At 39.3% G+C, this 144,179-nt stretch overlaps 1 protein-coding gene across 5 annotated transcripts; it reads left to right on the top strand.

The window, feature by feature from the left end:
* The first annotated feature begins 66,391 nt into the window (after positions 1 to 66,391).
* meis2a (Meis homeobox 2a) lies at positions 66,392 to 143,752 on the top strand. Of its 5 annotated transcripts, none has more exons than XM_063007041.1 (13): positions 66,392 to 66,983; positions 67,449 to 67,681; positions 68,565 to 68,706; positions 69,169 to 69,219; positions 69,718 to 69,768; positions 70,184 to 70,333; positions 79,307 to 79,421; positions 99,163 to 99,305; positions 120,926 to 121,002; positions 137,565 to 137,623; positions 138,557 to 138,667; positions 138,937 to 139,034; positions 142,115 to 142,196. In XM_063007041.1, exons 1-12 carry the CDS (start codon positions 66,972 to 66,974, stop codon positions 138,993 to 138,995), a joined length of 1,203 nt encoding a protein of 400 aa, XP_062863111.1. In that variant the 5' UTR covers positions 66,392 to 66,971; the 3' UTR covers positions 138,996 to 139,034; positions 142,115 to 142,196. The 5 variants fall into 5 exon arrangements, with proteins under 5 accessions (XP_062863111.1, XP_062863112.1, XP_062863110.1 ...); XM_063007042.1 differs by having other exon boundaries at positions 99,160 to 99,305; positions 138,578 to 138,667; XM_063007040.1 differs by having other exon boundaries at positions 99,160 to 99,305.
* The last annotated feature ends 427 nt before the right edge of the window (positions 143,753 to 144,179 follow it).

Genomic DNA, 144,179 nt, shown 5'->3' with positions numbered 1-144,179 from the left:
ATCATGAATATGCAATATCAGTAAAAAAAAAAAAAAAGATTTGATTACCAGTGATACAGATGTGTTCGATTTTGTACACTCAGAATAACAGCAAATTACAGCTATAAAGATGTACAATTTATGCATTATTTACAGTTTAATTTCAACATTTTTAAACATTTTTTTTCTTCTAATTTAAATATAACTAGAGCTCAAGCACCTGTGGTGACCCATTTCTACTCAGTGATTTTCTCCAGAGGGACAGAGCCCTTAAGCTGCACAGAAGCCATCCACATTTATTAGCCAAATTGTCTTAACATAATTAACATGATCACATCATTTTAGCAGCAGCCATGTGTATCTCAATATCAAAGGAAAGAGGAAAAATTAGCTGTCAGATTAATGTGAACTCGGTGAATTATAACATTGTGTCCTTTTAACTTTTTAGAAATAAAGAAAAAAACTTTTAATATAAATAGTGTCAATTGTCTTCAGAGGTAAATTTCTCGTGGGTGGAATGAGAAATAGTGAGTAGCGCTGTTGCCTCAGCAAGAACGGCCTGGGTTCAATTCTGTGTGGAGTTTGCATGTTCTCCCTGCATCCACACAGGTTTCCTCCGGGTGCTCTGGTTTCCACCCACAAGTCCAAAGAGATGCAGTCATTCTAGTTGAAGCTATGAAAAATTGTGAATGTGAGAGTGTTTGCCCTGTAATGAACTGGCGACCTGTCTGGGGTGTTTCCTTCCTTTTGCTCAATAAATCAGACCCACTGCAACCCTGACGAGAATAAAGCAGTGGCAAAACAGACAGTGAATAAATAAATGGGCAGTGGTAGCTCAGTGGATAAGATACCGGATAGTAGTCATAAGACCTTAACCCTTGATTGCTCAAAACTGTGTTCAGTCATAACTAAGTTGCTTTGGATTAAAAGTGTCTGCTTAATGCTGAAAATGTAAATTAATGTAAATTTCTCATCAAGTCTCCATATCGGCCCCTCAAAAAATACAGACTATAAAGTGTCTAACTATGAAATGAATCAGGACCTTGCAAGGGTTCAAGAGTATAGCCAGAAACACCTGGACATAACTCTCTAACCTAACCACTTCTTATTTTAAACTAAACGCCAACACAGCAGCCAGTTTACCTACTTCTGTATTATTGGAAGGAAACCAAAATACTTAAAGAAAGCCCAGACAGATGTACGAAAAACGTATAGACTTCCTTACAGACAGTGTGACCTGAGGTATCAAATCCAGCTGTATGACACCTACACTACCTGCTGCACCACTATGTCAGCCATACATAAGAAATTATTTTTAACTATTCATTCATTCACTCTTTTTTTGTTTGTTTGTTTGACCACCGCTTTTTCCAATTTAGAATCATGGTGGATGTAGTTCAGTGGGCAAAATGCTGGAGCCACCCTGGACAGGTTGCCATCCATCACAGGGCAAACACACCCATACAGCAATTTAAGTATCTCCAGTTAACTTGACTGCATGTCTTTGGACTGTGGGAGTAAACCAGAGCACCCAGAGGAAACCCACATGGACACAAAGGACCCAGACTGCTCCAGCTGGGAAAGAAACCCAGGACCTTCTTGATGTGTGGTGACAGTGCTACCCACTAACCCCCCAGGCAATAACTATATAATCTGAGCTACAAAAGGGTTAATGGCCCATGACTGAAGGCTTGTTCATAATTGTATTGACATTGTTTTAAAGCCCAGCAAAAAGTTTGTGTTAAAGATCAAATATTAATAAATGAATGATATTTTTTTTTACTTGGAATGATTGTCATTTCTTAATTGCCTTTTCAGGCTCTTTAGGAACAAGCTGGTGTCTGTGCGGTGTAGAAGAAGTGGAGGAGTCATTGCTGATTTATGTGCCTACATTCTCCTACTGTGCTTTTTAATTATAGAGGAAGAACATGCAGTTGAGTGCTGAAGGGCCACGTGGGTGGCTGGGCCGCGCTGAAACAGTGTTATCATATAAATACCTTTGCACTTTTGACTCCAGGAAGCTGTTTCCTGAGAAGCGTTCCTGAGTCACCGAGAGGTCTAATTTACAGTAAATGGGATGGGTGGACATGGCTCTCACACACTTCCCCCTCCTCTTCTGCCTTTCCTCGCCTCCATCCATGCCACACATGCACACCGGTTCCTTCTCTAATTTTAGGTCGGATATCTCACTCCTTGACATGTTTCAAGGCTGATTTACACCTCGGCCACGGGCACAGCTGTCCCCGCCATCACCAGATATTCCCTTCCAGTGAAATGTATTATTATTCCTCTTTCTTTAAATATTCAGCCCAGAAATTTGTGAAAATCCTGGCAACACATCATGAAATGATACAACACTTAACTAGTTTGTGCTTATGTGTTGGTTTAAATTATACCTCCTCATACCACAAGACAAAAATGAATTCACAAAGGAATTCTATACAGAGCAAATTATATGACAACCTTCCAAAACAATTAGAGTTAAAAGTACAATAACAATACTTTCAATACATGCTTAATAATAAAGGAAGACAAAAAACTGTCCTGTCAATCAGTGAGTCTGCATTGCTCAAGAGAGGAAAAAACAACGTCTGGAATCAAAAGATTAAAACAAAGACTTGCTCGTCCACCGCTCTCTGCCTACATCTTCACAAATGCTACAATTACACGGTACTCCTGTAAGAAGATGAACGGAAATAAACTTTGAACTGATTTTTTATTAATTTTTTGTGTTAATTATTTATTTATTAGGATTTTAACATCATGTTTTACACTTTGGTTACATTCATGAAATAAACGGTAGTTACTCGTTACACAAGATTCATCAGTTCACAAGTTTAATGTCGAACACAGTCATGGACAATTTTGCATCTCCAAATTACCTCACTTGCATGTATCTCACTGCGCCGCCCCACCTGGGGATCGAACTCAGGACCTTCTTGCTGTGAGGTGACCGTGCTACCCACCGAGCCACTGTGCTGCCCTTGCACTTTGTGCCAAACTTTATAACAGAACTGTCCGTCAGTTTAAAGACAACGTATTTTTAGTGGAAGATAACCAAGAATTTAGATCTTTCACCATCTACAGTTCAAATGCAACCTGTTACTGTAATATGCAAATAGGAAGCCCTTAAAATTAATTTAGCACAGAAATGTCAGCGAGTTATTTATGCCTGAAGTCATCTAAAATGGACCAAAAGACAATGGAAGTGTGTTGTGTGGTCAGGCAAGTCCACATTTCAGCTTGTTTTTGAAAAAAAAAAAAAAAAAAAAAAAAAAAAAAAAAAAAAAAAAAAACCACAGATATCGGATTCTACATACCAAGGACAAAAAAAAAAAAAAAAAAAGCCATCCAGACTGTTTACAATGAAAAGTGCAAAAACAGCACCTGTGATTGGACAAGTAATCTGCATACATGTGAATTATGGCTTATATTGGAATTTTAGAGAGACAAATGCTTCCATCAAGACAACATCTCCACGTCTATTTTAGTAGGACAGTGCCAGGTCTAATTCTGCATGAGTTATAACAGCGTGGTTTTATAGACAGTGTGTGCTTGACTGGACTGCCTGCAGTCCAGATCTGGACTAAAGTGTATGGCGTGCAATTAAGAGGAGAATCAGACAACGGCGACCACAGACTTTTGAGCAGCTCAAGTCTTGTATACACCAAGAATGGGGAAGAAATCCACTTGCAAAACTGCAACAATTAGCTTCTTTAATTCCCTAACAATTAAAAAGTATAAATAAAATAAAAGGTGATGTGACCTTGGGGTAACACCTAAGAGAATTTAGAGCCTCCCAAACACCCAAAGTAAGAAATGTTTCTGGGACACCTGGTGAAAACACACATAGACATAAGCAAACATGGAAAATACCTTACTATCAGTGACTGAAGAGAAGGATTAAACCAAGGTCCTGAGGACCCACAGTATTGTGCAGCACCCACACTAACTGGTGTAGTGAAAGTCTTATATGTTAAATCTTTCAGCATCAACAGAAAACAAAATATGCATTTCAATTCAAATGCAACATTGCTTTTCCTTATTGGTTTCCCCATGTGTGTTCTACACAGCTGCACTGCTGCTAATTTATTTCAAGAGCTGTGTGATTAAGAAAAAAAAGCCTAAATTACTGTATCATACAAATGGTATAATTAAATGAAATTAATACTGAATATAATAATCACTTCATGGTTTTTGTTTTTAATGCACGGATTTGCTTTGTTGCCTAAACCATTAACATTCTGGCACAATTAGACATTTCATTAATGAGATTTCTAGTTGTGTTGTGTGTGAATAAGAAAAATAAAAAATAAATGTATGTGTTAATGCTGTTATTTGTGATTAGATAGATAGATAGATTAGATAAGATAGATAAGATAGATAAGATAGATAAGATAGATAAGATAGATAGACAGACAGACAGACACAGACAGACAGACAGACAGACAGACAGATAGAGTTCCCAAAAACACAATAACCTTAATAATATTGAGAACAATTTTAATGAACTTTTAAAAAAGGACATTGCTTTGAGACAATGTCCATTGTAAAAAGCGCTATATAAATAAATTTGACTTGACTTGACTTGTGCATCTGGGAAGAAGGGCCTTAGTATGGGGTTATTTCTTACCTTCCTGACCAACTTTAACACAGTTCCAAGAGTCATGTGCAGAGATAGGAGTATCTGTTTGACGGTCTTCTTTGCAGCATTCCATAAATCAAGCCTTTGTGGTAAAGTGGCAGTACAGCTAAATGTGGCTGAACTGGGACAACAGTAAACCTTTCAACACTACAATGAACCAAAGCATAAAGTCAAATGAACACTGAAGTGGCTTAAGGGCAAAACATCTAAATGTCCTTAAGTGGCTCAGTCAAAGCTCAGAGTTTAACCCTGTTGAACAGCTGTGAAGAGACTTAGACAGCAGTTCACAGATGCTCGCCATCCAGTCTGACAAAACTTGAGAGGATCTGCTATAAAGAATGGGATACAGACCCAAATCCAGGTGTGCAAAGCTTGTCGTAACGTTTCTAAGACATAGCTATATTTGCTGCAAATGAGGCTTCTACAAAGTACTGAAGAAAGTGTCTAAATACTTTTATGAATTAGAGATTAGTGATTTTCAATTAATTATTTTCCACTTTGTCATCATATACTGTACATTTGATTATGTATGTATGATCCATAACAAGGGAGTTACTGGAGTTAGCACAGGCACTTTCACTGGCCGGCAACTACGCAGCCACATACACAGAGGGGTTTGATGCACTGTATGTTGCTAAACATTTACTTAATCAATAGTATTAAAATCATCTGCAATTTTGACCCAAAAGCCCTTTTGATAGTCCATACCAAAAGACATAGTCTTCATGTTATCCAACAAAAATGAGCTTTGGCTCAAGGTGCACTGTCATAAAGTGTATTGACAAGCACAATTATCTATTGTACTGCTGCCTAATTACAGTGTTTATATGTGCGGCACTATGAAATCCTAAACAAATATTTCTTTTTTCATGTGAAAAGATTGCTTGGCTGTTTTCCAAACCACATAAAACATACTGAACAGTATGTCAAAAATAGTTACCACACCATCAGTGGTAAACTAAACAGAACATACCTTTTACTTCAGTAGTGGTTCAGTTGAACTCAGTTTGGTTTGTTTAGCACGTTTAACAATACACATTGCCTCAAAGGAGAGATGCAGGTCACAATGTGCAAGCAGGAGACAACAAAGGAAATGGAAAACTCCCTTGGGCACTTTAAAAAGAAAAAGGGGAATCAGGCTCAAAAGGGGTACACATCATTCTCTGTGGGGCCTTTAGGGAGGAAGATTACATCCTTAAATAGTCATATTATAAAACCTCAGTAAAAATGTACTGGAACTAAAATATAAAAATACAAGGTTTAGCATGTATGAAGTCTTGATGTGTGAGTGTATTGCTCTGCCATTGCAACCCATTCCAGATAAGTCCACACAATATATACACACACACACCGTTTAGGCATAACATTAAAACCACCTCCTTGTTTCTACACACACTGTCCATTTTATCAGCTCCACTTATCATATAGAAGCACTTTGTAGTTCTACAATTACTGACTGTAGTCCATCTGTTTCTTTGCATGCTTTGTTAGCCCCCTTTCATGCTGTTCTTCAATGGTCAGCACTATCCCAGGACCACCACAGAGCAGGTACAGTGGGGCCAAAAAGTATTTAGTCAGCCACTGATTGTGCAAGTTCTCCTACTTAGAAAGATGAGAGAGGTCTGTAATTTTCATCATAGCTACACTTCAACTATGAGAGACAAAATGAGAAGAAAAAAAATCCAGGAAATCACATTGTAGGATTTTTAAAGAATTTGTTTGTAAATTATGGTGGAAAATAAGTATTTGGTCAATAACAAACAAGCAAGATTTCTGGCTCTCACAGACCTGTAACTTCTTCTTTAAGAAGTTCTTCTGTCCTCCACTCGTTACCTGTATTAATGGCACCTGTTTGACCTCGTTATCTGTATAAAAGACACCTGTCCACAGCCTCAAACAGTCAGACTCCAAACTCAACCATGGCCAAGACCAAAGAGCTGTCGAAGGACACCAGGAAGAAAATTGTAGACCTGCACCAGGCTGGGAAGAGTGAATCTACAATAGGCAAGCAGGTTGGTGTGAATAAATCAACTGTGGGAGCAATTGTAAGAAAATGGAAGACATACAAGACCATTGATAATCTCCCTTGATCTGGGGCCCCATGCAAGATCTCATCCCGTGGGGTCAAAATGATCATGAGAACGGTGAGCAAAAATCCCAGAACTACACGGAGGGACCTGATAAATGACCTGCAGAGAGCTGGGACCAAAGTAACAAAGGCTACGATCAGTAACACTACGCCAAGAGGGACTCAAATCCTGCAGTGCCAGGCGTGTCCCCCTGCTTAAGCCAGTACACGTCCAGGCCCGTCTGAAGTTTGCCAGAGAGCATATGGATGATCCAGAAGAGGATTGGGAGAATATCATGTGGTCAGATGAAACCAAAATGGAACTTTTCGGTCAAAACTCAACTCGTCGTGTTTGGAGGAAGAAGAAAACTGAGTTGCATCCCAAGAACACCATACCTACTGTGAAGCATGGGGGTGGAAACATCATGCTTTGAGGCTGTTTTTCTGCAAAGGGGACAGGACGACTAATCCGTGTTAAGGGAAGAATGAACGGGGCCATGTATCGTGAGATTTTAAGCCAAAACCTCCTTCCATCAGTGAGAGCATTGAAGATGGAACGTGGCTGGGTCTTCCAGCATGACAATGATCCCAAACACACCACTCGGGCAACGAAGGAGTGGCTCCGTAAAAAGCATTAAGGTCCTGGAGTGGCCTAGCCAGTCTCCAGACCTCAACCCCATAGAAAATTATGGAGCGAGTTGAAAGTCCGTGTTGCCCAGCGACAGCCCCAAAACATCACTGCTCTAGAGGAGATCTGCATGGAGGAATGGGCCAAAATACCAGCTAGTGTGTGTGCAAACCTGGTGAAGACTTACAGGAAACGTTTGTCATTGCCAACAAAGGTTATGTTACAAAGTATTGAGTTGAACTTTTGTTATTGACCAAATACTTATTTTCCACCATAATTTACAAATAAATTCTTTAAAAATCCTAGTATCTCATAGTTGAAGTGTACCTATGATGAAAATTACAGACCTCTCTCATCTTTCTAAGTAGGAGAACTTGCACAATCAGTGGCTGACTAAATACTTTTTGGCCCCACTGTATTAATTAGGTGGTGGATCAGCACTGCAGTGACACTGACATGGTGATGGTATGTTAGTGTGTGTTGTGCTGGTTATGAGTGAATCAGACACAGCAGCACTGCTGGAGTTTTTAAATACCGTGTCCACTCTATTAGACACTCCTACCTAGTTGGTCCACCATGTAGATGTAAAGTCAGAGATGATCGCTCATCTATTGCTGCTGTTTGAGTTGGTCATCTTCTAGACCTTCATCAGTGGTCACAGGAAGCTGTTGGCTGGATATTCTCAGTCCAGCAGTGACAGTGAGGTGTGTAGAAACTCCAGCAGTGCTGCTGTGTCTGATCCACTCATACCAGCACAACACACACTAACACACCACCACCATGTCAGTGTCACTGCAGATCTGGGAATTACCCACCACCCAAATAATACCTTCTCTGTGGTGGTCATGTAGGGGTCCTGACCATTAAAGAACAGCATGAAAGGGGGCTTACAAAGTATGTAGAGAAATAGATGACTACAGTCAGTAATTGTAGAACTACAAAGTGCTTCTATATGGTAAGTGGAGCTGATAAAATGGACAGTGAGTGTAGAAACAAGGAGGTGGTTTTAATGTTATGGCTGATTGGTGTATATACTAACTGCAAGGTAAGGTGATGGTGGCCTTCTGACACATTTAAGCACTAGTGGGCAAGCTGTAGCCTTGAGGTTAAGATACTCGGCTAGTAATCAGAAGGCTGCTGGTTTAAGCCCCATCACTGCCAGGTTGCTGCTGTTGGGTCCTTGAGCAAGGCCCTTAACCCTCAATTACTCAGACTGAATACTGTAACTGTAACGTAAGTCGCTTAATGAATAAAGGTGTCTGCTAAATGCCAAAATGTAAATGTAGCGGCCAGTGTCATGTTACATATGTGTTGGAAAATAAAAACTGAAAGAATAATTGCTGCCAAATGGTTGCTTTGGGAAAGGTTAATTTTGTATGTTAGTCTGTAGGAAAATGTTTTTGGCATTAAAATGAATTTTATAATGCTTGGCCAAGATCACCTGATCACATACACATTCTTGATTGAATGTGTATGTTGCCCTGTAATGGATTAAGTAAAAATTAAACACATATGTTTAAATGGTCGACTTCATACTTCAATACATTTAACCAACAGCCACTTAATAATGGGTTTGAAAAATTACGATAGTTTAACATATTTCACTCCTTACTGATACAGTTTCAAATAGCATTGAGCTTAGCCTTTATTAAGAGAAGACCAGATGCCTGTACCTCCAAAATACATATGACTGGTGCAGGTGCAGCAGAATGAACTGGAATAAAGAAACAGAATGAGAGAAAAACTCTTTCTCTTTTTCTAAACCCCATCTAAACAAACCAGCGGCTGGTGGTGAGATAGAGGCACTCTCACACCCACTCCACTGTCAGCCGGGATGGAAATGTTCCTCCTTTATCAGAGAGTGTAATTGCTGTCTTGTTTGGTTAAGAGATTAGGAGGCAGAAACTCTTTGTGTGGTCTTGCTGATTGGACAAACAGGGAGCAGAAAAACTCCAGAGGTACTGCCTTGCATCTCCTCGACAGAAAGACATAGAAAGAGAGAACGAATTAGAAAAAAGGAATTAGCTCATCCACAGGAGGTCTTCCCATGCATTTTAAACAAATTTCCATTCAAAGCTTTCCAAGCCATACACTCTGCTCTTATCCTCGTATTTCCTTTACGAGCCTCTAAGCTACGTAGAACTGCGCACACACCCCAAGTGTCACCATGCTTCCAATCACTGTGCCAAAGCTCAAGGATCATGTTTGATATTGTCAGATGGCCTGGAAAATTAAAAACCCAATTAAGGGAGCTGTGCCGGGGTCAACTCCTCTGCATATCAAAAGCCCTCCTCTGGCTATCTGGTGCAAATTATATCCCTTAACAGCTCACTTTGCCCAGGATGCAACCCCATAGCACTTAGGGAGTAATAAGTGCTTTCTAGCTCAAGACTTGCTTCAAATATAAACGTCTTCTGAGGCAGCAAGAAAAAAGGAAGGTCATAATCAAACTGTCATTTTAGCCCCTTTCTCCCGGCTAGCCCTACACAAAGGTCTTGTTGTAAAGAATTAATTCAGAAAATCTGATGGAATAAAAAATGAAAGCAGCAGTGGATTTGTTCTGTGACAGCAAAATATGTCTGTTTCTGCCAAAAATACATGAAACTGTGTCATTTATTTATCTATCCTTCAAGTAAAAAAAAAAAATCTCCCATGTCCACTTGCTCCCTTCCCCTGTGTGTTACCCACGTTTCATTAATTCTTATACAGTGGTGAGAAAGGACAGAGAGAAATGACCAGTCAGGCTTAATGGTATTCGTCTCGCTGTGGGACATTAATATTCAGCCTAATGTTTCTGATAACAGGGCTTCGGGCCATAAAGAGCTGGCAGGCCAGACAGCCTTATTAAACTGTTGAAGTGGAATGATGCTCACTCATGTTGGGAATCAAATGTTAGAATGTACATACATGCTAGTTTCATATAAAAGCCACTTCATAGGACAACAGCTTTGTCAGCAAACAGTATTGCATGCTCTCCACCTAAAAAAAAAAAAGACTTAATCTTAAACATTCTATGTCAGGTTTTTATAATGACATATCATCAGTAAGTATGTATATTTTTATTATGAAGAGCTATCAAGTCTATTCTGACTTATGACGACCATATGGATTGTGTTTCTCCAGAACGTCTTCTGTTTGGGTCTCCATGATTCTTAATGACTCGTTCACTGCTCCTCTTATTGTTTTAATTTTTAAGTCTCTGGATATAAGCACCTGCTGCTAAATATGTAATTGTAACCAATGACTTGACTGAGTAGACAAAAACATACCCCCTCCTTCATATAAAATGTATAATAAGTACAATTTTCTCCTGACCACAACTTTCCAATGTTAGTTTAACAAACCACTGGGTCAAACTGGATTAAACCTTTGCGGAAATCACAGAGAATCTATGGACTAATGAAACATGGGTAACAAGAAACAGATGTGACAGTTTAATATGTAATGAAACTATTAAAATAAATAATAAAGCCAACTACCCAGTAACCCAATTACTTATCACACTTGCTTTGGTAGTTTTACTTTTCATATATGCAACTGCATATGCACATGAACTTTACCAAGCTATAGCCCAAAAGTTGACTTTTTACACACTTATGGCCTTAATTCAACAGTTACTCTGTCCAAAACACAGGAATCATGAGATAAAAGATTAGAATTAAAAATGTAGTGATGCTACCTCCTCACCACTGAAAAGCATAATAAGATAAAGATCTAAATCTTCCGCATTTGAAAAAAATATATATATAATAAAATGACTGATTAACATCCTTAGTAAACTAACTATACGCATATAAACCCAGAGATTATTTTTTGTTAGATTGTTTATCATCATGTTAAGCAGTCAAAATAGGCTTCATACGTGTTTCAAATTGATAATTATAAACAAAATATTGGATAAGCATTATTTGTAAAATAAATGTAATATACTGATGGTTATTTAGCTATTGAAATTAAATGAATTAATTTTTTAATGAAGTTAACTAAGTTTAAGTACATATTTGAAGGCAAGTCCATACAATAAATGTTGATTTTGCCTCATAACATTACAATGCAAAGATTTTCAAATGATTAGGATACCTAATTATTACCTACCTGCCCTGTTTCGCACCACTCTTTTAAAGATTTTGGAATATATGGTACAATAGTCAAATCAAGAAATATTTTTGTCATGAAATGTAAAAAAAATATGCATTTATTATTTTATTGTAATGCACTGCAAAATGCCTCCATAAATGAGGTATTGTAGAAGAATGTAGGACACATGGTACATTCCATATATTTATTACATTGTTTTGATGGGGGAAATGGGGAAATTTGAAACAAAAAGTGCACATTATGTCACTGGCTCTAGAAAAGCTGTTATAGAAGCTGACAAAATGACCTTTCATTCTTTTACCATCAAATGTTCTTTCTTTTTTTGGGTGAGTCACTAGTCCTCAGCCTTTTAGCTCCATCTCATTTACATCTAATGACATGATAATACACATTAGTGGCCTATTTTAAATAATTACATCCTTACAATTGTTCCTGTCTAACCTTCTCCCCTAAATGTCCTGTTATACTGCTTTTTTAAACTTTCATATTTCTAATGGTAATAATACAAAATGCCTTTTCCATGGAAACAATATATAATAATACGTCAGCGAGAAAAAAAAGATTGAGCAATTTTCAAACGGTGACTGTGTGAATAGAACATTAAATTCTTTTTTTCCTCATGCTGGTGGGTATTTTTTTCTGTCAGTTGACAGGGTTAGCGGTGAGCAGGTGGAATCTAAAGGCCGGCTCTGAGAGATACGACAGTGACAGCTCACCTGTCAAGGGCACTCCAGCCTTTTAAAGTGAGACCTATTTAATTCTGCTAAATTTTAAAGATGCAAGCCAGAAATGCAGACAAGGGCAAGCCCTGTGTTTAAGAGTACAGCACTGTCATATTTACAAGTTAGAGAACAGGAATGACTGAAAAAGAGTGTGAATGAGTGGGAATATAGTGAAATGAAGGTTGAGTATTGGAGAGACAGTTAAGGTGGAAGAGTGAAAGACAGAAAGATGGAGATAGACAGGAAGACACAGAAGCTTGTTGACAGAGGCAAGTGCCTGACAAGATTCTGATCGCTGAGAGGGACATGAACCTTTTTAAACAAATTCATGCATACCTAAGGTGCATTTCAGAATCGCTGAGAGAAAAACACTCAATTGACCAACAAATAAACCTGAGGTAGCATTAGATAAATATGCCATTCAGACTGACTGATAAAGAAAGGAAAAGCAAAAAAAGAAACTTTAAAGTTGCCACTGTTGGACCCCTGAGCAAAGCCCCTAACCCTCAATTGCTAACTGTCCATTTTATCAGCTCCAACTTCCATATAGAAGCACTTTGTAATTCTACAATTACTTACTGTGGTCCATCTGTTTCTCTACATGCTTTGTTATCCCCCTTTCATGTTGTTCTTCAATGGTCAGGACTCTCCCAGGAACATTACAGAGCAGGTATTATTTAGGTGGTGGGTCATTTTTAGCACTGCAGTGACACTGACATGGTGGTGGTGTGTTAGTGTGTTTTTAAACACCTCACTGGTAGTTTTTAAACACCTCACTGTCCCTGCTGGAATAAGAATAGTCCACCAACCAAAACTATATCCAGCCAACAGCACCCCATGGGCAGCATCCTGTGACCACTGATGAAGGTCTAGAAGATGACCAACTCAAACAGCAGCAATAGATGAGCAATTGTCTCTGACTTTACATCTACAAGGTGGACCCAACTAAGTAGGAGTGTCTAATAGAGTGGACAATGAGTGGACACGGTATTTAAAAACTCCAGCACACTGCTGTGTCTGATCCACTCATACCAGCACAACACACACCTTCATCAGTGGTCACAGGATGCTGCCCATGGGGTGCTGTTGGCTCCCCATGGGCAGCACACCACCACCATGTCAGTGTCACTGCAGTGCTAAAAACACACCACCACCATGTCAGTGTCACTGCAGTGCTGAGAATGATCCACCACCTAAATAATACCTGCTTTGTGGGGGTCCTGACCATTGAAGAACAGGGTGAAAGCAGGCTAAAAATGTATGTAGAGAAACAGATGGACTACAGTCAGTAATTGTAGAACTACAAAGTGCTTCTGTATGGTAAATGGAGCTGACAAAATGAACAGTGAGTGTAGAAACAAGGAGGTGGTTTTAGTGTTATGGCTGATCAGTGTGTATATATATACAGTGTATCACAAAAGTGAGTACACCCCTCACATTTCTGCAAATATTTTATTATATCTTTTCATGGGACAACACTATAGAAATAAAACTTGGATATAACTTAGAGTAGTCAGTGTACAACTTGTATAGCAGTGTAGATTTACTGTCTTCTGAAAATAACTCAACACACAGCCATTAATGTCTAAATAGCTGCAACATAAGTGAGTACACCCCACAGTGAACATGTCCAAATTGTGCCCAAAGTGTCAATATTTTGTGTGACCACCATTATTATCCAGCACTGCCTTAACCCTCCTGGGCATGGAATTCACCAGAGCTGCACAGGTTGCTACTGGAATCCTCTTCCACTCCTCCATGATGACATCACAGAGCTGGTGGATGTTAGACACCTTGAACTCCTCCACCTTCCACTTGAGGATGCGCCACAGGTGCTCAATTGGGTTTAGTCCATCACCTTTACCTTCAGCTTCCTCAGCAAGGCAGTTGTCATCTTGGAGGTTGTGTTTGGGGTCGTTATCCTGTTGGAAAACTGCCATGAGGCCCAGTTTTCGAAGGGAGGGGATCATGCTCTGTTTCAGAATGTCACAGTACATGTTGAAATTCATGTTTCCCTCAATGAACTGCAGCTCCCCAGTGCCAGCAACACTCATGCAGCCCAAGACCATGATGCTACCACCACCATGCTTGACTGTAGGCAAGATACAGTTGTCTCGGTACTTCTCACCAGGGCGCCGCCACACATGCTGGACACCATCTGAGCCAAACAAGTTTATCTTGGTCTCGTCAGACCACAGGGCATTCCAGTAATCCATGTTCTTGGACTGCTTGTCTTCAGCAAACTGTTTGCGGGCTTTCTTGTGCGTCAGCTTCCTTCTGGGATGACGACCATGCAGACCGAGTTGATGCAGTGTGCGGTGTATGGTCTGAGCACTGACAGGCTGACCTCCCACGTCTTCAACCTCTGCAGCAATGCTGGCAGTACTCATGTGTCTATTTTTTAAAGCCAACCTCTGGATATGACGCCGAACACGTGGACTCGACTTCTTTGGTCGACCCTGGCGAAGCCTGTTCCGAGTGGAACCTGTCCTGGAAAACCGCTGTATGACCTTGGCCACCATGCTGTAGCTCAGTTTCAGGGTGTTAGCAATCTTCTTATAGCCCAGGCCATCTTTGTGGAGAGCAACAATTCTATTTCTCACATCCTCAGAGAGTTCTTTGCCATGAGGTGCCATGTTGAATATCCAGTGGCCAGTATGACAGAATTGTACCCAAAACACCAAATTTAACAGCCCTGCTCCCCATTTACACCTGGGACCTTGACACATGACACCAGGGAGGGACAACGACACATTTGGGCACAATTTGGACATGTTCACTGTGGGGTGTACTCACTTATGTTGCAGCTATTTAGACATTAATGGCTGTGTGTTGAGTTCTTTTCAGAAGACAGTAAATCTACACTGCTATACAAGTTGTACACTGACTACTCTAAGTTATATCCAAGTTTCATGTCTATAGTGTTGTCCCATGAAAAGATATAATGAAATATTTGCAGAAATGTGAGGGGTGTACTCACTTTTGTGATACACTGTATATATATATATATATATATATATATATATATATATATATATATATATATATATATATATATATATATATATATATATATATACAGTGGGGTCAAAAAGTATTTAGTCAGCCACTGATTGTGCAAGTTCTCCTACTTAGAAAGATGAGAGAGGTCTGTAATTTTCATCATAGGTACACTTCAACTATGAGAGACAAAATGAGAAAAAAAATCCAGGAAATCACATTGTAGGATTTTTAAAGAATTTATTTGTAAATTATGGTGGAAAATAAGTATTTGGTCAATAACAAACAAGCAAGATTTCTGGCTCTCACAGACCTGTAACTTCTTCTTTAAGAAGCTCTTCTGTCCTCCACTCGTTACCTGTATTAATGGCATCGGTTTGACCTCGTTATCTGTATAAAAGTCACCTGTCCACAGCCTCAAACAGTCAGACTCCAAACTCAACCATAGCCAAGACCAAAGAGCTGTCAAAGGACACCAGGAAGAAAATTGTAGACCTGCACCAGGCTGGGAACAGTGAATCTACAATAGGCAAGCAGGTTGGTGTGAATAAATCAACTGTGGGAGCAATTGTAAGAAAATGGAAGACATACAAGACCATTGATAATCTCCCTTGGGGTCAAGATCTCATCCCGTGGGGTCAAAATGATCATGAGAACGGTGAGCAAAAATCCCAGAACTACACAGAGGGACCTGATGAATGACCTGCAGAGAGCTGGGACCAAAGTAACAAAGGCTACCATCAGTAACACACTACGCCGAGAGGGACTCAAATCCTGCAGTGCCAGGCGTGTCCCCCTGCTTAAGCCAGTACATGTCCAGGCCCGTCTGAAGTTTGCCAGAGAGCATATGGATGATCCAGAAGAGGATTTGGAGAATACCATGTGGTCAGATGAAACCAAAATGGAACTTTTTGGTAAAAACTCAACTCGTCGTGTTTGGAGGAAGAAGAAGAACCCAAGAACACCATACCTACTGTGAAGCATGGGGGTGGAAACATCATGCTTTGAGGCTGTTTTTCTGCAAAGGGGACAGGACGACTGATCCGTGTTAAGGGAAGAATTAACGGGGCCATGTATCGTGAGATTTTAAGCCAAAACCTCCTTCCATCAGTGAGAGCATTGAAGATGGAACGTGGCTGGGTCTTCCAGCATGACAATGATCCCAAACACACCGCTCGGGCAACGAAGGAGTGGCTCCGTAAAAAGCATTTCAAGGTAATGGAGTGGCCTAGCCAGTCTCCAGACCTCAACCCCATAGAAAATTTGTGGAGTCCGTGTTGCCCAGCGACAGCCCCAAAACATCACTGCTCTAGAGGAGATCTGCATGGAGGAATGGGCCAAAATACCAGCTACAGTGTGTGCAAACCTGGTGAAGACTTACAGGAAACATTTGACACACATATATATATATATATATATATATATATATATAATTTCTATAAAATACATCTGTTCAAATATTTATTTCATGCACTACATATGTCGAGTCAGTCACTGCAACTGTGTGTGCACAAAAAGCATTCATAAATAAAATTAATGTTTTTATAGTGTGGCCGTTGTTCATTTTCTCAGGGTAATATACAGAAAGAAGAGCACCCATCTGGAAGAGTAAGCAACACTCCCCTGTGAGCTTTTCTGAATCCATTCCTCACAGTTGCACTGTACTGGTCAAACAAATTCAATTACTGCAGCAGTATGTAAGTAATTTTATGTAAATTATAGTGTTAATGTTCTGAATCCCCCTGCTGCTGGCAATGGGCTTTTTTTTCTTTTTCTTTTTTTTACCTCCAGTGCTTCCTCATCTGCATCCTAGCAGTCATCATCTGTAATGAACATGTACATTTGAGAAGATTGGAGTAAAATCTGTTCTGCCTTTCCTTCTTCTCCTCCTTTGAACGTGCTAATAAGTATTCACTCAATCACATTGTTTGGCTCGGGGCTAGCAGTTGTGGGTAACTACAATAGCAGGAGGGTATTTAAGATGCACAATCTTAGTAATGCCAGCCCTTATAGTGGCAGGCTGAGGCAGGGCATTAGTTTAATTTGTGGCATGCTAACAGCTCACTTAGTTTAGTGGTAAATGTAAAAATGCCCTTATATGCACAGCTGTAAACAGTCCAACAGCAGCAGTCTTAATGCAGATTGTTTTGGGTAAAATGTATATGGGGTGGTATGATGCCTCACACGAGAACATAAGATCCTGGGATCTGGAGTACATTCCTGCCTTCAGTGACTATTCATACTTCCCAAAATAATGCAGAAGATGGACTAACTACTAGTTAAATGTGTAAGTGTGTTGTGACCTGCATTGACTAAACCATATCCAGCATGCCTTGCTTCCAGTGTTTCTGTGTGGTAAAAGGCAGAAGCTGGACCAGTATAAATCAGTTAGTAAAAATAAATCAACCTGTTGCCCGAGTGGGCCCACACTTCTATGCCTAATGCAATAATCTTTAAAAAAAAATGTGCCTGTGTGAGGCCCACAAGATCAAATTTTGGCCCAGAAAACTCCAAATTTGAATTTGAAGACTAAAGGCAAAAGGTGTGCTTTGTGTAAAAATAAGCTAGTCTAGGTTAATTATATGTGATAAGTGTAACTGCATATAATTAGCATTAGGTCAAAATTAAAACACATTATTGAGTTCAGGTTTTTCAACAGATTTCTCAACAGGTAGCTCCATCACAAAGCCAAGTTCATTTGTACTATGATGCTGTTGAGCTCAGCAGTGATAGCCAAAGCTTTGGTGTATTTTGTAGTAAGTACATTTTGTTAATTTTACAGATATTTCTCAAATGTTTCAATTTGATGTTTGAGAATTTTAAGCAAACAATTAATTGTATTATTATTATTATTATTATTATTATTAGTAGTAGTAGTAGTAGTAGTAGTAGTAGTAGTAGTAGTAGTAGTAGTATTATTATTTTTAGTAGTGGTAGTAGAAGTATTATTATTAAAATAATTATTAATAATATTATTATTATCATTAGTAGTAGTATTATTAGTATTAGTAGTATTGGTAGTAGTAGTAGTAGTAGTAGTAGTAGTATTAATATTATTATTATTATTATTATTTTTAGTAGTGGTAGTAGAAGTATTATTATTATAATTAATATTATTATTTTAAGTAGTGGTAGTAAAATAAGTATTATTATTAGTAGTAGTAGTATTAATATTATCATTATTATTATTATTATTTAACAGTGGTATTATTATTATTACTATTATTATTATTATTATTATTATTATTATTATTATTATTATTATTATTATTATTATTATTATTATTATTATTATATGCTATGAAGGCAGTTTCGACTCCTGGCAACCTGATGATTTTACGAAATGTTTTTCCCAAACTGCTTTAGGCTTCTTAATGGCTTGTTTATTAAATTATGCATCATGCTAGAACAGATGTTTGCACTTATATATTCCTATAAGGGCCTTTTGCTAAAAAATATTAGCATGCAATGGTATGGAAAATGGTGGCAGACAAAAAAGCATTTTACTATTGATATTCTAAGAATTGTAGGGTGCTCCACTGACCTTTGGTGTTCCACACTCACTTTTTATACACTTTACACCCAGAGCTGGCTAAAATACAAATATGAATTTAAATTGAGTTCCTTCAAAGTACAATTTTATATTTTTTCTTAAATACTTCACAGTCTTATAAGAGGTCTTCTCAGAAGAGTGGCTGTTATAGCTGAAAAGATCAGTTATAGTTGATACCATTTAGTTTAATACCATAACTGTTTTTGAAATGGGATGTCCAACAAGCTCATGGTCAGGTGTCCAAATACTTTTGGCCCTTATATATAGGGGTTACACTACTAATAATTCTGCTTGCTATGATATAAAACTGTCATGCCTCATACCTCAGAATTTGTGTTCACTGTAACAGAAATGAATAATACTTGCTTTCTTTAGATGCCATCATTAATGTCAGCTCACACTCAGATTCATTATCTAGCTAGTATTTGACTTTTCTTCTCTATTCTTTTATCCTTTTCCTGCTGTATTATTTAGGGTGAATGTATCTGCCAAGATGAATCTACAAGCAGTAAATTTAGCAAAGGCAATTTAGTAAACTGGAAAGCAAACACTAAATTAAGTTGGAATATTAATAGGGATTAAACCGGTCACCTGATGCTCATCTGTCAGCTCTTTTATTAAGCTGGAGCAATGATAAGGTTGTTTTGTTACAAAGTGCACATGTACATTGCACAGTTAAACTACATTAAAAAAAATAAAGTGTAAAACAATGCATGCATGCATGTATTTGTGACAGGGGAATGACTCACTATACACTATCTGCCATCAGCTGAACCAAATCAACTTGGAATCGAATGTTAAGCAACTTATTTCTTATTGCATGAAATCAGAAAATATGACTCCTTTCTTAGCTCACTACCTACACATATGAACCAAACTATTAACAGTGAACTGAACTTTATTGATTAATTCATTCATCTTCAATCACTTTTGCAAATCCAAATCACTCTAAAGCACTGGCCCATGTCAGGAGTACATCCTGAACAGGGCACCGATATATCACATGGCATCACATGCTCATTTACTTACATTAACATCAAGGAACAATTTAGAAACACCTTCTGCATGTTTTAGAAGGTGGGAGTACATCAAAATACCCGGTAGAAATCCATGGAGCATGCGAGACACCCTACACACCTTCAAATCTATAGTAGCTAGTGTGTTTTGAAAATGTAGCTAGCAAAAAAGTAAAAAAAAAATATTTGGAAAAGTAACAAGCGAAAGTAAACATTATTTAGTAAATATACACTATATGGCCAAAAGAATGTGGACACATTACTTATGCCAGTGGTTTAAGAATGGGATGTCCAACAAGCACATGGTAGAGTGTTGGCTCCAAAGTCTTTTACCACTGTTATATCCTGTTCAGTGTCCTGGTGGGTCCAATTCATTAGGCACACACACATCCACACTAAAACTTTCAGATTCAAGAGCAGTTTCTTCCCACAGGCCATCTCCCTCCTAAATAAAGAAATGACTGACAATACAGACTTAAGCGTGACAATATTCACCTGCTGTCAATTGACTACACTTTGTAGTACTCATCCCACATGCTGTGCACTTTACTGTTTTTGTAAATATTCCACACGCTGCTAACTTACATATCTGTATATTGCCTTTATATAGTCTTAGAGTTTGTATATATTTTGTTTTTGTGTTTAATGTATACATTGCTTGTATGTATTAATAATAGAGAAATACCATCAGCCGGAAACAAATTCCTTGTGTGTATCCACATACTTGGCCAATAAATCTTATTCTGATTCAAATTCAGGGCAATTTTAGTAGCTCCAACTAGCCTGACTGTATATCTTTGAACTTGTGGAAGAAAACCTAAGCATCCGGAGAAAACCCACGAGGACACAAAGAGAACCTACAAATCAACACAGAAAGAAAACCTAGGTCATTCTTGCTGTAAAGCACCAATGCTACCCACTATAGTACATAGTCTTTTAATAATATTTATACCCCTATAAATAGGACCCCCATAGGAGTAATATAATAAAATCCCCATAGGAGTGTGGCTGAAACACCGGAACTCAATAATTCCACATACTTCTAGTGTATTTAAGTACATCAAGTAAAAATATATACTTTTTAAAGTAGTACAGTACTTACACTTAGTTGCTTCCCACATCTGCTAACAGCAAGCTAAAAAGTACAGCTTTCTATTCTAATTTGTAAAACTGAGCTGTGTACCCTTGCATTTCATTAATTCTCGGCTAATGACATCAGTGACTCTCCCTAAACAGGCAGATGATAGAGTGGTCCTGGGCATGGTGCAGAAATTAATCTGTAGGGTTAAACGCTGGAACTAACTCGTGATTCTACTGAAGCTCCTACCCTGCGGTTACATTAAGTGGTAAAAATATTATCAAATCTGTCTTGGTTTTACTGCTCTCAGATTCAGCAAATCCTCCCTCAGCAGGGCTTTTTTCACCACTTCTGTCATTTTGGTTTATTTGCTTTTCAGCACCGGACTCGCTCAACTTATCCACTGTGTACGCCAGAGCAAAAAAGAATCAATATTTGTTTTAAATAATGTGCTAAACACATTTCTGGGAGTACAGGGCTGTCGTTAGGGCTGTAAAAACCCCTGACTGATACTATTAGAGACAAGCGGGGACCAGACGGAGAGGTGATAAAAAGATGATGAGTGTGAGGAGGAGACGGTTGATAAAGAGCAGTACTTCATTATAAGAAGGACAAATAGTGAACTTTTTTTTTTTACATCTCCCATCTGATCGGGCTTTTTCGGCAACGAGCAGCCTGAGAATAGAAGAGCTGCAGTGATAATAGGTTTGATACATATTCTGCCAAAAAATTATATCATGTTAATGAGGTGGCTTAGAGGGCTCATGCATTTTGTAAGAGGCATTTCCAATGTATTAGTATAATTACCACTGATGAAAAAACTAACAGAATTTTCTCTCACAAGTTCATTTGAGCTTAGTGAAATTACACCACATGTGAGAGAGAAAATTACCCAGCCTTCCAGAGAGGATCTCATGCCTGATTTGATCATAGCTGCTAATTGGATGATCATTTTCATAAAGTGTTCGAATGGCTGACAGAGTCTGTCCTTCTCTTCTCTTCCGTGCCTTTTCATCCTCTCGGTCTTTCTATATTTATCAAGCGGGAAATGGACAGACATTGGGGTGAAGAGAGTTTGCAGAAACTCAGTGGATATTTAACGCCAAAAGTACACAGGTGTAATTAAATCATTTTTAAGCAGTGTTTCTTTCCCTAATTAGCTGTTCCCCCTTAAAGCATAACAAGGACCCTAACAAGAGTGGCTTTTTCCCCAGTAATAATCGGCATGGATACCTGCAGGGTGAGATCTCGCTACTGTTCCTCATCCTGTCAGCCAAACTGTGGAGCACTGGGACTTAATTAACCTGAAAACAAGACTGAGGGTGAGCACACCATCCAGCCATGTGTGTTTAGAGTGTTAGGGCTGTCTGTGTGCATGCAGATATACGTGTGTGTGTGTGTTTGTGTGTGTGTGTTTAGGTATGTGTGTAAGTGTCTGTAGGTGTTCCTATTTCTTTAACTACATATCTGTACTGTGCTGGACTAAACAGCATTAAAAATCATCCATTTAATGTCTGTTTTACCACCACTTTACCATATTCAAGGTTGCTGTGGGTGTGATTCACTAGTTGAAAAGCAGGAAACACCTGACAGGTTGCCAGCTCTTTACAGGGCAAACACATACACACATTTACACACATGTACACCTAGGGGGACTTTTTACCATCTACTATTTTTTTCCCGCTATCGTGATCGCTATCTACTGCAGTTTTACATTATATGTGATGAGCTATGGGGTGGCATCGTCATCTCACTGCAAGAAGGTCCTGGGTTCCCAGGTGGAGTGGTCCGGGTGCTTTCTGTGTGGAGTCTGCATGTTCAATTCATGTCTGAGTGGGTTTCCTCTGGGAGCTCCAGTTTTGTTCCAGTCTAAAGACATGTAAATTAGGTGAATTGGAGCTACTAAAATTGCCCAGTATATGAGTGTGTGTGTATGTGTGTTTGCCCTGTCATGAACTGGCAACCTGTCTAGGATATTTCCTACCTATCGTCCAGTGGATTGGACCTACTGTGACCCTAAATAGGATAAAGTGGTGGTTCAACAAACCGTGAATGAATAAATAAATAGATAAATGAATTGATTAATTAATTGAGCTACAACCATAATAGTCAACACATTTTCCTGTTGTGAGAAACCAATACAGTAGAACCAAAAAAAAACTTTTGTTTTTGTCATTTTACTTTCAGAGCATTTTTCCACTTCAAATGTATGCACCACATTTTCAGAAAAGTTGGGACATTTTGTAAAATACAATTAAAACAAGAATCTGTGATTTGCTAATTCTGTTGCCGAACTTTTATTTTTAATTTTTTTTCTCCCAATTTAGCGTAGTCAATTTGTCTTCTGCTGCTGGGGGATCCCTGATTGCAGTCGAGGTTCAGAATGTCAAAAGACTAATCCTATTCCTTAAATTTGTATTATAAAGTGGATTCAAAAAGCATTTGGACCCTTTGCCTACTTTCTATTGTGGACTTAATTTTGAATGGTTATGGCTGCCATTTTATTTATCATTCTACACCTAAATATCTTATTCACAAAAGTATTAAACTCCTTTAGGCAGCAATTTCAGCTGCAATATTTCTTGGGCACCTTTTTACAAGCTATGCACATCTGGATTTAGGCAGTTTATCCCATTCTTCATTGAAGATCATCTAAAGCAAGTATTCAATTTTCAGGTCTTTGACACTGAATGGATTTTTTTGTTTATGTTTTACACTTTGGTTACATTAATGACAGGACAGATAGTTACAGGTTTCAAATGATTCATCAGTTCAAGTTCAATGTCAAACACAGTCATTGTATCTCCAATTCACCTACAGAGGAAACTCACACAGACACTGGGATAACGTGCAAACTCCACACAGGAAGGACCCAGACAGGCACACCTGGGAAACAAACCCAGGACCTTCTTGTTGTAAGGCGACAGTGCTACCCACTGAAACTGGATGGGTAGAGGAAGCTGTGGCAGCTGAGCTACAGACTGAGAATTAAGAAAAAAGCCACATATGTGTCTGAGCCCCAGGCTGGCACCCCCAAGAGTCATTACTGGCAAATTGCTCCAGTAAATACTGTATGTAGGAAGAGGGGTATCACTGATCGCACGGAAAATCAGAGAACACATGAATACACACCACTGTCTTCCCTTACAACAATCCACCCAGCCCAGGCGTCCTACCCATTCAGCAAGTTTTGTTCGATATCCTTTGTCATATTGCTCCATAGTCACTGCATTACTTAAACAGTGAACAATTCAGAGGATTTCATGTAATTTGATGTAACACTTACAAACAATCAGTGGTACGCCATTCATTTTGTGTGGCTCAGCAGGTAAAGTGGGTGTCACACAGCTCCAGGCTAGTGGGGTGCTTAACTAGAATCTGACCTCTAACCACTAGCTCTGGTAATTAGGCTGTAGGCATGATGTGACCCTAAACGAGATGAGGTAGTTAAAAAAAGATGAATAAATGAATTTGAATGTCACACTATGTCACCGTTGTGTCCTGATCAAGGTGGCAGTGGGTCAAAGGCCTAGTGAGAAACACACCCTGGACATGCTGCCAATTGTAAAGCATCACTTGCATGCCCATTCACTTTTGTACAGCTAGGAGCAATTTAGAGCAGCTAGGACACCATTCAGGGTGTGCCATACGTCCAGGGTTTAAGCCTTGTTAGGTCAGATCAGTTAGTATTAAATAAGAATAAATACTTGCTATTATTTTGTTAATTAATAGAATAAAATATTGTAATTATTTTTAATTAAAATGTTTAATTTAATGATTAATAATAATAATTTCTTTAATGCAAAGAACTGGGTAAAGTTTCACAATATTCAGAATTCTTTTATTCATTTTACCACCGCTTTATCCTGGTCAAGGTCACACTGGGTCCGATTCATTGAGCAAAAGGCAGGAAACACGCCAGACAGGACACCAGTCCATCACAGGGCATGCCACCCAAATATTTAATAAAGTTTACTTTTCAAGTAATTGAGTCAAAAAGCATTCAGATGCTTTGCCTACTTTATTTTGTTGTGGATCTGATTTTGAATTGGTTATGATTGCCATTTTATTTATCAGTCTACACTTAATTACCCATAATCACCATAAAGTGAAAACATGTTTTTAGAGTTTCTTAAAATCGAACTAAAATCAAAACCTGAAATCTCTTATTTACAAAAGTATTAAACCCCTTGGGCTGCAATTTTAGCTGCAAGTTTTCTTGGGTACGTCTCTACAAGATTTGCACATCTGGATTTAGGCAGTTTATCCCATTGTTCATGGCAGATCATCTAAAGCTTTGACAGAGGCAAGTATATGTGAACTTCAATCTTCAGGTCTTTGAAACTAAATGGATCGGTTTGTTTATTAGGATTTTACCATCATGTTTAACAGCGCTACCCACTGTGCTGCAGTGCCACCCAAATATTCAGTAAAGTTTACTTTTCAAGTCACTTAAAAGCAAAGCTAGGTTAGATATATCTGATTAGATCTTGTTTAGGTTCTGCTGATTGCAAAGTAGATAATGTGTGTGTTTGTGACATGTTATCTAATGTGTGTCTGCCCTGTGATGGACTGCTGACCTGTCCGGGGTGTTTCCTGCCTTTTGCTGCAAGTCAGTTGCTTCAAAGTGAGGAGAACGTATACACACTGTTTCCATTAACAACAATGCAAACTGTCTCTGAAAAAAAATTGCTGGGTGGCTTTATGTAAAAGTTTAATTTATGACTTTAAAATTGACTAACATTCTTTATGAGTATCTCTTATAAAATGACATCACAGCACCCCCGGAAGCTGTAGCATCCACTAACAGAACCATTTATGTCAAGAACAATTTTTGGTCTGTTTTTTCGCAACAAAAAGTAAATTAACTGGAGCATACAACAATCAACGCCAGAATTAAATTTAGCATGTCAACAGCTGGGTATGTCTTAGTTAGTTTGTTTCTTGCTCGGAGTTAGCATTTAAAAACAATCAACAACGAAAATGCAAATGGCCAATTGGGGTCTATTCCACATGAAGGCAAAATCGACGCTCTAAAACTGGTCTTCATCATACATTAATGGTTATTATCTGTTATGTGGAAAAAAAAAATTGTGGGTGCTAAGTATCGACCATCTGGCACCAACCCAAGCTAGCGTGCCACAGAACAATTGCATTCATTAGGTTAATTTATCATGGTGGTAAGCTCAATTTACTTTTGCCTCTGTGTGACTGACTCATTAAGATTCCGCGTGGCATTACCTCAGGCCCACTTGTGATCATTCACACTGGATTGGCGTGTAAAGATCCATAGATATCAGGCAATCAGTGGGTTATCTGCCAGCCCTAAACTCTCTAAATAGAGGAGGCAAGGAGGGGAAGGATTACAGCGGTAAATGAGTGAGAACAAGAGATTTTAAAATACCCTTGGAGGGAGAGAGGAGAAAGGAGGGAAAAAAAGAAAGAGAGTGAGAGAAACGGGTTCCCAGCTGACATAATGGAGGAGCAGGGGCTGAGCCTGGGGCACGTGACTAAATGTATTCTGATAACAGAGCAGCAGATGTCTTGCACCGAGGCCCTTTGTTGCCTGAGCAGCAGGAACCTGCACTTCTGTGGGTTCACTTCACACTGAATTCATTTGCCTGCCAGCTGCCAATTTAGACAGAGCACACTGTGACTTCCCAGCCGCTCCTTCGGCATGTGGCAGAGAAAATCCCAGTGAACACTTACGCTCAACAATCTGCACAACTTAACTCACAATACACACAAAAGGGCCAAAAGTTCATCAGCTAACGCATTATCGTCTTTCTAGATAATTACTGAGTTTATCATATACAATTATAGCACATAAATTATTCAATTATATTCAATTTATTACATTCAATCCCATTCAATTATAGTAAGTATGGAAATGTCCAGAGGTTCTGAACTAATTTAGCAGAATCAATATGTCCGATTTGGCAAGTTTTTAGGGTGTTGAAAATGTTTACAAAACTTTTTTGCTTTACCCATTTTAAATTCACATCTACATTTTTGGCATTTAACAGACAATTTTATCCAAAGTGACTTGCAGTACTGTGACAGTATATGGTCTAAGCAATTGAGGGTTAAGGGCCTTGCTCAGGGGCCCAACTGTGGCAACTTGGCGGTGGTGGGGCTTGAACCGGCAACCTTTTGCTTACTACTGTAGTACCTTAACCACTGAGCTACCACTGCCCTAAATTATTTTGACTAAATATTTAATTTTTTACAGTGAAATGTTAACTAGTAAAGGTAAAGCTACACAGCTCTGGAAACCCAGACTTAGTCCAGGTTTGGTATGTTCTCTATATGTCCATATGGGTTTCCTCTGGGTCTTCTGGTTCTCTTCCAACTAACAAAACATATCACTAGGTGAACTGAATAGTCACAATTTGTCAGATTTGAAAAGGATATCTGGTGTCCCAAATGACTTTTTAGGCCACTTCATGGTCTTGCTTTATAGTCTTCACTACTGAGTATGTACTTTTCCAAAAAGGGATAGGACAGTGCTGATCACTTAAGAATGCACTGCAGAAAAACAGCCCCTGTGCCTAAAAATGCTGGAGTAGGTGTAATGTAGGTGTAATCCTCACTTATGGAAAATGTAAAAACCATCCTACATATTGCCTCAAACATAAAACGGATATGTCTTTATGATCATTTTTCTTTTCTGTCCAGATGTAATGCTATGCCAAGACGTCATTTAAAAAAATCAGTTAATTAATTAAGCATTAATTTAAATGCTTTTTAAGCCTCTGGTCTTTATCTATGGCGAAGGTTATGCGTACACCTGACCAAGAGCTTGTTGGATATCCTGTTTCAAATCCATGAGCATAAATATGGGATGGCTATAACAACCTCCACTCAGAGAGTATGTCATATCAAACTCACAGGAAAACGGCTGTTCTTCCACCTTATTTGCCACACAGTAAAAAAAGCACTGAATTTGTTTCATATAAATTATTTTATGCCACGTGTCCGGCCCGCCATGTCATTTTATGTGGCCTGCGAGAGCTTAAAAGACATATGGTCGTCTTAAAATACACTGTAAAATTGTACATAAACTGCATCTCCCACAATGCATGCCGATTTTGTGACCCGCAAAGTGACCGCATCCCGCCTTTAGATGGCAGTGTTTCCACATCAGTTAAACTGAGGCAGGTTTTCCAACAAGTGATGTTGAGAAATATTTACAAATAATCCCAAAATGTACAAGAAGAGACAATTGAAGCAGGAGGAGGACATTTAATGAAAGATGGGAAAGTGAATACAAGTTTGTGCTTCAAGAAGAAAAACCGGTACGTCTCTTGTATTATGAGGCCGTGTCTGTGGTAAAGGAGTACAATATAAATGTAGATATACAGTACATTATAAATATACAGTATAAATTTGGCATTGACACCAAACACAAAATTTAGCCTCCAAGAAAAAGAACAAATTGTCCAAGAATTAAAAGGCAGACTGCAATCACGGCAGGATACGTTAAAATCGGCCCTCAGTGAAAATGAGTTTGACACCCCTGTTTGATGCACCTGTTAGCAATGTGTATGACAAATACTCCATAATTACAAGGGGTGACCAGATACTTTTAATATAAAGTGTACAAAATATAAAACAGCTTAAATTAAGAGCTGTCCACCCAGAGAAACATGCTTTTTATCAATAATGCTTAATACCACCAGATTCTGTTGTGACTCAAAGCAGTGTTTGTGGACCAGAGTCAGTGATGTTGAATAAAGAAATCAGTGAGAATGAATTGTTTGACAGAATAAACTAAGTGTGGCACACTGTCAGACATGTAGTGTCTGCAGCTGACTCTGCATTGACGGTGCCACTAATTCATTAACACCTTGATGGAATTAAATTTACACCCCAGTGATAATCTGTTTGCTGCCTATATAACATGCTAAATGTATAAATCTCATGTCACAAAGTTTAGCACTGTAAATTCACTAAAAGCATATGAAATAAAAACGGTCTTAGATCTAAACATCTTAGAATTAGGATCATAAGCTCCTAAAGGAGAGAGAGAAAATCTGAAACATTAAAGAAACACTTTTATTGAAGCTGCCATGTCTTTACATGGCATAGAAGTTGCTAACTGCATAACTTTTCCTAGTATGCTTCTTCCATTAGTACAAATTTGCAAAGCCTGCTGAGAACACAGACTGAAGTGTAAGGACATTTGTAGGAAGTCAGGAGCTCATTAATGCTCTTGTATAACACATCGAGTTGGAGTTTTTTTTTTTCTTCTGGAAGACAGGATAATACTTGTAATGGCAAAGACAAGCTGACTTTGCTAAATCTTTTTTTTTTCAGAACTAAAGCAATAGCATACCCCCTCCATGTCATACTGGCATGCAAGGCAAGAATAAGAATATCCCATTTTATACTGTACGTTGGTGAATGATAAGAAAAGTTTTTGATTAAGGCTGGACATGTTCTATTTCCCTCACATACAGAGGCAGAGCACGTAGGGCGAGAGGATTAATCTTAAGGCATTCTTTCTACTGGCGCTCAGTGGTACTATCATCCTGGCAAAATAGCGCTCTGTGAATAATGGTGTGTCCATCATGCAGGATCCCAGATGCAGATTGGGATTTTCTTAGGGGATAATGCAAGTTGGTGACAATGGATGATTCATAATGTACAGTTTTAGCCAAGCAATTTTAGCTTTTCTAAGAGGCAGGGTATTAGAGCGATCCCATACCACAGCGCAGGGACATGACAGCAACCATTGTCATATTGTGTCTCAGAGGAGAGCTATCCTCATGTTATAAATAAACTCACAAAGCTTTGAAAAGCCTAATGTTCAAACACTTGCATTAGGATTACAGAGTAGTTTTCATGCGACGCATTATGTATTTGCCTGGATTTTCATTACTTGAACACTTTGCTTAGGATTGAAGAACGTGTGGGGTAACTCGGCAAACCAGGAAAAGAGTTTCCATTTACCCAAAGATGTAATTTACACTTGTGGATTTTAGCATTTAAAGTATCATGATTATACCAGGATTGGGATTATTTAAGTACATAATTCTCACTAAGATTCATCTGACAACCTAAATCCCACCTGAAACAGTCATAGCACTTGTGTCTGTGGTCTTACAGAGAACACACAAAAAGTATTTATGGCTAAATACTAAAGCCAGTATCCTAAAGGAATTCAGTAATCCATTCTGTTGAAATACACAAAATAAGTAATTTAAAATATTTAGAACACAGCTTGCTAAGCCACAAAAATGAGTCACACTGCTCTTTAGTGATATTGGTGGGGGCCCAAAACCAGCAGAGAGAGGTCTGTGGCTTTTTCCTCAAATATAAAGTTATATTAGTAAAATTTTTTTATTATTTTCTAGTTATAGTAGTCAATGAAGTTAAATGAACATGGGTATTAAGAGGTCTCATTAAATGAAGCATGCATCATTGTAATAAATTACATTGATTAATGTGACTTTATTGACTTACCTTTATTTATAAAATAAAAATAGTACAAGAAAAAAAAAGATGGATGTAAAGATGTAAAAATTGCCATGGGCACACTGCATGTGGCATTGAGCTTTTGCTGTTGGGCTTCAGTCCCAGTGAATAAACAGTAATAAAACTCATCATTATCATAAATCATTATTTAAACAAGGTTCTAAAAGTTTTCCAACATACAAGTCCAACATATAGTTGCAATCACAAATAGCCACACCCCCCAAAAATTTATTCATAGCCTAAACTTTTCTGCAGAGCTTGCCCATCAAATGAAATCTTTATCTAATAAATGATACAGCCAATGAGAAAGAAACAGAAAATAAATGTAGCATTTTGTGGTAGCAAGATATTTTAATTACTATATTGTAATACCACCATGTCACAATTATTCAACCCCTACATAATATTGCTGCTCTTAAAATCTACTGCTGGTCTTTATGACCTAAAGTTGGGTTACAACATAATTAAACCTTTTTGGAACTCCATAACCACCCTTAATTTTCTTCAGCTGTGATGTGTTAAACACCACCCAGAGTTTTGAGGTGTGTTGCAGCCATGGTGAAAACTAAGTTGCTGTCGAAAGCTGAGAGAGATCATTGTACTGCAGCAGAAGAGTAATGGGTTTAAGAATATTTCAAAGACCTTAAACATTTCAAGAGTCACCATTGGGAGTATTGTCCAAAAAGTTCCAAACTTGTGGTGCAGAACCAAACCTGCCTGGCTGTGAGGGGAATTTCATCCAGAGGCCTAAGCATTCTCTTCAGGATGATAAAGAAAAACGCTGTGTTACTGCTATAGACTTACATGGTGACCTTTTGAAGGTTGGGACAAATGTGTCAGTTGCCACAATCATACAATAATGTAACAACCAAGGACTTGATTAGGACTATGACCAAACGTCAAAATGAATGCCACTACTCACTAAGAACCACAGGGAAGGTTGAATGGAATACAAAAGGAATTTAGATAGACCTACATAGTTCTGGAACACCGTTATATGAAGTATGTGGCAATACAATTCAGTGGTTTGTCTAGTGCAAGAAGTTCGAGACCCAAAGAATACTCTGTCTACGTTTAAGCATAGAGGCAGGTCAGTAAAGATGAGGGAATGTTTTTCTGCTGCAAAACTGGCAATTTTTACTGTGGGATTAAAAATCATGGATCCCATAAATTTTGAGGAGGAACGTTATGCCTTCTGTGCTAAAATTAAACCTTGGTCATTATTGAACTTTCCTGGAAGACAGTGATCCCAAGTACACTTCCAAATCAACCAAGGCTTGATTACAGAATCAGTCCAGGAACACACTCCAGTGGCCTTCTCAGTCTCCAGATTTAAATTCCAGAGTAAAACTTTGGTGGGATTTAAAGAAAGCAGTTGCAGCATGAACACCAGGCCTCAATGAGCTGCAAGGTTTTGCTAAAAAGAACAAGCAAAGATTCCACCAAGAACTGTCAGAGGCTTCTTAGAACTTACATAAATTACTCATTAGATGTTATCAAAGCAGAAGGATGTTCTACTGAGGCTGGGGGTTGAATAACAGTGCACATGGATATTTGACTACAAGAAACATGTAAACAGGGTCTAGTGTACATGTACGTGTGCATGTGTGACTGTGGTGTGGATAGGTGTGTGTGTGGTGTATAAAGAGCTTGGGATTTAGTGTGAGATGACATCCATCAGTGGTTCAATTCTATATTTTATTTAGACTTTTATGGGTCTTAGTATGACTGATATCACTTCTCCATCTCCCATCACTCCACAGGGAGGCATAAATTCTGACTGTAGTACAAGACTGTGCAATGCAATACTAGAGTTTTGCACTAATGGAGACTGGTCTTAATACCAACCAAACTAGGTTTAATTTAGCTTTAACTTTAAACTCAGGTTTTTTAAATTTTAAGAATTAACAATGAATGAATCAATGAGCTCTGTGGGTAGCACCATCACCTAACTGCAAGAATGTCCTGGGTTCGATTCCCGGTAAAGCGGTCCGGGTTCTTCCAGTGTCTGTGTGTGTTTTCCCCGCCAACAGTCCAAAACATGCAAGTCAGGGTAATTGGAGATTATGAAGTCCCCCTAGGTATTGGTGTGTATGTGTGTGTATGTGTGTTTGCCCTGTGACGGACTGGTGACCTGTTTGGGGTGCTTTCTGCCTTTCATCCAGTGAATTGGACCCACCGCAACCCTGAACAGGATAAAATGGTGGTAAAACAGACAATGAATGTATAAATGAATGCATCAATGGTTTTGATTGTGTGAGGACATTATATTCCAGCAAAAAAGTCACATTTAATGCTCTTATTTACACATTTAATATGGCCACTGCATTGCGTTCAGATTAGGAAGGGAGCAGTTTAGATTCATTAAAATCAAACACATGTTTAAACAAACTATCAGTTTGGGTTAATTTCATGAAGCTGTCATGAGAGTTTGAGAAGATTTAAATTAATATTAAGGAATGCTTATTACTTTTTTTTTGTCAGATTTATCTGTCTGCAATACGGCATCTTAGGGGACCCCGTGTGGGTCCCAAACCTCAGGTTGAAAGCCACTGAACTAATTAAAAAGCTATTCCTGAAACAGCACAGGCTAGAATGGTATTTGACATACAACTTATAACCATCTTTACAAACGGCCCTAAGCATTACGAAAAGGTAGCTTAATCAATTAACCTGTAATTAATCACAGACATCAGCAGTATTATGCAAAATCATTTCAGATTTTTTTTCTTTAGGATTTATAGTTGTAGAAAGATCGGCCATATTCTATAAGGGTGATTTTCATGAACCAGCACATAGCTTTATAAACTAATAATCTTCTAATAGTCCTTTTTAGTGTAATTTATAGGCTCTTACATTAGCTTTTTTTGTATTAGTAATTATTTCTAAAATACCAAAGAGCTATCTTTTCCGTTTTGGTCTTTCTCTGGCCCTGATTTATAGCTCAGTTCTGGCCTGATACTGTCTTGTTGAGGTGTGACATTTCAAAATATTTATAGCTCTGGCACATTAAAGGCCTGACTCTGAAGGTGACCGGCTCCTCTTCCTCAGCTTCTTAATTAATAGAATCCACAGCTCGCTCTTTCTGCCTTATTTACCGACTTGCTGCTATTAGAGATCCTTCCAGACATTTTTTAGCCAAATAGTCTCAAAAACACTCAACAAACTTTGCTTTGTAGCAGGTTACTGGAGACCATTTCAGAGTAAAGTACCCAATCTTTAATATTTTATTGATCTGAACTAAGCTGTCTGCCCAAAGTGGCAATTAAAATTCAATTAAACTGACTGAAAGCATCATTTTAAATTTCAGCTCTTTATGAGCTCTGTGAAAATGCTGCGGGACAATTTTTGAATATAATCACGGCCTTTTCAAATTACATCTTCCAGTCGAGTCTCCATAAAAGTGACACTTTTGGGTATACTTTCAATATTTTTTAAGTATAACCCTCTAATGAACAAAGTTTATAGCCTTTAAATCAATTATTATTGCATTTTTAATGTCAGCTTTTGTTTTACATACTGCAATTGAATTCATTAGAATTTTGCACTTGCATTTCCAATTTCTTTAAGCCTCCTATAATAAAATTCTAATGAAGGACCTAATTAGCAGGAGTTTTATTTGTAGTGGCTTAGATAAGGAACTGTTTCTGTATTACACTAGAAGTAAATAGTGCAAATGAACTGCATATTAAGACATGGCATAGCAAACTATCACTACACAGTTAAAGCCAGTGTACAGTATAAAGTTTTATTTAGGATTACACACCATCATAAAGTGCCCTAATCCTAATATCTTAATATGAAATGAGTTTTCACCATGAGTTACTGAGATTATTGCCCCTTTCAGGTTCTTTTACACCTAAATTCTATAATTAAAAGGAGCGTTGATATACTTTTGGCTATATAGTGTATTTAGAACCTTTCATACAGCTCAAATATTATTTTTAAATGTTTAAAGCTCTGGGGTGGCTTAATCAAGTTTTAGTTATGTGTAATTCACATTAGAATTATTCATTGTCGGTTTTACCACTGCTTTATCCTATTAAGGGTTGTGGTGGGTCCAATGTACTTGGTAAAGGGCGGGAAACACACCAGACAGGTCACCAGTCCAGTATAGGGCAAACACACTCACCCACATTCACACCTAGGGGGATTTAGTAGCTTTAATTTACCAGACTGCATGACTTTGGTCTGTGGGAGAAAACCAGAGCACCCAGAAAAAAAAAAAACCCACACACACAGGTAGAACACGCAAACTACACACAGAAAGGACCCAGCCTGCTCTACCTGGGAATCGAACCCAGGACCTTCTTGCTGTGAGGCAACAGTGCTACCCACTGAGCCACCGTGCCACCCAATTAGAATTAGTTTAAAAAACATTATGCCTATGGCATCACCTAAAATACATTAATGCAGATAAAGACTATGATACTAAAAGTCCCTTAACCAATGCAGATACAGTGGTACCTTGTAACTCAATGTCCCCTAAACTCAAAATCTTTGAAACTCAATGCCCTTCATCGAGAAATTTGTACCCCTAAACTCAATGTTTCCCTTAAACTCAATGTGTTTAGTTTGTTTTTTTAAAATGTATTAACTTCAAATAAACAATGAACAGTCGCTTTGTTCAGTGCTCGGCTTGAGCGGTGCGGTAATACGTCATCAAAGTGTGCATATGAGACGAATCTGCATGTGTGTGGAATAACTGTCAAATCCATTCTGAAAGTGTCTACATGCATCTGTGTTTAGCTGGATTTTCCTCACTTTTTTACTGTTAAACTTGTGTTATAGCTCGGGGTTCTGAGAAATGGTGAGAATCAGCTTTTTATTTCAGTGTTTTTATATTTGTGTTATTTTCACTGTATATGTGTCACAAACACCCACATTATTTTACATAAGCCTAAAATCCACCGGACCATGTAACACATTAACAGGTTTCCCACACATCCTTATGGGAAAAAAAATACCTTGAAACTCAATGCTTTTTAAACTCAATGCCAGTCCCAGAACCAATTGATGTTGCGTTTCAAGGTACCACTGTATTAGTAATTAACCTGCCACCCTGATTCATATCTGCTTTTTTCTGAATATTCTGGAATGTTTTGATATGTACATTATGTTAATTGTCTGAGGCAAACTATATGTATTAATTTAGGGTAATTGGCATGTTAAATAATATAGTTGCTTACTAAAGTTCAATTAATTACCTAGTGTTCCTGTGCTAGTGATACCATTGGTAGTGCACTTGTCTGACTTGAATTTAATCTGACTGTTTAGTAGAGTATTTGGTTTGGGACACATTCAAAATAGTGGATGTTATGATTTTTGTTAAGCTCTTGGGCAGAACTGCTTTGATGGTAAAGCTATGAGTAAATGTTTTAGTAGGCATTGAAAAATAAAGTAATATTAAATCAGATATTTTACATTAGGTATGTTTAATGATTTCAAATGATCAGTGTGTTTTACCACTGTCTTTAAATTTGTGTTTACTTCTCCAGGTCAGTGGCCAGTACAGATAAATGAATATGAAGACATTGCAGGAATTCTAATAATACTTCATTTTACAGAATACCTGCTGTTGCTCTGCATGCTGGAGTTATATGAATAGATCAGTGTGAGTGGGGAAGTGAGAGGTCATTATTACTGAACTCCTCTATGGGGTTTTCCTCATCCATTTCCATTGCCCGGTCATTTCCCAGCAGCCTAACACTTCTGCCACCACAAACATATTCAATTATGTGAATATAACATTCGTGTTCAACTTGGTGTCCAATGATGTCATGTGGAGAGCCACATGCAGAACAACATGAATCAAGAACTAACTGACGTATTCATCTAGTCTTAAATACAGGAAACCTGACTAAGATAAACATAGTTTGCACCAATAGGTTTAGCAGGGGAAATATTGTTAGCATTATGTAAAGAAATCATTGTGCATGAAACATCTTGACTAACTTTGTCTTATATTTACACTTGCAGAAAACTTAACCTTTAAGAACTATCTGGATTTCTACATGACAATGATACTAAAAATAAAAACACAAAAGCTGTACTTTGTCTTTACTGAACATTCAGTAAGCTTTTAATTTACAATTTATCCTGACAAAAATGTATCAAAATCTGTACGTATGCAAAGCAGATAATAGTTACAAAAGCATTTTTAAAGAGCTGTTTCTACAATAAGACAGCCAACCTACAAGTAAGGAAAGTATTTTAACCAAAGCAACTTATCCAAAGTGATCCAGAAAACAATTAAACCATCTAGCTGTTAAAGGAACGTTCCAATGTCTTGTCAGCCTAATCTCTTACTAATCTACCACATCTGTAGCATATGTGCGATTACCACATAATCATTGCAGCACATTTTTCTGATCTGACAAAAGCTCAAAATGTCTTGATAATGAAAGCCTTAGGGTTTATGTACAAATAGATTTTAAAGAACAATTGCATAAACTCTTAAGAAAAGAAATTTCTTAATTAATCTCTAAATCTGTAAAATATATTCTTTGAAAATCAGAAAGAATCTTCCTTTCATTACCCAAGTAGTACCCAAAGATTTCTCTGTTTAGTGTGGTTGTGTAACAGGTGAAGTGAATGCTAGTGCTAGGTATTTATTTACAAATGACAAAGTATGATACTGTGCTAAATACACACTAAACATCTAATAACAAAACCCAAACAAACGAACTAAACCCTGGGCTAATTTCTATGCTAATGTAAATGCTAACTACTAAGCTAAAGGCTAACAAAAACTACACACTTTAAACTAACTTTAAACAAAAGAACCAAAAAAAACAAATTATACAACCATTAGAAAAACAGGATCAAGGAACTCACTGTGCCATTGAAGCCAGGATAAGATATAATACTGTCTGCTGAGTTTATGCTGGGAAGGTTGTACTGTATATAGAAGGTTGGATGAATGGAGAATGAGTGTCAGGTGGGAAAAATCAGGTGATGTGGGGATAATCAGGTGACGTGGTGTGTAGGTGACATGGTGTGCAGGGCCTGATGAGGCCTCTGGTGTTACAGGTTGTGCATAAATATCATTAAGTGACTGGAATGATAAACTCGCAGCATTCTAATACGGCTAAAGCATGGTCAGGAGGCAGGATGGTCGAAGCCCTGAAAAGTGAAATGTTCCAAAAGGTAAACTGTATTACAAAGTGCATGTAAAATACAGTGTGATATACAGTATATACATCGATCACCCATAACATTAAAACCACCTCCTTGTTTCTACACTCACTTTCCATCTTATCAGCTCCACTTACCATATAGAAGCACGTTGTAGTTCTACACTGACATGGTGGTGGGGTGTTAGTGTGTGTTGTGCTGGTATGAGTGGATCAGACACAGCAATGCTGATTTTTAAACACCTCACTGTTACTGCTGGACGGAGAATAGTCCACCAACCAAAAATATCCAGCCAAATATCCAGGCAGCGTCCTGTGACCACTGATTAAGGTCTAGAACATGACCAACTCAAACAGCAGCAATAGATGAGCGATCGTCTCTGACTTTACATCTACAAGGTGGAGCAACTGGGTAGGAGTGTCTAATAGAGTGGTCAGTGAGTGGACACGGTATTTCAAAAATCCATCAGCGCTGCTGTGTCTGATCCACTCATACCAGCACAACACTAACACACCACCACCATGTCAGTGTCACTGCAGTGCTGAGATTGACCCACCACCCAAATAATACCTGCTCTGTGGTGGTTCTGGGAGAGTCCTGACCATTGAAAGGGGGCTAACAAAGCATGCAGAGAAACAGAACTACAAAGTGCTCCTATATGGTAAGTGGAGCTGATAAAATGGACAGTGAGTGTAGAAACAAGGAGGTATATTTATAAAATATAATTTAGTTATTTTATGCTAGCTTTTTAAAAATAAACTGCAATAAAGAAGAATAATTTATTAAAAATGTATTTATTTATTATTATTCTTATTTGAGTAAACCTCCTCCTTTACCACATTTAGCTCTATATGCAAATATGTTAAGACAACTGCACACAAATATACATATACATATTAAATACAAATTAATAAAATATTTAAAAAATCAGTTATAAATATAAGCTGACATGTTATTTGTACATTTTACCCATGCACAGACATACCCATAAAATACATACAGAATAAAAATAAAATGCTTTACTACACATTAATGTAAATATTGTGCTTAATATAATCTACATAAGTCCACAGTATGAGGTTGCATGTAATGGCTTTAGTTTAGTGTCATTTTTTTATTTCTAGTCTGAGTCTGCATTTACTTTTAGTCAGGGCAGAGAATTTCTAACTTCTTAAATGTTTTGAGGTAATAATGGAGTGCAAATCTCAAAACTATTTGATGTACCCTAATTGTCAGTAAAATGTAAGGCATTAGGTACCCCAGTTTCAGAAACAACGGCAGTAGTGGCATGTAAATGAAAATCCTGGCATTGCTCCCCATAGTCCCAGGCATTTTACTAGTTTAAAGAGCAAAATGAGACGTGTGCTGCTTCTTGTCCTCGTCACATCGCTAGCCCTCATCTGTCTCCTCTGCCTTTAATTTTGTTTGAGTATATGGCTCAGTCATCTTGGGTTTTATTGACTCAATCTCAGGGAGCAGTGACACTCTCTATAATGTGGTCACTGCTGCTGCACATCAGGCAAGTTCTTGATTCAGTACTCAGTAATTTAAAGCCTTTATGGGATCGCAATTTCAGGGCTCAGTGCTTGTTTTTCTAAAATGTACTCAAGGAATTAGTTACTCCGGCTACAAATCAACACCGTTTTAGCACAGCCCTATGGCCTCATGGTACACTGCTCCAAAAAAAAAGCTGATCTGAAATGATGGTGATAATAACAGGATTTTTTTTTTTTTTCGTCTTGTCCTGGATGAGCTGGTGAAGTAGAAAGGGTTGTGCAGCATGTTTACTTACCCTGTACAATGCATTTAATGTCTCAGTCAGGGCCGCTGACAAAACCTGATTAATGCCTTTCTCCCTTTCATTACAGATAAGAGTGGAACTGCAGTCAGGAGATAGAAAGCATACCATAAATCTTGGCTAAAATGAGCAGTCAAATGATCACTCATCAGAAATAAAATCTACATACATTAACACAAACCGCCAGCCCGGCGTGGTCATAAACATGAGAGGTGAGTCTAATGCAGCGGTGTGTAGAAAGAGAGGGGGGCATTCTAGCATGGTGGAGAAGGGGGGCTACGTTCGGATATGCTAAGGGCTGAGGTTGAGGGTGTTGTGGCGTGTTGGGGGGGTTATTCCTTAACCTGGGGAGAGCGCACACATGTTCCCTGCTCACCAGACGGCCCATCATTACACTAAGAGCGATGAGCTGGGTGGAGGGGCACAGACAATTAAGAGGCACCATGGAAGGACATAATGTTGATCCATTCGTACAATTAATCAATGCGTGTATTAGACAGCGGTGGCTAAAACCCGCGCGCCTCCGACAAAATGATATTTCATTGTGTGTTTGGGAACAGTAATATGCCTCTGAGGCTGTGCCGCAGAACCCTGTCATTTATTCTGTCTGGGGATTTGACAGCCTCCAACCTGGCCTCAACGAAGCAGGAACATTATCTGTGCTCCCGAGTCGTTTTGCACCAGGGCTAAGCTTATGAATGACGATAATAGGCAGGCAGAAATGTAAGACTATGATAATGTTCTTTCTCTCCCTCTGTCTCTGTCTCTCTCAGCAGCAGCATCCTTCTCTTCCCCCTTTTTCCCCTCCCAAAAAACCCTCCTATGAAAGCATATGTCGAGATAAAACATGCACAGGAAATTAAAAATAAACACATAGTTTGATTTTTCTTTGTTTTGCAGCTAAGGGGGAACAATTATATCTTCATAATGCAATGGAGCATTTTAAACAGACTTTTTTTTCTTCCTTTTCCTTCCTCTGGCATATGGCAGGAACAGGATGAGCAGTCATCTTGGCAGCGGAAATAAAATTGGATTTAAATTCTTTATAAAAAGTTGAAGTTTGAGTCACACTCAAGATGGAAGAGCCTTCAAATACAAGGAAGACATAAAAGTCTAAATAAAAGTATTGTATTGTGTTTTTTTTCTTATACTTTTGGTTAGATTTCTAGTGTTTAAAGTGCCCCTGAACTGTAGGATGCTGTCAAAGGGTCCAACCATATTTTTATTATAAAACAGTCTGGAGACTAATAGGTTGCATATAAAGCTGGAGCAGATTATTTGTTTACATAGTTTCTTATCGGTGTCCTTAGGTTCTGTTGTACACCCTAACATTATTTTTGACCATACATATTTTTGCTTATTAGTTTTCACTTGTGGTGCTGGTGGAGTGGGTGCTGAGGTCTTAGGTTTTATCCATAATTCCAGTCACTGTACATGAGCAGATGGTTGTTTTCGACTTTTCTTCCACCTTCACAACAGAAGGTGAGCTGGCTGTACTAAGTTGCATCTATTTGTGAGTAAACAAATGTGTAAGTAAATTAACTAAAATACTCAAATAATATTTTTATTCTGCATCTAAGCAATATGTCAGTTGGGTCATTACATCAATCAAAATCAAATACATTACACGGTCAGACAGAGCCAGAATGCAAATAAGCAAATCTTCCCAGCATTTGAAGGTGTCAAATTGACATGTTTACACAAGCATACCATAAAGCAATAGAAATCTAGATGGGAAGTAAATTATATAATATGATGTTGCTTAAAGATTCAGACCATAAAATAGAATAAAATGCCTTATTTGGCTTATATACATAATACAATAAAATGGTTTTATTCAAATTGCAGCTTGTTTGGAAGTCAGAACACAGTCAGCCATTATACTGCACCCTAGAAGCAACAGTGGACCCAACAGTGGCTGCATGGCAGAGCCAGGATTTAAACCCACAATCTTCTGATCGATAGCCCAAAGCTCTACCCACTTGGCTACCAATGTCCCTGTACATACAGTTATATTTAAAGGTAAACACACTAGACAAATTCAGGTCATTTTATCAGTTTATTATGTTTTTATATGCTGGTTTAAAAATATACAAACAGCAAATTAGGTTATTAATTTGGTGGTTTAGAACATTTAATAGAGGTGCTTGGGTGGCACAGTTGTGTCACCAACTACAGCTGAGATCCAGGTTCCAATCTCAGTGATGCTATCAGCTGGCCGGGCATCTACACAGACATGATTAGCTGAGGGGAGATGGCTGAATGCCCTGCCATGGATTGGCACCCTGTTCAGGGTGTTCCTGCCTGCACCCAGTGTTTCCCAGTGAAAATTTAATAGAGATGCTTGGGTGGCACAGTTGTGTTTTAGGCTAGCCAACCACAGCTGAGATCCAGGTTCCAATCTCGGTGATGCTATCAGCCCTTTGGGCATCTACACAGACATAATTAGCTGAGAAGAGATGGCTAAAGCTCTGTGATGGATTGGCACCCTGTTCAGGGTGTTCCTGCCTGCACCCAGTGTTAGCCTTGACCAGGATTAAGTAGTTGATTGAAATAAATAAATGAAAGAAAGTTCAATAATGTCATTAAATAATATGGTCTTCAATTCCTTTTTAGCGATTTATTATGATAGTCCACAGCTTTTCTGTGCCAAAATAAAAAGGTGCACCCATTAAATATAGATAATAGTACATTGGCCTTTTGCAAAGGTTGGGAAGAAAACCCAAAATTTCGCCTTAAAGAAGAAAGAAGTTGTTGCTTTGGAATTTTCCGTCTTTGTGATTAACACTTAACTTTAGTAAAGCTTAAAGCGGGGATATTCTTTTTTCTGAGGCCATAAAGATGTGTTGCTAAATTCCTAAACTGCTTTATCCAGGTCAGCTTATTATGGGTCTGCTGGCACCCAAAATACTGGGCAGAACAGCACCCTGGACAGGATAATCTTAGGGTATCTACCACATTCACTTATTCTCTTATGCCTAGGGCAATCTAAAGCATCTATCTACATAAAGTTTACAGACTTTTTAAAATTCATTTTCAAGGACATTAAAAATTTAATTAAAAAAGATTATTTTATTGCATATTCATTTTAAATTGTAATGCCCTTAATGTATCCTTTTGAATTATTCTCATTAAAATTTAACAATTATGTCGCCTCTCCTTAAGCACACAACACAATCTTCACATAATACGTTTGCCAAGTCAGTCAATTTACCAACAGCCACTGTGGTCAGTCATTAAACCCCTGTTCCTCCCTGACTGTGTCCAGCTGCATGGAAGATGAACTACAGCCCTGATTTTGAATGAAGGCGCAATATGTTCAGCGTTATTCTGGGATCATTTTCGCCAAGCCCCTGCAATGAAATCATCAGCATTGGCTAAAGCTCATTTGCTCTCAATGTGCTTTCATATCCCCTCTGATCACAACCTATAACAAAGTAATGATAATTATGGACACCTTATGGAGAAATGAGTCATTAGTGGCTTTGTCTCAATAACATCTTAGCTTTTTTTCCACACAGGGCTCATTGAAGTTATGAAAGTGAATGAGGAAATTCAATCTACGCCTCATAGACCCGGGATGATCCCGTGAACAGCAGTGATTTTACGCTGTGTTGATTTTGGAGAAAAATACATGAATAAAAGTGGAAGAATGTGCTCTGATATCTGGCTTCTACAACAGAAAATTAATTTGTGAGCGCTTAGCACATCTTCAGCTGATGAACTGAACTGTGGGTGAAAAAAGGTCTTAGGATTGCAGACCCATTGCTTAAGTACAGGGAAATGGATATAGAAGGAGAAACACAGAGGAAAATGGAAAGGTGATGGTGTGCAAAATACTTAGTTATGGTGGATGGAATAAAAAGATGGGTAATGCATAGGACATTACCTGTAAAAAAAAAAAAAAAGGATCAGCCTTTGTATTATTGCAGAGGATATGAGTGCACGGTTCAAAAAGCCCAGAAAACTAATTAAATCTACAATGTGTAATATTTTAGCAGTAAATACAGAAGTAGCGTAACAGCAAGTCTGTACCATCATAATATGTAATATACATTATTGTTGCATACAGAATGAGTCAGCAGAAAATCAATTATAAGAACAATGTTGAGCTGCTAGCTGTTAGTTACCTTGACAAGCATAAAATACAAATAAATATTGACTAACAATTTCCTTATTGTACAATGTATTTATTTACAATGTGGTGTGTAGCACAACTGGTATTATTTCAAAATGCCTGCAATAATATACTTATCAAAGACATTCATTGCAGAATTGCATTTATAAGTAAAAAAACTAGTGTAACAAAAAATCATAAAAGAATTATCATTTGTATGAGCATGGCCAATCACCAAAAAACTCCTATATCTTAACCATTCATTTTCTCAATCTTTTTCCAATCATTACAAACCCCACCCCGAGTTTTGTCTGAGTACTTTGATTTCCACCTCTCAAAAACATGAAAAAAATGAACTTGCCATGACACATCAAATGGAAGTGAATGTGTGTGTTGCCCTGTCCAACAAGGTGTACTTCTGTTTTGTGCCCTGTTTTCTGGATAGACCCGTTTGCAATATGTTGCCAATATACACCGATCAGGCATAACATTATGACCACCTTCCTAATATTGTGTTGGTCCCCCTTTTGCTGCCCCATAAGCAACAAACTGTGATATACTGTGTATTCTGACACCTTTCTATCAGAACCAGCATTAACTCCTTGAGCTTCTTCTTCTGTTGGATCGGACTACCCTACACTTAAGTACACATGCAACCAACCTAAGAACAATAAACCAAATGATTTACTAATGATCTCTGGAATCCATTCTATCCTTATTAATTACTGTCTAAAGCAACATACACATGAATAATCATGGCGCCTCTGTAGCCAAGTGAAGTCTAACCTCTTTTTGTTAGCAAACTGAATATGACCATTAATTATAACAATAAAATAGTATCTCTGAATATATACAACTAAAACTACAGTAAAGTAACTGTGGGATACATATTTAATCCAAAGTTATCATGAATGCATGAAGAGTCAATAGATATATCTAAAATAAATGTATTATGCATTAAATCCTGTACAAGACATGGGGCTGTGGCTTGTTAATATTACTGTCATCAAACTTACATGCAAATGATGCCTATATGAATATTTATATGTGTATTAGTAGATGGCCTTCAGTGGCATTGCCCATCACTCACCCTCAGCAGGACTGGAAATAGAGGCTAATAATGCAACAGGGATGACAGAGTACCTAGTTCTGGACCCGGGTTCCTCCTACACTGTCAGTGTGTTAACAGGACATTTTGTTCTGATACATCAAGCTTAGTTTTATCAGTGCATCTGTATTTCATGCTCATTTCATGAAATCTGCATTCAGTGTCAAATAATACGAACGCCTGCATTTGTAACCCTAAACCCCCTTTAGTAATAGGAAAGAAATGTCTTTGAACGGGTTACATCACACTTCCGCCCTAGCTCACTGAAGCACCTCGAGGAAAGACATGTTGTCAGAGCGCATTAATCATTCCACCATCTAATAGAGATTCCTTTCATAAGCAATTTCACTCATTAGCAAGAGTATGCATACAGAGAGGCAACTACAAATTAACAAGGCGAAAATATAACTTCAGTGTTATTTTGGATCTAAATATTTCACCCTGACACACAATTAAAAAAATTAATTGCACAATAATAATCGTTCTAATTTTTAATTGCTTTTTTGTTTGGTTGTTTGTTTATTAGGATTTTATTGTCATGTTTTTACTCATTTTGGTTACATTCATGACAGAAACTGTAGCTACTCATTACACAAAGTTCTTCAGTTCACAAGTTTAATATCAGACACAGTCATGGACAATTTTGTATCTTCAATTCACCTCACTTGCACGTCTTTGGACTGTGGGAGGAAATCCACGCAGACACGGGGAGAACATGCAAACTCCACACAGAAAGGACCCGGCCCGCCCCACTTGGGGCTCGAACCCAGGACCTTCTTGCTATAAGGTGACAGACAGGTCGCCAGTCCATCACAGGGCAAACACACTCATAGACATTTACACTGAGGGGAAATTTAGTAACTTAAATTTATCAGACTGCATGTCTTTGGATTGTGGGAGGAAACCGGCGCTCTCGGAGAAAACCCATGCAGACAAGGGGAGAACATGCAAATTTCACACAGAAAGGACCCAGACCACCCCACATGGGGATCAAACCCAGGACCTTCTTGCTGTGAGGTAACAGTGCTACTGAGTCACTGTGCCGCCCAATTGCTTTTTTGGAAACTAAAATAAATACTTATAGCTATTATAAAATTAATTTTTATGCTTTTATTTAGTTTTAAAAGTACAAATAGTCTACCTTGTAAACACCATTAAGCTGACTTTAGGAAAATAAAGCCAATCAAATTATTTGGATAAATAATTGGATAAATAATAATAATAATAATAATAATAATAATAAAAAAAATATTTTAGCCACTCAGGTGGCGCAGCGGTAAAGCACACACTGTTCATCAGAGCTGAGATCTTGAATACATCGTATCGAATCTCGGCTCAGCCTTGCCAGCTAAGGCTGAGCGGCTACATGAACAATGATTGGCCTGTTGTTCAGATAAGGGGCGGGACTAAGCAAGATGGGGACTCTCTCTCAGACTAGTGCGATTACAACCTTTGCTGGCTGGTTGGTGGCGCCTGCACGGAGATGGAGAAGGAGTGCGGTAGAGGGTGTGGCCCTCCGTGCACAGCGCTGTACTGCACTGCACTCGTCAAGTGTAGGTGATAAAAGTGGGTGGAGCAGCCTTGTCCTCCCCAATCAGGAGCAGGGACCAGCACTGATAGGATGAGAGGATGATTGATGGGTAGAAATTGAATGTGCTAAAGTGGGAGAAAAAAAAAGGGAAAAAAAAAAAATAAAAATTAAAAATAAAATAAAAAAATAAAATATATATTTATATATATATATATTATTTAATAAGCATCTTTCAAGACACCCAAGGACACTTTACAATAAAAATAATAAAATAAACAAAGAAACAAAGAAACAAATAAATCAAGATACAGATTGGTTAAGACATAATGAGATGGATAAGTAGTAAAGAGAAAATATTATATAATCTAAAAGATGAAGATAAAGAATTTAATATTGATGGGAAAATACAAAAAATATAGATAAAATATTTCTAAATTAAATAAATGAATAAGGATAAAATACAACTTTCTGTTCACCCAAAAGCTAGCTGGAATAGGTGTGTTTTTAGGCTGGTTTTGAAGACAGTAGCAGATGTACAGGCATGCAGCTCTGGAGCAAGACTGTTCCAGAGTTTTGGGCCAGCAATACTGAATGCCCGACCGCCAACAGTAAGGAGATGTGAATCAGATGAGCGGAGAGTGCGTGATGGAGAGTATGGTTGAAGCAATCTGCTAAGGTATGGTGGGGCGAGGCCATGGATTGATTTAAAGACCATCACCAGTACTTTATATTGGAAGGCACACAGTTACACCCTGGACGGGGCGCCAGTCCATCGCAGGGCAGACACACAAAAGAAATTCAAAGTTGTACTAACTTAATTCATTCAAATCAGTTTATTGATTACTTTCTAAAAACACCTCAATTCTTGTTGTCTTAGTAAAATTAGCAAATACAGTACATGACCCACGGTGGCTCGGTGAGTTGCACTGTCACATCAAAGCAAGAAGGCCCTGGGTTCGATCCCCAGGCAGGGCAGTCCGGGTCTTTTCTGTGTGGAGTTTGCATGTTCTCCCCGTGTCTGCATGGGTTTCCTCCGTGAGCTCCAGTTTCCTCCCACAGTCCAAAAACATGCAGCCAGGTTAATTGGAGACACTGAATTGTCCTATAGGTGAATGTGTGTGTCTGCCCTGCAATGGACTGGCGCCCTGTCCAGGGTGTAACTGTGTGCCTTGCGCCCATTGAAAAGCTGGGCTAGGCTCCAGCACTCCACAACCCTGATTGGAAAAGCAGTTAAGAAAGTGAGTGAGTAAGTATGTGGACACCTGACCACAAGCTTATTAGACTTTTTATCTCTTATTATCTTTTTTATCTGAGGGCAGTGGTAGCTCAGTGGTTAAGATGCTGGACTAGCCTCACCACCACCACTGTTGGGCCCCTGAGCAAGGTCTTTAACTCTCAATTGCTCAAAGTGTAGTCATAATTGTAAGTTGCTTTTGGATAAAAAGCGTCTGCTAAAAGCTGAAAATGTAAATGTAATGAACATTAATATGAAGTCGCCAGTGTGTCACAATTATTTTTTCCAATTTTAACATGGAGGATTTTAGCTTCACACTTTTTTTTTTGAAATGCACTATTCTTGCAACTTTTCTAAAAGTAAAAAAGTATATACGTGTGTTTTATCAAAGAATCAGAGCATTATGGTACGTATTATTACCTTGACTCTCTGACCCAAGCAGGAGGTCACCGGGCTTGATGGTTTTTTACAGTGAGTGAGCATGTGTTAGGGTTACTCTGGGGGACTTGTTAGAGTGCCCTGGCTATTAAAGTCATTTATTCTGCTGATGGCTGTGCCCTCAGTTAAAAGAGGTGGATGACACTGGAGGGTCACACTGCTAAACTGTTTTACACCTTCAGTAAGTAAAACCGGAAAAGGCCCTGCCTCTGAATCCAAACCAATCCCATGACCACTGAAGAGGTACTGTGGTTACTGGCTAATTTTGATCTCTTCAGATCCCTGTAAAGATACAGTATTTGCACAAATTGAAGCTCATGTCTCCATGGACAGATTGAGACTGGTTATATGTGCATGATTCTTTTTTCTAACCACCTTCTATGGGCAGATTTCCCTAACCTGCTCACCCACGAGAAGTCATTTTGCAGTTCAATCAGGCTTTCTAATAAACTGACCTGTGCTTTAATGACTAATTCATTGTCTCCTTTATTACCTTCATGGGCATAAACTGGATTAATGGCTTGAGCAAGGTTAAAAACAGAACCACTCTGCTTTTCCTCTATCCATTATCAATCATTCTTTAGCTTCTTTAGAGGAGAAGAGCAGCGGAAATTGAACGAAAATTAGTCAGCTTCTTGATGGAAGTAGGTGGGGAAGTATCCTGCAGATAGAGGAGAATATCCTTAGGTTTTCTTGTGGATTTACTCGATAGGCAGCTGTTTCCAGAGCACGGAGCTAGTAACTGCAGGACAGTAGAAAATTAACAATGCACAATGGACATTTTAATTTCTACTACATTAAAAATGTATTTATAAATGGATAGTTCCGGTCCTAAAATCTGATTGGCTGAGCCGCGTTCGAAGCCGTTGTAAAATCCCCGATAAACGCACACCTAGGACCACCTCACATCATTCCATATTAATACGCCACTGAATAGAAAAAGTTAATGTTATTTTCGCCCTCATGTTGCCTAGCAACACTGTTAATCGAATTATTTTGCGTCGCGGAAGAATGCTTTATTGTAAGTTTATACACAATAAATACATTTATGAATTAAACATTGTTGTATTTATTATATTTTATGTTGACCGCCGTTTTATAAAAGCAATAAGCCACTTGAGACCGTACGTTACTGTTATGATTTTAGCACGGGGAAAGAAGTTTTAAGGCACTCCGCTTCGCGTCATGCCAAAAACGTCATCCCCGTGCTAAAATCACAGTAATGCACGGCCTCTCGTGGCTTATTGCTTTAATACACACAACAAAATGTCTGTAAAATTGTAACTAGTATTGCTCAACCTGTGCAGCTTTCCAAAACCACGGAGTTGGATACCTGGCCATGCTAATATTACAGACGTGAATGCAAGATTATTATAGTTTACTGTTAATTATTTTTCTACTTTTAGCTATAGTTTTACCCTTAAACAGTGAAAGATACACCGATCAGCCATAACATTAAACCACCTCCTTGTTTCTACACTCACTGTCCATTTTATCAGCTCCACTTACCATATAGAAGCACTTTGAAGTTCTATAATTGCTGACTGTAGTCCATCTATTTCTCTACATACCTTTTCAGCCTGATTTCACCCTGTTCTTCAATGGTCAGGACCCCCACAGGACCACCACAGAGCAGGTATTATTTAGGTGGTGAATCATTCTCAGCACTGCAGTGACAATGACATGGTGGTGGTGTGTTAGTGTGTGTTGTGCTGGTATGAGTGGATCAGACACAGCAGCGCTGCTGGAGTTTTTAAATACCATGTCCACTCACTGTCCAACCCTATTAGACACTCCTACCTAGTTGGTCCACCTTGTAGATGTAAAGTCAGAGACGATCGCTCATCTATTGCTGCTGTTTGAGTTGGTCATCTTCTAGACCTTCATCAGTGGTCACAGGACGCTGCCTACGGGGCGCTGTTGGCTGGATATATTTTTGGTGTTTAAAAACTCCAGTAGCACTGCTGTGTCTTATCCACTCATACCAGCACAACACACACTAACACACCACCACCATGTCAGTGTCACTGCAGTGCTGAGAATGATTCACCACCTAAATAATACCTACTCTTGGTGGTCCTATTGGGGTCCTGACCACTGAAGAACAGCATGAAAGGGGGCTAACAAGGCATGCAGAGAAACAGATGGACTACAGTCAGTAATTGTAGAACTACAAAGTGCTTCTATATGGTAAGTGGAGCTGATAAAATGGACAATGTGTGTAGAAACAAGAAGGTGGTTTTAATGTTATGGCTGATCAGTGTATATTGCCGTAAAAAACCTTGACTTTAACAAAATAGTTATAACATTGCTAGGTAGGAGGTTTGGGATGCAGCAGAAATCTTTAACTTAAATTTATTTATACAGCCCTTTCTACAATATACATTGTTTTAAATTAACATCACAGACTCCAGGTCTAAAAGTCTCTAATGAGCAAGCTAGGGCAACAATGGCAAGGACAATCTCCCTGATTTTTATAGGGAATAAACCTTGAGAAAGACCAGACTCAACAGGGGCCCATCCTGCTAGACTGTTAAAGGAACAGCCACTTTATCTGCACCCAATGCCCATTGCTGAACATAATGGCATGGCAGGTGGGCATGATCCTGTAATGCTCGCCCTCTGACAATCTCTGTGGTAGGTAAGTTTGTTACACTAAATAGGTAAAAGAAAATGATCCTGATCATGGTTGTGGCAGTCCAGTTCTAGCAGTAAACACTGGGTGCAAAGCCATAATACACTGGACAGAGCACCAATCTATTGCAGGGGTTCGACTATGCCCCCTCCCTCCCAGGCTTAGCCAGTAATATCTGTGTTGATATGCCAATAGCTATGCTGAGATTCTAACCCAGGTCTCAGCAGTGATGGGTTAGCATACTCAAAGGTATAGCAAATAAAATGATAATGGACATTCATCATCCTTGTGTTCCGTCTGTAATAGAATAAAGTCTATTCAAGTCTAAATTCAGCAGGAAAGGCATTGGTGGCATGACCTAAGGTAGGTAGAAAAGAGTAAAAAAAATCCAAAGATGTAGTTAAAATATGATATGCACAAAATTACAAGGTAATACAGATAGAGTATATCATGATCTTCCAGCATCCTAATTATTACAGCATGAGTAAAAGGGAGAATCAGAAGTACCACAGCCATGAGGGCTCTCTCAGAACATCAGCGCCCCCCTCACCTCCTGTCAACAAACCTGAGTTATCATATGTGAGAGGCAGGATAACAGCAATTCCACATCTCTATTTACCACAAATCTTTATAACGAGGATTCTTCAAAAATTTTCCACACTTTTTAAAAATCTATTTATTAAGAATTTCAAAAACAAATGACATCACTTTTCTACAGTTAGGGACAGTGGTAGCCTAGTGGGTAGAGCTTTGGGCTATCAACCGGAAGATTGGTGGTTCAAATCCAGGCTCTGCTATGCAGCCACTGTTGAGTCCTTCAGCAAGGCCCTTAACCTCCTGCTCTAGGGGCGCCGTACGATGGCTGACTCTGCACTCTGACCCCAGCTTCCAAACAAGCTGGGATATGCGAAGAAAGAATTTCATTGTACTGTACAACTGTATATGTATATATGACAAATAAAGGATATCTTAGCTTATCTTACATAGTCACCTTCTGATGCATTTTCCCAGTGATGTATTAACTTCTTAATGCCATCAGCAAAAAAAATTTTCTTGGTTGAGCATGTAGCCACTGATGCACCGCTGCTTTGACTTCATCATCACATAAAAATCTTCTTCCCCTTAAAGCTTCTTTTGAGCGGTCCAAAAAGGTGGAAATCAGATGCCGCTAAATCTGGACTATAAACTCTCACTTAGTCTCTCAGACACAACCAATTACTACTACTCCCACACTCAATGTTTCCAACCAAAATATAAAAGTGTGGAAACTTTTTGAAGATCCCTCGTATTATGAATCCCCAAGAAGAGACAGTCCAGGTCCTGGAGGACCAGAACCTTACACAGACAGATTAAACATAGCACGGTTGTTTTTAAAAAGAGAGTGGAAGGACATGAGGGTATTTTTAATGCTCATATTGATAAATATTCTTAGATTCTGATATGTTTACTGAGAGTAATGATGCATAGTAACACTATGCAACTACTAACCCTGCTCAGGACTAGGTTAAATTCTCCACCACCCAGTCATACTTAAGACCAGGCAGGAATTACACCCTGGAGAGGGCAACCATCCTTCTCAATGCATTACAGTCCTGTTCATTCACACCTAGAAGGAAATTATTGTAGCCTGTTAAAGGGTGAAAGAAAAACTGAAGTGAGGAAACCTAGGTGGATTTAATATGCCCAAATCCTTACAGACAGTGATGAAAGGCAAGGATCAAACCTGTGTTGCTGTGTAGCACACACTTTACCAGGTGCGCCACCAGACTGTCTGTCTTATTGTTCCACACAGATATGTTAGTAGTATACCAGTTCTGACACACTTTCGGTTGGTCAAATTAAAAGAATAATGCTAATGCTAAAATAATATAACAGACACAAAATAAAGAAGATGAAGGGGGGAAAAACTTAAAAATAGGTAAGAAAGTGCACAAAGTTTTCTTCCTCTTTATAAATCCATGAAAAGACAGGGAAAGAGACCTGAATTTATTATTTCATCTTAACCTTTTATCTTACTGTTTGACAGTTACTGTAGTGTCCTCACCTTATCCAGCACCAGTAGTATTTTATTCATACATTTCTAGATGCAAGAAGTAAGTGAAGCACATGAGAAAGGAAGTGATATGCTTGTGATGTGTGTGTGAGAGTATATATATATATATATATATATATATATATATATATATATATATATATATATATATATATATATGGCATATAATTCATATTAGCACAGTCATTCCTGACACACTTAATGATTTGCTGTACTGTATGCCATGCTGGATGATTGGTGACATGGAAGCTGGCAGAATGGGGGAGCACCAGGCAGCTTTCTGAGGGGTGTGTCTGCGATTCTGCAACTCCTTGAAGATAGAAATTCATTATATTTAAGACAGGTATGACATCCTTTTTTCAAGGAAGCAGCACCCATACATATCGAAAGTGGGTGATTTTTTTGTGGTCATAGCAGGGAGGGGTAGGTGAGTACAAAGGAATGCCTGGCTGTTTTTGGAGATGACATAAAGATAGGAGGCAGGGAAATGGTGGCGGGAGGCTGCAAAATAATGGGTAATGGAAGAATTTAGCCTCAGGCGATATGCCTGCTTTGCCTACTTCTGTATAACTAGTATATTTATAATTCAAATACATACCTTTAATAATTAACATCTATTGAATATTAAAGAAGAATACAAGATATCGTGAAGAGACATAGTTGGGAGAGAATGCATTAAATTTAAATTCAGACCGCAAAGGAACAAAGAGAGAACAGGGAGCCAAAGTTGACAACTGTTTTGACCAATTCCATATTCTCAGGCAGGACAGACAAGCAAAGAATTATATGACCTGCAATTATTTTGAGCTATGCCATTTAAAATGAGGATTCACCATCATTGGCGTATGCAATGTGACAGCACACTGACATGCTTGTTTAATTTTGCACCATTCCTAGTGGGAACTATTTGGTATTCACTGGATGGTGTATTTCCGGTGATCCAGTCATTTGAGCATGGCTAGCTACACACTACAGATAAACACTAAATCTAATTTAAAGTGTATAGGTACATAAAAGTATGACCAGTTGTTGCTATGTTTTTTTTTTTTTTTGGCTATTTGGGTACATTTAGTATTTTCTTTTTGGTAAACTGGATAGGTTATTTGCAGTTCCAGGGGAAATAATGCCATTATTTATTTATATCTGCACCAGATTCATGATATATTACATAAATGACAGTTTTGAGTTGGTGGTAACTGGATATATTCTCTTTAGAGAGTTACCAGTTTGCTTAAGTAATCCAAGTGGACATGAATCCTTTTTATTTAATTATTATTTTCTTATGTTTTATTTGGTTTATTGTAAAACTATTCTCAACAGTTAAAAGTCACTCTTCAACTCAATGTCCTGAAGGTGGCACTTTAGATTAAGTAGAAAATAGATATAAATCCAACAGTTACACCTATGCTTTTTAGATGTTGTACTACATTTTAACCAATTAGTATCACATACAAACAAATAAGACTTTTGGCTGGGTTCTATTATATGTTTCTAATTCACCTATAGCAATCATTCATCACAATCAGGGTTGTGGTTGCTTTAGAGTCTACCCAGGAACCATTGTGTGCAAGATAGGAAGCTTCCCTGATAGGACAATGATCTATCAAATGCTCACCAAGTGTCAATTTAGAGTTACCAGTCTACATTCTGGCTTATGGTATAGATGGAAGTAGCCAGAAATCAGAGGAAATCCAGACAATATTCCAACATCCACATAGACCATGGTTGGAGATAAGAATTAAACTAAGGTCTGCAGAACACTGGAGCCTCAGCTGATGCAGGTTGCAGGTTGGCAAGGTCTTACTATTGGTTGATCCTTTAATTAGTGCTGCACTTTACAAAGTTTGTGGAAGAAACACTGCCTTATTTGTAAAGGCTAAATGTTAAATGTATCTAACCAACTAGATGACACTACTTTTTTTTAGTTTGTAAGCATTTTCTTCAGGTGTAGGTAATTAGCTTTAAAGTTAACATGAGTATTTATAATATGCTTATAATGTGAAATGTCAAAGGGTAAATGTATTGTTTGTTTGTTCCTTAAAATCATTAATTAAAAAGGCAAAAGAACACTGGACCAATAATGTCATATAGTCTTTTTCAAACAGGTCTGGATTTTTTTAATGAATTAAAACGCTTACAAAATCATTCAGTTTATTAGTAATGCAAAAATACAGGCAAACTAATCCACTGACAAATTAACATTACCTTTAAGTTTATTTTCTTTTTATATTTGCATTTCTCTTTTGAGAAATTGTCACCTTCCTTAATTTCCTCTTGCTTTAGCAATCTTGACCAACAAAATCATGATCAGGAATAGCGTACAAGTAGTTACTAGGCACTTTGCTGGCTGTGGAGTCCAAGACAACTGCTTATGTTACTTATTAGGGTAAATCAGCTCTAGTGGGAGGTTATAATACAAAAATCACTTCCAGGATGGCCCTCATATGAAGATATTACAAACTACAAAAGGAAATACAGTATTTATATGTTTCAACTTCTCACAAAATGTTCATTTCTTCATTTGTCTGTTTTACCACCGCTTTGTCGCCAGTCCATCACAGGGCAAACACACTCACACAAACACATTTACACCTACGCTTCAATTAATCTGACTGCATGTCTTTGGACTGTGGAAAGAAATCATGTGGACAAGGGGAGAACATGCACAGAACTTCACACAGAAAGGGTCTGGACTGTTCTGGGAATCAAACCCAGGACTTTTTTGCTGTGAGGTAACAGTGCTACCCATAGAGCCACTGAGCCACCATGCTGCCCACTTATTTGCTTATTAATAAGCTAGACTCAGCATGATGACATAGGCCTCTATGATGTAGCTCATGAATTGTAAACCACAAGGGAATTCAGTCTCATTATTCATAGTTCTTTATCACATTTATTGTGCATTGTATAGTTTAGTTAAATATTGTACTTTATAATGAACATTCTGTTCACCTTTTTCTGGTAAATTTTATTAGATTGATAAGGAAAATTAATAATTTTGTAAATATAAAGTATTATTAGTAATAAATCAAAACATTATTACATAAAAGAGAATACTTAAATACATTGGATTGATAAAAATGAGCCTTTATTGCATTAGTGCATTTTTTACAAGTGCATTTGGTTTGTATTCTGGTCATACCTACCCAGCCAAGACTTTTTTAAAAGTTGCTGTTCTCATGCTGCTTCTTTAGTTGGTTTGCACTGTTACATTAAAAGCACAACTATGATTTATTGGACATTCCATTCATACCAGTGTGCGACTGCATTCTTTTAAAAGCTGATTTGCTGTCAGGTTCTACGCTGCACCCGGAAGTCAGACTCCTAGGGCTCTAAGTGCTACCCTTCTAGTGTCTCCACTTGAGTCCTATCACCTTGTGACAACCTGTCAAGAGCTCAGCTACAGGCCATAATGTAACAAAGACAATGGTGCCAGAATGCAGCCTGACTCCATTCACTGAAAAAGTTCAACAGCAAACTTTCGACAAGTATGACAAATTTTAAATCCTGTGACCATGTACTTTCATATAGATCACTGTACATGAATGAATGTTTTATTCATGCTTTATATTCCTCTTGATGTATTAAGATAATGTCTTTTGTGCCAGCATGGCAGAACTGAACTATACATTTAAGTGAAGCGCACTCTTCCACCTTGTTTAGTTCAATATAACTGTTTTATTATTTTACTGAAGATTAGCGAAATAACTTCATGAAATCAAATTGGTGTAAAGAAAAAGACATTTCAATAATGTTATTTATATTTTGTTTATTAAAATAGATGGCATGTATGTTTGTATTGTATAATACTATATAAATGTATTATATTGTTTTAAAACAGAATAATCAGTTTTACTACTCAAAAATGGGGGTGTAACCACACATTAATAAAAAAATATATATGTTTCAAGGTATTTGTGACTAATAAAGTGTATTTAAACTTTGTAGTTTCTGCATTGCATAAGACACTTTTATGGCTGAGTTTTAATAGGTTGTTCTAGTATCATTACCTTTGTATAATGAAACACCTTGTTGACTCTTTTATTTAATATGTATTGGAATGAAATACTTTGGAATGCAAAAAGGTCTAAACTTTATTTTCATGCACTTAAAATCACCCACATAATAAAGTGTTATAAAATGTTGTCATTTTCATCTTAAAATTAAGTTTTTATTAAGACAATAATGGAACTGGACACAAAATAATGGATGTATTTTCACTGACCCATATACAAAACCTAACCTACACTTAAATGTGCAGTATTTGTTTTCTTTAATCAGATATAAAATTGAACATATCATGCAGAAAATCATTAAGATGTACTGTATATCTGTTTCTAAGATCTAGCACAGATAAATAAATAGCAGGAAATAAAAATATTGGGATTTTAGCTCTACATTGCTCTTATTTGACATTTTAACTAATTTTTAGGCCATATTTAGTAAATGTACAAGTGCTAATCAAGTATCATAAAGTGTGCAAATCATTTCTTATTCTAGAACTAATCTTTATCACAGACCTAAATATAAGAAACTTAGTGTACACGACTGCTATCATTTACTTTACATAGTCGTTTTCACACTTTTTAAGAAATGTCTTCCTCCTTTGACTTCCCCCTCAGCCTTAACTAATGAGTTATAAAATGTTCGTGTTTAACACTGAAGCATGACACTTGTTTGTGGCTCTCAATAATTAATGATCTAGCCTTTCACTGGCTGAATATTTACATGCAAAGTATCTATCTAAGCTGTCTGAAACCTAAAAGAAAGTTTGTTTATAATGTAAAACCAACGAATATTTACAGGCTGGATTTTGCCTTTGAATATTTTATACATCAGCCACTGCTGTGTTTTATCATTACTTGAGGTCGAATCTCATATATCCTATGATAAGAGCAAAGATTAAACAAGATAAATATAGTATGCCGTTGCCAATGTTTCAGAACTAGTGCAATTAGTGGTGAATGCTTTTCTGTGATGGGCATTTCATGTTATTTATAAAAGTTAACCTCTGCAAAGAGTTCTAAAACAGAATTATATATATATACACACACACACACACACACACACACACACACTCTCTCTCTTTTTGCAGTACTCCAAGGTTATGCGTCCTTTCTTTGTACTGATTTGACTTTTATTTAGTGTTCTTTAAAGTGAAAACACTTTTCAAAATGTTTCCCATGATCCCATACACTTTAAAAGCTGTGGAAAAATCCCTTAATCTATGCAACAGCAAAGGAATAACAAACACAAGAATAATTTGCCTTTATCAAACCTCTTTTCATCTCATTATGACCTATGGGCATTATTATGGACTTGAATTATCCTCCTTTGCAGCTGTAACAGCATCCACTCTTTTAGGAAGGCTTATCCAAAGATTTTGGAGTGTGTTTAGTCATTGGGCCATTTAGTCAAAAGAGCTTTGAGGTCATGTACTGATGTTGCACAAGCAGGCAACACCAAAGACGTCACACCAAACACTTCTTTATGGACATTTCTTTATTTACAAGGTCTTTTTTATTAGACAACAAAGCATATAATTTGTTTTATGGATTTTTCATGAAACCTTTAGCAATGGATGTAGCTGAAACACCTGAACTTAATAATTAGGACAGGTGTCCACATATTTTGTCAATATAGTGCTTTTCTCTCACTCATTTGTTATAAATTTCCATCTATGTACTATGAAATACATTATAACCACAGGTAAAAAAAAAAAAGAAACAAAGGAAACTTAAGCTTACATTTACACCGAACATGTACAACATTAAAAAGCTTTAAAATAAAATATTATAACATTGCTATGATATTTTACTTTGTCACGGCTACTTTTGTGTAACTGGCAATATTCCATATGTTACACTACAACCTTTCCACCTTATTAGTTTGACCATTTACTTACCAAGAACAGGAAGGACAGGTGTCAAAATTAATTTAGATACCCATAGACTTGTATTCCTGCCTTGTGGATGGCACCAAACCCATTAAGACCATGATCAGGTTAAAGTGATAAGTTAAACAAATACATTGGAATGAATAAAGGTTAAACCACGTTGTAATTTAAGAAACACAATCCCCGTGTTGTATTTTGTCTTTATTGTTTATTACACTCAACAATGAACAGTTAATATAAAAAATATAATACAAAAAAATAAAGAATCAGGTAATATTTCTTTTATTGTAGTGAATTTATTGTCATTTATTTTTACACTTTTATTTTATTTACACTTTTATAGTTAAAAAATGCAACAAATCTTCTATAATTTGTATCAAAATATTATGGGGTGTAACTATTTGTACTTTTACTTGAGTATGGAATTTGTGCCATTCTGTTATTTTCAGACGTAATTCTACTGTACTTCTGTGATGTTCACTCTGCTTTGAGCTGAAGTAAAACTTGAATTTAATCATATCCGAGTGCGCTGAGATTCTAAGGTGCACAGTGCAAATCTTCACACATTCTTTGCTTGTGTGTACAATATTGTGAGGTGTAATACTGTATGTACTAAGAAATTAATCTGAGTGTTTGTGTCCCTGTGGCAGTCGTCTCATTGCTGTCTCCTGTGTGGATAAGTGTCTGGCTGCAAAGGAAACCTATTTCTTTGATATTTCACTCCTCATTTGAATCAGCAGTCCCTTTATTGTGCATTTATTTGACAATGCACAGTAATTACCTGGATACCTTGCTTGATCGTGTGAACTCTTCCAGAACCAAGGGGGAAATACTGAGAGAGGAAAAAACATGGAAAACAAAACACAGACAAACACAGCAACAGCATTTGTTTAGATAAATTTCAAACAAGTGTATTGGAAGCAAGTCTTTATTTTGATCTGTATGAAACAATCACTTGCTGTTTAGATGTTAGAGCATAGATAGAATTTTGCACTAAGGGCTATTTGTTCAATAAAAAAAAAGAGTTTTGACAAAATTACATAAACTGACTGAGCAGAACTGCAACTAAAAATAAAACATACATACATTTCCTTAACAAAGAAACCGGGACATATTAGATTAGTATATTAATAAAGATATATAAAAGTGTTTATTAAAGTTTTATGTTATTAAGCTGCGGTCTTATACTATTTGTTGGGGGAATTAGAGGTGGAGTGTGTTGCCCTAGAATGCCAAAGATGTCAGTTCATAATCAGAGCTGTCAGGTTGAATTTGGCAAAATGTTTAGACTCAAATGTCATAAATCATCACAGAATGACACCACCACCCTATCCACGACTTGACTATTGCATACATGTGTATTGACTGGAAACTATCGTATTAATTTAATAGTTAGATAAGTTCATAACTTGCTTGTAGGAATATAATTATGCCAGTGAGGTCTCTAGGTCGTTAATTGCCCAAAAGTTACATAACTCAGTAGGTTTTCAATAACAATTCTACATTTATGGTTTAAAGGCACCTAAGAACATCTATAAATATACAGACTTTATTCAAGTGGACACTAAACTGTCATTATTTAAATGCTGCATTTAGGTTTAAAAAATAAACATCCAAAAATGTATTTTCTATTATTTGTTATTTATTCTTATTTCTTTTAAGCTATTTTAATCTCATTTTTTCTTGTTATTTTCTTTGTGTTGTTTTGGTTTTTTTTGTTTTGTTTTTTTGTTGTTTATTTTTGGAGAAGAAACAAAAGTACACTTTATTAAAATTTTAACGTCTTCCAATATGCAATAAAATATTGCCTTTAAGTAAATGAGACCTAAATGTTTTCTTTTCTTTTTAAAAAAAAGTATTATTATAATAATAGTAATAGTAATAATAATTATAATAATAAATGATTATTATTGTGTTATGTTGCTTCATTCCTCCGTTTTTTTAATGTACTTTCATACGTTTTTAGTAAAATTAGATAAATGATCTTGCAAACAACATTCATCTAAAAAAATCTGTCTTTGGCTGTATGTGGGATTTATCTTTCCAATTTTATGTATATTATGTATTATGGTGCTAAATAAATTTACATTTCTGCAAATAGTCATAATAATTCAGGCACTTGCAGCAAAACATCTACACATTTACAATATGCGCCCGTTTTAGCAAGTTGAATCATTTTAATTAGAATGTACAGTACAAATGATTAATTTTATGTATTGTTCAAAAACGAAAAGAGCGCATTTCAGTTTACACACAATAATGCCGTTTTATTTATTTATTTATTTATTTATTTTGCGGAAGGTTGGAAACTATCGCGAATCGCGCGAACATCCGCACTAGACTGCAAGTGTTTCAGTGCGTGTGTAGCCCATCATGCGCAAAATTTCTCACAATTATACACCAGTAAAATTCCAACACGGTACACTACTTCACCCAAACACGGGCAGCGTTAAAGAAGATTTTGCAGAGCGGAGCATGTGCGACTCCTCTCCAGCAGTCACTGGGAATGATGGTTATTATGGTTCTAATGTCTCACGTTTGGAAATAAAGAAATATAAGGTGAATAAGTGCGCGTTTCTGTAGGCAGCGGAGAGCGCAGTTAACCGAGCCGAGCCGCTGATGAAAAGGATTTAAATCCACACGGGATCAGCGGTTTGCTGTGAACAGCGGGGGAGGAACACTTGACTGCGCCGCTTTCTGTCTCCAAAACCTGTCCTGCTCAAACTGGGACTAGATAAGGAGTAAGGTAATGCAGAATAAAACAGGCTGATATTAGCGCTTTAAACAGCGAGAGACAGGAAGGATCAGTGCTGTGATCTGCTGCTTCCTCAGCTCTGTTTATCTACTGCGCACATTTCCACTCAAGAGCGCAATCTGCACAACATTACCGCTGTTATTACCAATTCGCAAATGTTGCTTTTATTTTAAAAAATAATAAAATGTGCTTTGTAGGCTAAAATTCCAAATATATTATTAATCAATAATGTCTACGACATTAAAGGGATGATCGCCGTCGACTTTCCATTTGGTGCAGCCCTACGGAACGTTTGGCCATTAAACGGTTTAAAAACGCTTTACAGAAATTTACCAAGCGTATCCTCATTTGAATCTATTATCCAGTTTTGCTTCTGGGTGCGACATACGCGTTTTGGTTAGTGGAACCCTGGTTACAAAATTACATTTAAATATGTTTTAGTTTACAACGACAACAGCGCAATATAATAATAATAATAATAATAATAAGAATAATAATAATAAGAATAATAATAATAATAGTAATAATAATAATAATAATAATGCATGTTCGAATATCAATATTTACGTTTATTTATGACAGTTTTACTATATTGTTTTTAAAAAAAATTATTATATTTGGACATTTAAGGGCGTTAATATTTTGATACATTATTATTGTTTTGTTTTTAAAAAATCAATAATTTATATCCTTCTAGTTTTGCACTGATAAATATTTAATGTATTTGTTTATATAGTCGAAATTAGTTTCACATAAATATTTTATACTGTATTTGTATAATAACTGCAAAATATAGCAGTAGCCTAAATAAATTTAATATTTACATAAAACTGGCGTGTTAGGTAATTTTAATGAATGTATTATTCGTAGTATTAAAATCTATGTTATTTATTAATCTGCGTTATTTTAAACTTTATATTTGCTCAATGTGCGACAAGCAAAGTGAAATTTTTAGTTAGACAGTGAAATTCTGTCAGGGCTACTTTCCGAATAATTAAAGAAATACAATGTTTGACTATTAAAATATATTTTACATACTTTATTTGCTCGAAATAACAAACGAAAATCAGTACACAACATATTTATTTTAAGAATTGTAAAAGCTTGAACATTTTGCCTGCATTTTATTTTATAATGCAATATTGATCGTCCAGTAACAAATAAAAATTGGAACGTATTTTTTATTTTTTTAAGTAATTATTTTCTTTATTTATTTTATTTTAAGTCGCCATATCTTTAAATGTAAGCGTTTGCAAGTAACAAGTTGGGCTACACTCGTGATAAACTTGCCGCCAGATGGCGGTAAAGAGCTGCATATTTTACACAGTAGGTCAGCAAAAGATACACAAAGATCTTTAACATTTCTATGGGAATACCTAGGTTACAGTTTGCACGCCCACCTTACCCTACCATACACACACACACACACCACACAACACACACACACGCCACACATATACACACTTTAGCAGTCCGTGCACTATGAGACACGGAGAAAGTAAAATACACCATTCAGGGTGAAGAATTTACAGTTGGCCGCGAAACTTTTACAAGTATTTAAGTTGCACAGAGAAACGAGCCACATTTCACGTAGGGTCACAGAGAGTTCAGTTTGAGATAATTTTGCTTACTCTATAGAAACATTCAACGTCTCGAAAGAAATAATCGCACTGCAATTTAAAAAATTTTTTAAACTTGTTATTTTAGCTGTTAGACACAATGCTGGGATTTAAACTTTAATTTAATATGTAAATTTTAACTTAATACTAGTATAGTTCGAATAATTAATTAAACATCTAACCAGATAAAACTGCCTAAAATTAACCAGATGAAATTAAACAAAATAAAGCCAGTTAATCATAAGGAAGAAAACTATAAACTAGAGGTTTTTAATCAATAAAAACAGTATGTTTTAAGATACGTTTAAATAAAACAGCTTTTGTTTCTACCTGTTATATTTGTTGCACACTAGTTGCAACTCAACACTCAACTTTTTATGTGATTTTATAAAATTCTTAATTATAATGATATGATGTTGTTGGCAAACTTAATGATGCCAAAGTCTTTAAAAAGGTATTTTTCACTTTGACTGTTATTGAGAGGTACAGTTGTTTGTTTCAATGAAGAACACATGCAGAATAGAAGCGGTTCCGTAGACTCGTGATTGTCTCGCTGTTTTGCTTGAAATGGATCCCACGTCCTCTAATGAATCCAAACGCAGCTGGCCATGTCCCACACGGACACCGATAGCTTTAACCCTAAACTGACCTCAATCTGACACCACGAGATGAACATTTACCGCCCGTTAATGTCCTCTCCAGCACAGGCCAACAATCTGCAGATTTTCCCGTCAAACTGAGCAGGTTTAAGTCTTTAAACTGGTTCACTACAAAGTACTCAACCGTCCTAATAGAAATGTTGGTCTTCATCTCTAAAAGTTAGGAAATGCTTTAAACTGAAATCTCGGCCTTCGTCAGCACGGTAATTACAGCAATTAAAGGACTATTGTTACCGCTTGTCTAATCCAATAAGGATTTTAGATTATTTTGGTTGGAAACAACATTCTATTCTACATTCTATTCTATATTCTATATTGTAAACAGAATTCGCGTTTACAATATCCAAAATTACCCAATTAAATTAAGCAATATTAGTTTCATTCTGGAGTTTTAAATCATTTTAAAGCTGCATTGCTGTAAAGGACAAAAATGTTATTTTTTTCTAGAAAGTCAGATGTTACCAAAGGACATTTTATTATTAATGAAATAATAAAAATATTTATGAATAAAATAGCATCACGTCGATGACGTGTTTGGATCAGTCCTGTAAATATATGATGTCTAAATGCATATAAAAGTTGCAAAAAGTCTGACCCAATAGTTCCTGATATATTGACATATAAAAATGCAAAAACATGAAAGTTTTTTGCAAGTGTAATCTTTAATTTACTGAATATCTATACAGCTGAAGTTACATTTTAATAATTTACTTATTTACTTACAGTATACTGATACACTAACACATATATAAATGCAACCTTGATTTAACATCTTAAGAGCAAAGTAGCTTACTCAATGCCTCTGAGTCAAATGTAAAGTGTTTGGTAAACAAACAGCGCAGTGATTATTCCTGACCTCACCTGGCATTTAGCGCACCGCATTCTCAAGTGGAAACCTCCGTCCTTCCTCCTGGAGCTTAAACGAAGATAGAGGATATGCACTCACCGCTGCATTTTATCCAGGAAAAGCGCATCGGGCTATAGAGAATGGGAGTGTATGAAGTAGCTGTTGAGAACGGAGAGTGGGAGTAGGCATGCTGCCTACTGGGTGAGTTGCAGTGCTCTGATCGCGGCGTGCACGGAGAGAGCTGGCCGCTGGGGTTTTCCTCTCTGTGCATGGCATGAGATCCGCACAGCCGACCGACCGGCTTCCACTGTTTTCCCACTGCGTTCTCTCTTCTTTATATTACTAAGACATCTTTGATAACAATACAGAGTTATTTCATTGCAAAAATCCATTATGCAAATGCAAACCAAACAACTTAGGCGTGTTATGTGTAGTTTATATGCCGTAGACTTCATGCCGCACTCATGCGCCAAAATTGTTCATTCAAAAACAAAACAGGTCACGGAGCTTTAAATGTCGCCGCATAGATGCTAAAGCCCGTTTTAATAAAGCGATGATGTCACGCGACCGTCGGTGTGCAAGCTATTGTCAATGATGTGGCTAAATATTAAAAAGGGATGGATGACCTCTTTGGGTTTGGAGCTCAAAAAGCGCTTGGCATTCGGGGAAAGGGCCAGCAGTATTGCAATCGATGGCCCGGCCATTGCTCCTCCTCTAAACTTTCAAGCTTTCCTCATGATTGATGATCTTTGGGGCGCTTTGATAATTGACTGCTCCGAGAGGTAAGGCACAGATTTCTTTCTATCTTGAGACGTGATTGGATGAAAAAAAAACTTTTCCTATGAAAGATTTCTTTCTAAAAAGTCCCTTTACTGTTAACAATGGGTCATTTGAATGTGCAAACAAATTGTGCAAAGTATTTAGAATTACAGCTAGTAATTTGATTTGGGAACAGAATTTACACTTTTACAAGCCTGGTGGACACACTTAGTGAACAAAGTGAACGTTTTCTTAGATGTTCAAAGCTGCAGTATATAGCCTTTTTTATTACTAAAACTACAATGTACCCAACTTTTGTCAATAATGAAAGAACTGCTCTACAACGTGGTGTTCTGGTACTGTTGCTGTGAATCACCCTAGAAATGTCAAACCTTTCAAATTTAAAGCTGTTTGGTCACATTTTTTACTCAGTCAGAAAATAATTTGGTAATGCTTTTGACATGACTTGAATCCATGCAGCCAGGGGTTGTGTAAAATGTTACTTACGATCATTTTAAAACCAAACGTCAAACATTACAAACTACTTAAGTTAAAAGATGCTACGTGGTGCTCTAGAATGTGTTCTATGTTAATGAATAGTAGAATATGTCAAGTCTGGGGTTTGACAGGTTTGAATTTGCTTTTAATTAATCAACTGATGATTCAACATTTCAATTCTCCCTGACTGTTGCTTGAATGTGTACTAACATTTAAATAATCAGATTAACCTGACAGACAGTATATTTGAAACTGTAGATGCCAAAAAAGGATCTTAGACAGTGTTATATACAAAGAGCTATGTTTGGTTTCTCATAAGAAAATGGAAAAGTTTAAGAAGTACAGTGGAGGTTCTTTCTGGTAAAAAAAAACTGATTACCTAATTGTAGCACACACACACACAAAATACATGACAGAATAAAAGTTTATGGTATGGTATAGTTTCATTAGTGCATTAACCATTTCTAACATCTTGGATTTTAATTAAACAGACCTGGTGACACCTGACATTTACAGAGCAAAAGTTTTTCCAGCTGATGTTTATTTTTGTTGCTTTTGAGTTACTGATATTAAAATATACAGCTGCACACTTTAACTTTTAAAAATCTGTTAAAATTCCAAAGCTTATTATCATCAGAAGACATTTGCATAAAGTCAAAGTCTCTAAACTTGCGGTGTAAAATATCTGGTTTGTTGTCAAACTGCATGCCAACGTATGGAGTACATCGCAATGTAGATTAACGCGCAAAACGAGTTTAAGTCTTTCTCTTCTCCCTTCCAGACACTTTTTACTCTGTGTATAACGTGTGTATGCGCGAGCGAGCGCGCGCGCGCGTGTGTGTGTTGTGTGGCTCCCCCCGTGCAGAGTTGAAGGCGTCCTCTGTGCGCGCGCTGCCTATCGCAGGGTTTGGTCTCTCCTCTGTGTGCGCGCGGCGGGACTGGCTGTGGCCGGCGCTACTTCCGGGTTCCGTCATTGCACACAGTGCGCCGCTCTGCGCTGCGAACTCACTCACACACTCAGTTCTTCTATAAGCGCGCCAGCAGCAGCCACCGACCTGCCAACACTCCCTGACACTCACTCATCTCCCAGCCTGCCATAGACCAATAGCTGCCGGGGAGAACAGCGAGCTGCAATGGCAAGCTTTTAATTTTTCTCGCTCTTCTTTTTTCCCCTACAGTGATAATCAAGCAAGCGAGAGGAGCGGAGAGCTGAAGACGGGACGCGGAGTTTGGAGAGAGAAAAACGGACTAAAGAAAGATTTCGTCCTGTTCTTGAACATCATCGCCGACCATCATTCATTCATTACCTTGACAAGCTCTGGCTTTGATTGACAGCCAGAGTGGCAAAAAGCCATGAGACACGACAGTTTAGTTACATGCAGGTTGTTGATGGGCCGATTGTAACCTTCAGTTTGCTTTTTGACATTTTGTTCGACTTTTTTTGTGGGACGAGGAGGAAAACAAGAAAAATTGCCCAACTCTTTCCGATGCCTGCGATCGCTCTTGGAGAATAGGAGAATTCACAAAGTTTGGAGAGGGAATCTACCCCTAAATCACGTTCTTGCCGGACTGGGATATTAAATATACGACACATCCAGGAGTTTATTGGAGCGCAGCCTGATGGCGCAGAGGGTAGGTTTTAAATCTCCAACATTTACCTATACACACATCCACTATAGCATGGGCCTCGTGTATGGATCTCCGTGACATGCTGACGCTTCATTTACAAACTCTTACTTACTAGAAAGGGCATTTTGACCATTTCCCTGCATCTCTTGCAGCTTTGCACCGGCAGCATTGGGGCTCTCTGCATTTTTGCTGCAATTTGGAATTCGTAGTTTCTACAAACTGCTAAAAAAGTGAACTTTTAACATGTTTTTGGTATGGCAATTCACAACTATTTCATAGTATAACGTAATGGTGCTAGAAAGCTCTACCAGTGCACGTTTTACTGCGAATAGTATTCATGTTAAGCCCACTTTCACTTAGCTCATATTTTTTTACAAAAAAAAAAAAACATTTCTCAAAAGCAGTACGTTTTGCATTTTGCATCGTGCATGTGCATTGTACATGACTTTTGGTATGTTTCATTTCTAGTACGATGAGTTGGCCCATTACGGCGCCATGGACGGAGTCGGAGTCCCGGCGTCCATGTACGGCGACCCGCACGCGCCTCGGCCGCTGACCCAAGTGCACCATTTGAACCACGGGCCGCCGCTGCACGCGAGCCAGCACTACGGCGCACATGCCCCGCATCCAAACGTCATGCCCACCAGTATGGGCTCGGCTGTCAACGACGTTTTAAAGAGGGATAAAGATCAAATTTATGGGTGAGTAAAATGATTATACCGCGCCAGGATGAGTCTTTTCTTTGCCTTAGAATTACAATTTGTTCACAGTTTTGCAACAATCAGCATTTAGTTCATCTTATAAATGTAATCAGTGTAAATACATTTTAATACAGTGTACATTTTAATATTGAAGCTTTAGTGTGTTTAAGTTAAACATTTAAAAAGTACTAAAGTTGTATTACTGAGTCAGTGGAGAGTTATATTTTAGGATTAAATTCTGTCTTACAAGTAAGCCTATAATATTATTCAAAGTAGGAGCGTTTGGTTCAGATTCTGAGCAATTTTTAAACTCGTGTATTATATATTGCACAAGATACACAGGACTTCTGCCATGCACCAGCTCATTTATTGCCACCGTATTAACTTGACACTTAAACACCACTGAATTAATGTACGTTTAAAATTATTTTTAATTGGGTTAACAGTGATCGTCTGTGAATTACTGTCAATAACATCATTCTGACCCAAAAGTTTTATTGTGCAACTTTCAGTCTTATGCTGTGTTTAGTTTATGCAATTATTACCAAGTGAAAACGTGTAACAAAATAGCAACCGAAAATAAAAGTGTTGCTTAAATAATAATCGTCCTAAAAATATGGTACATTGCCAATATAAACCCTCGATTCTTTGCACTTCTACTATCATCTTTTATTTAGACAATTCACTTTGTTTAAAAATTAAACAAAAACTATAACACTCAAGTCACTCTGTCTAACAGCTTCTTTAGCAGTACACAATGCAAATATGTTTAGAAAACCTTCAAGTTTATTTTACGACCAGTCAAACTAGAAGAACACTTCAGCTAGTCACTTCTAGGTGTTTTGTTTAGAACTGGATTAAAACTGGTGTTCCCTGTTTGCAGTCACCCGCTTTTCCCTCTCCTCGCGCTGGTCTTTGAGAAGTGCGAGCTCGCGACGTGCACACCCAGGGAGCCCGGGGTGGCTGGAGGGGACGTTTGCTCCTCCGATTCTTTCAACGAGGACATCGCCGTGTTTGCCAAACAGGTCATTTCTTAATTCGTGTTTTTTCGTCGTTTTTTATTTAATTTAATTTAATTTTTTGTTTGGTTTTGTTTTGTGTTTTGTTTTTTTATTCTTACTGTACAGTTGTCAGTGCGTACTTTTAAATTAAAGTAAACTATTTTAAATAAAACAAACATCACATTAAAGCACTGCATTTAATTAATTAATTAATTCTGATTTAAAATTGCATTGTATATATATATATATATATATATATATATATATATATATATATATATATATATATATATATATATATATATATATATAGTTTGTTGATTGTTGTAAATTGTTTTAAAATTTATAATCGCATTGCAACCGCTGTACGATCACAATTGTGCGTGTAATTTGCTAAATTGCCAACAGTCGCTAAATTGCTGTTTAGAGAAGCTGTTTAAAAATGAGCGGTGGAGTGAGTTAACTGCGATTTTATTGTGCTTCCAGGTTCGAGCAGAAAAACCTTTATTTTCTTCAAATCCAGAGCTGGACAATTTGGTAAGCTATAGACTCTTGAATTGTTATTGTTTTCCATTTGTTTGCTTGTGTGGTGTTTGCGACCTACGGCTGTTTTTTGCGCAGGTTAGTAAAGTAAATATGAGGGGATTTTGATCGTCAGATGCTGGACAGGCTTCTTTGAAGCGAATAAGAGGGAAGGTCTCGAGTGGCAGGGCATTATGCTACCACAGGAGGCCGTGAAGGAAATCACTGATTAAGCGCTGAGACTCCACACTGACTCTAGCAAAAGCCTAATCACGATTATCTGAAGTGAAGTGTAATTCTCTGCTATAAAGAGTTGCCCCCATATCAAGCACGCAAGCGTTTAACAGTGCACACAGCCATATCACAGAATACACAAGCTTTTGAGATTATTCATTACCTTTTCATTAGGCTGTTTGGATAGTTTTAGTCTTGCAGCTATTTAAATATTTATAATATTAAAGGCATAACAATAGTACATACTAATATTTTTTTGTTGTTGTATTGTTTCTGCAGATGATCCAGGCTATCCAAGTATTACGGTTTCACCTTTTGGAATTAGAAAAGGTAATTTCGACGTTACATGTATTCTTTATTTGAATTAAACAATATGATTTCTGAGTTAAGGTTGTGGGTCCAGATTGACCGGCTTGTTTGAAATGGCGCAATTGATGAATGATAGTGCGGCATATGATAAATATTAATTTATTGTTTTACAATACTCCTTATAAAGGTTGAAATCGTCAGATGGGTTAGGTCAGCCTCATATGAGCTCAGAACCGACAGGACATGCTTTTATGTGCATGTTAATTTTTTCCGTACAACTTGTTGCTCAGGTACCCTTGAGAATAATAAGCGCCGCAACAATTTTGCTATTGTTTCCTTGCGATCGTGCCCCTTACTTTTGGTTCTTTTTGTCCTGCCTGTTAAGTTTCCTCTTTCTGAAAAAATAGCAATAATATTTATTTTTTTTCTGCTTTAGGTGCACGAACTCTGCGACAATTTTTGCCATCGGTACATCAGTTGTTTGAAAGGAAAAATGCCAATAGATTTAGTTATAGACGAGCGGGACGGCAACTCAAAATCGGACCACGAGGAACTTTCGGGCTCTTCAACCAACTTAGCCGATCATGTAAGTAACATGGTTTTATTTTTTTTTCTTCAGTTTGTTAGTGAGTGAGGATAGTGCGGCGGGGTGCCATGTGTTGTCCTGTAGCCTATGAAAGGGTGAGACCAACAGCCTGCCCACAAATGCCTTGAACTAATATGGAGCCAAGTTGTTATTGTCTATACGCGGGCTGAACTTTGGGTCACCTTTTGCTGTGAATAATAGCACGCTCGTAATTTTAAAAGACCGGATTGACGCTGGCTGAAGTCTGTCCACGTTTTTATGTATAATAAGTGGTACATATATACATATTCAAATAGAAAATATTTAGTTTGTTAAGGCAAAGTTTAGTCTGTACGTGGGGTGATGGAATTAAAGCTTTATGTGAACACTAAGTGCTAAGTTGGGCCCCGTCCTAAGCTTGTTCATTTTTTTGTTGTTGAAAGTGGTGCCATGCATAGCAATCTGTGAAATATGCGCTGTATTGGAATATGCGTAAAATACGCGTGTGCCAAATTATATTATAGACACTGGTTAAGGTAATTGTGTGTCTTACGGGATCATTTGTGTAAATCTGCACCAAAGAAGAAGAAGAAAATAAATTTATTAGTTCTTATGGCCATCAAGTTCATAATGTTTGATGTGCTCATGGTTTGGCAGCACAGCGGTGGTCTTGATGGTAATGTCTTTAATTGTTTTTTATTGATCGCCTTGTGGTTTCTTCTCGCCCTTGCGCCCGTTTTACGGCCTTTAGGCTCTTCTATATCCTGACTGCATTTATGTGCACCTGAAGTGTAGTAGCTTTGGATTTGGAAATCGATGTCGTGGTTTAAGCGTGTTTATTTCGGTGTAATAAACGCACCGCGGTGAGAAATGGTCATAGCCGTGTTAATGTGCTTTATACAGTGAGTACAATGTAGCAGCAAGCAGGAGTTTTCCTATCAGGGGAATGCTTAATATGTAGTCTATCAGCAGCAAAGTCTAAAGCCTATTAGGAGTTAAAGTAGATTGTAGTGTGCTGTAAAGTCACAGCATTGCACATGTCGGGGTTGGAGTCGTTTCCTTATGCGCTGCGTTCTCCGAATTGCTCGCAAGAAATAGCCTGAAAGTTAAATGAATGCCGGCTTCGACAGATTATGTGATTGGAGTAAAATAGCCCGGTGTGTAGAATGTGCTTGTGTGCTTGTAGAATAAGAGCAGAAATAAGGTCTGTTGCTGTTTATACTGAAGAGATTAGATAAACTAGTCGGTTTAGCTTGATGGCGCAGATGGTTGATGCCCTCTCACACACACACACAGCTTGTGGCTCTGGGCTTCTTGTTAAGGATATACTTTTTGATAATTAGAAACATAGGTTTATAAGGCAGATCAGTCAGTCTGTGGTCATTTACACTGACCACCTCATTAGTCGTTTTAGTTCTGAGCAATTTATTTCTCTGCTTTGGCAGCGGTGACATTTTACAATCGCTAATTTGCACTTGGTTTTATTAAATTTGAAGTTTTTAATGTGTTAAAGTTACATGATTTTGAAGCATGTTTTTGTAAATCAGTAGTTATGCTATTATTACTAGACAAAAATAGCTTGGAATTTAGTTCTGTTCTAAGAACGCTAAATGCAGATTTGTACCACTGTACCGTGTTTCCTTTAAATTACAATATAACGCAAAATTTGGATTCCGATTGCCTATGCAATTTTACATAATAAGATATTATTCAACTATAATAAAGATGGCAAAAAAATTTAATATAACACAATTTTCAAAAATTATTTTGGTTCTGTACAATTTTAAAATAGAAATTATTAAAAAAAAAATTCTGAATGGATGGAATGTTTTCAAATTTGTATTATATTATATTATTTTATAATAATAATCATAATAATTATTATTTATATATTTGTTGCCACAAACTTTTTGTCACCTCCTCAGAGAACAGTTCACATAATGCAAATATTTATTATGGTACAAAATTTCTTCATTAAAGAAAAACATCAGTATTTGCCAGCAAAAGCACTAATAATATATTTATTTAATTATTATTATCTTTTTGTGTAGTCTAAAATTTTAAAAGACTTGCATTTTACTTAAATTAATCTAGCTACTATATTGTGACTTACTCCTAATATATTTACAAACACATTTTTGTGGAATTTAAGATATTTTCAAAAATATTACAGTAGTTACAAGTGTGATTAAAAGGTGTATATTATATTAAAATGCAGAGAATTAATAATTGTAGTTTTTGCTTTATATTCTCTTTCCTCTGGACAGAGTTTAAAAATAAGTAAAATATTCAGAAATTGCACCTTTGCTAAACACTTTTTATAAAAAAAAAAAAACACAGTTTTATAATTCATTCCTATCCCCCTCTTTAAGTAGGAAAGGGGCAGGCAATCTGATAGTTAGATATGCTAATTTATTTAGTTAGAATCTCTCACGTCCCTTTTTGGTTGCTTTGCTATGCATTTTTAATATATAGCCCAGGGCTACATCTCATTTGGCGAAAGCTGGTTGCTGGGGATGATGAGGCTCTTCACCATGAAGGAGACAGCCCATTGTACTAGTTGTGCTCATTTCGAGCTCTCGCCCCTTGCTCATCTACCTGACACAGGGCTTAATAAGCACAGTTTTATTCACACCCCAGTGCTGCAGTTTATTTCCAGCTTAGTGGACTGTAGAGGAGTTAACAGAGACTAGGCTCCTCTATTTTGTGGTTGTTTCCTGTTCACCTTCCAAATGACCAAAGTTTACTAAAGTAAACTTTCCTTCTAATATCAAGCTACATGAAAACTAATTTTGAGATAAGGGGTTAGTCCAGCAGTAATAAGAGTTCTATTAGTCATCACACTTTCGGGTTTTAATTATTACAATGTGATTTCACTCTCTGGTTAGCTTAATGTAATTAATATAGGAAGAAAGGAATTAACACTTGCTGAGAATTATCTGTGCTAATTAATTTGTCTTTGTGTCTGCTGCTACATTTGTATGAGATTTAATTTTAATAAAGAGCCATGCTGTAGCTGCAATGTTCCCTACCATTGCTCCTGAAATCATTTAATTACTGGTGCATACTTTGAGATTGCAGTGTAGGATTATTGTAGCTTGTATTTTTGGCACTTTCTGTCTCACTGCTTGCAGCTTATGTGAGATCTTAGCTCTGATATAAACTGTATTTATATGTCATTCCTTGACACGTGTATTTCCCAGATGAGTGCTGGAGTAAATAATGTTCAGAGCAATAATACTTTTGCTTGTCTCATGCCTTGAATTCAAGTCAATTTATAAATCAATTAAAAGTGCTATATCTCTTTTACGGAGGCTTTTACATGGTGTTTGCTCCGTGATTGAACAACTGCAGCCCTCTGTGTTTGCATACATATAGCCTACAGGGCTTCTAAAGCCAGTGAACCGTGCATTTACTTAGTTCTGGGGGTCTCCTAAATTAAGCAGCACGCGCAGACATACTCCGATAGGATTTCCCCTTTCAAGCTACGTGTTGCTCGATAGCATTCACCACCCTTACAATTGTTTTGTGATGGGATGATGTCTGGCTCTACATATCCTATTTGATTAGTGTTAGAGAGCTCAGGCCTGTTGGCAGGCCTCCCCCGTGAGCCCTAAGAGAAGGCTGCTCTCACTTGTTGCTGTCGAGCCTATACTGTGGTTTTGTTTTGTTTCATTTTTAATAAAGATTTCCTCTTCAGCTATGTGAATGATGTGAACAAATGATTTAAATTCAAGTATCTTGCTGAAAAATCTAGGTTGGATAATGTTATTTAGTGTAGTTTGTTGTTTGCTTATTGCATTTCACTTCAAATGACTGCTCTGGGATTACCATTACCTGTGAGACCAGAGCGACCATTTGTATGTACACTATTATTTTTGAACCTCATGCCTCAGAAAATGACACTATTCACAGTTACTAATAATCCAATAGCTGTCAATGATTTGATGCGTAATTAATACTTCATTTCTATTTTTGACGGATAATTGATGGTCTTGTAAGTACACAGTGGTTGAAGTCAGCTTTCAGAGTACCTGTGTAATTATGTTTTAAAATTGAGTAAAATCTGTGAGGAGTTTTAAACACAGGATGCATTTGGAAATGTCAAGTTCTGGTGATTTATAGGGCGATATGTTTCATGTGTGTCAGCATGCTGGGTGATGCAGCCCTGAGTCATTCCAACAATAGCATGCATCCTTTTACACTGCACTTGCCATTCTCAACTTATCCTGTCCCTACATGCATTTTCTGTAAGTACAACAGGTTTCTTGGGAATCAGAGTTAAATCCAACACTGAATCAATTGTATTTGAGGTTTAAGGCATATTGAGTGACGTGTGTGTGTGTGTGTGTGGGGGGGGGGCGGGTTTTGATCAGTAGGGCAGGTGTGTCTTAGTGAGAATTTGTGGATGGTGACAGATCAGATGTTCTCCTGTGGCCTGCGCCTCTACAAGCTTTCCCTCGTATTGTCCCCTGCTTTTATATTAATTACAACTTGCATTATCATGAGTCGGTAACCCCGGCATACAGGGAATGCTGCCCCCAGAGACAGGCTGTCCTTGTATCTTATTTTCCATCTACTCCTATTGTGCTGCACCTTACTGTTTGCTGGCTGCTACGCTTCTCCTCTTGGTAACAGTGCTCTTTAATACAATTAGGAAAAAGCATAGAGTGAATCATGTTTGATTCCTAATTATTCCAAGCAACAGGGAATAGTCACATTGGCAAAAAATTTTTGGAAGCTGGAAAGGGGGTTTCATGGTGAGATTGACGGGGGCCGTTTGGGTGATGCTCTTTCTCTATCTCTTGCTCCTTTTTTACAGCTTGTTTGAACTTTAATAGACTCTAGGGAGTCCTGACAACTGTTTTGTTGTGTTGCAAGGCCTGTATCTGATGAGCAGCCCTCTGACTGTGGCACAGACCAAGGGAAAAAGAGATCCCTCTGCATTATTCATACCAGGGGAAAACGTCTGTTGCTTTAGTTGTGAAGCTGAATAAGGGAAATTAACACTGCCTGAAATGACTAGAGATATTGGTTGTGTTTTTTGAGACAGACATGGAGAAAATCTGTCTCTTGTTTGTTTGTGTTAGGGACCATGTGCAGTCAGTGGGTTGTAGATTGTTTGGTCCTTAGGCAACACTGTCTGCTACTTGCTGCCTTGCTTGACCTGTAAGTTTAGTATTGGGTGCTTCATTAGGTTTAAACGGTGTGCAGTGTGTACCATAAATATTAAATTAACCCTTTTAAACTGTTCATAAAATGTTATCAATCAAACAGTTATTGAATTGTCTATATAAAAATGTTTTTGTTTTCAATTAAGTTGGTTAAATGTAACGTATTGGCTAGAGTGTATTTTGAGGCCTGTCTTGCCAACAGTGGGTGTTTCACCGCCAGGAAGTGGAACCAGTCATTTTCTTTCCTTAAAACAACAACAGCCCATTCTAAGTACATGAGCCTGGCTCAGCTGAACTATATTATACACAGAGATTTTTTACCCTTTCTTTCCCCCATCTCCTTTCATTTTTATTGCATTAGCTCATTGAGACATAATAGAAGTGTTACAAATGAATAGCAGTTTCTATGCATTGATGTCTCAAAAATTACAAAAAGAAAATTTTGGACCATCATGCCAACTACATAAAACAAAACAAAAAAAAACACTTTTGGACTGGTCATTTTCTCAGCTTAACCACATTTGGACGTGTGCAGGACTCGCTTTTTGTCTTTGAATTTTGCAATTCCTGGTAAACCCTTATCTGAACTCCTTTTGGTAAACATTTGGCACTGAGATTCCACAGAGGACCTAGCAGTTTACAGAGTGAAGTACTCGCCTGGCATATAGTCATGTTTCAGATGCTTTGGGAGATTTGCTACAGTAAAGCAAGCACGCATTCTGGACAAACAATGATCAGCAAACATCTTGGTCCTTTTTCTTGTCTTGGTCTTTGTGCAGTCAGCTGGACACGTGCTTGATCGCTCTGAGATTAAGAGTTCAGCTCTATAATGAGCTTACACCACATGGCAGCTCTGTGTTTCTAGATATTTGACCCAACTGCTTTTTACAGAATACTATGTTCCGACAGGGCTGTGTGTGTACGCAAGCGAGCAACACATGAAATACAAGAAAGCAGGCAGAAGAGTGGGCTGAGGTTTGTGGGAAGCCTAGATGCAGGCCCGGGATTGTTTGGTTTGGGTTGTTTTCAAGACTCTTTGGTCTAAAGAAATGAAACTAGCCTGGCTGTACAGTGATTTTCTTCATGTACAGCAGGTGACATGTCGACTGCAACGTATTGTGCATTTTTGTATATGTTTGTGCGGGTTGTGTGAGCATGAGGTGACGTGGTCAGCAAGTTGCTCTCCGGTTGGAGTGGCAAAGGAAATTCCACCTCTTGCCTGCCTTCGTTTTGCACAGATAAAGCCTTTCCTGTACAGTACAAATCCTGTTTCCCTGTGCTGAGCACTCAAGCACTGAGAATGACCAGGAAGGGTGAGGAGAAGAGGCCACTTAGAAACGACAACTCACCAGTTTTCCCAGTTCTTCTCCTCCTGCAGTGGGTGTGTTTGGGTGGGCATGTATTTTTCTCTTAATAGGGATTGGTTGGTGGTTGGTTTTACAAAATTATTAATGAGAATATACAGTGTATCACAAAAGTGAGTACACCCCTCACATTTCTGCAGATATTTAAGTATATCTTTTCATGGGACAACACTGACAAAATGACACTTTGACACAATGAAAAGTAGTCTGTGTGCAGCTTATATAACAGTGTAAATTTATTCTTCCCTCAAAATAACTCAATATACAGCCATTAATGTCTAAACCACCGGCAACAAAAGTGAGTACACCCCTAAGAGACTACACCCCTAAATGTCCAAATTGAGCACTGCTTGTCATTTTCCCTCCAAAATGTCATGTGATTTGTTAGTGTTACTAGGTCTCAGGTGTGCATAGGGAGCAGGTGTGTTCAATTTAGTAGTACAGCTCTCACACTCTCTCATACTGGTCACTGAAAGTTCCAACATGGCACCTCATGGCAAAGAACTCTCTGAGGATCTTAAAAGACGAATTGTTGCGCTACATGAAGATGGCCAAGGCTACAAGAAGATTGCCAACACCCTGAAACTGAGCTGCAGCACAGTGGCCAAGATCATCCAGCGTTTTAAAAGAGCAGGGTCCACTCAGAACAGACCTCGCGTTGGTCGTCAAAAGAAGCTGAGTGCACGTGCTCAGCATCACATCCAACTGCTGTCTTTGAAAGATAGGCGCAGGAGTGCTGTCAGCATTGCTGCAGAGATTTAAAAGGTGGGGGGTCAGCCTGTCAGTGCTCAGACCATACGCCGCACACTACATCAAATTGGTCTGCATGGCTGTCACCCCAGAAGGAAGCCTCTTCTGAAGTCTCTACACAAGAAAGCCTGCAAACAGTTTGCTGAAGACATGTCAACAAAGGACATGGATTACTGGAACCATGTCCTATGGTCTGATGAGACCAAGATTAATTTGTTTGGTTCAGATGGTCTCAAGCATGTGTGGCGGCAATCAGGTGAGGAGTACAAAGATAAGTGTGTCATGCCTACAGTCAAGCATGGTGGTGGGAATGCCATGGTCTGGGGCTGCATGAGTGCAGCAGGTGTTGGGGAGTTACATTTCATTGAGGGACACATGAACTCCAATATGTACTGTGAAATACTGAAGCAGAGCATGATCCCCTCCCTCCGGAAACTGGGTCGCAGGGCAGTGTTCCAGCATGATAATGACCCCAAACACACCTCTAAGACGACCACTGCTTTATTGAAGAGGCTGAGGGTAAAGGTGATGGACTGGCCAAGCATGTCTCCAGACCTAAACCCAATAGAACATCTTTGGGGCATCCTCAAGCGGAAGGTGGAGGAGCGCAAAGTCTCGAATATCCGCCAGCTCCGTGATGTCGTCATGGAGGAGTGGAAAAGCATTCCAGTGGCAACCTGTGAAGCTCTGGTAAACTCCATGCCCAGGAGAGTTAAGGAAGTTCTGGGAAATAATGGTGGCCACACAAAATATTGACACTTCAGGAACTTTCACTAAGGGGTGTACTCACTTTTGTTGCCGGTGGTTTAGACATTAATGGCTGTATATTGAGTTATTTTGAGGGAAGAATAAATTTACACTGTTATATAAGCTGCACACAGATTACTTTTCATTGTGTCAAAGTGTCATTTTGTCAGTGTTGTCCCATGAAAAGATATACTTAAATATCTGCAGAAATGTGAGGGGTGTACTCACTTTTGTGATACACTGTATGTAGATGTTCTTTTTAATGCTGAGATGACAGTAGATTTGTGTTTAGATGCAGGTATTGAGTTGTAAAGCTTCAGTATGCTGTTCTTCAAAAATAATATAATACTAGAACAATTACAGAATAGAGCTGTATGTGTGTAATTTTGCATCAGTGTGCAATTCTTGCTAGATTAGACCAAGATACCTCTGATATTCAGTGGTTCAATGATGATAGATCTGAAGGTGACTGTTACTATCAGTGTGTGCGGACCAGTATACAGTATTTCTCACAAGGATCACATATCCTGACACAGAAGTCTCAATCTGTTACTCTACACACATTACATTACACTATACACTAACTAGACATTTTTTAACCACATCTGTTTAGACAGCACTTGTAAGATGGTTTAGAATACGATGGTACATTAAATACAGCAGAGATGGACTCTTAGGCAGTAATTAAGCTGTTAGGTTTGTAGTGTTTAAACCAAGCGCCCGCTAGGCTCTGATGGAGGTAAAGAGGAGCGCCGAGCTGTTGGTCCTGTGTGCCTTTCGTAAAGGAGAGCAAAAAACATGCAGCCCAGGGCTTTGTTCATGTCCCATTAACATTTCCAGCGTGTTCATGTGTATTATTTTTCTCTCTCTCTCTCTCTACACTCATTCCTGTGCTCTGCTCCTGGTTTGCGGTTTGGATGGGGAACATGGATGGATGGATCCCTTCTTTTGGGATACAGAACCCAGCTTCCTGGAGAGACCACGATGACGCCACTTCCACACACTCGGCAGGCACGCCAGGGCCCTCCAGTGGAGGACATGCCTCACAAAGCGGGGACAACAGCAGTGAACAAGGTGAGTACAACAAAGGATATGTACAGTATGCTAATAACAATGCACTCAGACAAAAGGAAAGTGCACAATATGATATGAAGTCAAAATGTGCAATTATTTTAAAAACATTTATGTGTATGTGTGTATATATAAAACTATAGTAGGTACTTAGTATTTTGGGGCAATTAGATAATTGGTGACCTACCTGACCAAAATAATGACTTGCAAACTAATTATACCAACACATTTTGTAACTTAATTTGTCCTGTACATCAATAATCTGATGGCAGCCAGTGGCAAGTCAGTATAAAGTAATAGTTTTGTACTGCTTAAGGCTGGAGGGTTCAATCTGCAATTACCCCTGATGTTTCAGTCTTATAAATTATCTGACTTCACTATAAATATATTTTCCAAAACAACGCACAGCAACACCCAGCAGTCTGTTAATTCAAACCAAGCAACATACCACAGCTTTAAAGTTAAATATTTTACACTGACTTTGTATGGCCTCTTTTTAATATATTTAAATAAATACCCAGAATTTAAGCATCATAATTCAGTCTCCAATTGATCACAATAATTTAAAGCATTAACTTGAAAATAAATTTTAATGCTCAGCATTAACACCGTTCCCCTCACACCGAGTATAAAACAGCATTTCTTTTGGATTACAGAGTACCCCTTATGATTAATTACATTTTTCTGCCAGCTCTTGCTAACATAAAAAATATTAACTGCTAGCTCAGGAGCATTAACAGACTCGCTTGTGTTTTCATCCTGCACTTGGTTGCCAGAGTCAGAGCAAGTATTCAGGTCATACTTTTTACTTCTCTCCTGTCCATAACACAACACTTTTTCTTTTTATACATTTACATTTAAGCATTTGGCAGGGCTTTTATTCAAAGCGACTCACAATGAATCAGTGATTTACAACAATCTAAGCAGCTTAGTATGGAGGGTCTGGCTTAGAGGCCCAAAAGTAGTAGCATGGCGATCACGAGACATAAACGCACATTGTTTAGGTTATTTATCCTATACACTAATCGCTGAGCCAACCCTATTTCTAAATCTACAATACTACACATATTTACCATATTTTAAAATGTCCACGCTCTTTGTAGAAACTTTTTTTCTATGCATAGAAACACCTGATTACTCATTTTATCATGGTTTGAGCTTTTCAGAGCAGCCCCATGCTAGCTCTGTTGGGCATCAAGTGTTCATTTGTGCTGTTTGCACAGAGTTTCATCACGCAGCAGTGCCCAGACAGTCTCGGATTCCTTACACCGTCCGACACTGTTGTCATGTTCAATCACAGCTAGCGTTTCACCAATAGGCGGTCAAAGGTATTGATGGAGCCTTTGCAGCATAAAGCCTTAAATTAGGTAGTCCAGAGGGATAGCTCTTTTAAAACCAAAACCCCAGACCACAGTGTCATAGTCACAGATCTTTGTGGTTCATTCTTGTCAGAAGTAGTTTTATCATGGTTAACCATCATCGCCTTTAAAGAGTTCCCGAGGCAAAGCAAAAACCCCAGTTCAGTATGATACTGGTAATATTAAATAAATGTATATTTTTTTCATTTTATTACATTGCAAATACTGGTACAGCCCAACGTTATGCCTGAACTTTCTAAAGTTAACCATTTAAATACAACTAATTCATATACATTTATTAGATCATCCTGTTTCAAATCTAGTGTGTAGAATAAATCAAGCAACAATGCTTCCAAGAATGAGAACATGTATTTTGCCTATTATTTATATTTTCCAAGTCAAGACAAAGTAGGTGGACATGAGAGAGTAAAGAGAAAGCAAAGAGTAGGATAGAAATGCACTGTCTATTGATTATCTCCCGCACATAAGTACAAGTGACCTGTAATCCACAGAGCACTTATCGACTCCTGCGCACCAGATCCAGTAACGGCTGATCAATACAGGCCAAGATAGTTACGGTACGGTGTAAAGTGCCTAAGCCTGACTCGACCTAGCCTGGCCCAAAAAGCACTAAAAGTGGGCACTTCATCTATATAGCACACCTTTTATCTCTCTGAATTATAGAGAAAGAGAGAGGTAGCGAGAAAGAGGGCAACTGATTTACTGCTCTAATGAGGCTGTCCCTGCAGCCAGTTGTTTTGTGTGAGGCTTGCTATGACCTTTCACTCTGCTCTGCAGCCCCGCTGCCTCATTTTTCACATTCTTGCAATTACGTTAACGCTTGAAGCGCTTGCTGACTCCCAGCTCTTACTCGGGCCTGGCTGGACGCAGCTACACAACGCTAAATGGCTCCGGCTGCTTCCCAGCGGCCTGTGCTGCTCATCAGAGAAGAGTTTCCACTCTTTACTGAAACCAGGCCAATTATAGGTTAGCAGAAAGAACGGCAGAAAAATGTGAGAGAAATACTAAAGGGAAAAAAGAAAACAAAATGAACAGGTCTTGGTTCCTAGGAAAACGCAAAACAAGCTAGAGATGACAGATCTTTTCTGACAACTGAACTATTTTAAACAACTGTTTTTTATACTGTAATTAAATACAAAAATAAGTTTAGTTAGTGCATTAAAGTCATCTGTACATACGTGCCCAAGGATGGGTCAGGTAGTTTAGACAGTGAACACCTTTGAGATGTGATGATATGTAGCTCTGTCTTTGCTCTTGTTTATTTCTAGTTGGGGGATTCTTTTTTCAAAAGAAAAAAAGTATTCTGACCCACAGGGTAAAAGACAAAATCCTTTAGTTTATCATTTATTCATCATCAAACCAAATGTCCTTGCACCAGTTAGTATAAACCTGTAAGACGTTATGAACATTTGACATTCAAAAACAATTGTGTGTGCTCACCTGTTGCTCATTCCTGGCTTTAAGAGATAACAGGAGCTAACTTGATTAGAAACTATGATGAAGGCATTTGCTTTCATCCCAGGCTCACAATGAAACCTGTTAGGTGTGCGTATGGGTGTATGTGTGTGTTTCGAGGGGGGATTGGGAGTTGCTGGCTGTCTCTCCGTGCCTGTTAAGAGTTTAATTTAGAGGAATAATTAAAGCTGAATACTGCCCCATAAACAAAAGATAACCCATAAAGCTGCAGCACTGCCTGCTGTTTCACGGCCGTCACTCCCAGCTGTTGGGAGACTGATCATTTTTACTCAGTGCCAGGATCGGCAGGACCCAGTGGCCCAGTGAGAACGACACCCTTGTGCAAGCTCTGTGCCAGGCAGTATACCCAATATGCTTATATAACTTGATTTGGAAGGAACAGGTATCTGGAGAATAGCTTATGGACTAACATTTGAAGCATGTCCATGTGGATATCTTAGCTTAATTGTTATTTTATAGTCAGTCCTTTCTGGCTGGTGGAGCTACACTGAAATAGCAGAAGGCAGTGTAGGTGCTTCACAGATCCAGGGCTGTCTTGGTTACTGTGTGAAGTTTGTCATGCATTCCATTCCATTTTATTCCTAGTTATTGTTTTACCCCTATGTGTAATTGTGTAGAAATGAGAGATTAATTGTGTGATGCCCTGTGATGGACTTGGGTCTTGTATATGCACGTGCCTGGCAGATGTAGGGCTTCCTGTATCGTACCCTGTATCGTACCTGCCTTCGAATCTGGTGTTGATAAGCACTATCTACATGTGGGTCAAAATCTCTTCTGTTTACCCCAAACCATGGGAGCTAAATGTGCCTATAGCATAACAGGCTCACTGTAGTGGGTCAAGCATTTAGGTCTATGCCCTTCCTTTGGTGTACTCCAAATTTGCAGAATGCACTATTTATTTAGTTTTTTAAGTAGGATTTATAATTGCATCCTGCAGTACAGCACTCTGGAAGCTTCTGCATTTGAGTTTTACTTGTTTATTTTTCTTTTTTTTTTTCTTTAATTTTAACTCGCCTGCATATGAGAAACTGATCTTAAGCTAAATGAGTTCCAAATATGAATAAGCAATGATGTGCTTAAAAAGGTCTATCCCGCAACTCATACCAATTGTAACAATTTAGCGAGCATGACCAAAGTGTCATCAGCAAGAGAGCGACTAGGAGAATGACTTTTAACTGTTAACAATTGTTGGGCTGTGGGGGGAAACAACACAGCAGATACTTTCCGTATCCCATTAGCATAAACCTGGCTAAATTATTCATGGCGAATGCTTAATCTTTAGGGAAAACTCTAGTTAATGTAGATAGTGCTCTGAGAGCGTCTTTCTTGCTGGATTCAGCATTCACAGGCGTTTACAGGAAAGGGCCTTGCCACTCACTCCTCTCTGTTCCGAGTTGTTTCAAGGGGTGCGCTTTAAGCCTCTCTCTCTTCCCCATTTACGCTATGTGCTTAGCTTTATCCTTCTCCCACTCTCTCTTTCTTTCTAGTAGACTCTGGCTTTTTTCCAGAGAGTGATTAAACAGAATGATCATCTCTCTCGCTTGCTCTCTCTCTCTCTCTCTTTCTCACTCACTCTCTCACTCTGTGTCTGTTTGTATGACTGTATTAGAAGAAAAACACATTAAAGGAAAAGAGTCCTGTTAATGCTCTCCAGTAAGTTAGCAAGAGCACTTCTATTAACGTCATCTTTTCTCTCCACCTTCTAGCCTGTCACACCCTGTCTTCTCTCTTTTTCCTTCCCTCAGGCTCACTCTCTTTTTTCCTTATGAATCCCTGTAGCCCATAATTATGTCCGGCTGTAAACACCACGAAATGGGTCAGCTTAATGTGCATACTAACAGTTGGTGAAAAATTGCCAAAACAATCATACGCAGCAGCAGTCAGATGTATGTTATGCACCACTAGCAATAAGGAAACTTTTACTGCCTGTAAAATTGATTGTATTCCAAAGAGATGAGTTTGATCAGAGCTGGATTAAAATTACAGTTGATCTATATGAAGCATGGTGATTTTTTTAAGTAAGAAAACGAGCAAACTCAGGATAAACCTGATTAGACTTGCACTCTTTAACCCCCTTGACGTCCTGGTGGCAATGTAGAACACACACAGCCTGATGTAATGTGGCTAAAATGGATTTGGGTCCACGCCTCCGGGAAGCTGTGCCTGCTCTAATAATTCTGCAGTATTTTTACAAGCACGACAATGCACTGGTTCTTTTTAAGGAGACACCAGTTTGCACTGGAATTTTTTTCTGTCTTGTTTTGGCAAGCCATGCCTACGGGGGTCAGCTTAGAAGTCATTCCTAGGAGCAATAATCCGTTTCTCACCAGCTGCAGGTGTTTTTTTAGGGCGGGGGGAGGCTAAAGCCCAGTGTTTTTTTGTTTTTATTTTTGATTTTGAGGAGTATAGGGGATAGGTTAAGAGAGAAGAAGTTAAGACAAAGTCATCGTTGGATTTGACTTGTTTGTTGATGCTTTTTGCTAGAGCAAGGAATGGGGTTATGAAGGCCAAAGCACTCAAAGACACACCTGGAGGGAGACTCATCCAGGCCATTTAAGGTGTACTTATTTGGGAATTAACCCTGACTCCTGGACCCCCTCCCATCAACCCTTTTGTGTTTGTCCGATGGGCCTTGCTCCCTTTCCACTTTCTTTTTCTTGTCCCTCTCTTGGCCTTCTTCCCCCATGGCTCGGCTAATGTCCGAGCCCCACCTCCCAAAAGTGAGAGTTGCTGACACTGTAGCTGAATGTCGTTGGCCTGTACAAGAACGGTGAAGCTGAGCAGAGCAGCCATACCCTACAGGTACCTGTCAAACCAAACCGCTCACGTCCAAAAGAGTGGGAGGATAAAAACACAGCGAGATTTGAGCTTGCCTCTCCCCCGCCTGCTCCCATCAGAGAACAAGCTAACACATTTATGCAAATCTTTTTGGGCATTATTGCAGATAAGCTCATTTTATAGCCTGATTTCCTCTCTCCTGTGTGCTATAATGAGTCTCTGAGCGTGGGGGTGCATGTTTGGGGAAGAATGCCGGCCTCGTGCCCTGCAGTCTGCATGCAGCGGAGGGCTTTTGTTTTTTCATTTGAAGAAAGAGGGACGGAGGAGGTGTTGAATTTGACAGTAGTTACTGCCATTAGCTCTTGTTATTGGAGGCAGCAGTCTAATAATTTCTAATTACCCCAAGGAGGTATTAGGAGTGTTAGGAAGCAAGGATAATTTCTTATTTACACGCCTCAAGCAGTGAGCACTCTTAAAGAACGGAGGGTAATGTGAAACAAAACAAATCAACATGCCAAACAGGGCTACAGCCTGAGGGGAGCTAACGTTCATTATGCATTACAATAATTCATTTAGAAGGTTATCAATTTCAGAATAGAGGGTTCTGTTTTGAGAAGTGGAAACATAAAAACATACACACACACACTGTTTTAAAGACAGATGAAAAGGCAGCATGATGTTTAGAGACTGTTTGGTGTTTGCTGTGCTAAAAGGTTGCTACAATTACAGTTTCTATGCTGTAAACCATGCTGCTCAACCGCAGCCAGTCTTTCTCCACTCTCTCTATAGTATTATTCTCTCTTTAGAGTTTTACCTACTCAGCATACGGAAGCTTGATTTTCCTTTAATGAAATACACTTGGCTAAGGAATTTGCTTTTGATGCCATTTGTTCTGACTTACGCAATCTAGCAATGCTTTAAATACTATCTTACCGCTGTGGTAGTGGTTTCTATTAGCAACTGGATATCGTATGTTCCAGAAGGTGCCATGTTTTCACTTTGCTGTCCTGGCAACAAGTGGTTCTTCCCTTTTTCAAAAGCATCTTTTTCTTGCACTGTCTGGCAAGGGGCTTGATTTAAACAGTTGCAGGAAGTTTAGGAAAAGATGGATGTTTAAATTTAGAAAGCCAGTGAAAGAACGAACGAACGAACAAGTGGCAAATCTACAAGCTAATTTAAAACAGCAGTAAGCTTTGTAACTCTTTTGCTTAAGCATTAAATAAGTTGCATCATTGATTCAACTCTGACAAAAATACTGAATCCACTATTTTCATAAAAATCCTTTTTTTATGAGGAGCTTTCATATGTAGAAATCTGATACGTGTCTGATCTACATCAGTGTGACCTCTAAACAGTCAGATCAAAATCATGCGACTTTTACACTGATCAGCCATAACATTAAAACCACCTTCTTGTTTCTACACTCACAGTCCATTTTAACAGCTTCACTTATCATATAGAAGCACTTTGAAGTACTACAATTACTGACTGTAGTCCATCTATTTCTCTACATACCTTTTTAGCCTGCTTTCACCCTGTTCTTCAATGGTCAGGACCACCACATGACCACCACAGAGCAGGTATTATTTAGGAGGTGGATCATTCTCAGCACTGCAGTGACAATGCCGTGGTGGTGGTGTGTTAGTGTGTGTTGTGCTGGTATGAGTGGATCAGAAAAGCAGTCAAAAAGCTTATGGATTGTATAGCTTTAAAAAAAATCAGTATTAGATTGTTAGATTGTGTGCATTAGAATATAAAACATGTAGGTTATTGTGTGCACCTTATGTGATAAATATCCCATAAACTGAATTATTAACAAATAGGGTCATTTGGTGGTCAAAATGTGTAGGAAACATGCCTTGACAGGACAGTGAATGTGACTACAGTAGTAGGAATGTATACAAAGTCCATCTCTGAATGTGGATTGGCTCAGACTTAATATTTAATAGAAAAACAAGATGGATCATTTAATTTTGCCCCATTCATGTAGCATTAGAATGCTTTAATTAAGTCTAATGCATGTGATAACACATTTAAACAAAAGTTTAACAAATACGCTAAAAGTTACGTACATCAGCTTCAATGTAAAAGCACAAACACACTAGTAAAAGAAATTCTGATTTACTTAAGGCAGACCTGCATTGTTTGGGCCGAATGCTTACTCTCCGGGATGCACTCCTCAGACAACTGCCTGTCTGGTGGAGACATCTGTGGAGGCTGACCCCCTGACCCCAAAAAGAATGCTGTGAAGGTGGGGGAATGCTGCCTTTACCCCTCACATGGCCCGGAGGACAGCCGAGCAGCGCATGAGAACAAACTCTGCAACTATTAAAAACTACACAAAGAGAGACGGAAGGAGAGTGGGATAATGAGAGAAAAAGCTAGATCAGGCCAAAGCGTGTAGGACTGGTCTTTTCTTTCTGCCCCAAAGGCCTTACTGCTACTGCTCCTTCTCAGACCCCCATGAGATAGTTTTCATCCTTTATGAGTAAAGATAAGCCGGGTGGAGACGGAGAGCAGGAGAGGTTGTGTAGTTGTGTAGCTCCGGTCTGGTAGGAAGCAGCTCCCTGCTGCCATGGCCGCCTGCTATTCAGTGCACCTGCCATTGTGTGGGCACCCATCCAGGCCTATTGTTGTACAGAAAATGAGTTGAGCTCGCTCCCTGTGGCTCCGGGGGCATTCTGCTAAAGTTACAGCCACTACTGCTGACACATCTGTAGGTCGTACAGCGGTGAAGCTTCCTCCTCCTTCTCCGTTTCCTCCTGATTGTATATGCTTTGTGTATTTTACTTGCTGAGAATGAAACTATTTGTTCTAATTGGTGTTTCTTGGTTTGTCTGAAGGTCTGTCCCTTAAACAGTTTTTGCCTGTGAGCTTTAGGCAGCTGCTACATCTACTGAGGTCTGATAGGAAGGAAAAATTGGAAAGTCAATAGTGGGCACCAAAAGAGAAGGATAGAAACAGAAAAAAAAACGCAACAGAAGGAAAAGGTCCTGAAGAGGCGATAATGAATTGCATTAGATGTTTTCTGACCATGCAAGAACTTAAGCGATCCATGCGACTTCCAAGAAGCCTCACCATCATTAAACACGTTTATAATCTTTATTATATTTTCATAATTGCTTCTTCATTTTCCATATAGACTTAAATAGGTCGAGCTATCCAGCTGCCATTGGAAGTCCCCAATTAGACAGATTATTAAGGAAATGTGCAAGTAATGAGTGGAAAATTTATTTGAGCAGGTCAAAGTGCTATAGTGGCAATAATTGGAGCCTTCCAAACTCTTATTTTTCAGGGTGGTAATAAGCACTTGACCAACTTAGCTGTGACTGGAGTGCAATTTTTACTGCTGATAGCTTTCAAGCCTCTGAAATGAGAGAGTGCCAGAGCTAAACTGTAATAAAATGACCCGATGAACTTACCTTAAGGACTAAGGATGATAGCGAGCTCATCAAAAGCATGCAGCTGACTCCATTAACGGAGGGAAATTGCGTCTTGTCAAGACATTAAGCGAAGCCTTGATGTTCCTGTTACAATATCTTCTCCAGCTCTTCATTAATTCATTCGCCATTCCATTTTCATGTTATACTTTCATTTAGTCATGCGTCAAAAGAGCAAAGGAATTCGGGAGAGGATCTGCGTTTTCAGTTGAAAGGGAATAAAAAAGAGCTGTTTTTTAAGTAAATAATAATTACAGTCTGGAATGTCTATAGGGAGGACAGCAGGCCATGGTTATTGACTTGTAAAGGAGCTGGTAGGTGAGTCCTGACAAGACGCGAGCAGGCCCAAATCTTGTAAAGGAGTATCTGATTTCTCTGTTAGTTGGGTCCCTAGAGAGGCCGGCGTGTCGATCGGGGGCTTACGGCAGTACGATAAAAAAAAGAGCAGATAAAAAAATGCAGCATGAATTTTTTTGGTTTGTAAAAAAGGGGTGCGTTTTGTTTCTTCATAGCAGATTGAAGCAGAAGGGAGAAAGTGAGTGAAAAGTTTGCAGGGACTGTGTGTCTCTGTGCATGTGTGACAGCACAAAAGGTCAAGCGGTAAAGAGAGGCAAGTCAGCAAAAGGGAACACAAAAGCAGCGATCAACTAACATGGCTCCTCACAGGCTTGACTAATTTATGAAGGCAAACTGTGCCTCTGCGAGAGAACAAGAGATTGAGAGAGTGAGAGAAAAAAGAGAGAGAGAGAGAAGCAGGTGGAATTGGAAGAAGTTCCTATTTGTTTAAGGTCCGACCCATGAGGGACTCCTTTCGGTTTGAACTTTATCAGGGGCTACACCTAATCAATAAACTATCGGAAAAAGAATTAATTACTAAAGCAGAATAAAACAGCTGCATTTTAAACTGAGAATTCATCAATTCTTTAATCTCTCAGTTTCAACTCAGGTGCCAGGAGGATCATTCTCACTCCATGTAATGAGGAACTGTGGGAGTTTGGCTCCCCTACTGCACCCTTGTTTCAAACACACGCTCACACACATATGCGCCGCTCACTCCTACCACACTTTTCCCTCCGATCCGCCTTCCTTATAGCGCTGGCTGAGGAGTTCAGTCATCTTTCCTTCAGCTGTTTGTCATCACTGTAGAATCCCCCGACCGAGAGTGCCCATTCTCGCCTCTATTAGATGTCCACTTACTCCCAAACCTCCTTCTCTTCCCTTCCGCTACATTCCCCTTCCTACCAAATTCCTGTCCTCCCAGGGATGGGGACAGGGGTATTAATGTGAAAGCCTGTGATGCTGAGGCCAGTGGAGCGCGTTTTGTCCCGCAGAGGGAGAAGCGGACATTCCTGAGCGCAAGGACACCCCGTCGCCACCCCCCACCCCCCGCAGCCCCGCTCGGAGTTTGTCAACCTGGCAGGACCCCACCCCTCTTCCAAATGCAGAGCAGTGAATTTCAAGAAGGGTTGAAAAAGGGTTATGGGTGATGAATTGGGTTTTTAGTGAGCTCATTAGGAAGCCAAACAGAGTTTAGCCGCTGGAGCGGAGTGAAGTGGGGCCGTGGTGCAGTAATCAGTTCTGCTCGCTTTGTTCCCTGCCTCCAGGACATTTTCGGAGCAAAACTTCATGGCAGCGAGCTGATGAGAGGGTCGTTCGAGCAAAGGCTACAATCTGATGGTTGACTTGTTGATTTATAAACCTTTTAATTCATTTGCTCTAGCGTCTCTTTCCTTGGTTGTTCTTAATGGACATGGCTGAACTACTCCACAACCGTGCTCTTTGATGGCCGGTGTCCGGCAGCGTGTGGCGGGCTTGTCTGAAGTAACTGCAAAGTTTTGCATGCTCCCAGTTTGAGCCAACGTGAATTTGTTTTAGTTTGAGGTGTAATTGGGGGTAGAGAATCACCATAAATAATATTATTTGCTGAGTGCTTCTGGGGAGAGGTGTAGAATTCAGCTCTTAGCACAACAGTGGGGAAACCTCCTCTCTCACTCGCTGCAGCTTCTCTCTTTCTGAAAAGGACTTTGATATTCCCTTACCAGGAATTAATAAAGCCATATTGCCGTTAGCAGCTAAATCCTTACTTTTTTTCTCTCAGTCTGTGTTTTCTTTTAAATCACTCTTTCAAGCACAGTCTGTCTTTAGGGTGTTGCTGGTTTATTTTTTTTTTATTTTTTTTTTACAGTTTTACTCTTACCGTTTGCACAGCATATGCATCCTGGTTTGGTGAGAATTTATGCAATTTGCTTCGCTAATTATTGCAGTAATTAACACTTTAATTACTGCAGTGTGAAACTGCTTTGCTCCACTGGTCTCCGCCTCCACCGACGCAAATGCTCGAGAATCAGGCACACGGGTTTAGTCGTTATTTGTTTTCCATAAAAATGCAGCAATCAAAGTGTACTGGAAAGGAAAAATAGAGCAAAGTCGAACCAGAAATGCTTCCATGTTTTAACAGAGAGATAGAGAGAGAGAGAGGGTGTAGGCTGAGATACATCTAAGACGGTGTTTAAGAAGCTAGGTGCACCTCAATAACCTTAGGGACCAATTAGTGCAATTTGATTTGGAAAAAACACATGGAGGAAAGCGTGTGCTTGGTTTACTGAATGGGGTGAAGATGACGGGGAGCCAGTAAGTGTGAAATCTTTGGTCTAAACCCAAGGCCTTTTCAAAAGGCTCTGATCCATGTCTTTGGAGCAAGATGCAATCATGAGCACCTCAATGCCTTTTTTTTCCCCCTATATGGAGTGTACAGTCATTCTTACATCCTCAGCAATTTATCCCTTTACCATTTATGCACATTGTATCATAACATCTGCCTCAGCTTCTCTTGAGACTGTGTCTTTAGAGGACTAATGTAACTTGCAATTTCCTAATTACTAGGAAAGCTAAAACTAAAGTTAGGCAGGTGATATTATATGAACATGGTTGCTCACACCATACACACTGGAGTGTTTGCACAATGAACACAAGGTGGTTTGATCTGTTATATGAAATTTAAATGAAATTTTATGAGCTTTTGATGCATGGACAAAACAAAGACTCCTGCCAGAGGAATCCATGTTTTGCCACTTTGTAGCACGAACACCCTTCCACTTTTTCAGTTCTGAGAAAAGCTGAATGCATGAATGCAATTATTTTACAATTATGTTGGTTAATAAGACAAAGTTTAGCAAAGATATGTGGTTTCCTTAGTTTACTTGCAAAAGGGGCAGCATTTTCAAACAGAATTTATTCATAATAGCAATCGTACAGGCAAAGTGACCAAAACAGTCTATTTGACTCTATATGATTAAAAGAATTCACAGCATGAAGGTCATGAAAATTAATTTTAAATTATTTTGATATGTAAGACAACAGATTTGTTATAAATGGGCTAATTAATTAATGCTAAAAAAGTAAAACACCCTAAAATAAAATATGCTTTGCCGTTTGGCTGGGAATGCAGCCTTTCTTTCCACTGGTAATTTTCATAGTTTGAATTCTGCAACACTGCAAGTTGATTAAGACACTACATACAGATATCACACTACATACAGATATTTGGTACCCATGTGTGTAGCCATGGGCAGTACAGTTGCGCAGAAGGTAATGTAGGTAGGGCGATAGGGTGGTACAGTAGCACAGTAGGTAGTGCTGCAAAGCCACATGATACCTTAACCTACCCCTAATCCTTGCTTTTATCCATGTTTGTGTACAGATGTCCATGCTTTCTGTCCATGAATTATCATACCTCCTATAAACATGCCAGTAAGGCAAGGCAAGGCAAGTTTATTTGTATAGCACCTTTCATACACAGTGGCAATTCAAAGTGCTTTACATAAGGAAAAATTAATTAAAAGCATTAAAACATTCCTGAGATCTAGAACCTCAGAAAGACTTCTTGCAAACATTTAGTTACAATTAAGACAACATGAAATTCAAACAAGAGAGATAAAAAATTAAGGACATGAAAAATTAAAAGAAAATATTGTAAAATATACCCTACAATTTAGGGAATATGAAATTAAAACAAGAGAGATAAAAAATTAAGAACATGAAAACTAAAAGAAAATATAGTAAAATATACCCTACAATTTAGAAGAGCATGAAAAATGAGGGTAAAAATGAGGGTAATAGCAAAAATTCCAAGCTCAATCATAGGCACAAGAAAAAAGAAAAGTTTTTAACCTGGATTTAAAGATTTCTACATTTAAGGAACATCTAATATCTCCTGGCAGTCTGTTCCAGTTATATGCAGCCCAACAGCTAAATGCTGCTTCACCATGTTTAGTTTGGACTCTGACCTGAGTCCATGGATCTAAGAGATCTACTGGGTTTATATTCTCTAAACATTTCTGAGATGTATTCTGGGCCTAACCCATTCAGTGATTTATAGACCAGTAGCAGCACTTTAAATTCTATTCTGTAACTAACCGGAAGCCAGTGTAGAGATTTTAGAACTGGAGTGATGTGCTCAGTTCTCTTCGTCTTAGTTAAAACTCTAGCAGCAGCGTTCTGAATGAGCTGTAACTGTTTAATGGTCTCCAACTTCGCCAAGTGAGTAGAGTGATAAGCTACTATAGATCTAAAATTTGTAAGTGTAAGTGTGAATGCGTAGACATAATGCGTCTGTCATGGTCAGGGACGGACTAGTATAGCCAATCATTAGTAATTGTATAATACATACGTCTGACAGAGTGAAATGAATGCTGACTAAAAGCTTAGGTATAAGAATCATATTGCCGTTTCTCCTCAGGCACAGAAAACGACGGGTCACTTCAATGTGCTGTTCCAAGGACTTTAGCACACAGCTCAAAGCCTTGGTAATTTACACAGCACTGATCTAAATGAAAGGTTTTGTGACTTATGAAATCATCAGTGGCGCTGAGTGATTAACAGGCTAATGAGTGGCGAAGAGGAGGGGAAAAGGGGGAGATGGAAAATCAGGGGTGCAATCAGAGGCTGGGAGCAACCATTGTGGGCCTCTCAAAGGCCCTATTTATGATGTAATTAGATAATTGTTGTTACAGGTAGCAGGTTAATTACACTTGTAATTATCCAGCTCAGAGCCTTTGATAATATCCATAGAACGGTTTCTCCAAACATCAGGGTTGTTGGCAGACGATTATCACCTCGAACTGTTGGCACAAGGACACTTTTACTCCTTCTTTCTCAAATTATGTTGGACATTTCTTCTCCCCTTTGTGACTTTTTGAGAGAAAGTTGGAAGGGATTGGCTTGCTGGAAGTTTCATTGTGGCTACAAAGGTAGGAGACTGGAAGTTTGGCTCTCTTCTTTCCCTTGAGCTATACTGGGTCAGCTCGTCTTTCCCCCTGTCCAGGGTTTTCTATGCTGCAGGGTCAGGCAGTGCCTCAATACAGAGGTGATAGTTATCTACAACATTCCTGGGATGTTAGAAAGCTATCTATCTGCCTGATGGCAGAGCTGGGGGCCTCATTTATGTGTGTGTGTGTGTGTGTGGTTGGAGTCAAAGTAGTCCTCTCCCTCTCAGCCCCTCCACATCCACCCGACACAAAAAGACATCTCATTAAACCTCTTATTCCACTTCATTTACGAGTGTGTCTAACTATATGTTCTTCAGTGCAAACAACCACACATTAGTACTGGAGTTTGTAAAAAAAAAAGTGATACGTAGGTACAGATTAACTCGGAGAGAGAACGCAGCTGTGTGAAGGCGAGATGAGTTTCTGTGGAGTGTTTGGCAAGAGGAGACAGTTTTAGTGCTTTACACCGATTTGTCAACATGGAAAAACAGTAACGAGTGTTAAACCTGCTAAAGACTCGCACTGTTACACTCCAGTTTGTTAGCAGGTTTGTTTACCAAGCTGTTGTTTTACAAGCTAGTGTGCAGATTATGGCTTTTTAAGTAGTGCTCAGGAAATAATTGCAATAAAACAACAGTTCTTGGCACTCTGTTTTCTCATTGCCTGAACGCTGAACATGAGCCAAACTGTAGTTTAATTCTGCAATACGAGTCAATGAGTGCATTTAGATGTCCAAAAAAATCAAATAATTTTATAATTTTGACAAAAACCAGCCACAGATTTTTACATGCCTATAATCCAATCATTGGAGACATTTAAGCCTACATAAGACTGATCTCATGGGTCTTTCAATTCTTTGGATGAATTGTTATTGCCTAAGCAGTCATTTCATTTTCTTATTTTATCATAAACACATCTCTTTTTGTTTCTTTTGGCTAAATGGATAAATGATAGCCTGCACCTTAAATAAAAATTGAGAACTAGCAGTGGAGTTATTATATTGTTTTACTGACAACACACATTCTATATTGTTATTATTTTTACATATTATAATGTGTATTTTTTTAATAGGAGCTCATAACGTTGTCTAGTTTGGTCTGTATCTATCCTAACTAAATCTTACACTTGTTTGCTAAGTAGTATGCCTGCATAATGACCATACTATATAACAATACTAGTTAACTATACTTTTTACTAATTAAACAGTATTTAGAACACAGACTCTACACTTGCACAATAAAAATCTGACATTAATCCAATAATTGAATATATACAGTATAAATAATCCTAAACACCCAGTTTACTCTATTTAAATAATGAAATGACTCCAGAAGTCTGATAATGACTGGACTATCAGTGCACAAGTAAACACCTTTAAGGAGATGCAGCATGTACAGCAGTGGCACTAAGTGTGTGTGTTTTTGTGAGTGTGTGATTTGTGGCGTGTGTGCCGGTGTGATGAGGCCTGCCAGAGTGTGAATGTAAATGCCCTGTGTCAGGACCATGTGGTCCCGGGTGCAGGCGAGGGCCCTGCGTGAATCCTGAGTAAATAAAAAAGAAGGGGGGACAAAGAAGGCAGAGTCCCCGCTTAGGCCCACATTGGCGGCCATTTGAGCTCTTGAATGTGCTAAATGCTGCTTATGCCGGCTGAAAAGTTCAGGAGAATGGGAGGAAAAAAGAGGCTTAAAATCCCTCCTTTTCCTCTTTTCTCTACGAGAAAGCCTTTTAAGAAGAATGGGTATTGAGAGACTAAGGAGGTAAGGCTTTTGGGGTAGTTATGCAGGCTAAGGTAAGGAAAATGAGATGGGCTTTGAGGTTGAACACTATGGCCTGGGTCGCAGCACTCTACACTGCACCCCTTAGCTCTCTTCAAGTACCAGTGCCTTTGCACAGTGTTCATATCCTCCTGCTTATCCTCTAAACATGGTAGAGTCTTTATAAACATGGCTAGCCCAGTAGGGAAGGCTATGGGGGGGCATAATTAGTCAGTTTAAGCACAGAGTGTGGAAGACACTGCCTTCACATTCATGCTCCATTACCCTGAAACAAATGCCCAGGCCAAGCGGAACGCAAATCCACTGCTAAGTCACTGCAAAGACAAAGCTTTAGAAAAGGACTCATGTACATACAATGCTGGAATAGGGTACTCTACTGGTGTATTTAGTTCCCCTTAGTACAAAAATTATTATTGTATCCTTAAATGTACATCAGGCCATCCTTATTTGTGGTACTTTTGATGGTTCCAGTGCTGAAACTTGTACCTAAATCCCAGATTAGTCTCCGTTTTCCATTTAGCTTGGCTGCTTGAGTCTGAATATTTCTGTACTTCATATATTGTTAAATTATCAACATAAAATCAGATAAGCATTGCATGGAGTTAACATACCTATCCATCGTGTTTACATTTAAAAGCAAATAACCTTTTTTTCTGCACCCAAGTTAATGTATGGCTTTCTGGTGGGGATTTGGATTTTTCTGGACCAGTAAAGTGGTCCTAGCACCCTTCCGTGCGATGTGCCCTTGACCCTGAAAGCCTGGACTGTAGGCAGACTGGATCTCACAACATTTATAAAACTCATCAATACTCCCAATGACAATGGAAGAGTATATTTGCGGCATACACCAAGAGAACAGTGTAGGCCTAAGTGCTTGTCCCATACAGTGAAGGTCATTTCAGTCATTTTTCTGACTGATCACCTTCTTTTGAAGGATAACAGTGGTCTTAAAGAGCAAGTTATGTTACTGAATGGTTTAATAATTAAAATGTGTGATTTTATACAGTATTAAGGAAGATAATATTTTGTAAGAATGTTCCTGCTATTTAGTACAGTTCTAGAAACTTGTAGTATTTACACCAAGGCATACTAAAGTTCTAATGACTCATAGTGACCCAACACTTTTTTTTCCTAAATTTTGTCTAAATTATTGTTGTGTAGTGTTTGCTTACATTAGCGATACTTTTCAAAAAGAAGACACAGAGAGGGGTGGGTTGAGGAATAAAGAACTAGAGTAATAGGGTCTAGATTTTTTTTTAATCCTTCAAGGGCGTTGCTTTTCCAAAAGTGCCTGAGGCTACACCCCAGCACCTCTCCTCCCTGAGGCCTTTCGCCTGCCCCCTAATAGCCATCCCCATCTGTGTCACATGGGCAGATGATGGGATGCTTCCCTTTCCTTTTTTCCACCTTCGCTCCATCTCTCCCTCCCTCTCTTCTCTGTCTTTCTTTTTTTTTAGCAGAGTGCACATCCACACAGGTTAAAATGCCAGAGTTGCCAGGGAACAGTCAGAAGCCATTAGTGTTTGGGACAATTTGCCCTGCAGCACTTCTTCTCTAGTTCATAAGAAAGGAGTGGGGCAGATGTAAATCACCAACTCGCCCTTAGATGTAATGAGGGAGTGCAAGTTTTCCTCCTTTCTTTTCTTTTGTTTCTTGCTTTCTTTCTTGTCTTTATACTTTCTCTTCTCTTTCTGCCTTGAACAACTTTAACTACGATTACATTTGAGACAAAAATTTCACTTTATATGTGTACAAATTTGCCTATGCGTTTGCAAGCATACTCTTGTAAACATGCACCCTCGTAGTTGTAAATGTAATTGCAAATTAAGATTTAGTCGAGAGTCCGGCTGCTCATAGTGTGTATACAGCTTGCGATCTCTACGTGTGGGTCTGAGTTCATGTGCGATCTTGTATTGCCAAAAGCCTAGGAGTCTGATTTCACCCTGCTGGGGAGGCAGGCTGAGCCTACTGGAGCGGTCAGTGCTAGAGGGTAATGAAGTGACAGGTCTGTCTGTAAATACGCATGGGTCGGCCCTACCCTGGCAAGGGAGAGGCTATCGCGTTGCAGTGAAAATGGAAACGTCAATAAAATTAATCTGCCAGGCTTTGGGCTAGAGTCACTCAGCCTGTCCAGGTCTGGACTCCATCAGAGTGGTCGTGTGGCCAACAGCAGGGGTATCTTATGATACAAGCAAAAGAACACAAGTTTGTAGTCCTATACCCAAAAACTACACGTGTAACCTCTTCCACACACCCAACCGCAGGCGTTTCTTCTCTCCTTGGGTGATGTTATTATTATTGAAGTGGAAAGCAAACTGGAGAATTAGCACCCCGTCTGGGTCACATTTCTCCGGAAGCCACACACGGTCAGACTGAGGCTACGGCTTGGCTCCAGTTTATTGTTTTAGGCTTCCCTGAACAAGGGATTTTACTTAGCTTGGGATTTATTGCATTTGCTGCTAATGAATGCCTATTCTACAATTACAACTCTCCCAGACTCTCTTCACTATTCCCAAGTGTGTGTCTCTGAAGTGGAGGTTTCTTTAACTCTGAGCTGAGAGCTGAGACCCACAACCCCTCTGTTGTGTCTCGTACGTGTGCCTTCACACCAATAATGTAAAAGTTAACTCAGCTCTTTAAAAAGCAAGAGAAAGTAAGTAAGAAAAAAGAATGAGCAAAAGAAAGAGAGAAGAAGTAGTGATGGAGGACATCCGCGTTGTCCTTGTATTCTTCATGTATTTTGCATTTGATTACCCCACTAGCCGGATCCTTTTTCTTTTCCTCTTTTTAATGTTATTACTTCAAATATTTATGCGAGATTATGGCTTGCATAGGTGCTCATGATTGATGTTTCCCCCAAAACAGGAAGACATCTAAGTCTGGATTTTCAGAATGTCGGGGTCCTGCTATGCCTTAGTGGAGAAGTTTTTCAGATACATAATTTAGATGCCCTCAAGGAAGGCTTTCAAGGCATTTTTGCCCGAAGGCAAGAAAAAATAACCATGACTGCTAAAAGTAAATCATTTTTGCTAATGCACAATTAATGGCGAGAAGGAGGAGAGACAAGGCGAGGGTTTGGGATTAGAACTTGGGTTTAAAGGAAGCCAGACTGCCTTGATATGTGCATGTTTCCTGCCCAAATCAAACGCTGACAGGCATTAATGCGGCACAAAGCCGCCCTGCTCCTGTCATGCAAATGAGGAGGCCGAAGAGGGAGGAACCAACGGGGAGATGGACTGTTTTCCATTATGGGCATCCAAGTGCAACAATGAAACTCTTCTGCTCACTTTCCACTTGCTTTCCACTGCTCCACGAAAACTCCCATAAAACACCACTCAAGTTCCTTGTACATCTTTATACTTAGGTTTGACATATCTGCCCTCCTTCTTTAGTTCACTTTCTGAAAGAAGCAAAATTAATTGAGTTCATAACATGATCCCTTGTCTCTAACTAGGTAATGTATTTTTAATTATTTTATTTTATTTTTAAACCTAGTGTAGGAAGATTTTAGAGATTTTTTTTCAAACAGTCAAACAATGCATCTGTATTTGTGTACATTATACAGGACTTTATAAGATGTTTTGATGGATTATGTTTAGTTTCTAAAGAGCTCTCGTTTTGACCAGGAGACGGCTTAGACAACAGCGTGGCCTCACCTGGTACAGGGGATGATGACGACCCAGACAAAGACAAAAAACGGCAGAAAAAACGCGGCATCTTTCCCAAGGTGGCTACCAATATCATGCGAGCGTGGCTCTTCCAGCATCTCACAGTAAGTGTAATATCTTACTCCATTTATTAGAAACACAACAGAAATATGTGAAACCTTGTGCTGTATTTAAGACAGACTACTTCTTTTTAGTATAAGGTGTAAAAATCTCATTTGCTTAAAATATACAAAGTATGTGAACACCTGACCATGAGTTTGCTGGACTTGCTACAGCAACATAGCTTTATTCACACTTATGTTATTAAACCATATATTCATGGAACAAGCTGGAAAAGGATAGGGCTTTTTGCAAACTGCAGCCACAAATTTAAAGGCATATAATTAATTATACACTGGTTTGCAGTGGACGTGGCTAAAAAACAAAACTTAATAATTAGGAGGGATCGCCACTTACATTTGTATAGAGTGTCTTTATTAAATCAGAAATGAAATTTTATTTAGCAATTTCTAATAGTCTCACAAATTTCTGTAATTGTTCAGATCAATACAAAAGGATAAAAAATTTTAATATATATATATATATATATATATATATATATATATATATATATATATATATATATATAAATCACCATAAAACAAAAAGTTATCATTTATTTAATGTCTTCAGATGCAGTATGTGTAGAAATGCAAATGTAAATAGCAAATCAATTCAATTTTGCTATATCACAAGAGAATAATTTAACACAATAACTCACATACTCAATCCATATACACCCAAATGGTTCAAAATGCTGTTACTACATGCTTAGATCAGACTGATTACCAATTACCATCTGTACTGGGACTACGATGATTTGACTGAAGTAAACACAAACGACTGGCTTACCTCGCTTTGTGTAAGATGAATTTAGATCATACGATATTGCTAACACATGTGGTTTGTGCCTGCGCAGCACTTTTCAAACCTATTCTTCTCATTCTGCCCCTCCAGCAACCACACAGAGGCTTCCTAAAACCACAACAATTTTCTACTATCTCATTATTTGTCACTCTCAATCCTTGTGGCTAGGAACTACAAAAAACTAATTTTTGTTTTGTCAATATAGAATAAAAGATTATAGATTTTTTTTAGACAGGACTGGGAACTTTTTGCCATGTAATCAAACTAATATTTAATGGAGTTGACAGTTATTATGTCATACTGTACATGTACTGTAGTATTTAGAACAAACAGGGAATGCTGTTTTGTAAGAGAAAGGCTTAGTAAGGGAGGGGGTGTAAAAACTGTATGCTTAGACATCTTTAGTATAGAGCTTAACATCTTTAGAGGCTCTTTTTAAGGAAGTGAACTTTCCATTCATTGACATTTATGAATATTTTAAACAAAAGGTTAAAGCATTGAATCTACTAGATATGTGTCTTAGCTAATATTTCACAGCTAAATTATAATAAAAAGAAGAAATATGACTGTGAATCTACTGTATTTTACATAAAAAACATACAGAGATAATGCACTGTAGATAATGTCATCAAATCAGATGTATATTTACAGATTCACGATATATGGTGAAATGTGACGGCTTGCTGTAAGTTAGTCTTTTCAAAAAAATCTCTTTTGTGTAAATAGGTGCCATTTCTACTTCCAGAACCTTCCAGTCGAGCTCTATACCATTCTGTCACTCTTGGCCAACATATCCCCTAAGTGCACCAATCATGTTTACTCTCCATTCAATTAAAAATTTAAAGGCTGCATTATAGAATTGTTCTGTGACTGAGAAGGAAAGGACATGTGAGATCCCGAGTGGTGTTTGCTGTATCGGGGTAAGCTGGGTAAGGCCAGGCCGGAGGGGACCAGGTTGGTGGGGGTTAGCACGGGGCCAAAGACGGTCATGTTCCGTCGCCCTCTCTAATGTCAGGACATTATCTGAGATTCAAGCTGTATTGATCTGGACACAGAGGGTCAGATTACATGCAACCCTGTTCCTGTGCATGTGGCTACAGATACAGATGGAGCTATGCAGGAAGTCGAGCTAGATGAGTCCGTGTCTGTTTGTGTGAATGTGCAGCGAGAGGTTATAAACCTCTCACAGAGGGTCAGATGCCCTCTTTGGCCCACTGGCTGTAGCACCCCTCCCATGCAGAAGCCTAACCCTGGCCCTAAATACCTAACCAAAGCCCAATAATGAGGCCTTGCAAATACTGCCTAATTGAAAGGCCTGTAAATCCATTACATATTGGTCAGGGATAATCAGGAGCTGTTTAATCACTTTTCTCTATTCAGGAGCAGCGAAGCTTCAACAGCCAAGCCCTGAACCTTGCCATGTGCTTATTATTCCCATCATTATCAAAATGACTTCACAGCTGTTCACAGCTACGTCATTTTGCAGCATTTTTAAACTAATCTTTTAAATTAGTTTAAAAATGCCTTTCATTTGTTGGGAAAAAATAACATCACAGGCACTTGGTTTGTTTTGTTTTTTTTCTTTTCTTTACCCTCTTGCCACCTTCCTCGAGCTCAAGGTTGGTTTAAGAAGTGGGAAGAAAAATCTCAAATCTAGGAGGCCTCCATTGAGCCACCTACCACGGCAGTAATTTTTTTTATACACACGCCTCCTGGTTAATTTACTTGGCTCACACCGTGCAGAAATTTCTTGCTTTATTGAAGGATCATTAGGCGTCTTTCTTGGCGACTCGAGGAATGCCTATTGTGGACTTCTCTTAGCTTCGGTGCTTGCACTGCAAAATGGAGGCCAATTCACTGAGAACTATACAGCCTTTTCCACCAATTTTCTTTAGAATTGTTTTAAAATAGTGAATAAGAAAAGGGAGAGAAACAGACAAAAAGAAGAAAGGGCGAGGGAGAATAAAGCCTGATAGATTAAGCCTCAGAGTATTTTTTTTTTAATTCATGGAAGTACAGCTTTCAAGACCCCGTTTTCTTCTTCTTTTGCTAGCTCTCCTGCTTTTTATATGTTTTTCCCATCCATATTGGACCCTTTTTGTTAAAATCCCTGGTAAGACTTGTAGAACCAATAATCCATCCTTTTTAACCTATCTTTGTAGTTTGTTCTTGTGCAGAAAAGAGGTGCTAATTAAGTTATGTTCTACTACTGATAGTGTCACACATATATGTAGCACACACTCACGTTCTTGCTTAATTTGTTAATCAAACGTATTTACTATTTAGGATGCATTTGTGTTAGAGAGAATTCTTGGGGACTTTGGCCCCTGAATGGCCTATTGGGGCATTCTGGCATTCAGGCATTCATTAGAGAGGGCAGAATAAAAGGTGCAGGGTTGTATTTTCTCAAATGCTCAGGCCAGCATGGAGCTACTCTTCCATGAGCTCCAGGGGTCTCTCTACATATGTTCTCAACATCCAGCCATTGTCACCTATTCTGAAAGGCTCAAAAGGACAGCCCCCCTGCCAATGCGCGGTAAAACAACACAGGCCAACAGTAACAATTGTTTTTGGATTCAGTATAACAAAATCGATGGCCCTCCCATCTCCAGCCTCCCCTGCACACTTTGACCCCACACTTTCATGGGAGAAATCTTACAGAGCCTTTCGCCATTACCATTGTCTCGGGTTAAAAGGGCCGCTTCAATTGGCACCCACCAACAGCTTCATACTGGATGGGAAAGATGCCTGGCTTTAGGAAGGGTTCCACAGTATACTGTATAGAGAATCCATGTCCGATATGCTATTCCGTTTAATGCAAGGTGTACAAGCCAGCTTTTTTTCAGATTCTGTGTAAAACAGGAAAGAGATCAGCTGGAGTAAACTGACACTGTGCGCTCAGAGACAGTCTGTCTTTTTCCACTAGCTTTTCTGGATATTTTCCAGTGCCATAAGTAGAGGGGAAATCCCAGTCTGTTGCTGTAAGCTTTCCCATAGCGCAGCAAGCTCATGTTATCAAAAAGGTAAACTTCTCAGCAGACCAGATTCCACCACTAAGCTTTAAAAGCTGCCAGACAAAGAGAAAGGAAAACTCCACTGTAGATGATACAATAGAAAAAAATCTACTATATAAGGAAAACGTGTAAGGGAGGGGAAAGAGTTTATGTCAGAACCAAGGAATTGGCTCCAGTATTTAGTAAAGAACTGGTGCCCCATCCTCCCTCCTCCAGTGCAGCTCTTGCCCCCCTGTGAAGACAAGGGTCAGCCCTGCAATAAAAACAGGAAGCACTCAGATACAAAGATACCACTCCAGGCTTGGCCCGTCTTTTCACTAACGTAAACCTTCAAACACCAATGAAAATAAATAGACCTCTTTGAGCAGGCTAGGAACAAGGCTTAGTGGATTTCTACAAGGGTGTAGAGTTGGTCAGATTAAGCAAAGGTAGCACACTTTCTTTTTCTAACGCTAAGTTCAAGCCTTTCTGTTTATTTGATTGGGAAGTGTTGCTAAGCTGCAAAGCCAGGTGTATTGCCCCCCTGAGATTAATAAAAGAAAAGTGATGAATTCCACATCCATTTTGGTCAACGGGAGAAACTAATAACATATTACCATGCCCTTATATAGACTAATTTAAGAAGATTAATTTTCAACATGAAACTGTGGTGCATGGTGTGGTGATTCATAGCAGGTGCTGTCATGCTAATAGGCTATTTGAGAAAGAGATATTGATTATAGCACAGCAAAGGTCTGACAAATCAGAAGTGTTTGTAGTTAATGGCGTATATGGCACTGAAAATGCTGGCTACATAGTGCATACAACTTGCAGTGTATGGATGATGACAGTAGGACACCATTTGGGATTGGGTCTAATAAAAAAAACATTAAATTTAACCAAGCTTGCTGAAAATACATATAAGGTCTAGGATCTGAGACCCAGTGTGTATGGACCTTATTGTAATTTATATTCTATTCATGTTTCAGCATTTTACTTGGAAAATGGATTTAAAATGCTAACGTGGCCAAGATTATCCATGTCTGTCTGGACTAGACTTTTTATATAATCTGATATGATAGTTGCAAAAAGCAATTCATAAACACATTCTTCTCAGTGAATCACTAGCTGATCCTGAATCAGCACCCGGAGCACAGCAGTGCAGCATTCACTGCCCCCTCAGGAACATTAACTGCTATGGTAACCCAGTGTCACCTCCAGGTCACTCGCTTGGAGACGTGTTTTTAAAGCCCTTCGCTAATGAACAGATACACAAATACACAGTTTTATCCAATAATAAGGCTGGGTTCATACCTATCCCATTCTCTACTATAAGAATGATCGTCCAGATTGACAACAGTTGCAGTGTTGCTCTGTATTCTCCTAATCACAAGTATAGTACTTTGGTTTCTTTCTGTTTTAATATGTGATAATTTATCAGTGTTTATTTTGTGTTAGGCTTATGGTGCAGGGCTCAAAGAGGCCCACACACTAATCTGTCATGTGATCATTTGCTTCCAAGCCCAGAAGTCAGCTCTTCACTCACCCGTAGCAACCCAACAAACAGTTTAGTTCAGTGCCACAGCCATGTGTGTGTGCCTTTGAGTTTGTACATCCATGTAGTTGTTTATGTTTGTGGTTGTCTAGCAGGAAATCTAATTATGTATATGTATGTGTTTATGAGTTGGTTTTGGGATGGTTTGTGCAGAAAGCAAATTAGCAGCAGGGAGTAGCTACGTTTTTGTAGTTGCTGAAGTACAGGGTAATTACTGAAGGGGAAGGTCTTGCCCGGGCTTTTGTCAACGTGTGTTTGTGGTGCGAAAGTTTTCAATAGCCCCCTAATGAGGAGGATGGTTATCCATATCTGCCATCTGTTCCTGAATCTGCTTGTTCTCTCATTGAGCTTTAAACCTAGGGGAATAAACCAGACATATTGATAAACCCACATTTGCATTTATGAATTGCAATGTCATAACAATCAAAACATAGGCTTTTCACATCAATCATCACAAACAACATGTTATGAAAAGCAACTATTTTCTACACATGCTCTCTGCTCTGTTGGGCCCTAACAAGCCAAGAAATTACTTTCATTGTAAGATAAAATAAAACTGAGAGTAAAAAGATACCTAGTAATACAAAACGCCAAAACTGACATCTGCATTTCTGCAGCCAGTGACTGAAAAGCCATGTTTACAGTACACCTGCCATAAGCCATTAACAGCCCCAATTGTTACAGCGGCATTAGACTGGAGAAAGGAGTGATTGTTTCTTATTGAAAGATCAAATATGTTTTTCTTTGCCCTCTAATCCTACCATCATAGTCCTTCTTTAAAGGTTTGGTAACTTCCTTTCGGTGACTTAACACCCATAAGTGTGAGTGAGTGAATCTTTTGATTCTTTCATACAACCTTTCATATTATCTGAGTGACAGTGCTGCATGACACATTGAATTGTACAGCAGGCTTAAACAGGAAAACATTCTATATAATTTGCAACAAAATAATGTCAACATGCAACTTCCAATGTATGGCGTGGAAAAAGTAGTTTGTACTTAGACTGACAGCATTTAGCAGACTTGTATCCAAAAAAAGTCTTACAGTTGCAACCAATATTATTTAAGCAATTAAGAGTTAACTTTCTGATCACTAGTTCAGAGCCTTAACTACTATTTTACCACTGCAACCTGGAATTGTGTACTTGTGTCCAATTAACAGCCCATTTTTTACATTTACTACAATTCTGTCCAAATCTACTTACAATTGTGACCAAACACAATTTGGGCAATTAAAGGCCTTGCTCAGGGTCGCAACAGTGGCAACTTGGCTTTCAGATTAAGAGTCCAGTACCCAAAACACTGGCACCAGTGTTACCGCTGGCCAACTGCCATAGTTAGTGATATTCATGGCATTGGGATTAGTTTATCAAAACATAAATTATTACATTGGTCTAGTCCACACTACCACAGGTAAATTTAAAAGCACATGTGTTTTTCCTTTACTTCCACAATACACATTTTTAGGTAATGCTTGTCTAAGGTAAAACAGCAGTTCCCTGCATCTAAGACTGAACATGGATTGTGTGGAATTACTACTATTAGCTTTTAAGTTAAATTTGCATTACTAAATGACAATCAGTTCAGTGTTTGGTGCTAATAGATTCCTTAATATCAGTAGCACTGTGGTTAAAATATGATTCACTCATTCCATTATTCATTCACTAATAATAAGTTCTGGACGTTTGCATTTGGTATGCTGGTTTTGTTAGCCATGCTTGAATAGTGAAGCATGCCACAGGGGCAACATAGATGGGTGATTTGGCATGCAGAGATGACTGTATTTCCTCTGACCTGAACTGAAGCCAAACAGACCAGAGAGCATGCAAAGTAGTGCAGTCAGATTTATAAACTCCAGACCACATTGGAGAATCCCTCCACAGCCGATACTTCAGGCAGAAAGAGGCCCCAAACCCTACAACCCTTGGTCAGCCATCCACAGCAATAACACTGGTCCATACTCTGGAAATGACCTACCCCTCTACTTCTCCAAACACTGCAGTGATGTAATGGGCCATGGGGACGAGAAGAGATAAATGCTCGTGTTGAAAAGCAAAAGCTAGTGAATGACTTCAGGGGTCAGATCTGTTTGTTCTTCACCCAGGCATTTTTTGTGTGGATTTCCTCTCATGGATAAATGAGGAACAACATGGAACTGCTGCAGTGTCTGTTCATCTCTTGCTTTCCACCTTGCTCTCTGTTCTAGGCCCCCGTCTTTCTCTTTCACAACATTCCCCCATCCCCACTTACTGGCCGAACCCTGGCAGGCTGTGGGCAGGCCGTGGGCAGGCTGTGGGCAGGCTGGTGCGTTAATAAGTATGGTGGCTTTGGATCTGAGGGAGGCCCTGGGAGATGGTGTTATGTGCTGCAGGCCTCCACACAACACAGCCCCTTTGATATTCAGTTCACACCAGGAGAGGGGAAATGCAGGGGGGAAAGAAACAGCACAAACATGGAAGTAGGGAAAACAGGCAAAAAGGGGGTGAAAATGGGGTAGTGGGATTGTAATGGTGGGAGGGATGAAACAAACAAAAAACACTCGTTTTTCTCTTTGGTTTATCATGGGATCCAGGCTCCTCCAAATCCCACTACGTCTATTTTGTTGTATGATTCCCTCCCTTTTACTGCTGTTTTTTGGGTTCTGCTTATCCTGCTATAGTATGCGATATTATTTATTTAAATGCATCAAAGACAGCATTTGTATGGACCATTTTTGTGATTTCTAAAATGCCACCCAGGATGCATCAACCCTTTCTTACCATCAGCTTCCGCACTGCAACACATTACCACTTGAGTGTTGAGGCACCGTGTGATAATTTGGCCCAGGTGCTCATAAGCACCGCAGCTTTTTGCAGTTGCATATCAGAGCTTTTTTTGGTGAATGTAATCTATGTATGCATATAAGCATATGATATTCCAAATGCATATGATGATTCCAAATGTAAAATAATCCCACGTAGGGCAAAAGTAATGAAAAAAAAAACTGATTGAACAAATGCAAATCTAACTAGAACAAGCTAGTGCCTATTTCCCCAGGGCCGATGTGGTTTACACAAAAAAAGCTTGCTCTTAATGCTCATAAACCAAGCCGCTACACTGATTTGGAGAAAAAGAATGCACGGTGCAGTGAGCTCTTGCAGCCAGAACCACCTCCTTGCTTCTCCTCCTCTTTTTTCTAAGAAGCGCAAGAAAAAGTCGGAAACCCTGTGATTATTCACACTTTGTAAGAATCCCCCTTAATGTTCATTATTTAAAACCAGCAGCAATTACAAGTTCAAAGGGGTTTAGAGGGCCAGCAACCCGCATAATCACCAGTAAATGAAGTGCGGCTCATTCGTCACAGCAGAGTGCACTGGCAGGGGTAAATCATAAACGCAGTGACAGCAGTGGTTTCCATGCAGGCACAAATCTCTGCTTCCTCAGGGCTCTAGCATACTAGCTTCCCTGCCTGCAATCCTCTTAGGCATGACACATTGTCTCGCTCACCCGCCAGCTACCCTCCTAACATGAAAAAAACATATCAGACTTTACCCTGCTTATGCCCACAATCATCTGCTTGTTGTCCTTGTGTTTGTTGTTGCCAGGTCGCCCACCAGCTTCTAAAGATCCCTTGAAACTGTCTCCCACTGCTATTTTGCTCTCATTTTCCGGTCCTTCATTGTGGTTTATCATCTCAAGTGTGCCCATGCCTCATGCTTGTGGTGAGGCAGTGTGCATTACAGCGCTTTGAGCATTGATTTCACCCAGGGAGATCTGTTTTACCTTTGTAGATGGGCCACAGTGGTTAATCCTGTCTTCAGGTGGCTCTTTAGCACATTAAGATGAGTCTAAACCAACGGTTAGCTCCAGTTACAACACACAGTCCCAAATCTCTTTAAAACACACCCACTATAGTCCACAGCCGAAACAGGTGGCTGTTCTTATGTCTATCTCTCTATCCTCATATAGTCTCTATCTCCTATATATTTTTTCTCTTTCAATTTTTCCTTCCCCTTTTTATATACCCTCCCCCAAAACCTCTTTTCCATCTCAGTGTGTCTATCTGTCCCTTCATCCTTGCTTTATTACGGCAGGTCACCTTTCCTTCCCTGCCCCAGCTTTGTGTTCTATTCCCAGATCAGCTGAACCCTATGTTCACATTAAGGATCCTTGATAAAATCTCCACAGGGATTTGCTGCAGTTCTCCCACTCTTTCCGGCTTGCTGCTCACATTGTGCTGCTTGCTCACACGGGACATATTTGAATCTCCCCTGAATTTAACTTGTTGTTTCCCTCTTTTCCTGTGCCCCAGTGATGCGCTGAAAATCTTGTATGATTCATTTTTCACTGAGAGAAAAACTCCTCCGAGGAAGCAAGAGCTTGCTGTTTCATTAAGTCACCCATCCAGGCAGACATGTGCGTTCAATAGAGCCCATGTTTGCCCATGCAAGTGTGTATTAGAATGGAATCCTTTGGGAGATTAATGGCCTACTGCTCCTATACCATTGATTATCTCCAAGCCATTTTCGCTCTTCGTGCACAGATATTAAAAACTAATGAAGCCTATGGAGAAAAAGGAAGGCAAGCCTTCACGCATCATTTTACGTTATTTGGACTCAAACCGAGAGGGATCTCTTTAAGGCGCAATTTGAGTGGAATTGAGTAAATAAATGTGGAGTGTGAAGAAACGTGCCACGAGAGGAAAAGTTGTGTGTTTAAGCAAAGGCAACCCCTGACACATAGAAGCATCGCAGATGTTAACAATTCCTTCTCTCCTAATGTCGAAATCGGCTTGTAATTGCTGTAATAGATGTGGTAACAACTGACAGTAATGGAATTGCGGAGAACCATCTTAAGCACAGAGAATTAGAGTGATCTGTAAAGCAGCTTCAAGATGTTCGCTGTATGTTTCTAATGACGACGACAAAAAACACACTTTACATTGACTTTCTTGGCAGAGGCATCTCATTGTTTTGCCCAAAGGATGACTGGAGCCCTATATATTCTACAGCCTCCCTAACCACCTCCACCCCAGGCAAAACTAGCCAGAAAGCAGACGTAAGTTCCCTCTATAGTGGCCCTGCTGAAAGGCGATTGGGTTTTCCCCACAAAAATGACTTCCTGAGACATTATTGTCAATCAACAGAGTGAATGGGCCTCCCAGTCCCGGCCACTGAAATAGTCTAAAATGAAATTTGAAGTGTGCTATTGTAAACCTAGTTGAAAGAAATGTTCCTTTTTCATTTTGAATGGAATCTTTAGGCTTAATTTAATCCTGTAATTGGGATGTGACTATTTATTTTGTAAAAAAAAAAAATTATAATAATGAGGTGAATGTTCATACATTCACAATATTGACCAATAACTGTGCAAACATTACAAAAGCAACTTTAATTTCATTATTGCCTGGTAATTCCTGCTGGTAAAATGTACTGTTTTTTTCTTAATATGATTATGTTCATAATTACTTTATGGTGGTTAATTGAAGACAAACTCCTGGTAGGAGAGTGTGTAAAAAAAACGAATGCAAAAATGCAACAGCTGTCTTACAACTCGCATAAGAGTGATGCGAGAGGGGTGGGCCTTAGGTTACGAATTAGAGGTTATATTACATTCCTGACAAGCAAAAGGGGCAGTGCTAGTGGTGGGGGTAGCTCAACAAGTTGTTGAAAAGAACACAGATGCTTGTCAACAGCCTTAGAGCCAGGGAGCCATCAGAGTGCATTTTAGCCCTAGAGGTTAATAGCCTTCTCTAGTATTCCTGTCCTGTTGGACTCTTTGCACTTTTAGACCTAGTCCTCTCTGCTGTGAAAGTAAGCTTGAGCTCATGGTCTTCTGTTTGTGCTTTGGGTCAGTCTAAAAGCTCTTAGTGGATCCCCAAATCCCCCTTTATCTCTCTTTGTAAGACGACGCATGAGCTTTGTGAGTAATGGCTGTGTTTGGATTATTCAAGATCTCTTTGATGCCCAAGTATGAGGTACAGGTTAGGGATTGAAAAACAGAAGTAGGCTGTGATTTCTGCACAAGATTTAAAGCTGAAAACATTATTAAATTTATTAGAGGCAAAAGTGATATAAAATTGGAATTAAAGTAGGTGGGTTTTATAGACCTTGTGTGTGTAAAAGCATGATATAATATTTCAGCGCGCTTCGTGGAACATTACTCAGATTGGAGTCAGGCCCTCTGTGAGGTCCCTGGACTGCTGCCTGATAGGCGCTAACATGCATTGCTGATCGGGTTAGCGGGAGACGGGGACGTTTGTGTCTTCCAGGCTTCTTTTTGCGTTTCATTAGTTGGAAAAACTGTCAGCATGAAAAAAGGTCAGCCACGTTTCTGATTCAGCCCCCGCAACACTCCCATCCCCCTCCCATCCCTTCCTTCAATAAGTGGTAAGCTGAGCAAACTGAATGTCATCCTCCCATGGGGCTGTTGGGTAGTTGCCAGCTTCCTGTCTGATTTGTCAGTGGATGAAACCAGTAACAAATGAGGAGTCTATAGCCAAACTGGCTCTACCAGGTCAGGGGTCAGCAGGCCTAAAGGCAGGCTTGAGCAGAAAAGCACTACAAGGTAAGAAGGCTACTGGAATGCTCTTAAAGAAGGCCAGCATGGCAATACTTAAATCCCTCACGTCATTTATCTAAGAAGCCATTTAAACTCCTTTTCTTCATTCCAACTTTGAAACATAATTATAGTTTAAACCCACAAGATTATTTTGCAGTTTAGAGCTCAGGAATGACTTTTTACCTAATGATAAAAGCCCACCTCCACAGATTTCTAAAACACTTGCATAGCATTCCTAAAAAAATCTACATATTACAGGTACCGCTGACTTACTTCTGTCTTTTATCAAAAATTCCTTCTTCAAATGCTAAAAGAAATGGCTTTGCTTATGTGTAGCTCTTCTTGTTCGCCTCTGTTGACTCAATTGCGCAAAGATGAGAGCATACGCGAATGAGCGAGGATCTAAATGGTTTGCTCTCTCCACTGAGATGCTGCTTACTACTCTTTCGGAGCCAGCTAAATGAACGCCATGCTTGGCTTCTACACTTTTAGCATCATTAACCTACAGGAAGTGGCCCCCGCAGCTGTTTGCAGGCTTCTCCACATTCCCAGCTAATGGCTAAATGTTGGACTTACTCTGCTGAGAGTTTTGACCTTAAACCAAGTTTGACGTCACATACTTTGACATTAGAAGGTCTCGCGTTAAAGGTTTCTGTTTGTCCTTCTGGCATAACAATGGAAATGTGATGAGTTCATCTAATCTTCTTCAAGAAATTTCAGCCACCTCTTGAAAAAGAGTACTTTTTTAAGCAGGTTAATATTTTAGAAAGGAAAGAATTGCCAAGTGCTACTTTAATATGACATTCTTGTTTACATAGATAAGTCTTTGCTATTGCCTAGATTCAGCCCTTGTGTTTTAGTTTCAGTCCCAAAGTAAAAATCATTCCCCATGAGGGGATAAACATAAACCAGCTGCATACTGCTCCCAATCAAACTTGTGGGTGGTGAACTAAAACACTCTGCCTCCAGTGACTATGGTGATAGTGTTATTTTTTTAACACTGACATTGATTTCCTGTGTGAGCTCAATTATTTTTGCATACATGGGCAAGCAATATGGCCCATTTGCAGCATTCATGCAAGAATGGTACAAATGCTGAGTTGGAGCCTTAGGAAACTAGGAAGTAGGAAGGTTGGAATTGTGCTGAAGCAGTAGTCCAGGGGTAGTTAGATGCCTAATGGTCTAATGCTAGCGCCATGAGGAATCTAGAGTGTGATACTCGCTGATGCTATCCAGACTCCTTACAAACACTGGTAAAACATAGCAGCGAATATTGGTCAGAAAATGTTTGGGTGTAGAGAGAAAGCATTGTGGTTCCTGTTGTGATATGTGTTAGGTATTGCTTCCACCTTGACAGTTATTTTATTTTATTTGGCTAGACATTGTTGATGGCAGGCCACATGTTCTCTGCTGAGTCCCATTTGCTGCTTTACAATGTATACTCAGGTCATTAAATTAGTGTAATGTTTATGCAGTAGACTGGCCCAATTTGGCTTCAAGCATGAGCAGTCACATCGCTTTATGACAGGCAATAGTGACAAGTGGCTAGGTTTTGCCAGCCCTCATGACCCTACAGTAGGCCTTTCCTTTTCACTTTTACACCCCTGGCCTGGGTTTGACCACATGATCCAACAATAGATAGCCCACAGCCGTCATCCCCCTATTGGCCGATAAACAGTGAGCCCCAAGTTTAAAAGAAGACATGAATGAAGATAAGAGTGAAAGCCTCTGATAAGCCCATTGTTAGTAGTTTCTGTAACTGAGTCTTGGCGTGCATCCCTGTTGATAGTAATGCAACACGAGTAACTGGTTACCACAACAAAGTAAGTGACCTGCTCTGATACGTCATGTTGAATTCCTAGCATGTGGGTATAGGATTAATAAGGAAAACAAAAGAAACACCAGGTGTGGACAGGTGATCTAAGCTTGGGAACGTCGAAACGTCCAGTGGCTAGCAAGGCAGATTTAGCCTCTGTTTTTTCCTCCTCATCCCCCTGTCTCCCTTGCAAGGACATGTAGATCAAATTGCTCCCCTTGAAAGGCCTGGCCAGCCATGGTGGAAAGGGAAGCCACGAACTTGATCTGATGATTAAACAGCCTCATCTCTATGGCTGCGGGCCACAGTGCAAGTTGGCAAGTGAGAGAAATAAAGAAGGGCTTTTGTCCCCGAGTCACATGGTCCTCACTTAGCTCCACTATTACCACTACAACACACATATACACACACAACCTTTTGCTCTGGATCTGGCTCCACAGATGCAGTAGAGTATTTCAGATGCTGGGTTTGTGATTTGTGCGTACTCTAAGTAATACGCCTTGTTAATTTTTTGTCTTTAGTGAAAAATCAATATCATAGTGAAGGAAGCACAGTTCAGTTAATATCTTCAGATTTAAGACCAGTCCCTGCTATGAACTAAAGTTAAAGACTAAACATTGCTGTAGCTGTCTGTCTCTCTTCAGTGGGGTATTGCTTGGCATTCAGCATTGTACTGCACGTGTGTATGTTGCTTTCAATAGCCTGGGGAGAGAGTCAGCGAGTGATTGCTTTTTAGCCCTAATGCATGTTTGCCCTTAGCAGCCCTGTTCTAGGACATCCTCAGGGGCTGGTTCATCCGCTCCTCACAGCCCCTCCCCATCATGACATGCTATTCCTTTTTTTGCAGGGCAACAGTTTGCTTGGCAAGCAAATTAATAGCCAAAGTTGTCGGACAACCTTGCACAATCTCCAGCGAACATAAATTAATGGTGTAGAGCAAAACAGGGGTCTGACACAGAGCCAGCGCTTCAAAGCAGGAGTCCTCACAGCAATTGTTGAAAGCAAGCCTCAGTGGAAAGCAAAGGAAAGAAACAGAGAGGCTGTTTGCCATATTTGTATAGCTGCTGGAGCTCTTTTTGAAGCTCCAGAGATAACTGTTTTGATTAAAAAATAACAAGTGTAGCAGCACAGCGCCATATATTCAACACGTTAAATGTGGAGTGATACATTTAAAAGACCAGGGTACTTTTAAGATCCATTTAAAGGTGTTTCTGCAGGTAGTAAATCATACAATATTATAAAAACCGAGGTGTATATGTGTGTTTCCCTGTGGGGATGGGTGTGGCAGTTCAGCTGGTAGTCTGACTCATTGAGTTTTGCATTTATGCCCGTTTTCACTCTGTTGTTAGGAAGCAGAGTAGTCCCAAAGAAAACTAAACACAAACACTAACTCCTCCTGAGCTTGCACCACACACACCCACGTGCGTACACTGGAGACGGAGAGCTCACATGCCAAAATTCTGTTATTTTGTTTAAACAAAGATCTCCTTTACAGTTAAGTGAGTAAACAAAGATGTCATGTACAAGTGTATGCTTGTACAATATTGGCATACACTTTCTGACCTTTAAAAATATGATTTTTTTTATTTTAGTCTTGTAAAACTAATTCCACAGTACATACTTATAATGCATAACAGTATTGTTAATAGATTATAATTAGTAGTTATTACTAATAATAGATGGCAGTAATGAAAAAGGCTTTTGTTGCTTTCAGTAACTAAATTGTATTTAATTCAGCACTTTTAGTGTCAATATACTGTATATATATATACAGTGTATCACAAAAGTGAGTACACCCCTCACATTTCTGCAAATATTTCATTATATCTTTTCATGGGACAACACTATAGACATGAAACTTGGATATAACTTAGAGTAGTCAGTGTACAGCTTGTATAGCAGTGTAGATTTACTGTCTTCTAAAAATAACTCAACACACAGCCATTAATGTCTAAATAGCTGGCAACATAAGTGAGTACACCCCACAGTGAACATGTCCAAATTGTGCCCAAATGTGTCGTTGTCCCTCCCTGGTGTCATGTGTCAAGGTCCCAGGTGTAAATGGGGAGCAGGGCTGTTAAATTAGGTGTTTTGGGTACAATTCTCTCATACTGGCCACTGGATATTCAACATGGCACCTCATGGCAAAGAACTCTCTGAGGATGTGAGAAATAGAATTGTTGCTCTCCACAAAGATGGCCTGGGCTATAAGAAGATTGCTAACACCCTGAAACTGAGCTACAGCATGGTGGCCAAGGTCATACAGCGGTTTTCCAGGACAGGTTCCATTTGGAACAGGCTTCGCCAGGGTCGACCAAAGAAGTTGAGTCCACGTGTTCGGCGTCATATTCAGAGGTTGGCTTTAAAAAATAGACACATGAGTGCTGCCAGCATTGCTGCAGAGGTTGAAGACGTGGGAGGTCAGCCTGTCAGTGCTCAGACCATACACCGCACACTGCATCAACTCGGTCTGCATGGTCATCATCCCAGAAGGAAGCTGACGCACAAGAAAGCCCGCAAACAGTTTGCTGAAGACAAGCAGTCCAAGAACATGGATTACGGGAATGCCCTGTGGTCTGACGAGACCAAGATAAACTTGTTTGGCTCAGATGGTGTCCAGCATGTGAGCCGGCGCCCTGGTGAGAAGTACCAAGACAACTGTATCTTGCCTACAGTCAAGCATGGTGGTGGTAGCATCATGGTCTTGGGCTGCATGAGTGTTGCTGGCACTGGGGAGCTGCAGTTCACTGAGGGAAACATGAATTCCAACATGTACTGTGACATTCTGAAACAGAGCATGATCCCCTCCCTTCGAAAACTGGGCCTCATGGCAGTTTTCCAACAGGATAACGACCCCAAACACAACCTCCAAGATGACAACTGCCTTGCTGAGGAAGCTGAAGGTAAAGGTGATGGACTAAACCCAATTGAGCACCTGTGGCGCATCCTCAAGTGGAAGGTGGAGGAGTTCAAGGTGTCTAACATCCACCAGCTCCGTGATGTCATCATGGAGGAGTGGAAGAGGATTCCAGTAGCAACCTGTGCAGCTCTGGTGAATTCCATGCCCAGGAGGGTTAAGGCAGTGCTGGATAATAATGGTGGTCACACAAAATATTGACACTTTGGGCACAATTTGGACATGTTCACTGTGGGGTGTACTCACTTATGTTGCCAGCTATTTAGACATTAATGGCTGTGTGTTGAGTTATTTTCAGAAGACAGTAAATCTACACTGCTATACAAGTTGTACACTGACTACTCTAAGTTATATCCAAGTTTCATGTCTATAGTGTTGTCCCATGAAAAGATATAATGAAATATTTGCAGAAATGTGAGGGGTGTACTCACTTTTGTGATACACTGTATATATATTACAATATTATAAATAATATTGTAATATTAGTGCAAATATATACACATATGTATGTTATTATTATTGTTATAATTATTTTATTATTTTTATTATTATTACTACCATAATTATTATTTTATTAATGTCATTATTATTATTACAATTATTATTGTAATTATTATTATTAAGTATTACTATTATTTTTATTACTGTTATTATTATTATATTATTATTACTATTATTATTATTATTATTAGCAGTAATGCTTTTTTTTTTTTTACAAGGCTGGCTATTTTAAAATGATTGATTTTTGTGATATTATTGACCCCAAAAGCAGTGAGATGTATATGGAATTAGAAGTATTGCATAACGTGTGTATAGCAGAGGAAAGGCTGTGATTTGCAGGGCTTAATTAGCATTGTAAAACTGCAGGATTTCTTCTCCTGACCTGCAACCTGCTCTTCCGCTGATGAAGTCATCCATCAGCGCCATGGTCAGCCCACTGTTCCACGGATGGGTGTGCATATATGTGTGTGTGTGTGTGTGTGTGTGTGTGTGTGTGTGTCTTTGGGGAATTGCATAGTATGAGTGCGGCTAGATGGGAGTTGTAGAGGGCTGGAAAAGGGGTGGTCTGAGCCTCATAGCTCAAATGCTACAGCGGCAATTATGCTCAGCCGCAGCACCCTGTAATTTAACCGATAGGCTGCAAGCATTCACACGGGCATGAACATGCACACACTGGTACACACACATGTATACTACACACACTCAGGGAAATAAAACCCCAACATGTACTTGAGGTGGACTGCATGATCCAATAGTGTATCCCATGAGGCCCTTGAGAAAGAGTAAGAGAGAGAGAGAGAGTAGTGAAGGAGCGAGTGGTGGGGGTAAAGCAAAGCGCCAGTGCCATTAACAGGCCGCAGCATAATTAACAGAGTTGTTTCGATCGGAGGCTAGCGCTGGCCTCTGCAATAAAATAACCTGCTCATTTCTCTGCCTAATTATTTATAGACTGCACTTCTTCACATTTTGTGGTCAATCAGTTTCTCAGGATATTGGTCTGGGAGTTTGTAATTCGCTCTATTGATTGGATTTGAAGCAGGAGGGGAGGTTTTCAATCACTCCTCTGATCTTTCGCACCAAGTTTGCATTTCAGCCATTAAGTAAGCATGTTCTTCCGGGCGCCTAGGGAGAGCGCTTAAAAACAGGTCTAATTTTTTTAATCTCTTTTGCCGCCACACCACTGCACACATTTTGTGTGGATGCTATTTTAACGCTGTGCTTAAAGAAGACATCGGTGTAACCAAGACAGGTAACCAATATGAAAGTGTTCAGTTAGGCTGTTGGGGCACGAACAGCTGTCGAAACTGTGCTGAAGGGGTGGAACTTAAAAGAGAGCATGTTTCATTGGTTTAATGTCTTGCTATGAGGAAAAGCCATAATATATAATACACACCATTTATTCTAATCAAAGCATCCAATGACTTCTTGAGCTCTGTGAATGAGGGCAGTGTCAGCCAGGAAGAGACCAATCCAATCAGGATATTGATCAGATTATTGGTCAAAATATCTTTATGTGGATTTACAGTCAATAGTTTCTGTAAGGAAATATGTTTTCCCAAACAATGCAGTGCATTGATTTACTCAAGTATATCCTTTAATTTGTCACCTGCTTGTATGTGGGTGATTGACAGTCAGAATTTATGAATTAAGTGGCACAAGTAAGGAAAGAGATTCAAAAAGAAAGGGTTGACAAAGCAACTGACTAAATGAAACAGAATTTTATGTGTCATGTCCCTGCGGTTAAGGAGAATTTCCTTACTCAGACATTTCCCTCTGTTCTATCTTTTCCCAGCTGAGGGTTTTAATATTTTCACTCTCCTTGATAAGATATCTTTGTTGTTCGTCCAAACCATTCATTCTGTGGCTGGCATACAGGCCCACATTTATCACCCGGCTCTGCCACCACAGCCTACCACAGGCCGATTGATGACTCGTGCAGGCCAGAGTAGCCCAGAAAGCCTTAATACACTGTAAATGACCGAGGACCATTTTAGTATACTGCTGTCCTCTCTCTTCTTACCCAGTGCAGTGTCATTACTGACTCTGTGTTATATTACTGGCCCTGTGCTTTATTACTGGCTCTGTGCTATTTTACTAACTCTGTGCTATATTACAGACTCTGTGTTATTTTACTGGTCATGTGTTATATTACTGGCTCCATGCTATATTACTGGTACTCTGCTATATAATTGGCTATGTGCTATATTTCAGGCTCTGTGTTATATAACTGGTACTGTGCTATATCATTGGTACTGTGCAATATTAATGGTACTGTGCTATATCACTGGTGCTGTGCAGTATTACTGGTACTGTGCTATATCACTGGTACTGTGCAGTATTACTAGTACTGTGCTATATTACTGCTACTGTGCTATATTACTGCTACTGTGCTATAGTACTGGTGCTTTCCTGTATAACTGGCTGTGTGCTATATCCCAGGCACTGGTACTGTGAAATATTACTGGTGCTGTGCTATTACTTACTGTGCTATATTATTGACTGTCTGTTATATTGCTAATACTGTTTTATTACTGGCTCTGTTGTATATTACTGGTATTGTGCTATGTGCTCTGTGTTATAATTTTGATTCTGTTTTATATCACTGGTACTATGTAATATTATTGTTATTGAACTATAATGAGCTGTTATTAATGATACTATATATCTGACTCTGTGTTATATAACTAGTAGAATAGCCCAGTTGAAGCAGGCTAAAGCAATTTGTGCAAAAATAGTCCAGATAGTGAGCTTCTTCTTTTTTTTGTTGTTGCATTGTTTAGAACTAATATAGGTGGAAACACACACACACATACACACACACCCTCAGAAACAAACACTCATGTGTGCAGAGAGGAAAAATCTGACCCCCTTTTGCCAGAGACATGTCAACACCTAGCAATCAGAAAATGTATTTTTATGCAAGCGTTATCATCTTTCTTTGCTAATCATTTCAGAATATTAAAAGTTGAGGTACATAAGTAGAAAAAGATTAATTGCCCCTCTGTGGCTGCTTTTCTTGAGTGTTCTTTCTAATAACTTTGGCTATTTTACGGAAAATTAAACTATGGGGCAGCACTACCTGAACTGTATCATTTTTTGCCATTGTTTAGTTTTGACTGGCAACAACATACATATCCAGACAATCAGAAAAATAGCTAGATATTTAAGTTTTGGAAATGTCTATGCATTGAATGAAGCAATGAATTTCAAATATAATCTACACTGTGTAAATAGCAAACATTTACATTTAGCATTTAAAGTTTGTATATTTGGGTTATATTTGGAGCAGGATTATCATTATATGCATTATGAGAACTAAATCCTGTGCTTGCTAATCAATTTTTGGGTTTTTAATTGCCTTTTTTATATGTGGGCCTGGGTGTTTTATATGCACTACTCTACAAATCATTTAAATTACTTTAATTGATTAAAACAAGCATTTAAAGCAATCCATTTGCCTAATTAAAAGTCAGGCAAACTTTAATTGAATCAAAATTGCTGACAAATTATTTACATGACCTTTCAGAGGGTAAATTGTGTTTTTATTAGAGGATTTCTTTAGATAATTTACACATGTGTTTCTATCCTTACATGACTCAACACAAAAGCCTAACTTACAAAATGTGTACGAGTGCCGAGCACAAGTGTGTGTTTGTGTTCTTGTGTGGAAACACTGAATGAAGGCAAAGCACAGTGTTTGTTCTGTTAGTGTGAGCACAGAGTCCTAATCTGGCTCTTAAAGACATCTGTCACCACAGATCTCAGTTGTTTTGTCATGCTTCACAGCAGAGACAGGCATGGAAGAAAAAAAAAGAATCACGGCCTGTCATTTCTGTTGTTTCGTGTTTGGCATATTGAAGCTGACACAAATAGTATCATTGCATCTGCGGCTGGGGAATTACATTTTCAGGTAGGACTTCGAGCAACGCCAGACCTTTGTGAGAAATTTCTTCCTGCAGTGATTTGGCCAGGCTTCAGCGGCTGTGGATGAAAAGACACTAGGGATGAAAGAAATTAGCCTCATATGTTTTCCTGTTGTAGCAGTTGAGGAACGGAAGATTTATTCAGTCCTTATCCATTCAGCCCTGGGCTTAATTCAGCAAGGGAATTTGGCCTGGTTTTTCTGAGGAAACGTCGAGCAAAAGGGTTGCAAACAATCTGTAAGTATAAATATTGTGTAGGTGTACAGGGCATGGATTTGTGTTGATCTGTTGGGGGAGGAGCAGGCACTGACAAACTTGTTTTACTGCCCCTAACAGGCTTAAGCATATATGTGTGTACATGAGTATTAAAATAGGGTGGAGGTCATGACTAAACATGCTCGCCATTCTGCGAGCGTAACTGAATCCCTGCGATACACACCTCACTCGACATGGACACATGTTTAGCACATAAACACCAACACTGATCTAGGTCAGGCAACAATAAGCCATGCATTCCTGTCTAAACCTTGAGCCAAAAGAAGTCTAAAATCTTTCTGCTTGTCTCTTTTCCAGCACCCGTACCCTTCAGAAGAACAGAAAAAGCAGCTAGCCCAAGACACAGGCCTCACCATCTTACAAGTAAACAACTGGTGAGTCAAGTCTTGATGTTGCTATCTCTGTTGCCAGCATTGCTATATCTTTCATTTTTAAAAGCCGTCATATGCCTATCCCTTCCAGCCAAGACGACTAATGCTGATAAAGCGTGAAAGCATTTTATTTTTATTTTATTTACAGTCCCCCCTCACCCAACCCCACCTTTACATATCCTTTATAGCTAGCAAACCTCTGGATGGAAGCTGACAGGATTTAAGCGCTTTATCAGAAAAGCGTTTAGCACCGAGTCACCACTCTTTTTAGTATAAATTTATTCACTTTGATACATTTACGAAAAAAGGAACATCTTACACCTCCTCCTCTGCTTCCAACTATGATCCTGCTTTCTCCATTCATCATTACTAGCAATGCCAAAGACATCAACCCCCCCGCCCAAACCTATTTGGTGGATTAAGGTTCCGGTGGCCTGGCCAGCACTGCCTTTGTAGATAGCTTAGCGCATAACTGGGGGTGATGGATTAAATAAAATGATCACAGAAGCAAAGAAATGATACAGGAATTACTTATCAAAATGCTAGGCCAGGGTTTATCTGCAGCTTAATTTTGTTCAGTACATTCTCGGGGTGATGTTCAAATTAATTGAACTGACAGCTTCTTTTCACAATTCCAGGAAGGTATTTGCACGGATTTCAGGTTTTACACAAACTTAATTACACGCAACACCATTTTATCATTTTAATTCCGTGTACAGGGGTTTCTATTTACAAATGAGTAGTCTGCACCTTTTATTTTCAGCTTCTCTTAATATATTCATCAAAGCCAGTTCATTTACAGAGTGCTCTATCTGGTCTATACAGGCGTGCGGACATTAACCAAGCTTTTAGGTTTATCTGCCTTCCAGGCTCACAAGCCACCCGAGGGTCAATTGATTTTTTGGTTCTGTGATTCATTTTTTTTCCTTCAATTTTTTCGGATCACAATGAGAGACATGCCTGCAGAATTAGCCTTGTTTGTTCGCCTTATCTGGCAGGCAATTTTTTTTTTCCTGAGGTAGTTGAGCTACTTAAATTGACCACAGGAATTGTCGTTATCTGTCTTTAATGCACCCTACAGTGTGGATAGCATTTCAATTACACTAGTAACTAAAGATTAGCCCCTGCTTGGCTGTTTCATGCCTCTTGCTGCTGTTTTAGCTACTATGCACCTTGGTTAGAGGAGCAGAAAATTTAGTTGCCTTGCCTGTGTCATGGTAATTAATGCAGAAGTAGACTGCTAACCTAAAGCGAGCTACAAGCAAAAAGAAAAAAAGAAAAACACTGGGTTTAAAAAAGAAAGATAAAGCAGACATTTATGTAGACATGTATTATAAGCTCTAAATTTTAGTCAGAGGAGGAGACTGTAGGTTCTGGTAGAAGCAAACTCAGTATTGCCACTTTATACCAGACAGACCTAGTGATCTTCAATCCCTCACCATAACCTGTATGCAAATAACATAACTAGTACTGCCAGACTAAAAGTACTAGTTTTAGAACCAATGTTTTCAAGAATACATTGTCATGTTTCTGCAGCTTTTGCAGGCTAGGTAAGATGAGCCGGATACAGGATGCAATTGTTTTTTTTTTTTTTACCCGTCAGGTTAGGACAGTAGGTAAAATGTGTCTTTGTTTGGACAGGCACTCTTTTCCCTGTGGTGTATTCTTGGTGAAGAGCTTAGGATCGGACAGATCTGTGCCATATGAAATTCCTGTTGATAGGCCAAAAAGGCTCTGAATTCCTACTCTAAACAGGCATTGTGTATGGCCCCGCTTTGATATCGGGCACTGGCGTGGATCTAGCCGGCAGCACAAAGAGATAGCAGAAGAGAGAGAGACAGGGAGAGTTCAAGTAAGGAGGGGGCGGTTGGGCATCGTCTTCAGTTTCCAGTTGTCCCTTAGGAAAGGATGTGCTGAATCACGGCTTTGTCCTGAGGCACAATTGGCCCTGGATGATGGCACAAGGGCGCTCTGTGTACATGTCAATAGATGGTGCATCTCCCTCTCTCCCTTGTCCTGCCCTGCCAAATCTTCTCCTTTACCTACCTGTGTACCTGCTCTCACCTAGGCTGCCCTTCAACTCCAGCTAGGTGCTGGCGTGTGTCTGTCGGGAAAGTCTCAGCCCTGACTACCCAACCCTAATTCTTTTTATTACTCCAAGTGTCTGAACGTCAATTTAAGATAAAGTTCTTTAGTGCGCTGATCAAATATGCCCAGTGTACTACTTTTCAGGTCCAGGCCTCACAAGCAGCCTTGAGTTTGGTGTTGCAACTCCCTGCCACTTTAGCCCTGGTCAGTAGCTGCCAGCACCCAGCTTTTCCCTAACGCAAGGTTCTTTCCAAAGCCTGCGTCCTCCTGAAGAGTTTTGGCCATAATACAGTTAGTTAAAATCTGTAACAGTCAGTAATTAATGAATGGATTTCACACAACTGTAATAACTGGAGCTGGGATGTTCTATTAAAAAATGGAACTGATTAATCACCAGTGACCTTACTGACTATTATTTCCAAGGCTTTTATGATCGATAAAGCTCCCCTTATTGGACCCACCCAGTTAAAATATGTTATTTACCCTGGCTGTGATAACTAACCATTAATTAACTAGACTGATCTAGGGTCATTTTGTAATACAGGGTTAAAAATGTAAAATGTATTGCCTTGCAAGCTCAACATATATTTATAGTAAAACATTATAAATACAATGTACACTTCATGCTTTGATCTGTTATTATTCTCTAGCGGAAACTATGTATTGTCCTTCCACCTTAGTGTACTTCCAAGTAATGTTAAAACTGCAAATACCTTCCTGATGAGGGCTGGCATTGCATAAATAAAGGCCCTGTGGTAAAATGTTATGTTCTGTCATTGTAATGTCACAGTTTAATTAGAGGTATTCCTATTTGGGTCATTACAACACACCTACCAGCAGATCGGAAACAATTATTTTCTAAAGCCACGGAATAATGATAGTGAACAATATTGCAGGGTAAAGTACACTGCGCTTGCAGATGTGTGCATAAAGGTGGGGCATTAATAGCTCCACAAACACTAGGCAGGTTTGATTGTGGAGTGACACAGCATCCTTTCAGATAAAGCTTGTGTTGTGGTGAGTTTTACTGAGACTTAGAGCAGCTACACCTTTTTACGTTTTGTGTTTTTATGCCTATCCAAAAATGTGGTTTGTTCGAGTTTGCGAAGGATAGCAAGTTGTTTCGTCCTAAGGTAAAGCTGGTCTTACAAATAAAAGTGAGAAAAGAAAGCAAGAGGATATGATGGGATGCTCCAGCTGTAGTTGTCATTCTCAAAGCCTGTGTGTTATTCTATCAGTCTGGGCTAAATGGGGCCTGACCGCATCGTTTTAGGTCTCAGCATCAGACCCAGCATGACATGCCTTTGCTTAACTCTCTAAATGCACCCACCAAGCATTAGTCCCCCCTCCCCTTTCCCCAGCCCTGCCTAGCACACCGCTGTTGCACAGTTAGAAAGATGAGTCTGATGACAGACACACAGAGTGACACAGGGACTAAAAAGGAAGGAAGTCAGCTCTTATATGGTTCATGCCTAGCATGCAAGTGTTGGAGCTTTTCCCTGCCACCTGAGTCATCTCTGTGGGCACGGTTGTAGATAACTTATAACAATAACAAGGGCATTGAGTCACTTTCTGTTTTTAAGCATACCCTACTCTTCCCTCACTGCCTCAGTCATTTATAGAGGAGCAAACAGATATAGCTGCTAATGAGACTGCCAGATGATGTGCAATAAGTGACTTATTAAGAAGAGGTGGAGCCGAACCGGTCACATGTCCAGAGAGATTATTGCCAACACTAGCTTTGTACCATGCACTGTGCCACTGCAGATACAAAATGTAAATTACATTTACATAAACAGACTTCAATATTACATCCAACAATCATATGTTTGCAGATGCTGTCTCTCAAATCTGTGCAAATCAGGTCTTTAAAAAGCTACGACTCTTAAACCAATGTCAGTTGGAACTGCCATAGCTTTCTGCTTTGTTAGCTTTGTTACATTAATGCCTTCGTGACTCTCCCACCCTTTAAACACTCAAACGAGACATGCAGAAACAGAGCGGCTTTATGATTTTTTATTATTTTTTTATGACCGGCTTACTTGGCATTTTATGAAATACAAAATAATAACTAACATTTTCCAAATGTAATGAAAAAAACATTGGCCAGATTGCGTGTGTTTTTACGCTCCTGATCAAGAGCGTGGGGATTTTATAAAAGCAGAGGCATTTCAGTTTAGTCGCACTGCTTTTTTCCCTGATTTCTCCCTCACGTATTCTAACTCTGCACTTAGTCGTCCTGTGACTCTCTCGCTCACGCTGACAGGACATTTGACTGAACTTTGACCCAGATGAAAATGTCAGGCCTTTTTTTGGGAAGCCACCTGGGAGTCCCAGCAGTGACCACGTTGTTCTATGATCTTTCTAAATATACAACTGCATAAAAGAATGGAGAGCAAAATTGCAGAGGCCTGGCTAGGGAGCGGTTGGCTGGCAGAGCCGTCATCATCCCCCTCATTTAGGGCCCGCTAATTGGCAGTTAATTAGCAGAATTGACTCTGTTGTCAGATCCCAAATGCCTCTCCCTAGCGCTCCCTCCTCTCCAGGATCATTTGATCTGGCTATCCCCTATAGTGCCTCAGTGATAATCCGATTTTATTGTGAAGCTAGTCTCTAGTGCTTGTCTAAACACATATCTCACATTTTGGCACGGATTCCAGGCCTCGCATGCTCACTAAACAAATTTCTTGAATTCTCAGTATGGAGGAAATTTAGAACATAAATGTAAGAGCCCATGTACATGAGTGTAGATTAGTGTATGCTTTACTGCCATTTCTAGGTGCTGAGTGCCTGGATGCAGTTAACAAGGCTCAACCCACCTGTTAAAATGGGTGGGTGGTGGCCTGGCTGGGTCTTATATTCTTACAGTGAGAGCTGGCACTCAACCATGACCACCAGCTTGGCAATCTCTGGCTAAATGTGTCAGAGTAAATGTTCTCATCACACTCCACTGAGAACTCAAATTCATCATTGCAACAGCAGTGTTTCTTTACAAAAATTATATGTCCAAGAAAAACAAAGAGAAAGAGTACAATTAGGGGTGTCTGTGTACTCCTTTATTACTTTTGGTTGCTTTTCCATTCTGTAAGAGCAAGATTATATTGGTGGGTTGTTTAATAACAAGGGCTGTGCACTTAAAAAAGCAAGCAGCACTTTGTCGGGTGAGCTGATTTTTTTTTTTTTTTTTTCAACATGGTAATTTCAGTCTGAGAGGGAAATAATCAAATGGCCAAATGAGTGAGAGAGAGGGCAAGGGAAGGAGACTTCAAGGACAAATAAGTAGGTTAATTTATTTTCAAGGTACGAGTTTCAAAAAAAAAAAGAGAGAATGAGAAAAAAGGCAGGAAAGCCTGAGAGAGAGAAATAAAGCAAGAAAGGAGAGAAAGAAAGCGAAAGAGAGCTAGAGCAGTGGAGGGATGCAGTTTTCATGAATAAGCAGCTTAATGCGCGTTGGCACCCTGAGTGAGCCTCGCCGAGCCTCCATGCGCCTCGGGCCATCTGTGAGCAGAATAGCAATTTTATTACGTTGTCATTAAACCAATTTCACAGCAGTATTGTTTGTTAATGAGCAGCCGCAAACGAGCGGAGATGTCACGTACTGGAATAGCAGGAAGATTTGTGACCTCCACTCTTTCTTTTCCTCTCGCTTCTTTCCTTTTACTTACCCTTTCCTTTCTTCCCCCCCTTCCCCGCCACTCCTGGTCTAGTCCACATTCTCACTGGCTGTCTTTCTCTCTCTCAGTCTCTCTCTCTTTCTGTTTTGCTCTCTTGCTGAAATAGAGCTAGCCCAGGCCCATAAAAGGGAAAAGTGCTTAAAGATAAAATGTAAAGTCTATACAGTCAGGGCTCTGTTTATGAGCTTCCATTTCACTTTAGTGCTCATTGGATGGAATGGTTTCTCCATGGTTATCCTCACTCTACAGCTGGAGGAAGGCTGGAATATTGGCCTTGACATGTGCCACTAATGTCAGCACATTCTTGTTCTTCGGAGACATGCAAATATCAGATATTTGATTATGGTGCAGGGGAAATAAGGAGTGGGAACATTTTAACTAGTTTATGAAAAATCTAAATTATTTAAAAACATGAAGGAAGACACCGGGTTAAATTTTTATAGCTAATTTCCTTTTACTACAGATAGAAAAGAAAACCTGATTGCGTAAACCTCAAATATATAAGGAAATCCTAATTAATATATGTATTTATTTGTTAAATAAGTTCTAGGTCTGGGTGGCTACTGTGGATACTGGCAGACTCTTGTCCTGCTGGAGTATCCAGATTTCAATGCCCAGTGTGTGATCCTGCTATGTCCCTAGTTTTCTTACATTTCTAACTCAAATAATTTATTATTTTGAACACTGCTTTCTAAGAGCATTTCAATTCCATCTGATTGTACAGGAATACCACAAAACTTTAGGAAAAGTGTATGTTTTAAGCATCTTTTTTTAATTATTATTCCAATGTCCCTCCATTTCTTCTAATTCTGTTGAATGTTGTATAATTATGAAACCTTCTAACCAGTCTAACAGCTGTAGTATTAGATTAGGTTACAAACGCTGGCGTGTTCCTTTAAACACATTACCACAGTTTGATTTACATTGTTGTTTAAGGTTAAACATTGAAGCCCATTAATCAATGAACCTTTGCTTATACCACAAAAGCTGCTCATTGGTTATGCGAGTGGACTGGTTGTGCTGGGATGTATGGGGCTTGTCACAGCTGAGCTTCCTGTCTGTGTACACTGGCAGCGTTACTGAGAAGGAAAGTCTCACACAGATCAATTGGCTTTTTCCGCAGCTGACATTATTTATAGGGAGCTATATATCTGCTCTTCCTCCCAGTCTGAGCACGGGGTAAATACTGCCCACATTAGAGAAATAAAGCCTACAGTGTGGAAAGCTAGTCTGACAGAGAGCGAGTAAGGGGTGGGATGAGAAAGAAAGAGAGAAGAAAAAGCAAGAGCAGTGTTGTGTGGTGATTCTTGCTGCTGACAGTGCAGCGGAGAATAGCGGGAGGGGACTAAAGAAAAAGAGAACAAATCCAAAGGAATGGGTCCAGAGTGAGATTAGGGGTTTAAGAATAAGGAGAGGTAAAGTTTAGCTCAAGAGGGGAAGTTGTTGGTGGGTTTAAGAGGTGCATACTGCTGAGCCTAGGGGCATGGGCAGAGAGAGAAAGAAGAGGCCGTAACAGGCAGCTCCTGACACGACTGATCCAAGAAAAGCTCCCCAAGCCTGGCCGTCCAGCATTCTCACCTTGTTCAGACACGCTCACTCTCTTTCACTGGATGCTTATTCCTTTCTCGCTTATTCACTCATTTGACCTCATAATCACATCTATGAACACAGGCCTAATGTATATTAGGTACCTGCTTGCTGATTTTCCAGAGACTGAATTTATTGCCAGTGCCCTGTGGAGTACAGGGACACACCAATAACCCCATCATGAAGGCCACCATAAATCAATAGTCTGCTTTTGTTTATGTAAGCACCTTAAACCAAAGAGCAAGGCTGTTACGGATGGGGTACCAATACAGCGAATGCCAAAACACTACACGTTGTTCTGGAAAACTATTAGTGTTTACTCAATGGAATTAGCAAAGCAAACCACTGCTTAGAAACACAATAGTCCTTTGCACCTGGCCTTGTGAATATTTATCAGCGCACAAGAAGGTGACATTTTAATTCCTGTCAAATCTGTGCATGTACAGAAAATCTGTCCAAACTTCCAGAGTTGTATTTTCCAAAAGCTGGGTAATGACAGGAACTCATCCGTCCTACTTGGAAGCACTTCCCAAACATTCCCTGCTAGTTTTTTAAATGCAAATATTTACCTACTGTCATCTATTACCTTTTCTTATATTTTCTGTTTATATACTGAATGCTTCTTAATCTTATAGAAGAAAGAAGCAATCTCAGCTATTTCTCACTCTCTCTCCTTCTTGTGGCCTCAATTTAAAAGGCAATGTAATAGGGTGGAAATCTCGTCAAGTATATGTTCATTTCCTCCCCGCTGCTTCACTTTCATTAGTGTGAGTCTTTAAAGAAAAAAATGGAAACTCATGCTATGAGCAGTAGTTGCAGTTCCCACCTCTCTGATATCCTCGATATTAAATCAGGCTCCAACATACTATACAATCCTATGGTGTTTTCACAGCAGAAACCTTTCCACAAACACTAAAACTTATTAGGAACACTGAATTAAGGTCACTAAATGTAGTTCCTGAGCAGTACCAGCAAGAGATTCTTGAATTACTGTTTTAAATGAGGTGCACAGTGAATCCTTTTATAGGTTATACCTGAAACTGTAGTTATCAGAAGCCATTAGTCCTTCAAAAGGTTCCAGGATTTGGAACTGTGGTGAAAACACTGACATGCATGGCTCCACAATTCCTGCAGATTTGACAAGACTGGAGGAAAAAGAAGAAAGAAGAACAGAATTGTGTTCGGAAAGTAATTAAAATGTTCGGCCTACTACTGCTGACTCAGTGATATTTAAATGTAAGCTAAAAGAAAAGGAACAGTAGAAGATCTAGACACTAGTCAGGATAGTCATGCTACATGATACAAAAACAGGACACACACACACATATGTGCAGCCCAGTTTGCTTGTGGAGTTCATGGGGTCATTTCTTCCAGAACACTGGACTATTTATACTGGTGATGTGTTGTTTAGCTTGTCGCCCTCAAACACGCCTGGAGGTTTAGTTCCAGTGGCTGTGTGTGTGCATGCGTGTAACTACTGAGACCAGTGCCACATTAATTATTCAGGAGACATCCCAGAGAAGCATGATGTTTAACTGCTGGTCTTTACAGTCTCTTATTGTACTACTGATATTGTTGCTGTGTTTACACCTTTGTACACTAGGTGTATTAACTAAGATTCAAAATATTCTGGAGCAATTTCTCTGGAGGCATCCGGAAATAAAGCTAGTTTATTCCTAGATAAGTCGTTGGTTTACGTTTTAACCACACTGCATGAACCAAGAAGTTCATGTTAGCAGGTGCTGCTTACCCAGCACACCACTTGGGTAAAAAGAAAAGCATTGTAAAAGTGTTTTACTATGCCGGTCATGCCATGTTACCTCTAATTTAAAATATATTAGTAATCCAGGCAATTTTAGCCAAATACAAGTATTAAAAAATCATTGATAAGATCGATTGATCTACATCACAAGCCTCACGCCAAGAGTCTCTGTGTGGCATTTGACAAGTGCAGCAGCTGTTCCTACCTTTGTAGCTTAGGGTGGCTCATTTTAATTGCTGACAGCTTGGCATATTCACTGCCCTACATTCACCACTGCATTAAAGAACAAACATACAGAAAAAGAAAAATGAGGGCCCTCTTCTACCCACTCTCTGTTTTATCTCCTCAAAACCCTTACGTGCAATTCAGCCGTATTTGCGTTATGTAAGAGAATCATTTGAAGCCCTTCTATACAGGCCCCTCTTGCATGGCAACAATCCTCTATATTCCCTCAGCAGAGAGTGAGAGGGAAAATGTTTTATATGAAGCAAAGGAAATAGATTGGTTTTATTTCCTGTCTGAGTGTAGCCACGTAGGCACTTGTTTTGCCAAGATGATGCAGTCAATCAACGCTCAATTTCATTCGAAATCTCACGCCTCCATAGCATCATTATCAGGTTCCCCTGGTAATCCACAGAGCCGCCTGTTTGATTCCTGACAATATGAGAAGTCGTGAAGTCTGTTACTCGATTACTAGAGCTTGAAAGACCATAGGGAGAACGAGTAAAAGAAGAGTAGGTGGAATAAAAGGCAGCAGAAAAAAGACCAATATTTTCTGATAGCATAAAAAGAATCGGAGCTAAGGTTGCAGGGGAACTGAGATTATACCTGCCCTCCCTGCTGCGCTGAACAAAAGAGACTCCACACGCCTCTGTGGAAAGGGAAAACGGGGGGTGATCAGGGCCCGGCCCTGAACCCTTATACACAGAAGAGAACAAGGCCACTGACCCCATTGTAGGACCTTCTCATTTCTAGAAGGAGATGTAATGATAGAGGCTTGCTGCTTCTCCCTGGCTGTAGTCAATAAGAGGCTGATAATTGAGAGCATTTACAGCTGAATTGAATGACACAACAGAGCAGTGGGACTGCCTGAACTGACCTGCACCAGGGTTCTGGGCACCACCTGCCCTCACCATTAACCACCACTAACATCTAACATTAGTGGTGTTGCCCTTAAGTGTTTCTGTGGATGACTGTTGTAATACCAAGGTAAATATCAGTTGTGTGTGTGTCTAAGGAATAGGTCAGCTTTCTTTGATCCACCTACACTTGTGAGAAACAAACCCACACCTGCCTGACCTGATTTAAAATGAGAAATGTATTGACATATACATACTTGATCCAAACCCACTTAGTAGAAACATAAAAACATAGCACTGCAGTGCACGTGTGTCTTATTCACTACCATAAAATATATTTTACATAATTGTAAAATTGTAAAAATAATTTAAAAAAAACAAATAAAAATGTTATGTTTGCACTACTCGTTGACATATACAAGCCTTTTTTCCATCCAAAATACTAATGTATTTTTACTCCTACAGAGGTGAGTTAGTGCACATGGACATTTGTCAAGAGAAGTAGATGTTTTTCATTTAAACTCAAAATGATGTTGACTTTCTCTGTTTAGTGAGACTTCTTGTATATTTTGATTTAATTCTGTACACATCACTATAATACCTTTCCAACTGCAACCTTATATGTGCACAAAACTACTTTGGCACGTGCCAGTTTGCCCACTCTTTTGTATGCTAGTCCCTTATGAAATCACCTGAGCAGAAAAAAATGCTAAAGCTAGGCTGAAAAGCTTTTGAGACACTGAACTACCTCAAAGCACTACCCACCTCTGTCAACCTCTATATGCACCAGGCAGACACATGGTTATGTTGGCATACACAGGATGTTTTGATAGCTACTTCAAAAAGACAAGAAAATCAGAAAACTACAGCTGTTGCTCTCTAGTACACCAACTGCCAGGAAAAGAAAAAGAATGGCTTATGTGCACCTATATACATCAGATGGAGTTTTCCTTGGGAGGGGGCGAGAGAATGTGGATAGACTCCTAATCCCTTTTCTGGCAGTGATAATCAAAAATAAGTGCACTGGTAAAAACATTCCAGAGCAAAGGTGCCCTGCCTAGAGAAGAAAGGGGATTAATAAGAGAGGGGGGAGAGATTTAGGTTGTGCCTGTGAGAGATTGTGAGAGAGAAAGTGAGTGTAAAAGAGGTATATTCTTCCCTCAGAGGAGCTGAAAACTGGTAGTGCTAGTGTAGGTTAGCTTTGCTCGGTTGCTACAAGAATGCTTCGTTCACACAGGTGTGTTGACGCCTGGGGCTGCCTTGGCCTCAGTCCATTCCATTCAGAGACTGATTTGAACAATAACTACCATATCTCTTAGAGAAGGGCGAGGGGGGGGGAGCGTCAAAGGAGATGCCTGTGAGCTTTGCTAGGGCCAAGAAAAACCTCGGCGCAGTTGTCAGAGCTTGTTGATGTACCAGGGAAAAAAACGAGAAAGGATTTTCGAGCTGGCCATTTTTTCTACTACGCTTGCCCCACCTCTCCTACAGATTCAGTGGGGTTTGTGCCGCAGGACAGAGTGGAGTGAGAAGAACGGCAAGAACAAAGTCAGGCTGTACGAACCAGCAGCTGCTGCTTGCAGGATCAAAGTTACGACAACGCAGGCTTCCTGGCCTGTGCCACCACACGAGGTGTTTGACAGACAGTTAACAGGTGGGCTCGCTCCTGCCATGCAAGCGGTGCATTCGGAGTGTCCACCAAAGGGTGACATCCTCGCCTTTGGAAGGTTTTTCTTTCATTTGTGTGTGAATGCATTAGCCATGGTGTATAAATTGCCACTAAAGGCAGCTATGCAGAGGCATTGGTTTTGTTTTTCTCAGACCTGGCAGTCTAGAGCTCAAGGCTGAATGGAAACGTTCCAGCCGTTCAGAGCATTCCATGTGTTTGATGAACACCAATATGAAATCTATGAAACCTCAGAAATCACAGCATGTCTGGAATCGGAGCCAGACTCTGACTGCAGCATGATGCTCCAGAGAAATAGCAAGAGTGATAAAGAGAGAGAGAGTGCCGCAGTGCTATTGATTTATTTTAATTAGCCGCTCGTTAAATCGTGTCAGTTTGCAAACAAATATATAATTCTTTGTCTGGTTTTCAACTTGGATCTTAATGACTCCTGCTGACGAGAACCTGCATAGGAAATTGGCTGTGAGACACACGCAGAGAGAAAGACTACGAATTCTCTGCGTATGTGACAGAACAGAATTCAGCAGGAATTGGAAAGGGGGTGAAGCACGTGGGGGAAAAAAGTGGGAAATCTAAAAGAGACAGCCAAGGGAGGAAATAAAGGGTTGAGATCTGCCAAGGTAAGAAAAGGTGAGGCACTTTTCCCTTTCTAAGAGGATCTGCGGAGAACTATGTAAACACCACATTGGCCTGAACGCAGGCTCCCACAGACCCCATCCAAAAACAGACACAGGCTCACATAACCCTGCTTGGCTCGCTCGCCCATCTGTACTGAATCAAGCCACAGGCTGAGGTAATGCTCGCCGCGTCGTGTCTGCCGACTCCTGTTTTAAGTTAAAGAAGAGAGAGATTTCAGCGGCTGAAGGGAGCCCCTAGACGCTCCTCCCCTCGTTCTAAGAGTTGCTCATTCTGTTTCCTTTCCCTCCTCTAGATCCTCTCAGATAGTTTATGATAAATCCACAGATAGGTGCAATCTCCGGACCGGCCTATACACTCACTTTGTTCCGAAGGCCAATCTGCTCTGATATAAAATCTGTATTTACCCCTCGGCAGATTAGGGCCGCCGGTGGCCTGCAGACACACGCGTGACCCTGTTAGTGGGTGATAATTTGGCCATGTTTGCTTTTATTAAACCCACGCTTCCCAGGTTTAATCTGTGTACACTTCCCAGGTCAAAGTTGACCCTGAAGCAGATTTTTTGCCTACAGCATTGTCCTTGCTTAAAAAGTCACTGTTAAAGCTATTTAATTAATTTGGTTTGTGGATTTTCTATTAAGAAACATAAATATTCAAGTAAAGCTGAGGTAAAGCCCAAAGCAAACGCTGATCATCTGTAAATGCAATCTGCAGCTCAAGTCAAGTTTATCCAACAGGGCTTAATTCTGCTCAGGAAACCTAAGCGTTTCATTTTCTTGTTTAAACCTGAGTTCTGTGCTTTGTACTTGAGGCTGGCAGGACCAAGCCAGGTCCCTTGGTGCAATAGAATCATTGGTTTGCTTAGTCACGTCAAACTTATCAAGCAAGTGACTCTGGCCCTGATTGGCAGGGCTTCCAATAACCATGATGATTGGTGGCTCTCGATCTTGGCTAGATTCCAGGGCAAGGCGGTTTGGCATGAGGTTTTCTCAGCGAAGAAATTCTGACACCAGAGCCAGCAACCAGGTGTGGCCACACTACAGATCACTCTTTTCTCACTCTCCCTCACAGGAGTAATCCACAAACTCTGGTGATTCAGCGATGCTTCCATTGCTGCTTTCCAAAATAGCACTGCTCCAACAAAACCAAGAAGTAGCCAGTTCCTAAGTTGATCCCTCAGAGAGTAAGCACATTTAGCAGCAGTGTTTAGTACACAAACTGACTTTGTCTTTAAACACATTGGTCTATATGTATGCAGTTCCTCTTGAACTGTTCCTTTGGTGTCTATGCATCTCCATGGTAGAACAAAATCAAGTGGACTCCTGCAGCAATGTCTTCATTTTTAGTATTTGGCAAAGTTGTGGTAAAGGCATTGCGCTGCTCTGAATGTCAAAATGAGTAAAAATTTCTGCTGCTGTAAGAATGATCAAGTGGCATTCTGTCACACCTAGTAAGCGAATACGGACAAGCTTCCTTTGTGGAAAGAAGCTATAGACAGATTTTGCCAAAACACACAGGCTTGAGATATGCGTCAGTATGGAAGAAATCATCACCCCTCCCATTTCCACTGCACTGTCTTTAGAAAACCCCATGTTTAGAGAAATTTTCAGGCCTTGTCACTTTCTTTTTTTTCCACCCCTCAATTGATTTGTAAAAGCTGCTGGCGTACACATTAAACACTGTGAGAGTGCCAGGCTGTTTTATCTCCTTCAGTAATGTACACATTCTGTTGAGTATCCAGAGAAATGACCTTTCAGTGACCCCTTCACCTAGCCTTTAATTATTTGTTTGAAGACAGCATGGAGTTCCCATGCTGGGTGTAGGCGAAAGAGGGAGGAGGAGGGGTGATAATACAAGGCAGTATGCTCACAGGGGAACGTTCAGCAAGGGAGTTGAAGTGTGTGTAAGGGTATATAATGTTATGCAGGCCCATGCTATAATAAGTGCTCTACCAGATGTAAATAATAAAATGGTTAGTAGGAGTTTGGAAGGTCCAGAGTTGTAACACGTTTGGGACTCACACAGGGAGGTGGCAGTTGCGGTTAAGTCCCCCCTGTATATGTGTGAATGCGAGTATGTTTCGGCAGGCCCCAGCAGTGTGCCAGCTCGAGCTTCCTCTCTGGAGGCTTGGCACGGGTGTTGTTCTAAGCACACCCCATTAGCAGCTCATGGAAGGAGGGAAAACAGTGTTATCAAGTCCAAGCTCTGATAATCTCAATTGGCTTTACTCACACTGATAACAGGCACTTCGGGGCAGGAGAAAGCCCTGGTCAGCCCTCGCTGTGTTACTGTGGCAACAGTTTGAAGAGAGAAAACAGATGCTGTGGTGTTCGTGTTGTGCTGTCTTGTGCAAAGATGTGTCCAGTGAGGACAGCACTGGCAGCCAGTGAAGCATTTTTTTAAACAACTTTGTTAACTTGTGTGTTTCTGCATTGCATATTTGTGCAAGAACGATCTCATAATGGAGCGTTTAATCACGTAGGATCATGCAATGGTTTAAATATCTGCAAAGTTTGAAATCTGACCCCAATCACTGATGCGTATAATTTATTACTTTAGTTGCTGGCACATGGTGTTGTGCATTAATGTGCATTTTTATGCTCTAAACTAGCATGTGCATTTTCTTCACCTGTGAAAAACATTCCAAGAATTATGGGTTTATGGTCCAGTTTTGGAAGCGCCGAGAGGGGGAGGAGGAATATGGTTCTGATTTGAGTCTTTGAGAGCTTTTAAGTTAGATGTAGACTTTCAGCAGGTCACATTTGTGCTGTCCAGAAAATCAAGATTGGGGCAGCTTTCAGTATTTACATGTTTGAGACAGGGACAGTTGGATTTTTGACAAAGGGCCAGCTCAAAGCTTTTTAATGTCAGGTATTTTATCTAAAAAATCCTTATGTCTTAGCTTATTATCTCTAACTTTGAAGCCAAATAGATTGAGCAGAACATTTGTTGCACTCTGGCCAGTAAGCTAGACCCTTCCTAGCTGTTTATTTTGTAGATGTAAGTATAATCATATAATATACTGGCATTTGAGTTAACAACAGAAGGGTAGGGACATGTATCAGGGGTTCACGGCAGATTAGAAGCCCAAATTGATTCCAGTTCTCTCTAATGACCACTCTGGTACCGTTGCCCTCAATGCATTGGACTGCGTCTCTACTTAGAATTGCACAGGCATGATTTGAAACCTCCCTCTAATATTAAACACATGTGGGTACCTGCAGACCTAACTTGGAGTGTTTTCGAGGAGTAGCAATTCTTTCAGCACAGAGTGGCAAGTCTTTGACTAGAAAAAAGGGTTTCCCTGGCTGGCACTAACCTCTTGGTGACCCTGCAGGCTTTACTACGCCGAATGTTAGGAGAGAGCAGGGCCGGGGTGGCTTTGTGAAACTGCGCTTATTTGCCGCTGCGATGGTGATAAAACTTCAGACAGCCTAATTGATGGGTTTGCTGACATAACAATACCTTCTGAATGCACTGAGGGCCAGTGCCTGGTCCTCGTTTAAAAACAGCTGGGTGGGGAGCTGAGCCCCCTACAATGCAGTCAGAGAAGAAGCCATGGAGAGGGCCAGTCAAAGGCTGAAAGGGACCATTTGTGTCTTGGTCCTCACAAACTTTTTAACTTATTTTGAATTTCTAATGAGCAAAAACCCACCTAGAGTAATGTTTATGTGCATGAGAGCATGGAATGGAGCCAGAGGACCTGCGTTAAGGTGCAGTCTGTGATACGCAGTGGCCTCACCACAACTACATGCAACGCTTTGGGAATGTCTGTAGAGTAGCCATAGTTACCAGAAGTAATCGAAAGCTTTATTAAGTTCCAAGAATACATCATAAGGGACATTAAAGGGATACCACGTCGGGCTCCCAAGCCTGGGCACAATCAGCCTTTTGTTGTTGTTTCTCGGTTTTGATTGCTTTTCAGGACCTAGCTGCTAATGCAGCCATAAAGTCATGCAAATGGATTTGCCTTTATTGTGGTCTGTAATGAATATTTGTCTCCTTTAATGCCAGGTGATTTAAAGTGTCTTTTTCTGTGTCTCTTCCTTTCCCAGGTTCATTAATGCCAGAAGAAGAATAGTACAACCCATGATCGACCAGTCGAATCGAGCAGGTAAAGCTAACGCTCTATGTTTCTTTGCTCTCTGTTCTAGTCAGATTTTTTTGTCATTCATGCACAGTCTGCCTTTACGGGGCTTAGTCTTCCTCCCTTACTCGTCATGCATCCTCAACGGGAAATGTGCCAATATGACCAAGCACGTTAGCTGATGGCTCTAATTAGATGTTCCCAATTTAGCTTGTTAGAGGTACATTAGCACACATTCTGTGCGAGATGCTAATTGGCCACAAGAGGACTTTAGAGGAATGTTTAGAGCATTTAACTCTCTTTATAATATGCTACATAATATGCTTCCTGTAATTCTTGGTAATTAATTCATTCTGGAAATACAAGGCTAATACCCAGAGGTTTTTTCTTGTTTATTGATTTGGTTCTGACTCCTGCCTGTGCTGTATGTACTAGTAAAGACAGGCATGCTATTCTTGTAGGCTATCCTTGCGAAAAAAAAAAAAAAATACATGTTATTAATTGGCTATATATTGATTAGAAATATCCTGTTACCAAATGGTCCAAATGATAAAAAGCACAGTATGATAAAATCATAAATATGCCTTTCAGCGTTCTGCACGAATTCATGCAGCACACTAGAGGGCTAACACTAAAGCTTTGATGAAACTGATCAATGATTAATTGGTCTTAAAGGTGGGAAACCCTTGGTTGTTCTCTAGCAATTACATGTGTTAAAACACCCTCAAAATCAAGAAAAATGTGTGTAAATAAAACTAAACTATTAAAGACATTGGAGCTGGGAATCACTGCAAATTGTTGAAAGCATGCACAGAAACGTAAAAAATTTACCCAATGTTTAACCCATGAATGTATTATAATGCGCTATATACTGTAGTATGCTTGGGCTGGAGCTGGGATATTTGCTCATGGTCTGGTATCTCTTCTTTTTCTCTCATGTCCACGTTTTACTACAATCAGGTTTTCTTCTTGATCCTTCAGTGAGCCAAGGAGCAGCATACAGTCCAGAGGGTCAGCCCATGGGCAGCTTTGTGCTGGATGGCCAGCAACACATGGGAATCCGACCAGCTGGTAAGCCCATGACCGACCCCGAATATGCCAAGTTTCTAACCACTGTCTCTAATTCTGCTTTGATCAACAGCATGTTCATTACAGCATCTCTAAGCTTTCTGATTTTCTATCTTAATGTATGACTAATCTCAGGCCAAGTTAGTTTCAGTCAACAGGTGCATCTCCTGGGCTTACTATCCTTGTTTTCTTTCTATACCTGTCTCCTCTTAAGTGGTGGGCTTTATTCTTACTATCTGACTTAAATCTTTGGTGTTTCTCTCCTCTTCCAGGGCCTATGAGCGGAATGGGGATGAATATGGGCATGGATGGGCAATGGCACTACATGTAACCCCTACCATGTAAAACAAAACTCATTGAAAAGGGGGAAGTAAGTACAATGGTGCTTTTTCTTAGCTTTTCCTTCTGTATTCTTTTCTCATTCCTGACTGTAAATAACACCAAACACATTCCACACATAACCCCCAAACCCTTGTGCACGGTGTGTTGAATAAGCCTGCCATGAGTCTATGGAAGTATTGTGATGCCACCCTGAAGGAACGGACTTGTGGCGCCAGACGCCAGAGGGAAAAAAAAGCGAGAGAGAAAAGCACTGGCCACAAATTTATTTATCACAACAGTGGAATTGCTCGCCCCATCTCCGGCAGCCAATGCAAATGTTGGACATTTAGGGAAAAAATAACATCTCCAGGGGCAGGGGCTGACGGGGAGAAATTAAGCAGGCTCCAGTGAAGCGATAAAGAAGGAGAAGTGAAACTGTCCTCAGAGTGACATAAATCTGTCCGGGGAAGGATTGATGCCCAAATTATCTTATATGCAAAGACGGGTACGCCGCAGTACATTACGGTCCCTGGGCGAGATATACTGGCCGGGGGTGACACAACCGATCCTTCACTGGGAGGAACCCGTGTGTTTTGATTATTTTTTACAGGGGCGAGGGTTGGGGGGGTACTGAATCCCAAACATAAGACACAGAGAGAGGAGAGGCACGCAGATAAATTTAACTGGACAGAGACATTAAAGAATGCCTGCATATAAAAGGAGGGCTTCTTCTCGCTTCTTCTCCCATGCTCTTCCTTTTTCTCTTAGGCTAAATGGCTGTTGCCTGATTAAGACACCCATTATACCTCCCGCCAGCACTGTGGCGCTGACATTTGAGAAATCAAGACATATCGCATCCCAAAGGCGCCAGGGCAGAGAAAATTTTATTTAACACCTTAACTCCTCTGCTCAATGAGGCACAATATAATAACACTTACTTTGATTAAAAGAACCCTTTATATGTAAATAGGCAGTGGATTTTCCAAAGGGGTCACTGTGGCGATTCTTCTGACAGCCCATTTCGACCCCCCGTCACCACGGTATTGCTAATGGAGTCAAAAAATGCAGAGAGCAATGTTCCCTAAAACAGCCACATAGAGACAACATTTGCTCAGCTTGGATAATTCTTAATACAGGCTATATACTTTCTAGACTATTTAATTATGAAACATATTTTATGCTTCATGACCAATTACATTAATAGCTTAATACAGAGGAATATTACCCTCTCTTGATTTGATTATGCTGCCGCACAATATGGTATATTTGCTAGTTAATTATCATCAGCCATTGAGCAAACTGCTTTGCTGGAGCAAGCAGAGAGAGTAGGCCGGTCGAGGCGGCATTATTGTCCTCAGATGGTTTTACTACTCCTGTTAATAAGGGGGGGGGGGGGGGGGACAGCAGATCTACTTAACAGAATGACTGCAGCTTACAAGACTCAAGATTACCAGCTTACAGTGTCAAAAACATCTGCTGGGCCTTTTAACAGTAGCACGTCTAGGTTATACGGAGGTGAACGCACTCCTCCTGCCCTCTTCGGCTAGATTGATTTCCTCTTTTATGGCCTCGATAGTGGACCTTTAAAAGCCCGCTTTAACAAACATATGCATTCGAATGAAATGAAGTTAGGTGGGAAGAACGTATTACGAAATGGCTTGTCTTTCAGCCCGCGAGATCGGTCATTAATCTCACCTTTGCTGCTCTTTTTTTCCCTGGCTGGGCCCTCCTGTGTAATTTCTTAATTGCACTGTACCAAGGTAGAGGAATGCGGAGAGCGAGAATGCTTGGCGACCTTGGGTCGACCCCCTCTCCTCCCTCCTCAACTGGCCGTTGCTAATCCCCTATGGGTTCACATTACAAAGCAGCAAAGTCCAGGTCTCCGCTGTTCCCTGGCCTTTTACACACCCATACCTGCAAACCATACTACACATAGCTGAGGAATCACACTACTAAGCGACTGTCCTTCATGACCCAGCAGGCAACACCCTGGCTAATGTACACAGAATTTATTTTCCTGTGGGAAAACAACACATATATACTATTTCTGGTCTGGTATCTTTACATATTTCTCACTCTCTGTCTTTCTCAGGACTATCTGCCTGTTTCTTAAAAGGTTCCAACATTTAAAAAACACTAATTATGGTCCTACCAGATAAATATGATCACTGTTATTGGATATGCATGAAAGGGGCTATACAAATAAAGACCTTTCCCTTCTTTGTCTTCAGTAAACACTCCCAATTGTAAATTCAGTAAACACTTACAATTGGTCCTGAGCTTAACTGGAAACACAGGGTAGCAACATAACAAGGCATCACTCATTTCCACCAGTCCACTCCCTAACTTGTACCTATTTGAAGCACCTAGTCTACCTACTAAATCCTTTAAAAGTTCAAAGGAAATTTGACTACCTACAGAAAACCCACAGAGAAAGACCATGCAAAACCATGCAAAACAGTATTCTAGGATCCTGGAGTTGTGCAACACCCAACCTCTCCAGTAATGCCACTTTCTACATTATTATTATTTTTCTAATTATTATTATTATTAGTGTAGTTGCACCAGGTTCTTTGATATCTGGGTTCTAATCTTGCCTCCAGTCACTGTTCACAAACAAGATGAACAAGATGAAGGTTGATCAGCAACTTTGAATTATTTTGATCAGAATAAATGAATAAATAACTATTAATATTATGTAGTCTGTGTATTACATAATGTTTAAAATGTTTGAGTCAAACATTTTACTCATCTATACTCTTCTTTACATCATGCCAACTTGCAATGTCAGTGAATGGATGAGCACATCACTTTACAAAATGAAAACTGATTAAGAATGGACTCAGCCGACTACGTACCAGTAGAAGGAGTAATTTTTCATGAGCCTCATATTGTTAATGCACTGTGTGCAAGCCAGACCCACTGATGAGGGCTTTTTTTAAGATTTAGTATAGTCTTAGAGGATAAGGGTACTGTATGTTCCTCTATGGTTCTGAAAAGCCATCATCAAACTTGTCATCTTCAGTGCACATGATTAATTTGCAAGTTTGTGCATAAGCTTATAGACAAACAGTCCATTTGTGAGTATGAGCAGCATTATTGACTGTCTGTCTCTTTGTTTTTTTGCAGGTCTGCAGGGCATGCCAGGGGAGTACGTACCTCAGAGTGGTCCTATGGGCATGAGCATGGCACCGCTACCTTATCCTCATCCACCTCCTCCTCCCCAGATGCCACCTCACCTATCCCAGCTACGACACGGACCCCCGCTGCACTACGTTCCAGGCCACGCGCCTCCTCACCCCGCCATGCTGATGCACGGAGGACCTCCTCCTCATCCCGCAATGAGCATGTCTGCACAGAGCCCCCCTATTCTCACCCCCATCAACCACAGCACTGGTGGCCAAGGCCTGGACATTCATGCCCAGTAGTGTAAAGGGAACCAGACCAGAGCAAGCGTGAACACATCTCTGACACCCCCAACTCCCCACTTAAATGATTTTGTGACTATTTTTAAAAACACAGAGGAAAAAAAGGAACAATTTTGACCAGAAATATGGAATTCCAGACGAGCTGTGATAATTTTTTTATCTTGTCAATTTTGTTACTTTCACCGACGGAGGACCAAGCTGACAAGAACACTTTGTAAAGTCTTGGGCTTTTGTTAAATATCAACAGAAGATGTAACTTAGATAAACACTCACACACGCAACACTCATGAACATAGTCAAGCACTCTTGTTCAAACCGTTTTAAACAAAGTATTCTGAAAGATTAAAAAGACAAAAGACTCCAAGAGTTACATCTACTGTAGTATAAAAGTATAGACACTAAGTTAAAACTTGTGCATTTTGGTTTATCCTCAGTTTATGTTTCTTGAGCTAGTACTAGAACTAAAGGTTAACCCCTGCTTTTCACACTGTGTGTGCTGTACCCTGAGGGAGAGGTGGTCTCAAAGCAACAATAAAAAATGAACACATACATACAGTCAGGCCCGACCGGGAAGCGGACCCACAGAAGTAGCACTCGAGTAGAGAAGCTGCTGATCGAAGCCTTTCTGTCCGATCCAAGCCCTACCTTTCTTTTAGGCCTATTTTTGGTTCATGAATGAATGTTTCCCTGTAGCTAAAGTTCTTAGTTTGAATTGCCCAAGCACTGGATTGTGTTGGTTTTATACATTTTTATTTTATTATTATTATTATAATTTTTTTGTAATATGGACTCTGAGCAGAAGAGCCTATTGAAGGAAGTATATCCGTTGAAAAGCAACATCCCCCAGTAGTTTCCATGCCTCTGGATCAACACACGCACCATATGGACTGCACACTACACTCACTATGGTGGATTCTTTGGCACTTAGAGAAGCTGTTGATGGTTGATGCACCAAAAAACTAAAACTTCGAAAAGAAGATGGAAAAAAATGAACTTCAGTTATGAACTCAATGCTTGGAGAAAAGCTAAGAGAATATTGTAACAAACTTCTTACAGAGTTCAGTCTATTAATTGTTACCTGTTAGATATTCTATGTGTTTACCTCAATTGAAAAAAAGAATGTTTTTTGCTAGTTTCAGATCTGCTGTGGCATTGATATTGTATGTCCATGAATTCCTTCCTTTTTCAGCACGTGTTCCTCACTAGATGATAAAATGCTGTCTCCCTTAAGCTTTGTCAAAAAATACATTAAATACTTGTATAAGGACTGTGACGTAATGTTTCAAAGGTGTTCAGTCACAAATGCTGTAATAAATATTTCATTTTTGATTTTGTTATATTTCTGTGTGCTCAAGTGTTTCAACTAATGTTTATTATTATTATTATTATTGTTATTATTATTATTATTATTATTAACAACAATAATAATAATGATTAATAATAGCATACTGTCACAATACAGTATTATAAATTATATTTAATATTAGAAGTAGCAGATGTATTATTATTATTATTATTATTATTATAATTATTAGTAGTAGTATTATAATTGCATATTGTTATTGATATTAACATGATTATTTTAATTACTGTTGTTATAGTTTTCTATAGCGTTTATTTATTACATGAATTATGACTATGGCAAATTATTGCGTTAAAACCTTTCTATGTACTTAGTAAAAGAGCAAAAGATTTAACACGAGCACGAGAACAGGTCGTTATAACAGGTTTATAGCATTGCTCTGAAATAATGGCTTTGGAGCAAA

The sequence above is a fragment of the Trichomycterus rosablanca genome, chromosome 13 (assembly GCF_030014385.1).
Source record: "Trichomycterus rosablanca isolate fTriRos1 chromosome 13, fTriRos1.hap1, whole genome shotgun sequence".
NCBI lineage: Eukaryota > Metazoa > Chordata > Actinopteri > Siluriformes > Trichomycteridae > Trichomycterus > Trichomycterus rosablanca.
Note: the sequence above shows the minus strand (reverse complement) of the source record. Positions and strands in the feature narration are given on the sequence as shown.

Excerpts from the sequence above, each read along its gene's own strand:
- meis2a (XM_063007043.1), top strand. Across the intron at positions 99,306-120,925 it reads GGCTCTTCCAGCATCTCACA|CACCCGTACCCTTCAGAAGA; the intron begins GTAAGTGTAATA and ends TCTCTTTTCCAG. Across the intron at positions 121,003-137,564 it reads ATCTTACAAGTAAACAACTG|GTTCATTAATGCCAGAAGAA; the intron begins GTGAGTCAAGTC and ends TTCCTTTCCCAG.